Source organism: Battus philenor, unplaced genomic scaffold (genome assembly GCF_028537555.1).
Source record: "Battus philenor isolate CCGP_79_NKW_IND1 unplaced genomic scaffold, ilBatPhil1.0.hap1 SCAF_23, whole genome shotgun sequence".
In the NCBI taxonomy this organism is placed as follows: Eukaryota; Metazoa; Arthropoda; class Insecta; order Lepidoptera; family Papilionidae; genus Battus; species Battus philenor.
The window spans coordinates 11,181,422-11,314,052 of NW_027181686.1; the positions used below are offsets into that span (position 1 = coordinate 11,181,422).

Genomic DNA, 132,631 nt, shown 5'->3' on the forward strand with positions numbered 1-132,631 from the left:
AATCTTTGCTGTGGACTCCATCATTGTAAGTGATGACCTTAACAAGATCATTTGTCCTTGTGGACGAGAATTGAATCATCAGATCATTCACGGTGATGTAAGGGAAGTGTGTTTTACAACATCATCACCTAGGTCCAGATAGTGCGTACACTTATGAAACATTCACCTTAATGTGTACTGCTGTAGAAAACAATGGAAACAAGATCTACTGTAAATAGTTTTCTACCCTCAGGTTTATTGTCCCCATTGGTAAAACCTGATGGTATAATTAATAAATTAGGAATAGGGTAGATATTGTGATGTCTTTCACGACGTCCCACTCTTCGCCTGTCCGTGTTACGTTCCGTGTTACGTGGTCTTCCTACTGCTACTTCAAATTTCTAATGCATTTAGCCGTCTTTTTTACTTTCATTCCTCTAATGAACGGATCTCAGGATATGGCAGAATTGAAGTCTCCAACTCTTAATCTTACACGCATCTGAAACCTGGACAATTCACACGACAGACCGAAGAGAGATTTACGCATTTACAATGTGGTGCTGGCTAGGCATTCCGAGGACTGCCAAGAGAACCATCAAATCTGTTCTCTATCAAAACCCTATAAAGACCAGCCTCTCCGCCATCTGCTGCAAGCAGGTTCTTAACTACCGTTGCCACATAGCTCAGAGGCAACCAGAGTCTAGATAAGCTGGTTGTCGTAGAAAAGGTAGAGAGAAAGAGACCAAAAGGGTGATCATCAACTCTATGGCAGGTCTCTGGTGGTGACGGCTGGTAGTGACGAGATTGCTCAGAAAGGAAGGTCAAATAAAACTAAGAAGGCAACTTTTCAAATCCTCGGTCAAGGCTTTCCACGAAGAGTGTGACCTTCAGCAATGAATATCAAGTATTAGCCAATGTTACAGTACAGAGGCATTATCAAAAACCCTAATCATCCACGAGGCTCAGGGGATAAAGAGCGAAGTGATCATCGTTGTCCGTTGAACTACAGACACCTTCAGGCTGTATAACAGTGTCCATCATGATTTGGTAGCAATGACGTCACACGTCGTGCGTGTATTCGGACAAGACTCAAGATGCGATCGTAAGGTTGTGCACATTGCACAGTTGTAGCTCAACCTGAGGATGGCAATGTGGAGTAGGGATGAGGAAGCGGTCGCACGAAACGTAATTTTAAAAACTGGACTTTTTTAGACGTCGTTGAAATAAATTAAGTGACTTAGTAAATATTAAAATTGAAAAGATAAGAATTTTTTTTTCAGAAATATCAAATGTAATTGTAAAAACAAAGGCACGGATGTTAATGTCTGCTGATTATAAATACTAATAATTATAAATAGATATATATAACTTATTGAATAATTGGTACACAGTTTATATATGAACATAAAAAATGTGCAAACAATGCAAAAAATAGCTGCTTCGTTTACTAATTATTTAATCACATCCTCGATACAAAAGTACAAAATTAGAACATGTACAATAGAATAGTTTAGAACAGATAATATTATATCTAAATTAATATGTACACGCAATATTGCGTGTGTTATATGGAGGATATAAACCTCTTAAAGGGCATTAACACAAGGATATATGCTATGGAAATAATATATTTTTTTGGTAATGATGCTTTATCATTATATATATATATGAGACCTAAGTGAACTCTAAAAAGAAAACACGGTTTAGCGAATATCTTGTTTATATGCCTGAGAAAGGAAATCAATATACAAAATTAGATATTATAAAGTATTGCAAAATTTAAATTGCATATTAAAATTAAATTGACAGAAATGGTTTATTATTCAATAATTTAAATGACAAGAATCCTTGGCAGTTATGTCGCCTGATTATTTTAATTTCATTTAGGCTATATCTGATAAAGTGTATATGTATACATCTGTATTGTTAAACTTTTTTAAAACATGTGTTGTTATGGAGCTTCTTTCTGTTTCTTCTCCTAAACCTGTTAAAAAGAGTAGAGTTAAAAATGAAATAGATTCAAAAATAAATAGAAAATAAATTCACAATTAAGTATAATTGTGTTAAAAGGTCTAATGTTTTAATAAATGAATTTTATCTTAGTTTTATTTTACAAAAAAATATATGATGTATTTTCTTCTTCTCAGCCGATAGACGCTCATTGTTTGTTGAATTTCTTATTGCATAATAAATCTCTGCACTAGGTAGTTTATTTTTTAAATACACAGTTGCCAACAAATGCGTTACTAAATTTATGGAGCCTAGAGAAAGATATAATAAACTTGTCTCTATTTATATCCGATATTATAGAATGGTTCCTCTAAAGTGGCAACGGGACACGACGTGCAACAGATGTTGGTTGGTGACGACGATAGCTGCTGAGGCCGATAGATTCTCGAGTGGCGATTTCGAGCCAGTTCAGGCCACGGGAAGTCGCTTGATGCAGCTCATAACCGGTCGTCATTGCCGGTCAGCAATCTTTGGAGGATAGGAGCGGGGGCGGCTCTAGCTCGTGTAGCACCCATGCAATGAAACCCTGGCGCCTCCTAGACCTGACCGCCCCCACCCCCCGCGGCTGTAACTATTAACAATGCCATCGTAACAAGAAAGTTTTTTTCATATTCCAACAAGCTATTCTATAAGTAGGTATAGCTTACAGTAACTAATATCATACTGGCCACTTCTAAAATTTAAATACGTGAAATAAGGTTTATTTCGAGTTGAAACAAAATGTTCGAAAAAGAAGCCGCCCATAGGGCGCTCGAGTTTTATAACTGCCTCCACTGTGCTGGCTGGCCGCTTCATATCATTGTTCTACCATGATGATCCAAGACGATGCTCTTAGCTGTCTCAGGGAGCACGGCGGCGTCCGTGTGCATTACACACCCTGCACTATAGGTTAAACCGCCCCTGGGCTTACGTAATGATGATAATCAATTATTTTCATATATATAAAAAATTAAACTCTCGCAATTGTAAAACTATAGTTAGGTAATATAATTAAAAATTTTGTGTAAACATGAGGAACGAATCTAATGCTGTGAAACCATAAATCGTGATACGGCATCCACAGAGAATTCGTGTACATTAATGCAGTTCAAGGCGCAATGAAAGGAAGCCAACAGCATCGATACATAGCGAAACAATGTCGCAATTACACGATGAACGGCAAATAACTTAGTTATTTAATGATTTTAGATACGATATCTGTTTTCTTTACTTATTCGTTTATTTAGGTAACATTTTCTTTTACTTGGTTACTGAGGTAAATTTCGAGAAAGTTCTTTATTTTTCAGATGACCGACCTGTAGCGATAAACTTGTACATCGACTTTTGAAAAGAGACAATCGGCTAATTTCGTTTATTATTTAAATCGTTACATAGATAGTGAGGGATAGAGTTAATGCTCTACGAAGCTGAAATTAGCCGATTAGACCATGCCCTCCCATAACAGGGATTGAACGAGAGAAAAAAAAATCCTAATGGAGGCCTACGTCTTGCAGTAGGTGTCTATCAGCTGATATGATGATAAACCAACTAAACATTTTCCTAAACATAGTCGTATAAATCACTATGTGGATTATACACCTTTTCAACTTCCGCATGGTATATTTATAGGTTCTATATATTATTTTTCTTTATTTAAACTTCATATCTGCTGCTAAACATGCGTGTGTTATATAAAATAAACATGTTTACCTAATTTAAAATTGTTATATTTCATATTACTGCGTTTATTTGTCAAAGTAATGTCACACAAAATTTACGTTAGATTTTAGTGAAATTTATAAATTTATTTTTATGTACATCTTATATCCATAACTTTGTCACTTTATTATAACAATGCAGATAATTAATGTTAGTTTAAATTTACTATATCATGGCTTAAGTGAAGGATTTTTTTAGAAGTATCGACTGTCGATGACTTAAAACTGTACAGCGTTTCGCACACTGCCACTACAGCAGCATCTAACAGCTGTCAGATACTGAGACTGACATATATATAGGACAGAACTGGAAACAGGGCAGCAAGTTACTGACAGGTGATGTAACAAGTTATGTACGTAACAATAGCCATCGGATGAGATGGTAGCGAAGTGATACTCTAGATTAATGTTCTCCAATACCCACGCCCCATAGGAGGACAATTTTGTTTATTAAATGGGGCAGTTAGAAAATGAACTCGACACCAGTTCAACCCTTACGCTTCGAGTCATTTAAATGCAATGCCAAATGTCAGTGCTAAAATTATCGGAATCAATAACAAAATATAAAAATTTAAGGAAATAAAAATAGTCGATTGGAAATGTAATTAAATAAAATTTCAAGAAATGTGGCGAAGGATGGGAGGCGATGCGTGAATGTAATATAAATGAACGTTGTGAGAATGATAGAAAAGATGAAGGATGAAAGTTTGTTAAAAAAATCATTGTAAAATATATCCCTGTCCAAAAAACAATATAAGACAACGTGTATCTAAAATGATCCCTGGTAACTGGATGCATTTTTAAAAATATATCTGTTAACAACCATGTAATAAATTTATGAATTGTATTTAACCAAAAACTTATTTTGAGTGATAAAGAATTTCAGGAATGAATCACATTACTTCTGTAATAAGATTATTATATAAATGATCACCAAAAAATCACTCCGTGTTTGCTGTGGGCGACATCCAGACGTAGTGATCAGAGTACGTAACCCATCTAGCTTTAAGTTGATACCATCATATGAAAGTTCATTCTGTATCCAATTCCTATTGAATTAGAATCTTCTAGCATAATATATAATGTGTATAAATAAATGAATATGTTATCTGTCTATCATCAAAATGTTTTTTTTGTAATTACTTTATTCTATTTTAATTTAAAAAAAGTTACACTGAAACACTCGAATCCATTCAAAAATGGAAATCGAATTCCATTTTTAATTTCATATTATAGATCACAAAGGGGTTTTCTCTTAAAAAATAAAAGAAAAATTTGTCACACTCAAGCGTCATTCGAGTGTCTTTTCATTTTATTTTCATTATCAGGATGTGTGCCGAAATTTAATTTGTGAATCTGTACGAACCAAGAAGCATTTAAATATGAATACATTGTTGAGCGGTGTGTAACAATCGGATCATATTTTTCTTAAATTAAACCTTTATTAAACGAATTCGTTCAACAAAGTAGTAGGGCTACCATAAAGGTACATGAAATTTGTGGATTATTTTTTAAATTAACATCTTCTACGCATTATCCTCGGCAATTGATTTGGCACTTCCGAAATTTATCCTCGATAAATACATTGGGCTTAAACTTGTCTATATACCAACCATGCTATCCCACTAAGAAAACGCGCTACAAAACCAGACGACGAATCCAGACCTAAGTTAATTTTCTACCCCCATTTGGCAAATCAAATGCCAGGTACAATCCCTAATTTTCGTCGTCAAAAATTAAATAAATCATTTATAGCATAAGATATACGTAAGTAAAATAAAATTCCACAGACAATTTTATATCTGCCACCGGAGAAATTTACAATCTATATATATATATAACTATAAGCATATTATTGAAAAAATATTTTATTCTACTCAAGAATACTATACTAATGTTATTGTGGGGAATAAAATATAGTTGATGCTCACTCAGGAAGCTAATTATTGTCGTGGACTCATTGTAAAACTATTTCTGCAACTGTTGAGTTTCTCGCCGGCTCTTAGCAGTACAACCTTCCGAACCGGTGGTATCTTTCTGTACGGACAACAATGCCGACATTTTATGTTGATTGACGAATCGGAAGTGCTTGTCTATTGCCTATTCGAATAAAGAATATATCTATTTTGAATATTATATAGATACGTTTTGAAACACGACAAATAGCCATGTATTTTAATTATTATAAATTAAGTCTCTTTTACGGGCATACGTTATAAGGAGATTATTTAATTTTTTCAAACAGATTGAAAGTTTTTGAACAAATCTTCACAATTGTCCATTTTATCATAAGGTAAGAAATATTATCCCTGCGCTCTTTCATTTTCGTATTACTAGTAAACAAATTTAAATATAATTATGGTAGTTGTTATTTGCATCGTTTCACAAACGTAGAATCAATTTCGCATATTCTTTTTTAAGTTTTATTTTGTTGGGAAATTAGAAAATGTTGCGAAATGACTAAAAAGTGATTTTTAGAAATATTATAAACTGGAATCTCTAGAAAAAACATGTGTTGTGATGTTAGAAAAGTTGACTGATAAAAAGTAAAATATCGGAAAATGTAGAGTGACCATTAAAACATATTTCTCAGATATGATCTAAATTTGAAATTGGAACGATATGTATGAAACCTAAACTAAACTTCCTTAACTTTCTTCAGCTTAATGTTACATGCTACCGTTTGGCAATATTTGCACCGGTTATTGAAAATATAAAGCCTGTCTTAGATAAATGTACATCTGGAATTGGCTAATTTATACTCGATTTTTTTAAAAAGCGAGACAAGTGACAATAAAATGTTTTGTCTCTATCACAGAAAACTTTTCTTTTCTAATATGTTTAACGAAATACACTGTTTAGAAAATCTGTAAGCGAAAAGGTATTTTTGCACCTCTTTCTAATCAACCTGTATAACATGACGACTCTATATTTACTTTGTTACTTTTTTCTATTTGAATATGACGGCCAAATACTTCTAGTAGGATAAAATCTACAGGTAAATAGTAAACAATAATATATTTAAATATGCAGTAACACGAACTTTGGAAACTGTTTTAGTATATTATCATTACATTTTTTATTATTAATTAAATCAAAAAGACAGTAAAATATATGATGATATACATGGAAGCAGTGGTGGATCAGCTGAATAGAACTGAGACTTATATAATTCACATCTTATGCTTTAATTATAGGATTGCGACTGCTTACAAACGAGTTTTCAGATGATGGGCAACAGCTTCCTCTGAGTGCTATAATACCATATTACGATCGCTAACCCGCCTACCAAGCGTGGCGATTATGGTTTATCCCCCCCTAGATATCTATGGGGGAGGTCTATGCCTTCAGTGGGCGTCTATCGGCTGAAAAGAGATATATTCTTGTGCCCATCGCAAGTGCAAGGTACGGTTTTCTAGTGGCGACCACGGTGAAATTGGTAGGTTCAAGACAAAGTTGACTTACAACATAGTTAAGTCGAGAGAAGTCTAAAATAGGGTCAACGAAGGACCTTTCATTGTAGCGACATTTGGGAGAAGCCTGGGCCTTGAAATGAACATCTATCGGTTGGCATAATGATGATATGTTAGACCATGGTTGCACAGACTTATTAAGACTAGGGGCCATTCGGGCAAATCATGAACTGATGGCGGCCGGCCGCCAGAAGTATAGGTAATTAATTTTTTTGGTTTTATTCTGGAATAGAATTCAATATCTTTCGAATGTACGAGAGTCTTATTTTTGCAGTCGGCAGGCCACCAGTATTCGACCGTTAGACGGTGTGCATTAATTATATATATATATATATATATATATATAAAAGGTTGTCAAATATCTCCCTTCCGCCTTTTTGTCTTTTGAATTTCGCGGCTATGTACAAAGCGCTGCAGAGCTCGTATCTGGCAATACTATACATAATTTGAAAGGTCTTGACATAACCTACAAAACGACGCTATGCATGATTAGTTTGGATATTGCGTTCAACAGTTATAGACGTGTAAACATGGAGTTCACTAACGCCACAATTCGCGCTATTTTAAAGTTTTCCTTCGTTAAAGGCAAATCCGCTAGAGAAACGTTCCGTGAGATTAATGGTGTTTTGGGGGATGGTACTCTATCACTTCGAACCGCGGAGGAATGGTTTCGACGATTCAGAGCCGGCGAAAACGACACCATGGATAAGCCAGCCGGCGGAAGACCTGTGACGATAAATACCGATCAAATCATGGACTACATCGAGTTAGACCGGCATGTGGCATCTCGTGACATCGCCCAGGAGATGGGAGTTAGTCACCAAACCATTTTAAACCATCTGCAGAAGGCTGGATACAAAAAAAGCTTGATGTTTGGGTGCCGCATGATTTGACGCAAAAAAACCTTCTGGACCGAATCAACGCCTGCGATATGCTGCTGAAACGGAACGAACTCGACCCATTCTTGAAGCGGATGGTGACTGGCGACGAAAAATGGATCACATACGACAATATCAAGCGAAAACAGTGGCCAAGCCGGGATCGACGGCCAGGAAGGTTTTGCTGTGTGTTTTGCTGTGTGACCGCTTGAAGCAGGCGATCGACCAGAAGCGTCCAGAATTGGCCAACAGAAAGGGTGTAGTGTTCCACCAGGACAACGCCAGACCACACACTTCGTTGATGACTCGTCAGAAGCTACGGGAGCTCGGATGGGAGGTTTTATCACATCCACCATATAGCCCGGACATAGCGCCAAGTGATTACCACCTGTTCCTGTCCATGGCGAACGCCCTTGGTGGTGTAAAGTTGAACTCAAAAGAGGTTTGTGAAAAGTGGCTGTCCGAGTTCTTCGCAAATAAGGAGGGGGGCTTCTACGAGGGAGGTATTATGAAGTTGCCGTCTAGATGGAAACAGATTATCGAACAAAACGGCGCATATTTGAACTAAATCCGATCACTGTAACACTTTTTATAAAGCATTGAATAAAGAGCAAAAAAGCGGAAGGGAGATATTTGACAACCTGTTATATATAATGTAATCTCACAGTCTTTATGTCTCTGGGAATTTCACACAGGACATATACTTACAACAATATAGTAATAAATAACAAATTAGATAATTGTTAATAAAACCAACCAATACTCATGTGATAGCTATGTAAACATAGGACTATCCGAGTTTCGAAAAACGTTTGGTATCCGTAGTCACAGCCTTACAGAATAGATCGCGAATCGTACTCCCACAACGACTTCGCGTCCGCGGAATGCCTGTCGCTGGCATGGGCGCGCTCCGTCCAGTCCATTTGTGTATAATAATGTGCGAAACAATTTTTTAATAAATAATTCTGTGAAAGTGTTTATTAACTGTGAAACTACAAATATCTGTAAGTATTAAAAAAAATTCATAACAGGATTTTTTTTATTAAAAATACAGTTAATTTAAATATTGTAGCGTTTATTGTGTTACTCTGTAGGAATTTTTCACACGAAACTTTTCCAATGATGATGTTTTAAGTCAAGCTAAAATTAATTCATATGTACGGAGTAATATTATTTTAATTGTTATTTTAATCATGAAACACATCTCTTTTAATTTAACAATACTTTTGTCCAGGAATAACAAGCATTTTATTATTCCGGGATTATATTTAAATAATTAACCATTAGTAGCCTGATTTACGAAAGTGATTTTTTTATTAATATTACTGTATTTGCTTGAGGGTCTAGATGAAGGGAAAAATAGTTTTTTTTATTTCGGTGAAAAGAATATTATATAACAGTAAAATATATACAGCCAACCTATTAAAAAACTAATAGTAATGCGAACATTCGGTTTAAAAGATTGGTATCAAAATTGAAACTCTGGGTTGTTAAGGGTTAACAGTGTTGAAACTCTTCCTTTTAAAATTAGTTAAAAAAGGTAGAAGTGACCTGTCATTACTAATAGGATGTTATTCATAGTCAATTTAACAGTAAGATGTCCACCGGTGGACATAGACCTCCAATGTATATTTCCAGTAATTCCAAAACCGCTTACGCGCCAAAAGTAATATCAATGACAACATTTTTGGTTAATCATTTTTGTGTAAATTTTTATAATCAATATCATGATTTTAATCGTAAACGCCCACAGCTGGACATAGCCCTGCCCTGATTATTTCCAATAATGTTGGTGTTAACTTACATCCGGCATCCTCCGATGATTTTGATAAATTCGTATGTCCATCTTGAAGGAAGACGTTGTAAGCAGCGCTTGCCCATCTGTGGTCTTCACGACCTTTACAGGGCCAGTGGCCATCAGTTGTTTTATATACCCTGCTCATTGCCTGCTCATTCACAAATTCTTTATTCCATCACATATTCGAATCCCGAGCATAGCTGGCTTATAGCTTCATGGGTGCCATGGCATGTTACGCGACTGTGAACATTCCAATGAGCATCAGACGTCTGTGAAAGTTTTGTAGCACAAAATCTGTCGTTAAGATGCCTTGAATCGCTGTCAGCATTTAGGAAAATGGTAAAAGAGCACTTCCTTGGCCTCTAAAATAGGTTATTGAGTAGCATCTATTATTCATTCTTATTGGTATAGTACCTTTTCCACCTATATATATATATGTATTATATATAAGTATTTTTGTATGTATGCGTGTATGTATAGTAATGTATGTATTTGTGTGTATGTTTATGTGAATATATGTATGTATATATTTAGGTAGGTGTATAGTAATGTAAATATTTGTATGTATGTACACCCTAAACTGCTATCTCCTTCATGTCTCTCATCTCCATCCAAAGGTTGTCTGGTAGAGATGGCCACGAGCGATAAGACCGCCTCTAGTACTTTATACTTTCTTTTTTTTCTCTATTTATTGTCTGTAATATACAAAAAAGTGTAAATAAATAAATAAATCTAGCATAGATCCTCGCTTACTTATGCTACCTAGAGATATCATGTATTACTCCAGTCATTTCAATAGTTTCGGCTCTCTCAAGCCGTAACACAATACCGCTTATCTACTTCTGTTTGGAGTACTAATGTACAAACAAACTATCAAAGTTTTTGATAAAAAAATTCAGGCAATAATTTTTAAATGGCAACATTGTAGATTATGTATTATACGCAGATATATATATATACATATATATATATATATATATTTATATATATGTTATATATACACACACACGTGTATAGAGATATTATAATATTGAAATATCCTTCTAAATACATGTATGAAAATGTGTGTATAGTAATGTACGTATTTGTATGTGTATACACCCTAACCTGCCCTCTCTTTCATGGCTCTCATCTCCATTCAAAGGTTGTCTGGTGGAAATCGCCTCGCATGATAAAACCGCCTCTTGTACCTCTAAACATTTTTTCTTTTTTTAGTTATTATCTATGTACAATAAAGTGTAAATTAAAAAAAATAAAACAGTGTTCACAAAAACATTACCAATTTGCACAGTATAAATATCAAAATTAAAAACAAATTTATCAAAAACAAATCTAGCGTCAAAACATACGCATTTACAATAAGATCAAAGATAGAAATGTTCTGTTGCTAGATTTAAAAAAATTGTCAAAGAACTTTGTCCGCTTAGTGTCACTACATTTTAAACAACTTCACATATATTTAATTTTTAACACATATATGTCGTTTTATATGTTATAATAAGTATATGAGTTAACTTTATTTCGCCTTTATTCTCATTTCTATGATATTTATCAATCTAACTGTTATTAGACTTGACGTGAAGAAATATAATCTATAGTGTGTCGAACAAAGAATTGTTGAATTTGGAACTGGTACCTATTTTTTTCTAAACTTTTAGGGCACTTTTACGAAAAACTTTGAATGAATATTTTAAAATACAAAATGAAGTCGATATTATTTCATGTATAGGTTCCTAATGAAAACGGTTCCGTCCCATATTGTATGCTAGAAATTATTAAGTGAAATGAATAGCGTTATTACAAAATCTTTCACTTAAATACATTTTATCTTGCCATTGTTTATTATCGTTTAACTCATTCTCATGGCTTTAATAAACATTGCATAATATAGTTTAATTTATAACAGGTTGAGAAACACTGATTAATAAACAAAGTGGAAAAATTTACCTATTGCGTGTAGTTTTACCGAATAGTTTTACTAGTAGTGGGAATTCATTTCTCAATAAACTTACTAGTAAAACCAAACTAATTAATTGCAGATTATGTAATGTTATTGATATGAACGCCTTTATAGTTTTAAGGCAAGAAAAAGTAAGCTTTATTTTTAACTTGAAATATTTTTTTTCATTTTTTTGTTACTAGTTGCACCCGTGATTTCGTCCGCGTGGAATTTGACAAAAGATCGTTTATTTCTAAAATAAAAGTAGCCTATGTTACTCCTTATTACATCAGCTATCTGCGAATATAAGTCCTGTCAAAATCGGTCCAGCCATTTCAGAGATTAGCCGGAACAAACTGACAGAAAGACAAAATTTTTTAAAATGTGTTTTTGATATATTTACCGTGTATATATTCATAGGCATGTAATAAAAAGCTATTATTTTAATATTACAAACAGATACTAAAATTTTATTTATTTGTATAGATGTATACATTTTATTAAAAACGAGATCTTTATTATTACAGATTGAAATAATGCGATCTCTGTTAAGACTAGTACAAAAATTTAAAAAAGTTATTTTTTAATATTCTGAATTTATCGTCGTCCCCATCAAATCTTTGAAACCATGTGATAAATATATTTTTTTATATTTACTAAACTCATATCTTTATCTTCGTGTATTTAGGGAGAGATTCTATTAAAATATATATGTTGGAAGTAGAAATATTTTAATAAAGTGAAGATTTGTTAATAAAGTTATCATTGGCATATTTAGATCGGGCAGCAATCGTTCGAAATGTGTGCTTGCTTCATAAATAATACATAAACATTAAAATTATTGAAGCATTAGCCTGAACGTAATTTATATGTTCATTGATGTAACATAAATACAGGGTGGAACATTAGTTGAGCGAATTTTACAAGACCACGGAGTTAAGATAAGAAAATTATACTTATGTATACAGATAATATAGTAAACACGTGGCATTTTTTTATATAACACCACTGAAATGTGTGCTGCCATCTAAACGTACGCACTTGTCGATTCTAAAACGTAAATTCGTTTAAACTTATTGGGAGACAAGATCGCCTTTGTGCTGGGCAACCATTCTCGTTTAATTGTCAAACAATAAATCAATAAGTTCTGGACGAAAACGGAGTCGTTAATAACTATTGACCGTATAACACTGTATATCATGCGCCATCTTGTAGAAATTAGTTAAAAATATAAGATTCTGCTATTACGGCTTCAAAATAAGGCAGATGGGGAGAGAACGTCAACTCCAAACAAAAAAATAAAAAATACATTAGGATTTATTTAAGTCGTGTTGCGTCTTCACAATTAAAATTTAACTCTGAGCTTATCCATCCTTTACATTGTATTTTCTGTTAGAGGTCTAAAATAGGTGAATGAATAATAATTCTATAATAAATACGAATTCATTCAATTTGAATAAAAACAATAAACGTTTTATAATACTTTGCGCAAATTTAGGTTAACCCGCTCTTTTTACAGAAATATATTTTTTTCTTGTAATTCTTCCCCCACTACTTCTCTTATTACTAGGAATTTATGTAGGCTTCTTAAACAAGCCATGATCAAGATTATACTATCCCTATTTTTCTTCCACAAGTTTCACATTGTTATGACGGTAAGGACAAAACCTGTTAAATAAAATATTACATGTTATAATGTTATATAGGGTGATTGATTACAGGTTTAAGGCTTTAAAAGGGTACTAGTCCACTATAAAGGTTTTACACCCATTTCATCACCAGAGTCTGTAGATATAGATATTAAATGATTATTAATTTTTAATAATCGAATATTTGAAACGGTTTTTTATAATATTTTAATTACTTTCAAGCTTTTAATAACCAACAGCCTGTACATTAAATAAGAGTTATAACAATTAATAGGTTTTTATAATCTATGTGTATTTAAAAATCAAATGTCGAAATTCAATATACACAGATAATTCCTGTTTTAAACAGGTTCAAAACATTTACATACAAGCGAGTTCAACATTTAAATGCTTGTTATATGTTTGGTCGCATTTTTAGTTATTGATATTGGTCGAGAATGCTTAAAAACGCTGTCTGTTACCGGAGAAGAAAAAAACGAAAGATTTTCTTTATTTTCAGCACGTTTTCCGCTTCGATTAGCCTAACCTAAAAAAAATCTTTTATGACATCACTTATTCAATGAAATTACTTTCGATTTATTTTGTAACCTTAAAATTTTTGTTTTTTTTTTTTATACACATAAAAAAATATATGATGATTGATTATAATTGTAAAATCTTTACAGCGGTGAATGTTTAGTGTTTTTCCAGCAGGTAGCTCTAAAATTTTTACTCCTATTTCCAATCTTCCTGTATAAAATGATCACTCTGAAATATGCCAATAGCTTCTGATAGTACAGTCTGTAGAAACAGAGAGTATACTAAATATTAAAATTAACTATACTATAGCTAATTTTAATATTTAGTGATCCGAATTATGATAACACTTTTTCTATGATATTATTACATTATTTATTATTTCTGAAAAGATTTGTTTCTTTGATAGAGTGTGGTTGTGATAGTTTTAGACCATAGAAGCCTGCAAGGTATAGGCCTTCCCGTAAGATACTTATGGAAAAATATACCATAATCGCCACGCTTGGCACGCGAGTTGGTGATCGCAGTGTGATATTATGGTACGCAGAGGACATTGTAGATGTAGTAATTCTTCATAATTAGTGCAAAAATTGTAAATTTTATAAAATTGTATTCCGGGAATCGAACCCAAGAATTACATTCGCAAATCTCAGTACTCTACCACTGGACTAACCATTACTCAAGATGACATACGGATTAACACACATATTTCGTTTGTTTTTTCCACTGCTTTATATTATAAGTGTATAAGCGCGCACGCACACGCTCGCACACGCACACACACACGCACACGCACGCGCACGCACGCGCATACATATATAATAAAAAATATATGAACATATAAATGGAGGAGGCTTTTATTACCATTTATACCATACATATATTTATTACCATTTATTACCATACCATATATTATATATATATATATATATATATATATATATATATATATATATATATATGTGTGTCCTAAGGCTGAATGATGTCAACAAACTTTAAGTATAATAAAATAATACTCGCGTATAAACTTGCCTGTATTCGAAGACTATTGTCAATTTTAAATAACAAACGCGTATATTCCGTTAAAACATAAATAATACAAATACATGTATATAAATATAGCAGTCAATAGTGAAGATGGCTAGGAACTGGTTAAACGGGTTCCGCGCGACTAGGCCTCCGGTGTTGAACGATGTCAACGTACCCCGAGCCGTTAGGGACGCGACTCGTCTTGTTGATGGCACCGCAACTCGTTATACATAACTCAGAACGAGACCTCAATCTGCAGACCTTCATTTATAGGAGGGGAAAATTTCCAAGCTGATAGAAGGGGATAGAGGACGCAAACATTAATAAGCTGTTAAAAGAAGAGAAAAGACGCCAGATCTTCCTAGATTATTGTAAATAGGTAGACTCTGTGTTTGGCACTAATCGGTGTAACATAACTCCTGAAGATACCCCGTGGAGGGGTTAAACACGTGTTGAGTAATTTGGTGGTGGCGGTTGTGTGATTCGCATTGTTTGCCGCATACGCATTTATCAGCGGGCTGGCGGGCGGTGCATTTCATTGCACGACTACCACTGCATGTGCGGAAGTGGCTAAATATTGGTCCTTTTTTTACTTAGGATGGACTTCCGCGAGGTAACGTAAATAGGTCTATTAGTAACATAATAAAGAGCAACAAATCCTCGTAGTGCTACACTAGTAAAAGAAACTAATTATGAGATAATGCGATGAACAATTTAATAAAGTAAAAGAAAAGTGTCAATAAAAAATTGGAATATATAAAGGTTTAATAATTAAAAGTAAATAAATAAACACAAAACGAAAATAATAATGTAAGTGCAGTAGTATAGAGATGAACATGTAAGAAAGGAAAATTAAAGTAGTTAGACGTGTAAAAGATATCGTGAACGATAAAAGATGCGGACGAAATTAAAATAGGCTATGAAAAATTTATTGAAAATGTTGTCCCTGAAACCTGAAACAGCGGTTGTACGAAAGGTCTCCAATAACGGGAGATTTAAATAATAAAAAAAACTTGTACATTTCATGTTCAAATATGACGGAAGTTTAAAAGTATTTCTTTCAAATATAAGCTATATTTCGTATAATTTTCTACTTCTTTCATTTTGTCTTTGATATATGTTATTGATATGAGATGTAATAGACTAGCAGTGAAGGATTAGGACTTTCGCACGCATGCAGCGAATTCGATTTCCGAGACACAATCTTAAATTATTCACACTGTGCATTAATTATATATTTCCTCTGCGTACTACTATACACCGTACTACTATATACCTCACATTGCGTCGTGGTTACGTTCCAAAAAAACACGACGCAAATTGAAACGCCGCAAAGTGAATTAAGATTTTTTTATAGCAAACCATGTAAAGATCGAAGATAGATTCCAGGGTCACGAAAATACTACTTTTTAAAAAGAAAATTAAACAAAGTAAACATTTAAAAAACAAAAATAATATAACTCTGCCAATAAATAAATTGGAATAATATTTACCCTTTTTTGTAACCAGAAACAACACTTATAAATTTATATAAAGCACAACACACTACGTAATTGAAACTGAAACCTAAAATTAGCAAAACAAAGTGAAAATAAAACTGTATTAAAATTGAGTTTATTTTTAGTTAGAAAGGAAATCCCCGAATTTTGATGGCATGGCGCAATAAGAAACAAAAGTGCTGCCATCTTTTAGAAAAAAAATTAAAGACGCGAACCCAAACCAATGCAACTTCTAAATCTAACGACGTTCAGTGAAAATTAGTACTAATTAAGCAGCGACGCAACTTCGAAAAAAACGCAAAACGAAACGACGCCAAGCGTGGCGATTATGGTTTATCGCCCCATAGATATCTTTGGGGAGATCTATACCTTGCAGAAGGCTTCTATCGGCTGAGAAACATGTTCTTGTGCACATCGCACGTGCAACCTATGGTTCTCTCTTCAACATAGGGTCGAAAGAATTCATTGAATGTGGGCAGCAAAGGATCGGTTATTTTTGGCAATATTTGATGAATCCTATGCCTTAAAGTTAATGTCTATCAGCTGGCATGATGATGATATGTTGAAATGAAGCCCACGGACCACCGAGTACAGTATTGGCTAGGTGTGGAGGAGGCCTATATCCAGGCCGCTTCCAACAGTTAATGAAACCTGTAATGTGTTTTTACGCGTACAAACCGGAATTTTACTTACACTTTCGTAACAAACCGACCACAAATTTATACCGGTGAATAGACCATGTTAACTGTTTTAACTTGTCTCTTTCAATAAACCTATTGTTTGTTATATTTATGCGATTTAAAATAACAGCTTGTACCGTCTTTAGACTGGTCTACCAGCAATACAGTCAGATTTTCGTGGTGTTAGACCTTGGCTGCTAGCCGGAAATAATCTCAGATCCTCGCTTTTATAGAGCAGTAATTTAATGGAATCAAGCGTTATTTTGCGGAAGTCCATCCCAAGTAAGAAAAGGACCAATATTTAGCCACTTCCGCACATTCAGTGGTAGTCGTGCAACAAAGTGCACCGCCCGCCAGCCTGCTAATAAATGCGCATGCGGTAAACAATGCGAATTACACAACTGCCACCGTTAAATCACTCAACACGTGTTTCACCCCTCCACGAGGCATCTTCAGGAGTTATGTTACACCGATTTGTGCCAACTAGGGACTCTGTGTTTGGCGGAAGTGGCTAAATATTGGTCCTTTTCTTATTTATAGAGCAGATAATGAAGGATGTACTGTCCAGAGACTGTAGCAAGAGTATTCCTGGCGGAACTATAGTGCCGGCCTCTGCCGAATCATCAGGCGCTGCTGGTAAAGTGCACGCATGCACCTGTTCTGTACGATTCAAAGTCTGTGGATGACGCGAATATCATCATGCAAGGCTTCCATGGTCTGATTACAGCTTAGTAGAGTTTTCTTTATTCGATAGTGATATTTTATTTACTTGGTTTAATAATGGATAGCCAAGTAAAAAGGTCGCCTGTTCGAAGTGTGCTTTGAAATTGAGTTCCTCATCCAGGACACACCCAGATAGCAAGTCTGAGTCATCCGCAATACTGAATTGTCCATGAATTTCGAACCTATCGTTTCTCTAGTTCTGCCGACACTATAGAACATACGAGAATAATAAACGCCTTGAAAATTTCTATAGCAATTCCTCCTCATCATTATTTACGCATAATAAAATAGACAGGAATAGAAATGGTTTACTAATATTTATTCTTCAATTAATAAACGATTCATTTAATATTTAGTAACGGGTGCTGTTAACCTATACGAAATTAGAGGGCGTAGGTGAGCTACCATCCGTGCATATATTACATGATTACGTCGCTGATGGCGTTTGAATTCAAATCGGCGTTCGATTTTAATTTCGAATGCACAAGAATGATTCGAGTAAAAAATGTATTATGTTCGTAATGGCCAGTAATGTTCTTACGTGAACGCTTCATACCTTTTTTAAGGGTAGGGAGGTTGTATAACCTATCTGTATTTAAATACTGTTGTATGAATTGGCTATATAGCTATTGTGGCTTCTATAGCTCCGTCGGACTCGGTTGTCAAGGTTTTTATTTTAAAAATTCTCTTTCCGCTATCTTGTTTTCGGGACAGTGGCATACACTCTCCTACTTTCACCTTTCCTCTCTCATTCTTTACAATTTCTCCCTTTATTCTCTCTTTCATCCTACATATTTTCTGTCATTCAGCATTCACCGGCATTACATTTACGCATCGCCTCCCATCCCTCGCTACACTTCCCGTTGCACGGTGTTTGTTATAGCCAGTTGAAAAGTTGCGAAGTCGTCTGTAAAGAAGAGTTGAAACAAGACAGTCCTCTCTGCTCGAAGCGTGCCATCGATTAGGGCCCGCAGGTTATAAGTTGTGCAATATGTAGATACAGTACCCGGCGATAAATATCGCACATCGACCTTTGGAATGAGACAATCGGCTTTGTACGACAGAGATAACGCTCTACAAATTTCGACTTCGTAGAACATTATCTCTATTCCACACTACCTATGTGACGTTTAGTATTTCGTGCGACAGAGATAACGCTCTTTGGAGCCGAAATTAGCCGATTGTCTCTTTCCAAAGGTCGGTGTACAATATTTATCGCCGGGTACTATAACTTGTAATGTGGTTACAACACTTGCAACTTTGATGAACATAAATCTGCCATATAAAACGGAGATCAAAAGATTTTTAGAGATGGACTCAATATTGAATGCTAAAAGTATTTTCAGAATGACATTAAACTATAATTGAATAACGTTCGTTATCCTTGACGCCAAATTTCATATCATTTATTACGACTTACTCCTTATTTAACACTATCAATGAATAATATTTTTAGTATAATATAAATTAAACGCCGGTAGAGGCGGCATGGGTAGACCCCTCACTAGCTGGACCGACGACATAGCCAAGGTCGTAGATATTGGTTGTGGTCATTGTGACCATCTTTGGGAAAGGCTCTCCCTTGTAGTGGGCGTCTAAAAAGAAGGTAACATAAAAATCAATGCATGGCAAGTTTTAATGAACAATTCTCCAGAACATTCCATCTCAGCACAATAACTCTTTTCAGATTTCCATTTAATTCTAGAAAGTTTACAGTTACCGTTCCAAGCGAATTATTAAATTTGTTTATATTATGATTATATAAAACAATTTTCAACATTCACAAACAGATTTTGTAGAAATTGCCAGGTCCTTGTTTGCAAGGATCAACTTAAAAACTATTATAAAAATATGGCACTAGATAAAATAATAAAATAAATTATAACAAAGTATTATTTAAATATTGATAACAATTTTGAAAGCCATTCATAAATACTGATATAAATTTATAAGCTTGTTCGCTCAATGATTGGTCGACAGATAGTTGCAACTCATTATTCACAGATAATTAAAATTTTTCATCTAAATTCATCTAATTATAGAACACTAAATACATATGTAGAAATCGCAAGCATGTGCATTTTACAAATACTAATACTGGATGCACCAACTGCCATGTGAAGTCAAAGCTAAAATCACCACTCATGACTTCTATCGACCAAATATTTATGCTTTTAACTCTATTCACAATAATTCCATCTACGATCGTACTAGCCTTTATAAATACTGCCGTCAAAACATTTAGTTCTAGACTTTTATCGATTAATCACTAAACTTTCCTGCAAGATGAACAATTTTATGACATTTCTTGCCTAAGTCTTGTTTAACTTCTATAAAATAATTTATAGGAAACTAAAGTAACAAATCTTTTTCGTGAATGCAAACGCGTGAAGCCATATTTAATATTCGCAATATAATTTATCACAGCCTATAACTTCTAATTCACAATTTTCTACAGCCTAAATAATACTAAAATACTACAATATTCAGTTATAATGTTTGGTCATTTATCAGGTATATGAGATAAACAGAAGAAATAAATATATGTTTCAAACAGATAAAAAATAACTCCAAGCGCGGGAAAAATCAATGTCAAATTAAAAAAAATATATAGCAATATTACTCTTAAAATTGCTTGCAGTGTTTACAGCTATAGGGACAATAAAAATTGCCTAAAAATTATCTAATGAAATGTGAGAATCTACATTACATATCTTTATATATCATCAACAAATAAATTTAATTTTTCCTCGCCATTTTTATAATGGAAAATATATATAAGCGTCAATATTATCACAAATAAGAATTTATATTTATGTATATAAATATTTAACAGTTAGTATTGCTAGTTCTCTTTTTTTTAAAAAAAGAAGATTTAAAATAACATTTTGGACAGATAAAAAATAACTAGGAGCGAGCGAAAGTTCTTAATGTCAAACTCTTAAACAAATCCGTTGAAGTCAATAAATAAATTTCAACATGTTTGATAAATATTAATTCAGATTTCTTATTTTCTCTCCAATTTTTGATTGTGGAAAATATATAATTTGGTCATTATGATTACAAATAAATTTTTTAATTGTATATGAAATTATAAAATTAAATTTTTCTTTGGTAGTCTATGAACATATTAAGACTACAATTCTAAAATGCTCATATATTCCTTTTACATATATTAATAATAAGCATTGCTTTAGTTGTCCTTTTTTATATAGCCATAAGAATTCTTAATAGATTATAGATATATATAATAACCTAAAATTTAAACAAATTATACAAATAGGAATAAATCTGTATGTTTATAGTTTACGAAATGTTCTGATCTGATGTGTCATTTATAAACACAGCCTACACTTAAATTATAATAAATATTTATTATCTGTGTTACATCAAAATAAATTGTCACAGATCATGAACACCATCTTTGAAAATTCAATTCCACAAATTTGTGCATATTAATACATTGCTCCCTTAACTGTATGCTTTAATAAATCAAATCAATTTTCTTTTTAACACCTCACTGTCATAATTTCAATCTAAATAAAAAAACTCCTCTATAGATAAATTAACAATATAATGTGAGGTAGTTATGTTTTTTTTATATATTTATTGAATTATCTGAATTCATTACATTTAAAATGGTGTTTTATAGTATTTTATGCATGCTCATATAGTTATGTCAACATAAAAGTAAATCAATTACAATTATGAATATGATGTACAGTAATAAGTCCTAACACCCTTTAATCCACTTCCTGTATGTGAGATCCATAAGAAGTGAAACACCATTATCAATGGGATGCACTATAAATGGTATTGAAGCTAAACCAACACCCACTGTCATTAAATTCCTCAATGTAACTGGAATCCTCTTGTAATTCTTCTGGAAGTAGTTTTGACTATATTTACATATTCTGAAATATATAAATGTATAGTGGCAACATTAGAAAAAAATTACACAAATATTTTATTAGCGTTATTATTTGATTTTTAGCTATCCCTATATTATTTCAAAAAGTTTCTTAAAGATACAGGTAATTGATAAGACATAACAGCCTTAAAAATCCAAAAATTAATGTTTTCAGAAATAATAAATAATGTTATTATATAATATATCAAGAAATGTTTTGCACTAATATATGTTAAAATACTTATTTTTTACTTTGTCCTTGCTGACTTTGTACTATCAGAAGTCATGTTGCATTTCATTATATGAAATAAATTAATGTAACCTGAACCAAAACTATTTGCTAACAAAACAACAGTTTTCACACCTATTACCATTTACTTTAATTACTTTGAAACTCAATGGTTTAAAAATATCAGTCAGACTACAGTAGGCCAATGAAATTTTAATGTATTTACTTCATGGCCATCATTGAAGCTAGGTTTTATAACGATCCTATCTTTAATTTTATCTCCTTGTAACAAATAGCTACTATGCTAGTTATCTGAATTAATGTTTACATAAAAAATAATTTCATATCAATGCAATCACATACCTGTTAACTGTAAATCCAGGTATAACAACAGACGCTAATGTTTGCCAGATAAGAGCATCACCAGTTTCTACCAGCACTTTTTTAGGCCTTCCATCTTTCTGAATTTGAAACATTAAATTATATACACACAAGATACACATAAATATACAGATAAATATGTTACATTTATGACAATGATAGGAAATGGTATACCTTGTACATTTTCCAACTTTTGTCTGCAGTGTCTGCGAGTACATATGCTGTGGCAAGTGCATAGCTTGCTTGGACTACTCTTCCTGGTACCAGTGGCCTAAAGGACTCTCCAACTTCATTTGCATAGCCTGCAAATCAACATGGATCTCTTCAGCGATAATTACATAACAAGAGATGAACAGTAAGTTATGTACATTTTCCATTAACTAGCTTTAAAATAAAATTGTAAAAGTCTGATATTTTTGGATTTTATATTGTTTAATTATTTTTAAGATTGTTTACAACAAAAACATCATGTTTAAACCTTTTTTATTACAAGTTTTGTGCAGTACGGCCACTTTACACTTTTCACACTAATTAACAGCCTCCTGTTGTTTTAGGATATAAACAAATCCAGTTACTGACAAAGAGAAATATTTCAAAAAAACCTTATTGTAACAAATATCAATCAGTATTTATTACTAAATATAATAAACACATATAGGTTATGGTGATAGTGACCAGCAAAAATTGAGCTTATGTACATAAGCTTGTGATACAAATGGATCAAGTAAACCTTTTATATTAATTTTAAAGAAATCTTACCCATATAACGAACCCATGTATCCCGATACAAATCGACTTCACAATTAGGCATTATTAACAAATAAAAATTTCTCGCGAACCTCCACACAACCGTAGGTAAAGCAGAATGATAACGTATTGTTAGCTAGTTAATACCTTAAATAATACATTTTAATTATACCACAACCATATGAAGCAGCAAGTTAGATAACTAATATGTTGACAAGGTTAAATTCATCAAGATATATTTGTAAAGAAACTTACTTATATAGGACAAAACAGAAAATAAATAAATAAGTTACTATTTCATACTTTTCCAACGTGCGATTTATTAGTTAAATGAAATTTTTGAACATTTTTTAAATTTTGTTTCCATAATCGGCTGACATATTGACATTTGACTAATGACAACTACGCAGTGTTATCAACTAAAAAATCTGTCTTATTACCAATTATGATAGAGAAACCTTAAATGCTTAATATTTAAAAAAATATTGTTATTATACATGGCATTAGAAAAAAATATAATAATAAATAATGTATATTATCAAATTGGTACTAGTCGATGGATATAAAAAAATAAGTACACTTATCAAAAATGTACTAAATAGGTAGATATTTTTAACATATTGTATAAAGTCAAATCAGCTGTTCATTCAACCTTCACATCAGAAGTGTCTGACAAACTGAACTGTAGTGACGTGAGTGAAGGGCTATTCTATTATTGTTATTATTAATCAGATCGAACATTATTTATTAAAATATCTTCTAGTGCGTATTAAAACAAGTGATTAAATCATTATAGTTTGTGAAAGTGTTAAAACAGGCTCTGCAAGGGTTAGACGTCTCCTCTTATCATTACTATCCGCAATTCATTAAAAAATTAGCACACATAATAATCTCTCTTGTCATTACATATAATTAAACAAATCACCTGTTGACTATCGGTAAGTATGGTTTTTATAAATAAGAGATATTAGTTTGTTTATTTGTTAAAAAAATACATAAAAAAACATTTCAAGGAAAGTATCTTCCTTTTACGTTGTACGCGTTATTATATGAATTTAAAACAATTTATAAGACTACTAATATATAGGCGTGTGTTATGTGAAGTCGTAATTTGGAACATCATAGCTCCAGATTCATTATTACATCCAAATATCGATAATTAATTTAAAATAAAATATTTTTAATTAATACTTTAGACGAATCATTACATAATAATCCTATAAATATAATTGCGTCAATAAGTTATCTCTAAGAAACAACGAACTCTTAGATCCTCATTTCGTCGCACGTCATAAGTGTCCATTGATCACAACGACCATAGTTGGTGGATCCTGAATCAGTATAAACTATTCCTATCTATAAATATCGGCAAGCTTTTTTATCGTGAGCCAACTGCGTTTTATTTGCGGACAGTGTTTGACCAATATATATTTTAAAAATAATTAAATTTTACAATAGAATTCTTTGAAAATAATTAGGTTAATTTCCATAAAATATATCACGTCTCCCATATAGTTAAACAATTTTTTTTCTTTTTCAATTAGTTTATTTTTTTTTATGTAATGGACGAACAGTTCTTTATTTGAAATGTACTGTCAAACAAGTAATGTACATATTTGTTTAAATTATTCGCATTAAACGTTTGAACTGGCGGTTGACGCATCGGGGATTTTTGCTCTATCACGTTTGTGCTTGCGAAAAACTTGATGTTTTAGATTTAAAAGCTAATTAATACTGATTTCCTTCTTTTTTTTGTCTTACTTAAGAAACTATACACAAATTCTCGATTCTTTGGTGGAAAGAAAGTGGGATTATGTGGGATTACCACCAGTTAAAAATACTTTCTAACAGCCAGATTCAGATCCTCGGAATGCCTTTATATTCCTCGATGTCTATACACATCACGGAGTGTGAATGGACTTCCTCCGGTGCCCTTCCATGGATATCTTGAGTCCCTTATGAAACATTAATTTTACTCGGCTATAGGTCAAAAAGAATAACCCGAGACTAAAGATTTGATGACTGTCGCTGTGTCTTCGAGTAAGATCAGCTTCTGATATTCTGTTAGGCGTTCTTCTTTTTGCCTATATCGCTTTGATAGAAGAATACCAGTATCTCATGATCTTCTCTTTGATAGTCCAGCCGCTACTGATTATGCATTTGCATTTGATGTGTTTGAAGTTGTGCTGCTAGCCGATTTAGGCTTTTTGCAGCTTTATCGAAATTGACTCCATGGAAACAGGTGGTCCGCGGACAAAAAAATTTACACTGGGCTATCGTATCCAAGTTACATCGAAAACACACGCACGAAGGCGGACTATACACGTGTAGGTGTATAGTGTAGTGAATAAAGTGTAGAGTAAGTTATGAGAAGCAAGGATTACTTGACGATCGAGAACATCACGGGTATCTCTTGACCGCCCTCACTTGAACGCGGGTTAGGCGGGCGCGAGCATCGTGTCTGATGGGGCTCGAGGTGAGGCGAATGTCCTGACGTCGGTACGAGGAACGGAATTTAAATTCCGATTCAAGGGCGGTAAGAAGGGTCAAATGCTTCGCGATGCAGAGAAAGCGCTCCGAAGAACCGGAGGCTTTGCAGAGTTTCGATACAAGTATACAGACCTCATCGGGGTCTATATTGGAGTACTATGTGAGAGCTTACTGATCCTGGGAGAGAGATCTTGCCTGATTTTTACCACCAGAACCCTTAGTTCCACCAAGCTGAGTTTTGTGCAAGAGTGTGTTATAAAACCTAGCACCGCACAATTAGCTACTTCGGGGTGGTGAACATTTGTGTTTCTTCAGTCTGAATACATAAGAGTCATGGTGAAATTTAAAGGTAACGAGTCTTATACATTAATTCATCAAGACAGCCATTTCCTTTTCCCGCTCTGATGATATATACGATATCTATGATAAATTTTTATTTACTCTTCGTATTTAGCGAACAAAAGGGATATAATAATCCCTCCTACAAGTAATTTACTTCCGTAGAAACACGTGTTATAATTATTTTGGTATAAAACGCTAATATAACTCCGTATGAAGCTGCATGTACAAGTGTTTCATGTCTAACTTGTTTAAAGGGTGTTTTAATAAAATATATACGCGATGAAGTACACGAAGGTTATAAACTGTACAAGTTACAATAAATGTAATAGTAAAGAAATTTAAAGTGAAAAATTCCCGCGTTATAAGGGGGGAAACGCGTTATATACAATTAGCTTGTCGCTGATCGCGTAAAACCAACACACTGTAATACTAATAATGTCTTAAGTAGGATGTAACATATATAGCAGCTAATGAGAAAAAAAGTGTAAAGAAATAAAACAATAACTATGTAAACGGGTAAATAGTAAAATAATCAAATTATATAATAGAATATAAGATAAAGTAAAATAATGTGATAAACAGAACCTATGATATTTAGAAACTAGGCGAATAAAGTGAGGCGATGAATGAACGGTATGAATGCAAGTAGAAAAAGATAGATCATGTGAAGAATGACTGAAGAGTATAGAAATAAAAAAGAAAAGAAAGTGAAAAAATTATTTTAAAAAAACGACCCTGTCACATAAATAAGGTAGGGGAACAAGAGGCCCCAATAGTAAGAACCATAAAAAATAGTAATGTTAGGTACAATAAAAAAATTTTTTTTGTTACAATATTTATGACAAGACTATGTTTAATGATATATAAGTATATTTGTAAACGAGAAATAATTTGTAATTAAAATTATAATCTTACTCGAAACCTGTACAAAATTATCCACCTGTATATTAGTGCAAGGCTTATTTACACCATATAGTGTGCAAATATTATCATGTCCCACTTTAAAGAGCGCCATGTTTGCGGAGTACCATCTTTTGTTCATATAACTCGGGCAAACACCTTATAATATTCATAACGTACCATCAAATGAACGCCTTGGTCGCTTCGTTTATTTAAAAAAAAAACGTTACCGGACATTTTATTTTTATTCTGTAATTGTGAACAATGATCGATACATGAATCAACTTTATTTATTATGTATCTTGTATGAAACACTATTTCGTATGAATAAAAGCGGCGGCCATTTTGTTAAATTTGTACAAGCATTTTACGTCTTAAAAACTTATTGGTATTCTATTTTTAAATTCTAGAATTGCAAAGTCACGTCAACACGTTTATATACGTTTGACGTTTTTTTAAAATTTTGATTACTGTTCTAAAACTTATTATTAACTTTTAGTAAATATCTGGAAACAAAGACAAGAATAAAAACTCTTAATTTAAAAATGGAAAGATGTTTACACGCTTCGACAACACGTAAAGGCGAATCAACGTTTGAGTTGATACAAAATATGCTTACATCAATTTTAACTTATTATTTATTGTTTTAAATGTTGAAATAACGAAAACGACGTCTGCATGCGTTTAAAAAAATACTTCAGCAAAAAATTTAATAACGAAAGGCGTGCTATATTAAAAATTAATATTTGACCGCCTTTACTTGAAACACATGAATATAACCTATAAACGCAGATGTGAGTTTTATATACGTAAACTACAGAGTATACAGGATGATTGATTATAGCTTTAAAATCCTGAATTTTTAGCTCATTTGTTACAATTAATGTATGGTATTCCCTGAACGAAAAACTATGGTTTCTTAAATAATTCTTTAAATAATGTTATAATAAATTAGTCAAAATATTTTTAAAAATTTGAATAACTACACATATCCCTGCAGTACACTGTCAAAAGACATTGGCCTGTCGCATTCAAATACATAAAAAAATTAAAACATTTTGATGACAAATCCGATTTGCATTCACCACTTTAAACCTTATAACTATAACTAATCATACTGTATATAAGCGATAAACACAGATGGATAATACGTAAACTGCATAGTATATAAAAACATCTAAAATTCGCTCCGAAAAAAAGACACTGTTTTCTTGTTGCTTTAAATATTCAAGTATTATTTAATAATTCAATAACTATGAATCTTTTTTGATGAACTTATGAACTAAGAAACTTAAGTAACTTAAAAAATTATACGAAATTATTTAAAGGCTTCACAGTAAATTTTATGACGGAGATAAAAATCGCAGAAAGTAGCTGGATGCGATCAGCGCAGCACCAGGTCATTTGTGTAATACAGCTGCACCTTTGGGATGACTTGGCTAATTACCAGCTCGAAGTGATACCAAGTTAGTTTCTGAGCCTTGAAAACCGCCGGCGAGTTGTGAGGCTGTCAATTTTCTACAGGATTCATTTTGGGAAATGTTCTGCGGACATTCCTGACTTTCTCCCACCATCCCCATTTCTAGGATGAGCAGGTCGACCAACTACCACCATGGTGGAGTTCCCTTGAAGGCGTACCATGTGTTTTTAATATGGTCCCTGTTTTTGAAGGCCCCTCATTCACTATGTGGGACATGACTTTCCAACATTTAACATATTTTACATTCCTTTTCATACTTCACATTATCTCTTATTCCTTCATTTTATGCTTCACCTGATCTGTCATTTTTTCCTTGCATCGTCTTCCTTCCCTTATCTACATTACTAGATCATTGTCTAACCTAATTATTTTCAAATAGACAGACTTCTTTATGTACTACCGATTGACTTTTATTTATTTATCTTCTTTGTTTACATTTTTTTATTTTCCTATCCTTATATAATTTTATTTCTTGACTTATGTTGTCTTGGCCAAGCGTTTATATTCCTTTCTGACCCGCACAGCCTGGGTTTGGAACAATCTGCCGGCTTCCTTATATCCTGAGAAATGTAACCCGGGTCTCTTCTGAGTCAGAGTGAACAGGTACTTAATGAGTCTGCGTACTTTATCTACCAACATCGTCGCTTACGAATAGGCGAGTTGGTCGTCAAAGTCGAACTGGTAACCGATAAAAAAAATCCTAGCACGGGCGCCAGGGGCGTCGTAGCACTCCCTGAGACGGGAAAGTTAATAGTTATAGCCACATGGGGGGGGGGGGTTTAGAAAGCGCCAGGGTTTCATTGCACACGGGCCCTACACGAGCTAGAGTCGCCCCTGCCTAGAAGATATAGCTGTCAATTTATCCAATGTTTTCTGCAAGTTCAGTGACACTATTGTAACGCGTGTGTACATGTCCGCTTCTGTTTTGCTATCATCGATATGATTCTAATTATAGATTACATTTAATAGTAATTAAATTAATATCTGTAATTAAAAGTTCGTTGACCTCTCTATAGTTTATCGAACTGATAATGTTAACCAAATTAACAGTTCTAAAAAATATTAATTGAAGTTATGTACATTTTTAATTATATGCAATTGAAATTAATAAATTCTGGGATTCATCCTAGGGCCTGTAAACCTTGAGGTAATAACAACACGAAGTCCGAAATAGAAGTGTTTAGAAGCAATTATATTTCTCTGCGGCGCAACGAAAAGGGGAATTCCCTCTTTTCGATGCGCCACTGACAATAACGTAATGTAGCACCTAAGATGTAAGATAATTTAAATTTTATATTATTGATATCAATAAATATTGTTAGGTTATAAATAATAAATTTGAATTTAAATTATAAACGAAATGGCATTTTATTTTAAGGTTTTGTTTTTTTTTGATAACGTTTTTACACTTCTCTAAAGGCTTCTACACCAGTGAATATATACCTGTCTTCCGAATACTGTGTAGAGAATGCTTGTCTACCACATAATTACGAAATAAATAATTCGAAAGCATGAGATGAGATTGCTCGGGGATTCCCCGGGATTAGTGTAAAGAAGTCTAGACTACGCGCCTTCAGCTATCTTACCTCAAACTCGAAATTGTTATAAATGCCAACCGTCCAACACTATTACAATAAAATAGCAAATAAAGCAATATAAATATGAAATGTATGTAGAATAAAATGTAGAACTGAGAAATGAGGTGAGGAGTGAATGATATCGAATGAAAGAGAAAGATAGAAGAAATATGAAAAGAAAGATAAGGTATGAAAGATTATAAGAATGCAAGAGCAAATAAAAGTCACGTGAGAAAATTATTAAATAAAATAAAACGACCCTGTTCTCAAAGACACGAGATGCCTCTGATAGCGGGGGCCATATAAAAAACGATCCAACACCAAACAAATAGGAACAAATTGTGATAGATTAGGAAACGTGTGATATAGTGTTAAGAAAATAAAAATTAAGAAGTAAATAAACACAATTTTAAATGTGTAAATTCTATAATGAAACAAAAGAAATAAAAATGAAACAAACAAAATGCACTACCTGTAGTTATTCGTTGTGAGAATGCGACTATTTATTCTCTGTTGATGTCGTTGCTGTGATCCCGGGACTTTGCAGTGTCATCAGAGCCGAGTTCACGGAGCGGAAGGGTCCGTGAACTTAAAAACTAAAAGCTGATAATGCGCGTACTAGTTGCATGAAGTTGTTCGCACGTAGCAAGACGCTCTACACGTGTAGAACTGTGTTGTTTGTGTTGATATTGTGTGCATGAGGCTTGGGACGGCAACGTGGACCATAGGCGTGCAAAGGAGGGATCCGGATCCAACAACAGTCGACCGCGCTGTTTGCGGTAAGGAAGCGGGCGTCGCTCAAGAGAAGGCGACGTAAGTAAAGCGAGGTATGAAAGGAACACAAAGAATTAAATTGAATGCAAAGAATGACATGAAGGAAGAACTATTATCCCTGTTTATTCAGGATATGAGGAGTACGAGAGGCCACGAAAAGCGAGGACCATTTAAAAAAAAAAGGTTTAAAGCTAGATGTCCTTAACAAAAAAAAAAACTAAAGTGTGACTTGAATGCATTTGCGATGTAAAATAGAGATGCCATATACAGTATGTTTAACAATTCGCTTCTCTAATAATTGTTAAATATCTTTACCGCAACTGTACCTAACTTTATGCTTATGTCTTGCTATTGTACACTAACTACCGTGTCTTAATAACAGTGTACCGTAATAATACGGTGTAGCCTTGTAAAGAACAATGCAAAGCGTGTGAAATTCGAATCTATTCATAAATCATTACTCAATGGAAAAATTACCTTTTATAATCATTGGTCTAATTTATTGGAACTATTAATGTACCTAAAGGCTATATAGGCTTCCAACCAGCTGTTTTGAAAGCAGTAGTGGAGGCCTATGTCCAGCTGTGGACGTCGTTTGGCTGAAATTATGAAAAGCAATTTACAATAAACAAGTAAAGTATCAAAATGAAAAGTACAGACGATATAGAAATAGTTGAGACACTAAATATATCACTTCTTTTACTACCTTTAAAATAAATTCAGTGAAATGAGTTAAAATTTCCTTATAAAACTCGATAATGGCTTGACCGATTTCAAGGTATGTCTTGTGCAAAACTCTAATGTAAAGAAAATATACAAACATTTCTAGTAATACAGTTTTTTTTTGTAATATAAGGATCGATGTTCCACAGACATTAGCGTCCGTGCCTTTGTTTAACATTTACTTTTAAAATTTCCTTCTATTTTGTATGTTACAGTGTTAGTATAAAAACAGTATGTCTCTTAATCTATTTTAACGACGCCCTAAAATATCTATTTTTTATAATTACGTTTCGCGCCCATAATAATGTGAAAACGTATTCTTTATTAAACACACAAAGTAAATTAAAACATCTGTACAATACCCTGCGATAAATATTGCACATCGACATTGCGAAAGAGACAATCGGCTAATTTCGACTTCGTAGAGCAGAGTTCCCCAAACTTTTTTGTATCGTAGACCCCTTGCCATATTGATTTCCTGTAAATTTATCTTTGCTAACTACGAGTACAAAACTAAAATTTAATAAAAATAATGTACTTACCCTTCTCCAGCACTCTCAAACATATAATTTGTGTGATATACTATCTGTTTATATTTTTTAAAATATTTTCTTAGCACTTTCCTTTTCAAGATTCAGGAAACGAATAAACTTATTTGTCCCACATTCGTATTTATAGAGTGACGAATTTAACAAGTCATTGCAAGTTAGCGAAGCTCTGGGACTGCGACTCTCAGGGTTTTACAAGTTCACAATGTATTGCGACCACAAAGTGAATACGAACATCCTACAACTTACACAATTTTATTAACATGTGTAATAAATTTTTTACTTCATAGGTACTTTTATAAATAATGTAAATGTTCTGATATTATAAGATAGTATGATGTAAGTAAATAGGTACTATCAGTGTGTGTCTTGAAATCCACTATCGAGGACCCCCATTTTCTTTTCATGGACCCCCAAATTTTTTTTCGCTGACGTAGACCCCTTGCGGGTTGTCATACACCCCCAGGGGTCGATATAGACCACTTTAGGAATCTCTGTTCTAGATATCAGTATGTTCTCTGAGGACTGTTTGCCCAACAGTAAAATTTCTGAGTACGGCTAATTTTTTTTGTAGCTCCTTAAATAACGCCAGAAATTAAGTCAATGAAATTTTTATTACCGTATATTAACCTATTACGTGATAAAGTTAAACAGGATCGAAAATTCTTTCGTCAAAAGTTCATCGACCTATGTAGACGAAACTAATTACACTATTTTATAGCCGAAACACAATTAGCTAGCTTTAGTACACCGTTAAGCGTTGACGTAGGCGCATTAGTGGCCGCGTAAAATCAATGCGGGGATAGGTCGCTGGAACAAACATTACTTGCTAAGGACAACATACATACTGGCGACGTAATGTAATAGATATATTTTTTTAATTAACTTTTCATTTTTATTTCTTAAATGGTAAATAAGGTATTATTGTTCATGATCCTCTGTTCTGAGGTACATACAGATCAAGCGATTTTAAAATGTATTTTTAAGGCGATTCGATATAATATAGCCTAATTTATTTCAGGCACATCTGACCCGCACTCGGAGAGTTCGGACAGATATATCCACAGGCAGTCGACAGTTTAAACCTTTTTTTTTATCACAGCACTTACACTAAGTAAGTCTCCTCATATATGTACAATAGAACTGCATGGCAGCAGCTTGAATCAAGTGTCTTCCGACTACCTTAATTCTTAATAGCCTGATTTACGAAAGTGATTTTTTTTAATATTACTGTGTTTGCTTGAGGGTCTAGATGAAGAGAAAAATAGATTTTTTTTTTAATTTCGTTGTAAAGAATATTATACAACAGTTAAATACGTACAGCCAACCTATAAAAAAAACTAATAGTAATGTGAACATCCGGTTAAAAGATTGGTATCAAAATTGAAACTCTAGGCTATTAAGGGTTAACTTAGTTTGTTTCCTTTGTCAGTAGATGTCCTTGGCTGCGCTTAACAAACCGTGGTCTCTTTTTCATAGAACTCTACGCTATGACCTCCCTACTTACACTTCAACTTGTGAATCTACTAAGTTGGCACTCTAAGAACCTCCTCTGTCGTAGTATCTCTGTTCCTCACTACCTATGTGTACCTATTTAGTATTTCGTGCGACAGAGATAACGCTATGGAGTACCTAGTTGTCAAACATTTCACATATAATCATTCTGTGTGTACGTCATTTCGGAATAATAATAATTTTCTTATCGAAATAAATATATAGTGAAGAAGTAAATCATGTGATATTTTACTACTGACGACTGTATGACGTCCAGACAGCCTATCTTTTAAATCTTATTACATACACAACAACTTTAATCTATTTATCATCTGTTATCTATACAAATAAATAAAATTGAAGGTACTTAGGCTACTTTTATTTTAGGAAAATAACCAGAAAACCAGCTAAATAAACTAATTATTTTTTTTTGTTTAATTTCACGCGGACAGAGTCGCGGGAACGGCTAGTTGAAAATAAATAACTTATAGATTAAAAGCTGTCTTACGTCTACTTTGCTTAGCTGGTACTCTCTTTGGAGGATATGATTTAATTAGGATCATTTTTGGTAATTTTTAACATGCCAAAAAAACCTGTAAGTCATATTGTTTGAATATATCCAATTTTTAATGAATGCTCCGTTAACTCTTTTTACAGGTGGAATTTCTTTAAATCCCTTCTTAGCTGATCGCTCCTCAGTAAAAGGAATATTGCTACTAAATTTCAACTGTCTAAGCCTTATAATATCAGAGATATTGTGATGAGTCAGTACACTTGTGAAAACTCTTAAGTATACATTGATTAGTTTGATTCAGTTCCCGGCATTTGATATGTCACGTCGTATATATAAATCATCTATATAAATAGAGTATTATATTTACAAATAAAAATTTAAAAAAAATGGTGTGCCAAATCAGACGCCGGACATTATAGTAATTTCAGCTCCTATACGCCCTTTACAAAGCTATTACCCATCATCTGAAAACTTGTTTATGAGCAGTGCCAAACGCATATAATTAATACACAAACTGTGATTTATATGATTACATCCTGAGAACCGAACTCGCGCCCTACGATCGCAAGTCTCCTTCATCGCCTTCATCGCTGGGTTTCTAGTGTCCAAAATTACATTTACATTTTCTATCATCGATTTTGTTCATTTACACCTTGGATGCACAGACCGCGGCCCGCCGGTCGAATACTGGTGGCCCGCCGACAGCAAAAATAATGCTCTCGTACATTCGAAAAATATTGAATTCTACTCCAGAATAAACCAAACAAATTTAATTACCTATACTTCTGGCAGCCGGCCCGCCATTAGTTCATAATTTGCCCGAGTGGCCCCGAGTCTTAATAAGTCTGTGCAACCATGATTTACACTGTACATATAAGACTATACTTCTCGTTATGTCAATGTTTGAAAAATCGGACGCAATTTGGCGCAATCAGGTGGTGAATAAGTAAAAACAAGTTTTGATCGCATTTACGAAAAGGGGAATCCCTACACACGTCGCCTTAGAGAGCGGTCATTGGCCTATATCCTTTCAGTGTACAGTCAGTGGTGTACCAAGAACTTTTGCCGCCCGGGGCGATCTCCAGTTTGCCGCCCCTTCTATTATAAGTCAATCAAATAGTGGTTTTTTATAAATTAATACACATAAATAAATTATTAAGTTATTTAATCAATATTAATTAATACACAGAGTAAATTTTTTTAGACATATGTGTATGCACTCGTAAACATATTTATAATATCTACTCTTCTTTCTAGCTTTCATACTAGAAAAATCGTGTATAATGAATGCTCTCAAAATTAAAATTATTTGTAATTTCTTGTTCTATTGGCAATATTGTAAGAGTTTTTGGTCTTAATTGACTCATTGTAGAACGAAGATAATTTTTTATCAACTTCAATTTTGAGAAGCTTCTTTCGCAACTACCGACACTGATTGAAATTGTTAAAAAAATTCTTAACAAAATTACAATGTTGGGAACAGAATTTTAATTTATCATTCAAGAAAGAAAATAAATATGAAATGAATATGTTGCTTTTTACAACTATAAGTAAATTAAAAAAATGCCGCCCCAAGGTAAGTGCCGCCCGGTGCGGACCGCACCCACCGCCCCCCCCAGGTACGCCACTGTGTACAGTTATTTTAAAAATTTCCACTATTACTTACATATCTGTTGGATTCAGGACTACATATGTATTTCAATTTCAGTTCTGCCACTGAAGAGATTTAAAAACAATGAAAAAGTGAATTATTCTATTCAAGAATACTATACAGATGTTAATGCGTGGAATTAAATGTTGATGCTCAATCAGGAAGCTAATTATTGTCACGCATCTATAAAATTATATTTGTTAAGAGCAACTGTTGAGTTTCTCGCCGGTTTTTCTCAGCAGAACTGCCTTTCGAGCCGGTGGTAGCTTGCTTTAGGGACAACAATGCCAACAATTTATGTTGATAGACGATTCAAAAGTACCTGTAATAACCTATTCGAATAAAGAATATTTTGATTTTGAAAAAAAAATCAAATAGGTCAGGAAATAGCTTTAAAGCACCTATTGCTAATTACTCTGTTTAAAATGATCACTCTGAAATTTGTTACATTAATTAATTCTATTAGAATCCGACAGGCAGACAACATCTGACAGAACAAATTCTTCATGTAGTTATCCGAATTTTCAAAACGCTTTTTTTATAGAGTTGTAATTGAATAGGCGTTTGTCTTCCATCTCACCTGATGGAAAGTGTAGCTAGCAGTGGATGTCATACAGCTGAGAAAGAGATAGGACATTTTTTGGTCAAAACTTCTAAGTGTATGTACACGGATGCGGAAGAAATAGAGTTCGTGGTCAACAATTTAGTGCTCCATCCATACATTTTATTCTAAGAATTCTTACGTCATTTATTATGGAGTGATATGGCGGTGGCAGTTGTGTGATTCGCATTGTTTGCCGCATACGCATTTATCAGCGGGCTGGCGGGCGGTGCACTTTGTTGCACGACTACCACTGCATGTGCGGAAGTGCCTAAATATTGATCCTTTTCTTACTTAGGATGGACTTCCGCAAGGTAACGCCTAATATTTGTTAACATATTGCTACCGATACAACTGTACCGCGCCTTAGGTACACGCATGAGGGAGTATCGCTTTATTACATCAGTCCGCCGTCAACGCTCCTTTTCCTCGGCCCGTCTCGCTGTTATATCTTAGCATAGTTATTTATTTAGCTTGTATAGCTATATCACTTTTATTCGCAGAGTGTAATATTTTGTTTTATATATCCCGACTTGCAGTCCCATAGGCTTCTATTTGTTTCGATCTGTACCTGTCTCGAGCGAAGAGTGTCCACAATGGCCCTGTAAACCTTAAGTCATCAGATCATCACCTGCAGGGTCTGCCAATTTTATTACGTTGTCTTTCGGTTTACCTCTAATATGTGACCGGCCTATGTCTATAATATATATAATATCACACCAGTGAAGATAGTCACGATGACTTGGCTGTTGTCGGTCCAACTTTTGGACAGATAGCACGTGTAGATTAAATATTAAATACATAAGGAAATAAACACATTTGAATTTATCGTAAATCGCCAAACAAAAGTAATATTTCAAGTGCGTTCAACTTTATAGAAAATGTAACAAAAAATATATGTATGCAATTCCATCTCGCAAAGCATTCACTGTTTCTTGGTCCGACATTGAAACGAAATGACCATGACTGCTAACCGCTCGGCAAATAGTTACGTATTGACAGCCGATGTGATGCGACGCGCGCGAATTTGTTTTTTTTTTTTTGTTAAAGACGTTTACGTTCAGAAACCATTGCCACATATCGATTTTTTTTAAAGTACGTGCTAATTTAAAGTAGTTCGAAAAGTTTTTGATGGTAAATATCATATTTTAATATTAAAATTGTATGAATGTGAAATAACTAATTATTAATTTGTGGAATTTTTTTATGTGGACTTTTGTTATTCAAGTTTTGTTAGCTTAGTGCATTACATTTTCATTGTTATAAATAATTTAATAATGTCATATATATTTATTTTAGAAAAAAAAACATTATCAAGAACATTCAACGGAATATGAAACTAAACTTTTGTCTATTAAAATGACATTCTGTCTTTGCGTTTCAATTTATAGTAACAAGTGATAAAAAGCAATAGAACAAAAAATAGAAGAGGTATTAGTGGGAATTATATCGTGTCCGGTGGCAGAATTCGGATTTCAAATTTAAATTAAAAATGCTTTCAATGCGATCGTACATAAACACATCCGCATGAATACCAAAGCTAGTGCAGCTTCTCCACTGCTCGCATGTCCAAAGTTTACGAAAAAATTTAAATTTGAAATTCGAATTCTGCCACCGTCCTAATGCGGTCTTAATTCTAAAAGAACTTAAATTATTTAATGATTTTAATACATTTTTATATCTCATATGTAAAGTAAAATAAGAAATCTTATCTTTACTCTTGAAATGGATTACGCAATAAAGATATAAGTTTTGTGCCGCGATAATGAAAAAACTTCTGGTACATGTATTAAGGAATATGTTTTGGTATTAAGATATATATTTTATTTATGATTCATTGTTATCTTTATTTTTTTCTTTTAAATTTTACTTTATTTAGACAAATGAACAATGTTATATAAACAGAAAATTTATAAAAACATCTCACGTACTGTATTCGAAAGTAAACTGTGTGATTGTCATTAGACTTTTTCACTTATATCCGTAACAGATTAAATATTCAACAAGTATAAAACAGATTTTTAGTTAGTTACCTATATTTATTTATAATTTGTTTAATGTTGCATTTTAGTATTAGAAATCGACTTTCAGCAGTTGTAGCCCAGGGGTAGAGTACTGGGAATTGCGATCGTAGGTCAAGATTCGATTCCTTGAATACAGTCTTATGTAATTCACACTTTGAGCATTTATTATGTAAGATTGTTACTGTTCACAAATAAGTGTCCAAAGAATGTCCAGTACCACACAGCCATCGCCAATTCACCTGCCAAGCGTGGCGATTGTGGTATATCCCCGCAATGCTTTCCAATATATCCCTACTTTCCTTAACTTTATGGTTGCCCCCTCAACCCTTACTTTTGCGTGTTTAATTTCTTAGCAGATCTGTATTCGGCTAAAAAATATTCTTCTAAAATTTTAAGGCCTTATGGTTTCAGAGATATCGTGATGAGTTAGTAGATAAGAGAGTCATATACAGGATGTTTGGTTATAAGTAAGAAGCTTTGAAGAATATGTATGTTATGGCTCTATACCATGGATGCACAGACCGCGGCCCGCCGGTCGAATACTGGTGGCCCGCCAACAGCAAAAATAATACTCTCGCACATTCGAAAAATATTGAATTCTATTCAGAATAAGGCCAAAAAAATTTAATTACCTATACTTCTGGCGGCGAGCCCGCCATCAGTTCATGATTTGCCCGAGTGGCCCCTAGTCTTAATAAGTCTGTGCAACCATGCTCTATACCAAAATCAACGGTTTCAGAAGTAATTAACAACATAATACCTAATAAGTGTTTTTAAAATTCGAATTATTACAAATTAAAATTATTTATTGTTTACTCCCTGTTTCTACAGATTATATACAGTCAGAAATTAGTCTGTCGAATTTCAATAGAAAATTTATGGTAATTGGATATATGAATAAAATTTTAAAGGTTTTTGCCGTCAAACAAGCTACACATACATCTATTTAAAACTACTACACCTATATCCAATTTGTACAGTCAAAGCTTTTTATTCGCGGGGTACATGCTTCATTAAATTGCCGCGAAAACAGAAACTGCGAATACGGAATGCTAATTTATATGGGATAATAGAAGATACGTAAGAAAAAGACCAATATTTAGCCACTTCCGCACATGCAGTAGTAGTCGTGCAACAAAGTGCAGCCGCCCGCCAGCCCGCTGATAAATGCGTATGCGGCAAACAATACGAATCACACAACTGCCACCGCCAAATCACTCAACACGTGTTTCACCCCTCCACGGGGCATCTTCAGGAGTTTTGTTACACCGATTAGTGCCAAAAACAGAGTTGTCGGCTAAATATTGGTCCTTTTCTTACTTAGGATGGACTTCCGCAAGGTAACGCCTGATTCCATTAAATAGAAGATGCGACCTAGCTGACGTTTTTAAAGAAACGAATATATAAAAAAATCTATATAAAACGAATATATAAAAATATCTACGTTTTTGAACATTTTGATTAATGAATTATCTTAGGGTATAAATAATGATGTGAATAATTTTGTAATTTTGTCTTGCTTGGCAGTTTTTAAAAGCTTCAATTCAGACTGACACGCAGCATTAGCAATTTGCCTCTAGAAAATAAGGCTTCATTTGATATACAGATCAATGTTCATAAAGAAATCGAAAAGCACATTTACCATTAAACCTTGACTAAGATTAAATGTCACGTTTCCAGTGCTCGTTGAAGCCTCTTCTTCAATAGGCTGTGAATTTAACTTTTCAAGTCGGTTTCAGATAGATCTTTAATTGCAATTCAAGCAATCCTGAATGTAACTTGATTCTATCAGAACCCATCTCGTCTTATTCCAAAGTTTGAACTTGCATAGATTCTTCATTTTCCGCGGAGCAGGGCATATGTTTTTTCAGTATGACTTCTGATATGTGTGGCTTTAGTTCTATCAATGATTTACGGGGTTTACGATGCATTGGACTGTGTAAAATTTCTTCAGAAATCAGGATTAGATTTCTTATTATCTATATGAAGGCATTTACTAATGTCCTTTATATAGGGTTGGATACCTATTGAAATATTTTTATTATTATGTATATATTTTTTATACGGATGACCGGAAAGTAATGTCGGTTTCTTAAGTTAAATTCACACGACTACAATTTTAACAAGTTTTTATTTCTAATCAACAATATATTCACCTTCGTTATCAACGTTTTGCGATCTAGTATACAAAATCAATGCTGGAGAGGTAACAAATCAATCGGTTTTTCTATTAAATATGTCGACAGAAACGACATTACTTTCGGGTTCAACTAATAGGTCTGCGAATAAAGAAATTTTTAGTCGTGAATATAGGAATTGGGAGGCATTTTTTTTAATCCGCTGTGAAAACGCTAATGAAGGAAGAGTGAATAAGTTTTTACTGTATATAAATTTAAAAAAAGGCTTTAATTTGCTACTTATGCGACAGTCAGTGGTAATGAAAACTCATTTTGCTATTTACATTAATAAATCATAATAACGGAACATGTATAAAGTTATCTGGCGCTGATCAACAGCTGCGTAATAAATGACATTGATTGTATTGTTTTGTTATGATGCAACATTACAATCTTTTAACGGGATTGTCATGTTTAATAACAGGTCAATATCATATGATAAACAGCAATAGTTTAATTTAATTTATAATTTTTTATTGTACATGCTAGGATACATTTAAATAGTTTCATAATAATAAACAAAAGATTATAATGTGCGGTCTTATCACTAGAGCTAATCGCTTGCAGACAACCACAGTATAGAAAAGGTAGAATTATAAATAATAGGTAGTTCACATCTACAAAACATACATGCATATTTATATGTCATATATAGTTATAATAAATAAGGTAGAATACATATTATAAATATAATTCATAAGTAAATACTTCGAACTGTTTTGGATCGAACTTGCCTTATAAAGAATAAAGAAACATAGGAAGAAAAACAGATGAATTAAGATATATATAATAGGTGTAGTAAATAGTTTTTAACAATTTTCTTAAAAGTAGGTAGTGAGTTAGCATGTTTTATATAAAGCGGTAAATCATTCCCCGAACAGCCTGTGTGATAAGGGACTTGGCCATAAACAATTCAGATCATTACAGATCTCAAAGACCTGTCATGTGTATCATGAATAAATTGAAACCTTGATTTGAGAGATAAGAGGGAGTGAGCGGAAAAGAATTCAAACGTTTAGTCGGTATGGAATCTAAAATATTAATTTTAAACTTAGAAATTGTATTAAATTTAACAACAAACTTTGAAAGGGCGTAAGATAAAATATCTTTATTCAAGTAGGCATTAAGTTTAAGGTGATTATTCCAACATGTTGTAAGTTACCACCGGAACGCTGATCTGTTGAAAGGAACCAATCAGAAACTCGAACTTTTTTCATGTGCACATTAATATTAGTCATGTAAATAAGTCAACAAACCAGGTTTCACACATTTCGATCATAAAATATATGTACTCCTAGACACTATAATAAGATTTGTTTAATAATATACTTTTAATTTTTTATTTATAGCTACGAATCGGAAAGTCATAGATATCTTAGACAATTATTAGACATTAAGAGTATATTTTTATTTTTAATGTTTGTCGCTATTTTTCTTATAATATTTTTGATTATATTTCATACAAATAAAAGGTAAAAATATTTTTGATAATCATTATGTTCTCAACAGCTACTCTGTTGGGAACATAAGTATTATGTTTAATATTATATTATTATGAGAACTAAATGCCAATAGAGGGCGCTGTTCGCCTAGTCCAAATTTATGTCTGCACCTCTAAATTTTTAGACAATGTCATCGGCATATATTTCGCCATAAGGTTTTGTATAAATAAGTTCATAAAATTAAATATTATACAATACGTTAGATTGTATACCAGAGGTGGCCAAGGCATCCATGTTTTACATCAGTGTTTCCCAACTTGGGACCCACACCCCACAGGAGGGCAATTCAAACATGGACTGGCCACGAGATTAACCCCTTAGCTTTAACAAAAAAAAACATTGGGTTACCTAGGAGGGCAAAGGAATTTTAATGTACAAAAAAGGTTGGATGAAAAACAGTACAATAGTTCGAGCCATAAAGAAAAAAATTGTTATTTTAAACACTCGTAATTAAGTGCGCATTAAAAAGGTATATAAAACGTATTCAAATACAGAATTTATACTGACAACACATAAATAAATCTGCAAAATATATTATTTTAATATTAAAATAAATATTTTTTTCTTGGTAATTCTATGGAATCTAGTGTATAATTGTTGACATCAGTAAACAATGATTATTTCAGATTAATTAAATCGGATATTTTTTTAATTATAATAGGACAAAAATAAAAATGAACTCTGTTACATTTATCGACAGCCACAGATATTTCAATGAGCCTCATGTTGGCTACCCCTGTTATATACAATAAAAATGTCAGTCCTTTTTGTCTGTTTCGTCGCTAATTTTTTAAAACCAAAGTGAGTCTAGAAAAATTAATTTATAACTAGATCCGGTACGACAAACAGATAAATCGGCCTTAGAGATACCAGTTTTGTGATATCTCTAAACCGTATTTTCCTCAAAGCATTCTTGATGCATTTTGCTCACGAGGAAAAAAGGGAAATTATTCATAAACACAACTATACAGTTTTATGAGTCACAGCATTTTTAAGATGACAAAACTATCGTACTAAAGTAGTAGGTTTTACGTATATAAAATTCTACATATTAAAATGTTAAAAAATAAAGATGATATATAGTTTTGAGAAATTATATATGTATATATATAAATATATTTATATATATGATATTTTATATTATGACCATGCAAGATCTGTCTTGTTCATTTATATACGAGTACACATGAGCCTATAATTGCTACTAATAAACTTATATCGACGTCATGCCTCCACTATGTAGGGTGACTATGATTTTTGTTTTCGCGGACATTCTGGTTTATAAAGTTCAAATTTCTTATATGATATTTCAGATTGTGTAGTTACATAATTGCGGCGTTTTACAGGACAGTACGATTTTGAAATGAATTTTAAAAAAGTTTATTCAACGAACACTATCAAAAAATCCTAATTATATGTAAATTATTGAATAATAATAAATTTTATTACTGAATAGCTCTAGTAGACCAAGTTTTTGTAGGCTTTCCTGGGATGAAGGCGTGTCTGGAACCCAGGTAGCCAAGTAAACATTTTAAGAATGTACTATTGAGGAGTTCGTTATGAATCTAGGTTCTTCCCGGTTGGCTTTTCTGACCTATTTCTCGTGGCGTGCTCAAATTAACACTGAAAATGATTCAAGTGTGAAATAATGTGAATAAATATGTTTTGATGTGATAGTAGAAAAATGTTATTACATATATGGGCAAAAATAATAAGAGGTTATACTTTTCTTTATTATTTATTTATTTCATTTCTATGGTTAACCTAATCACAAAGGCATCATTTACTTTAACCATCTGGGCAGTGTAGAAATAAATTCATGGATATAGGTGAAATAAGTAAAATAATATTAATTTTTTAGTGGAATTATTGCTAGTCTTAAAATGGAGGTTATATACACCGAAGTAAAAATTAAAACAACCTTGGCCTGTTAAACCGCCGTAAACATAAGATAGCTGTTATTTGTCAATGTCTGAAGCTATATCGAAAATGAAATTCCGTGTTGTTTTAATTACATGGATTATTCGTATACCCGCGGCTTTTCGAAAGGTTCAGTTATGACATGTTTTTAAGCATTTTATACGAGATGATTTGTAATAGGTGTAATAGTGTTTAAGATGTGAATGTATAGCACATATGTTGTCAATTAATGTAAGATACACAATATCAATGGTTTCAGAAATAATAACTATAATAAAAATCATTTTCGAAATTTAAACTAAGAGATTATTTATTGTTTACTATCCGTGTACTACAAGAATTATTGATCAATAGGGTTTCAATAGAAAAAATAACTTAATTTCATTTAATATACTTTATTGTACATGTTAGGTTACATTTAAAGTTTCACATAAATATACAAAAAAGTACAATGGGCGGTCTTATCACACAAGACAATCTCTTACAGACTACCATATATACTATGGTTGTATGTGTGGCAACTACGGTATATCCCCCCATAAAAATAAGCATCATAGGCTGAAACTATGACAGCGATAATCTATCCAAAATATCCAACCGTTTCAAAAATAATAAAAGTAATGACGACATAGAAAAGCGTTTTCAAAACTCAAAAAGTTATCACTAAATATTAATATTATTTATTGTTTACTATTTATCCCTGCAGGCTGTACTGTCAGAAGATATTGGACTGTCGAATTTCAAAAGAAAAAATAAATTAATGTAACATATTTCAGAGTGATCACTTTATACGGAGTGATTGTAAATATGTGTAAAAGCCATTAAGATTTTTGCTGATAAATGTGCTTTACATTCCCCTTTTTTACACCTATAACCAAAAACCTGTTTACCGCACATATTTTCAAGATTAATATTCTGCCGAGTAAACTATAATAGTCTTTGTTGTTTAGACTCTCATAAAGCAGATTTAATATTGTACCAGTCAACCTTAAGACAGACAATTAATAAATATACTAATTACTGCATTATCCATGTTAAGGTTGTCATTGTATTTTTATTTTATGTCCCATAATCCACGCGCAATTTATGGTCACACTACATTTTTCCTTGTGCTAGAAAGTGCGTTGTACTGATAAGAAGGACAAGTTTTGTTCACTCGAGATAAGTTTTATCTTGCCGCAATCTCATGGTTACCACGTGTTTCGCTATTGAACAGAGAATGATCAGATATATATTGAAATCATTTTCGATTGTTTTGGTCGTCAATAACTTAACATTTATATAACAACTTCAAACGTAAACAGTTGTAAATAAAATCGACATATTTAATTTTTATTTTCTGGTAAAGTGTATACGTATAAATCTGTGTTAAACTTTATTGAAATATGTGTTGTTTTTTCCTGCTTTTTTTCTCATATATAACACCTTGCGAAACAGAGTCAAAAATAAAATAGATTAAAATATATATATATATATATATATATATATATATATATATATATGTGTGTGTATGATTACAATACACTCAAACCTATTTGGTCTATTAAGTCTAATTGGCGAAGATATCAATAAAAATATTAGACTGATTTGTTATTTAGTTTTTTACATTTTTGGTATATATATATTCCATCACATTACATATATCATTAGTCAGTTTGATGTTTTTAATTAATATTGTATTATATTTATAATATCTATTATACCTTATTATATATATATATATATATGTGTGTGTGTGTGTGTGTGTGTATGTGTGTGTGTATTTATGTATATATGCTTAATTTTCATACATCCACAAAAACACCACATTTTAATTTCAAGTTTAAATTAGACTATAGGTAACGTAATAACTAACCCTATGCAATATTGAAAGGACTTTAGCAGTGATATGACTTTGGTTACAAGTGAAGTGAAGTGTTTAAGATGACGAACGAAGCTAAGGAGTGGGAGAAGGAGAAATTGAATCCCAATGGATGGTGAGTAACAATTGTTATACAATATTGTACAAATAGGCAACCTTTTAAAGACCATGAATAAGTAAGATCAGAGTTTCCCAAACTTTTTTGTGTCGTAGACCCCTTGCTATATTTCTCCGTATTGGGTAGACCCCCTACTTACCTGATATTGATTTCCTGTGAATTTTTAACTGTAGTGAAGTTTAGTGTTAAAAGCTTAAAGTAAAAACACATGTTAATTTATACATTTATTAATTAAATTGAAATTAAAACTACTCAAAATAAAATTTTGTATCTGTTATGTAAAATATACGTAACATTAAATAAACATAAAATAAACTATAAATAAAATAACATAAGCAATAAGTCAATATTTTTAGTGAGAAGGATGAACCTGATGCTTTAATAATAAATTATCAACATTTGGCGTCAAATTTGTAAGGGTTAATCTTAAATCTCCTCGGCTAATGATGTCCAGTCTGTGGACCCCCATTTTCATTTCATGGACCTCCAAATTTTTTTTGCTGTAGACCCCTTGCAGGTTGTCATGGACCCCTAGGGGTCGATATAGACCACTTTGGGAATCACTGAGTTAGATGCAAGATGCTTCCAAATGGCGCTATTTGAAATCTATAGAAAGTCTAATGTATAAGTAACTATTTTTTTGGGCAACTATATACGGTATTACAATTTACTCGCTATGTAATGTCTCTAAATGACAAGATAACTGACTTATTAAAAGTAGATTAACACATTCCATGTCTTGTGGGGCGTACACGACCCTCGCTGCATTTTCCGTTCAAGCCATTTGCGGCTCTCATTGAAACACAAAGGATTCTTAAAAATTAATTGTGGGGAGAAATATAACATAACTTTTTCGCGCTTGTTATAGCTTTGCAGTATTTAAAAAGTGTAAAGCGTATGTCTTCATTTCAAAAGTTTCAAAAATTGCCGTGGCACGGAACGTATTAAACCAAAACGCAAAACATCACACGTGACCCGTGGGTCGCTTGCGGCCCTATTATCATGTTTATACGGCCCGCTACGCATTACGAAAAGTGAATTACATTTTATCTACTTTCTCTCGTCAATATATTGTCATAAAATTAATAATAATAAATTGGTAGTACATACTAAACCGAAACAATTAGTTTGTATTTCAAAAATGTCAGCGTGATTTTTTTGTGTTGAATTAATTTAAGAAAACTTTATTTTATTAAATTATAATGTTTAATATGTATATAGTTTTACATGTTATTAATAAGTGTTAGTTTATGTGCGGTTCGCCAAAGATATAATAATTTAAATTGGAATCTTAATAAAAAAGGTTGAGGACCACTGCTTTAAAGTTGAGAAATAAGAGGTGTATAAAAAAACCCGGCTCTTTATTGTGGGCTGTTTTTAGTTCAGTACATGTTTGGAACCCTAGTAGCATGAAGTTGATACATGCTGTTATATGAAAGTTCAATCTGATATTAGTTTCAATCAAATTCTTCTTAAAATCTAAATAAGATTAATAAATGATAAAGTTGCTTACATCTTTGGAGAACTTGGAACTGACTATGCCTGCTGATTCTATTATGTTTATGGAGAAATCTTTTACTTTAGTCGCTGTCAGGATATGGAATGAGCTACCAGAACCAATTAATTGCGCTAAATCGCTGTTATATTTTTAAAAGATGTTAAAAGAGCACTTCCTTGGCTTCTAAATTAGGGTTTTGTGTAGCATTTGTTATTTATTCATATAAGTCTGTCTGTACATGTATGTGTGAATAGTGATGTATGTATTTATATGTATGTACACCCTAAATTGTTCTTTCCTTCATGTATTTTATCTCCATCTAAAGGTTGTCTGGTAGAGATCGCCTCGAGCGATAAGATCGCCTCTTGTACCTCTGTATAAATTATTTTTTTAGTCATTATCTATGGTGTACAATAATGTGTAAAGAAATAAAATATGAATTTTAATAAATATAATTATTCTATGAATGACGTATTAGGCTATATATGACATCATGACTCAATAAAAAATTGCAGTATAAGATGTTCTAATAATAGATATCGATTTTCTGTATATTTTTAATCTAACCTTTTTGACTGCTTCGTCACTAAAACCGCGACGCAGCGCTTTTGCGCTGTCAGTTTCAATGTGTATTGCTCTGTGAGAGTGGACGTAATCTCTTGTTGTTTATGTTGTAAAAAAGTAATATTTATTGTTTCTTTATAATATGAAAAGAATGATTAATACTGATTGATATTTATCTAAATAAAACTTTCATTTGACAACATCAAGTGCGAAATATGTCCCGCAGTTTTCATGTTATTGCAATAATTGCTTTGCAGGCAAACAGTTAAAATGCTATTCTTAGACGGATGACTTTTGTGGACTAATTAATATTGAGCAGATTAATGAGCGATAGCCATTCAATTGACGATTGACTTGTATTTGTAGGTCGCGAGTTCCGTTCCATAGATACAATCTTATATAATTCACATTTTGTGCATGATATTAATAGGATTGCTAATACTCACAAACAAATTTCCAGATGATGATCAGTACCATCCTCTCCATAATACCACAATGCGCCTGTCAAGCATGGCGATTATGGTATATCGCCTTATATATCTTTGAGAGAGGCAAATACCTTGCAGTAATCATCTATAAACGCTGAAAAGACGCTGACAAATTGATATTGACATCATTTCAAAGTAAAACTCATTAAAAAGACAAAGTGATTGGAAATAATTATTTTACAGTTAAACAGATTGTTGACGCAAAATGGTCACAAGTCAATTATGCATCAAGGTTTTAGACGGCACTACGGCGCCATCTAGCGTTTCATCTTTGAACTACTATAACAAAATTTGTGGGAGTTTCTTGTTAATGTCGTTTAACAATATTGCTGATAGATGGCGCTAAATATAATGAAATTAAAACTTAGTTTTTGAATCAAGTTTCATGAAAACAATTTGTCTGTAGAACGGAAGTAATATATACCCATGACCATACAAAGCTTTTTGTGCGGAGGAGAATAATTACATATATCTAGCTTCTCTACTCCTCACACTTCGTTATACTTACTGCGATCGCATCTAAATCGATCAATATGTAAAATGAAATACAAATAAATAATTTCGTTATTGTTCCGATGTCCGAAAATTTTATAATTTTTCTGTGACTTCTACAATCGGTACGTGAATAAGTACAATAACGGTGATCGTTACGTTTTCTTAGACCTCCTCCTACTTGTCATCTCTTGTTACACTAGGATTTCCCTCCCTCCCCTTTCAGAACGGAGGCATTTTATATACGGCCTCAAATGGAAACTTCTTTCGCACTAGCCATATTCTTCAGACATTTTTCTTGTTCCATGGTTTGACTGAGTAGTACTTTCGCTTATTTTTAAATTTCGAAAAATAGCTTGTTCGGTTGTCAATTGATTTGTCAGCCTCAATAGACAAAAACACTTTTAACACAACACAGTACTTGAACTCTGTGAGCTAGTTGCAAAAGGTTTTAGCCGCCAAAGCCTGTATAAAGCGATCACTCTTAAAACTCTGCGGCAGACCAATAAGTTCTGACAGTGCATTCTGCAGCGAGAGATAGTACATAATAATTAATTTTAACATGTAACAATATGAATTTTGAAAACGCTTTTCCTTATTATATTATCGTTACGTTATTTTTTTTCCGAAACCAATCGTTTTTAATAGGGTGTATTGTACATTAATTGACAGCAAATACCCAATCATCCTGTGCTTGTTATCTTCATAATTAACTGCATTTTTATAAGAAAAAAAAAATAGATATTAGTCGCTATTAAGTTTCGAGGTTAGTTGGATGGTGAACTTTTAATTGACGCGTAGTGTGCCGTATCGAATCCATCACATGACTGCTATACACATTGTATCGATAAGAATCCAGGGGGGCTCAATCCTTAATAAAAGTGGCCCGTAACAATATAACGTGTATTTTTTTTGGAGTAGATAAACTTAGGAATAAAGGGAGGTTTTCTATTTGTATTGAAATACAGGGCTGTGTGAAGTATACAGTATGAGTGTTCCATACGGAACGCTTTTGCAGAATGAGTAATAATACAATGAAGGTTCTACACAGTCGTATAGTTGTACGTGACATCGCCGATAAGCCTTAAGAAAACAGACTACGTTGATTTGGACACGTAAGGTGACATCCAGAGTAAGTAGGCAACGTGGCATCCAATCTCAACATACCAGGTTCCAGACCCAGAGGGCGACCGAAAACTAGATGGATGTGGTAAAAAAAGACATGCAGTTCTGCAATGTTTCCAAAAATGAAACGTCGGATAAAGGGAAGTGGAAGCGGAAAACGAAGAAGGTAGACCCCACCATCAAAAAGGAATTATAAATGTCAAGAAGAGAGAGAGGTATTCTCCACGGTATAGCGGATGGATTATATTCATGTTGCAATTTAGAAGCTTCTAGAAGTCCGTCATCTGTAAACGTGACATATTCTATTATTTTTATATATTCTCTTGAAGGGTGGCGTCTGTCAAGACTCGTGGGTTAGTAATAGGGTGATGAAATATGGAAGTTCAGGTGATGCAGCTACAATTTTTTTTATTAAATTCATATAATTAATATTATAATCTACATTCGATAGACATTAACGTTTGTGCCTTTGTTTTTATATTTACGTTCAATATTTCCGAAAAAAAAAAAAATTGTGCTCACGTTTTGGCATGTTAGTATTTACTGAGTCTCTTAATATATTTTAACAATGCTCTGTCAATGTTCAGTTTTTAAAATTACGTTTCGTGCGACCACTTTATCAACTCTACTTCATATTGCCATCCTCAGGTTGTACGCCAGTATTCTGGTAATTAAATCCATTATGCCATCTTCACTTGAAGACTAACAACCCGCTTTAGAAATCAACCTGTTTGGTTTTGAGAATTTACGTATAAGACTATACAAAAAAACATCATTAACTAACATGGTTTTATAATACCAAAGCAGAAGACGTTTTCCAATGTCAATCAAACATTTTTAAAAATAGAGAAATCTATTATAATCATTATACATATAAATTACGTAAATTAAGTCATTGAAATCATCTGTTACTTTTAAACAAACAAACATAATAATGTTTGTTTGTTTAAAAGTAACAGAGATTTAATAAAATTTTCTATTTACATACAATAAAATTTTCTATTTAAAGTTTAGTATTCGGAAATCATTTGTCAATAGTGCTGCCATCTATGTTTCAGATATGGAACTTTAAGTGGTTTGACATAAGCAATCTAATGAGTGACATCTGTGTATTTAATTTGGATTGATTTGATAACTACCATTGTTATAAATTCAAATATTTAATCTACGTTTGAAATTGTTTACATGAATAAATTCTGTTTGTGTTTATTGCACCATTATATATTATCTTTCTCGACAGACATTGTCTGTCCCATTATCTATATATTAACATTCTTTATGATATTGTTTATTTTCTGCACATCGATAAAATAAATTCAGAGTGTTGACTTTATTTTTTTTTGTTAATTGAATATAAAAAAAAATTTGCCAGCCACCAATTTAAAAAAAAAGTAGAGATTGATTTCATAAATTCTATTTGAATTTATTGCGTCATTATAAATTATCTGTCTCAACAGACATTGTCTGTCCCTTTCCAATAGATAAAATGAATTAATGTGACATATATTTATATTCTTTATATTGTTGTTTATTCCCTTTACATCGATAATATTAATTCAGAGTAATAACTTTATTTATTATCTGTAAATTTAATAAATTGTTTTTGTGCTAGCTATCCAGTTTAAAAAATATAATTTGTATTTGGATTTAGAACTCTTGAATCTTTGAAAGTAATATTAGAAATTCAACTCAAGGAAGACCTGGAAGGTCACTCAGAGAACAATGTAGACGGCTATGCTTGGAGATTCACACAAGAACCAAGGTCACAGACCCGGCATGAGTATGCACCCCAGTAGGTTAACTGACAATATAGTTAAGTCCTGGATCTGGGAAGCACAGGATCGGTCATCGTGAGGATCTTTTGGGAAGCACTATGCCTTGCAGTGGGCATCAAAGAAGATACATAATGCCTAAATTACATAAAAAAATTCCTTAACACACAGCGAACACAACTGCAATGAATAAATCAGATTATTTTATTGGTTACTAGCTGATCCCGCAAACGTTGTTTTGCAAAAAAAAATAAAGTTTTTAATTAACAAATGTAAGATAAGGGTTGATCGTAGAGGGGTGAAAATTTAGGTTTGTATGTATTTTTGTATGCTGTATCATAATAAAATAAAAACCAAAAAAATTGTCTAAAAAATTAAAAATAAAATTTAGGGGTGGACCACCCTTATCACTTAGGGGTATGGTAAATAGATAGTAGCCGATTCTCAGACATACTGAAAACGCATGTAAAATTTGGTAAAAATCGGTCAAGCCGTTTCGGAGGAGTTCAAGTTCGAACACCGTGAACGAGAATTTTATATATTAGAAGATATATTAGATATATATTATATGGATGTTGAACTAGTTTGTAAGAGATACTCGCTTACGTATATTCAATATGACTAATACACGACGATTTGAAGGCGACATATTCTGCTACTGCATATTATTGGAATCTCCATATTGTTATTTAAAACTTGTAAAAGTCTAGATGTGCAATCAACCGTAAAATAAATAAAACCTAACCGTGACAGTTTTCTATTATAACTGCAATACTAACAGAGAGCTATTGAGACATTTTGATAATTTTTGTATTTATTTTTATACAAATTTACCAATAGTTAAGCGCCCATGCGCGACAGTTTGTGTTATCGGCTGCGTTGAGGTTTGACAGGCGATAGTTCCGAACTAAACTCACTTTTAACTGCCCGCGTGCTACCGTTACATTTTCCCGCGTTTTCTGTATATTATGTGACAGTTTTTTTTTTTTTAATTAAAACACCACATAGGCATAGGCGGTTGGGTAACTGTTGCTATATTTTTTTTTATTATTATTTTTAAATTGTGTTCTATTCTCAATTTATATTTTTAAAAAACAAATACGTAATATTTATTTCGTCTAAATAAAATATGGTTCTGTTTTTAAGATCAATAAATTGATAAATTATTCAATTCGAAATATAGGTTCTGGAAATAAATGTATTTGAATTTTGATGTAATAATATATGTATAATTTCGGAAAAATGTCTGTAAATTAAAAAACATAATAGGTCATTGTTTCTAATAAATTATCCAGACAATTTGAAACTTAATAAAATTCAGTGATAAATCTTAGCAAATAACATTACGCGTTTTTATAATAACTTTTTAATTTTGTTTATATGGTTCAAAAAACAAACCATCACCATTCTAGTGACAGTCTTAACCGATTTATCGTAACCGCGTCGTTGTTATTGCATTCGTGTGTAATAAATCAATTGTTCGTGATTAAATGGTCCAATTTCTTGCGACTTCAATACAGTGTTATAGAAATGGTTGTGTAAGTTGATAACGTGGTAAGAGTGACCATGCGTATGAGGAAGACTTTCCTGTTCTTCGACGACGACTTCAGAGATGAGGAAAACGAACCATTGCTGAGAGATCGTGGTGATACAGATGATGAGTGGCAAGTATTTTAGTCCATGTTGCGGTTAAGCCTTCACCTGTATTGTCTTTACAGTAAAGTTAAAATTTGTTACATTCATGTATATAGCATGTAGCATAGACACACTTCAAAAACCGCCAAGATAATCGATCTTGCGCTCCCTGCATTCGGCCCATTCCCAGACTTTGAAAAAAAAATGAATGTTAAATAAATACGTTTGAATTTAAGATAAGTTACCTAACAAAAAATATATTTTAAATGCGTCATTAATAAGATAGGTTACAAAAAACATATAAACGCAATTTCATCTCGATATGAATTCACAGCATGCAGTTTCGTTATCGATGCTGTGTTTACTGGCTTGTTGTCGCCACTTGAATACCTTTAGGCCTCGATTGCTAACCTGTCATTTTAAACGAGCTCCGTCGGTATTCTTGGTTCTTCTGCGGATTTCTTCACTTCAGCTTCGATCTCGCAGCAAACTTCGAGTATAACCATCTCCAAAGCTCTCTGGGTGACCATGTGTCTTCTTATAAGGTCCGAAGTTTTAACTATACTGCTATCTAAATAGTATTTGCAGTTACGACGGCTCCGTGGGCTCTGGTTCGTAGGGTGCGGAAGGCTTCTTCTTCACGGCTACTTTTTATAGTGGTGCAATAGCGAGGCTGTCGTGTTTCCTGATCGATGCAGTCGAGAAGCGGTCGCTAACTGTGTGACTTGACCCACAATTCTATCGCCATGTAAACCCCACATTGTCGTACTTCTGTCGGAATTCTCGGTTCTTCACTCATGCGCCACCATTCCTCCGTTCACACCCTGTCATAATGCAGTATAGCGTTTGCATCGCTACTATAGCGCTTTACAAATGTGACCATGTAAATTCACGGAACCTTTCCATGTACTCAGATAAAGATATAAAATTCCGCAGGACTAACAGCACTTCAGAAACGATAGAAAATGCGATTAATACGCGTTAAGATGGCATCGCTACAAAATGTCGCCAGAGGCGAGGGGCCTGAATATTTATGAAGGTAGAAAAGCTCCATCAGGAGCCACAGCTCGGGCTGCTACGTTTCACTTTGTTACATGATTAGAATTGATTTAACGGTGGCAGATGTGTAATTCGCATTGCTATACATTTAACTAAAAAGAATTTCATGTTTAAAATTTATTGGAATCAGGCGTCACCTTGCGGAAGTCCATCCTAAGAAAGAAAAGGCCAATATTTAGCCACTTCCAAACAATGACAAAAAAGACTCTGTGTTTGGCACTAATCGGTGTAACATAACTCCAGAAGATGCCCCGTGGAGGGGTGAAACACGTGTTGAGTGATTTGGCGGTGGCGGTTGTATGATTTGCATTGCTTGTCGCATGTGCATTTATCAACGAGCTGGCGGGCGGTGCACTTTGTTGCACGACTACCACTACATGTGCAGAAGTGGCTAAATATTAGTCCTTTTCTTACTTAGAATGGACTTCCACAAAATAACGCCTGAGTCCATTAAATGATTAGAAAGTTTAATCTCATTTTGGTTAGTGTTATTCTGCCGTAACTAATACCATACTGTAAGATATATATAAATCTTTCTTGTTACGACGGCAAAGTTAATAGTTATAGCCGCGTTAAACTCGTGTGATATATACTATCGAATTGCCCCCTTTAAGAATCAAGTTGCCCCATGTGGGGCGTGGGCTCTAAGTTGGGAAACGCAGGATTACATCCCTTTGCACTCGTCCAATTCAAACTCGGTAAAACTGTTAAAGTGAACGATCAAGGAAGTACAAATAGAATCCACTATCCAACGTTACAACGCTTGTAAAAATAATATTGAATTCTGTAAATATATTTTTCCTTATCAATATTAAACTGCGGTTAACCAACCGGTTGGTAAACAAACAACTTTCAACCTGATAATGAAATCAAACGACCATTGATCCCACTATAGAATATATATGTCTATTTGAAAGCGCGAAGAAACAAAATATCTTCCTAACCATCATCGACGTTTCAGCCTATACATACTATTCATATACTCTGTGTTTGGCACTAATCGGTGTAACATAACTCCTGAAGATGCCCCGTGGAGGGGTGAAACACGTGTTGAGTGATTTAACGGTGGCAGTTGTGTAATTTGCATTGTTTGCCGCATTGGTTTTTGAATAGAGCCACACCGTACATATTCTTCAAAGTTTTTACTATTTTAACCAAACATCCTGTGTATGACTCTCTTATGTACTAACACATGGCGTTATCTCTGAAACCATAAGGTCTAGGGTCTTGAAATTTGATAAGAGTATTTTTAGCCGAGTATCGATCTGCTAAGAAATTAAACACGCAAGAGAAGGGTTGAGGGGGCAATCGTAAAGTCAGAGAAAGGAGGGATAACTTAAAAGGTATCTACGCGGGGATATATCATAATCGCCATACTTAGCAGGCAGGTTGACGGTATTATGGTATGCAGAAATCTTGTTTGTGGGCAGTGGAAATCCTATATAATTCATTCACAAGATGTGAATTATATAAGAATTTATTATGGGAATAGAAGTCACGACCTATCGCAATTCTCAGTGCTCTACCACTGAACTATCACTGCTCAATATTCCATCATCATTTCAGTCTACATCATGGATGCACAGACCGCGGCCTGCCGGTCGAATACTGGTGGCCCGCCGGCAGCAAAAATAATACTGTCGTACATTCGAAAAATATTGAATTCTATTCCAGAATAAAACCAAAAAAATTTAACTACCTATACTTCCGGCGGCCGGCCCGCCATCAGTTCATGATTTTCCCGAGTGGCTTCTAGTCTTCATAAGTCTGTGCAACCATGGTCTACATCGTTCTCTGGATATATCCCGTAGATTTATAATAACACCGTTTAGAAATAGCCCGTTTTTAGATGTCTTCCGAAGGTGGACGTTCTGCTCTCCGCTTCCCAGTTGTGATCTTCACTCCAGAACCACAAAACCTCCGTGACCATCTGTTCTGCGAGCTATGCTACCTGAACTAGCTAATCAGCTGGGCTATGCTATTATGGCTTACGATGGACTAATAACAAATTAAACCTTAGAAATGACCGATGTACATAGTAAAGTCAATAAATGAATATTTTATCTTCGATACAAAACACTTGCATATAAATACTGTCACGTCAAACCGTAGATAAAGGACCCTGCCGAGGTCACGCCTCTCTAGGACGGACACAGACCTCTGGATTGACCTTTTGCATTCCGTAACTGGACAACGATCGCCTTCGTTATTTCACCCCAAAGACGCTAACTACAAACCTTAGTCTTCCCCCGTAGATATCTATGGGGTGAGCTAGATAGCGACGTAAGGTCACCTAAAACCTTGATGTGTATTTGTCTTGTGATTGTTTTGTGTCAACAATATAATAATAATATCAATTCAGCGTCGCCGTTTCAGTTCATAGACACCCACTGCAAGGTATAGGCTTCCCCCAAAGATATCTATGGGGGAGGCCTATACCTTGTTTATGTATTATACCATGACCGCCACACTAGGCAGGCGTAGTGTGGTATTATGAAACGCAGAGGACGCCACTGACCATCCTCTGGATACTTGTTAATTAGCAATGGCAGTCAGATATATTTAATGCACAAAATGTAATTTATATAAGATTGTATCCTGGGAATATAAATACATATATATATATATATATATATATATATATATATATATATCCCGCAGACATTAGAGTCCTTGCCTTTGTTTGTTACAAACAGATATAACATTTCCGTTATGTTTTTTATTAATTGATACAGTGTAACTGCCACAGTGTTTATTTGTATAAGTACTAAGCTACTCTCTCTATAATTATTTAGTATTGATTTTACATTGTATCTATTTAACAACGACACAGATGTACATATTATAGTTATAATATAATCTATTTTGGTTATCATAAATAAACACGCACTCTACAGGGAACTACGCATTAGTTTCATTAAAATTTTGTTCATTAGTTTACACGTAATGAGCGAACAAACAGACAAATATTGAAATTAATTTTAACGACCATTTGACTTGTTAACTACGTATATTTATTATATACAATAGCGGCCATCTTTTCGTTTCTTACTGATCAATTTAAATGAATAAATAAATCTAATTTATCTAAAGTTCATAAGAAAAATTGAATTTTCTTGTCTTCTTATTCTTTTGAATGTCGTCGTCCGCTGCAAAGCCGTCTCTCCCAAAGAACTCCACGATGACCGGTCTTACTGCCCACATTTAGCGAATTCCCGTGACTTTAAGTATGCTGTTTGTCCAGCTAGTGGGGGTGTTTACCCACGCCGCTTCTACCGGTTCGTAAACATCACTCGAGAATCTTTCCTACCGTTCACTGCCATTTCAGACGAGAGATTCTTCGAGCTACGTCGGTGATATTGGTTCTTCTTCGATTCTCCTCATTTCTGGTTCGATATTAAAACTCCGAACATTGCCCATTGCTCTCTGGGTGACTTTAAGCCTTCCTTTGAAGCCAGGTAAGTAACCTGGTCTCAGATCTATACGTCATGTTTCTTTTTTGCCTCCCTCTCTCCCCTATCACATTTACGGATCAGGACATCACAATCTAATTTATAATATATAACATTCTTAATTAAAATATTTATTTACTTTCACAATGAAACAAGTTTCGTATATTTAAATAAGTTTCTGTTTTGTTTATTTCATTATACTATATTTATCTCAGTGTCATACCTAACTATTGCGAATCGAGACTCATTTTGTTAAGTTTGTCACACGCTATGTTATGCCATCTGTGTGAGTATTGCGGCGATGTTTATTGCTTCGGCTACTGTGGTAGTATGGTTCAAACATCATCAACTTTTGCGATGATCAAAAGTATTACTAAATTTTCACAGTCTTACCTGGCTATGTATCTGAAAAACTCAAAATTATTACTGTGTTCGCCTAGTATTGTTCACATAGTACTAGTATAGTATAACAATGCTGGTTTTTCAGTAAGAGATACAGTGGAGCAGTATTAACAATATTAATAAATAATAATATTATATTCGTCATAGTCGTTTTAACTCGTGAGCGCTTCATACAAGTCGTAGGCCACCACAAAGGTAATTACGTATATACCGTCATATGTACCGTCTCTTTCCAAAAGTCGATGTGCAATATTTATCGCCGGGTTGTAATGGGTGTGTCAATGATAAGAATAAATAAGAGAATCATGATTTAATTCAAAAGTTTATTATTCAATTAATAAATAATTATACCTTCTGCTGCAGGATTCCATCAAGACCTAGTCAGCAGTTCAATGTGGTGCGACGTGTGTACCAGCAGGACGTGTTGAACAAGGATGCTGATTACCATGTACCGGAAAAACCATGTAAGTTTATCTTAAATTTCAATTAAAAAAGTAAGCATTTGACTAGGGTAGGAAGCGAAAGTCTGAGGGTGTACCTTATATAGATACCACATGTGTGATGATCACACAGTGCAGATAGTGACCATCAAGAGGGAAAAACAGAAGAAGAGAAGAACAGAAGTACGGTATCTTAACTTCAGAAAGATTTCTCTCCAAATCCAAAACAAAATTGTCTGTTAGTTATTAACTATCGTTTATTGTAATTTTATTTGGTCTTTTCTGTACTTTTAAAATAAGTCTTGAAATCGATGAAATTAAAAAAAATATTACGTAATTGTTGGCAGTTGTTTCTTTTTGATTCGTTTCTTTTTTATCATCATGATCATCACGATGACCGATCTTGCGGTGCCTGCATAGATTTTCCGCAACTTGACTATGTCATTAGCAAACCTACTGGGGCACCTATACACGCCTATTCTAATGGTCGCCGGTTGCAGCGATGTCTCCCTCCCACTGCCACTTCCAAGGAGAAATTCTTCGAGCTACTTCGGACACTTCTCCTCATTCCTGATTTGATCTCGCAACGAAGTTCCTTGCATAGTCCTCTCCACTACTCTCTGTGTGACGAGTCTTTTTATAAGGCACATCGTAAGCGACCACTTCTCGGTTCCGAAAGTCATCATTTACAACTCCCACTGGTCAAATTGACAGAAGAAAACTGTAATAAAAGAGATTGTGAAGAGTGAATGGAGAAAGTGAAATAAAAGTATGAAATGAAAAGAAATATATTTACCCGAGTTGTAATGTACCCTGCCTGTACCGTTTGGTTGCGGAAACCAGCCCCCTGGGACATGAGAAGACAAGACAACGTCTTTGGCTTACACATGGCAAAGTGCAACAAGAGGTCCCCAGAAAGGGGGAGTCATGAAAGAATAAAAAAAACACATACACACAAAGACTCGTCTTCAGGCATTGCGGTATCTTAATAATTAATTTCGATAATCTATTTTTAATTTTGGACAATTTTAGTGAGCTATCGGTGCAAGAAGGTGCTAAAGAGTTGCGGTTTCGGTGACTGCTTGCTGAACTCTGTTCCGGTGGCGCGATGGCTGCCGCGGTACAGTCCCCGGCGCGATCTCGTGGGAGACATGGTAGCGGGCGCTACCACAGCTGTCATGCACATACCACAAGGTTCGTCAGACATACTGAATTTTACTGCTATTTTAATATGTAGTAATCCGAATTCGGAAAACAATTATTAGATAGTGTGATAACATATAAATTATTTCTATCTTTAATACTTATAACCAATTACCCTGTATATAAGAGACTTTCTCCTGTGTACTAACTCATCACGATATCTCTGGAATCGTAAAACATAGTCTCAAATTTGATAGGAAAATTTTTTTAACCGAGTATAGATCACCTAGAAAATTATACCGCAAGGTTGACAAGGGTCCAGGGCCCGTAACGGGATCGGCAGAGGACAGATCCCGTTCGGAGACGACGTCGTCAGCCATACCATAAACGGGGCCTTCGGCGACTCAGAGGCGGACGATGGTTCGACGTCTCGGTCTCGAACCATCGTGATAGCACCACGAGGGTTTCGGGGGTAGCGTATACACGCATACCCCGGGACGGGCTATCGAAAAAATAGCGCAGAGGGCGACCACCGGGGGGGGGGGGGTTAGTGGGTAGGAATCCCACATACCCCTGTCCTCCCCTCAGAGACATCTTAAACACCGGAAAATTTTTTCCCACCGAAACCAAAAAAAAAGAGTCCAGGGCCCGTTGCAAAGCATTTGTCTCCCCCTAAGATATCTATGGGGGATATAAAGTAATCGCCACGCTTGGCAGGCCGGTTGGCGATTGAAGTGTGATGCTATTGTGGTAAATTGTCTGTAAGCAGTGGTAATGATTTATAATTAATGCACAAAGTTTTAATTTATAATTTATATATGAATATCCCGGGAATTGAACCCGCGATCTACGATCTCAAGTCTCAGTTCTCTACCACTGGGCTACCACACTACTATCACCAATTATATATTTAATGGAATCAGGCGTTACCTTACGGAAGTCTATCCTAAGTAAGAAAGGGACCAATATTTAGCCACTTCCGCACATGCAGTGGTAGTCGTGCAACAAAGTGCACCGCCCGCCAGCCTGCCGATAAATGCGTATGCGGCTACTACACAACTATTGCGAACTACACAACTGCCACCGCCAAATCACTCAACACGTGTTTCACCCCTCCACAGGTCATCTTCAGGAGTTATGTTACACCGATTAGTGCAAAACGCAGAGTGTGACTCTAAATCTAAATATTGGTCCTTTTCTTACTCACCAATTGAATGTATATATTGCATTTTACTGTCATAAGTTGAGTAAAATAATCAGTATATCCCAGGTAATTGGGAAGTTGAAGTGGCAGGCCAAGTCCCAAGGATCGCTAAGACTTTAAGGTTCTGACGCCCGCCCAGTAAGTGGTCAGACAACTTTATTAAGATCGTCGGAATACGCTGAAAAGCAAAGATAAAAGATTTCATCATGAACAGTCCTCGCTACTTACCGCAGGCACGGTACAGCGGTTACGGTAGCACTATGAGACTTATATAAATAGATTACGTAAAATGAACATTTGAACAAATATCTTCAATAAAAAATAATGTGAGATTTATCGAGCATATGTTTTTCAGGTATGGCGTACGCGCTCTTAGCGGAGGTGCCGCCTATAGTGGGTCTATACATGGCCTTCTTCCCTGTTCTGGTGTATGTAATCTTCGGAACTTCTCCGCATGTGTCCATGGGTACCTTTGCGGTAGCGTGCTTAATGGCTGGAAAGGTAAATATATTTACATAACGTGATCATTTGTGAACGTTTAAGACACTAGTTGTATGCTACATTTGATCAGTTATATTTTAAAACTACTAAAACTCTGTCCAGCCGTGGACTTATTAGGGATCAAGTTATGATAACCTTTGTATGATAGGAGACTAATGCCAGAAGAACTAAATTTCATTTCGCGTCATTTATTCTTCTTTTTCAACTGATAGACGCCCACTGGGCGCCAGAGGACGCCCACAAGGCATGGGAACCTCAAAGATGTTTCCAATTACCGTCACTGCCTGCGTCTAGTGACTTCCTGCAAACTTAAATATTTCGTCGGTCCACTTAGTAGGGTGTCTGACCTCGCCACGTATTCCGACTCGTGGTCGCCATTGCCAATTCAGAAGAGCAGTTCTTTGAGATACGTCGGTAATCTTGATCCTTATGCGGACCTCCTCATTTTTGAATTCTTTCTATGAATCTACTAGGATCAAAACGCGTTCATTAGAGTAATAATTACCACGGATAATAACCTTTGAACATTCTTAATACAATAGCACGATTTAACTTTTACTTATATGATACATATGTATATATGTACATTTATTTTATTATTACATACATTAGCCCGTGATGGTATAGCAGTTAGCATTGACCTTGCAGTCCATAGGTACCCACTACAAAGTATAGGTCTTCCTCAAGGATATCTATGGGGGGATATACCATAATCGCCACGATAGGCAGATGGTTTGGCGATCGCAGTACAGTATTGTGGTATGCAGAGATCGCTGTCAATCCTCCGGAAACTTCTGAGCTATGGCAATCATATATAAATAATGCACAAAGTATGAATTATTTAACATTGTTTTCTGGGAATCGAATCTGCGACCTAAAATCGCAAGTCTCTGTTCTCTTGTTATTATAATTATTATTTTCTCTATTGAGTATATATTGATCGTACATATAAAAGAATGGTGTGTTAATTGTTGAAATATTTGAATTTATTTAATAAAATAGTTTTAGATGGTATATTATTTTTTCCAGGTGGTCACACAGTATTCGGCGCATCCTGAGTACGCGAATCTAGTCAATTCAACGAACATAACAGGTAAGTATTTAAGTTTAATACAGGATGATAATATTGCAATACTTTTTTATAAACGCATTGAAACGTGACGGCTTGTTGTGACTAGTAATTATTGGGGTGTAATATGCAGAATGCGCTGGATCTTTGATCCCTGTTTAGTAATGTTTTTGTTTTGTCATTGTTTGACTATAAATCATTAAATGTTATTAGTGAGATAGTTTTAAGGTAATAATTGTAATTAATTTTATATTTCTAAACTTCTAAGTTTGTATTTTCTTACCTTGCCTTTTATTACTGTTTATATCCAATAAAGTAAATAAATAGATATACAACATTGGTATTTCTGTGTTTTGGTGCGTAAATAAATAATATTCATGAGTTTTTAATAAGAGTACATACAATTGTATATCTAAATGCAAGCAATACAGAAAAATGTATTTTATTTTTCTATAAAAAAATTATGAAATGGGTTATGGCGTTACCAAGGAAAATATCAATAATAATATACATATATGTATATATGAAATATAGTTGCGATCAACGTAAATGCTTTTTAAATCTGGATTCCAAATTCAAATTTGTAATATCTTTATTCAAGTACGCATGCACTTGTGAATATTCAATTATTTTTACACGAGTAATAAGCTAATATCGTCGAATACTGATCTGCTGAGAAGAGCTATTAAAACCTAGTTTAAAAGGCTTTACTTACAACTATAGGTTTCTTTTACAGACACTGTAATAGCGGCACCGCAGTACACTCCACTTCAAGTGCTGAGCATCGTCTGTCTGTCAGTGGGATTTTTTCAGGTATGTTGTTATATGACAGGTTCGAATACGCTAACATTGTGGGTCAACGGAGGCAGAAATATATTGTCCACGGAGTTCAAGTTGCTAAGAACGGTTAATTGTTTTTGTATTTGAAGTTATACAGACTACACTTCGAGTCAACTTGCCTGCTATGCATGGCGATAATGGTATATCCCTCCATAGACATCTCTGGGATGGACTATTCCTATAAGCTGAAATGATGACAAAGAAAACTGCTAAAATCAATTGCTTCCCTATATATATAATTTAACTTAGATCTACGAGAGTTCCAAACGCATCCTGATTTAAAAAGTCACCATAACAAAGTAAGACGGGATTTTTTGTTGATGAATTTATTACCACTTTAAATTATTTTGAATCATGCTATTAATAAAATAAGTCTATTATCCTTTACAAGTATTATTGTTGATTGTAAGTATATTCTAATTATTGTATCGATGGTCTTTTTAATTGATCGTGGTGATCTGGCCTAGGTGGGGGCGTAAAAAAGAAGGAGGATACTATTGGTAGTTCAAGTTTAATAAATAAAATAAATAATGATTGTAATAACTTAAACAGATCATAATGTGGATGCTTCGATTGGGCGCTGTGTCGACGCTCTTGTCGGAACCCCTGGTGTCCGGCTTCACCACGGCCGCCTCCTTCCAGGTGCTGGCTTCGCAGCTGAAGGATCTCTTTGGTGTCAAGATACGAAAAATTGGATCGGATTATAAAGTCGTTTTGGTAAGCTAAGAGTATATCATTAAAAACATCTATCACTAAACAAGATTCAAATGTCTGAAATTTCGCATTAAAACTTTTCGATTTGAACATAAGATTTTATTATCGAATTTTTATTAGAGTTTTATTTTATCTGTTACAGATAAAACAAAAAAAAAATGCTTTAAAAGCAATAGTCTATGGTATTTATCATCCGAATTGATATGATAATAAACCGATTCTAAGATAAACTAGCTAAACCTGCGACTTTGTCCGCGTGATATTTACCAAAAAAAATATTTCAATTATTATACTTCTATTACATAGTTAATTCTTATTACATCAGTTACCTGCCAATATAAGTTCCGTCAAAATCGGTCCAGCCATTTCAAAGATTAGTCGGAACAGACAGAAGTACAAAAAATTTTGAAATTGTTATTTTGGTTTAAGTACCATATACATATTCATATGCTGTATTACAAACATCGCTATAATAAAAACAGTTAATAATATTAATATTACAAACACACACACCAACTTTGTTTATTTTTACGACACAAATTTTGGAATACGAATTTGAATTTAAAAATGGAATTAGTAAAAAAATGAACACAAAACCCAATTCGGAAAAGTTTTTGTTGAAGATAAACCTCTGTTCTGTTTATTCGCAGACAGTGATAGAAGTAATAAAGAACATGCCGTATCTGAACTGGGCTGCACTGATAATATCTTTCATCACCTGCTTGGTGATAGCTGTGAACAACGAAGTACTTAAGGTAAGTACCTAACAAAATGGATGGAGGTGGTGAACTTTTACAAGTACTGTTTGATTGTTAGGATTTAGATCTTCAGAGGGTTGAGCTGGTATAAGGATGAGAATACCTAGTTTGGACCCCTTGACAGTATGATCAATCTATGCGTGCGAAAGAGATGAACATATGGCGTGGGAATGTGAGAAAAACCGTGCAAGGACCGACATAAGGCGGGGGGAGGAAAAATTGGAATTCCTTCGGGAACTCCAGTTGGTGCCTTGAAGTTTATTTGGAATTTAGTTTTTTACTTATTTAGTTATTAAACACTAGTCTACAATTGAAATTAAAGTATGTGTGTGCGTGCGTGCGTGTGTGCGCGTGTGCTTGTGTGTGTGTGTGTATGTGTGTCTTAAAATTTCACATTTATTTACACTGAATTTATACTGTACATACTACATACACTAATTTAATTTAACTAACCCTTTTCTTTCTTCACTGTCACACTATGATACACTGGAAACATTACTTCGCAAAAGCTGTACCTTCTCCCCTCCCCCCTTAAAAATGGTGGGTATAAGTTGTATTTAAATACATGCGAAAGTATAAAAAATAACATAAATATCTAAAATAAATAACGAATCATTTTTTTATACTTTAGATGTCCAAGGATTTCGTAGTTCTTAAACCCTTGATCATAAAGCTTCTATCGGTCTTCCTTCCCCCTCTGTCACCCCTTATTCAGTAAGCGACTTACTCTGCTTGATTTTTGCATGACGTTGATTTATAGTACAACCAGTATAACTTATTATATCTTATCATGTAGCCGATGAAAAATATATGCAGCTAGCGCCATCTAGTACAGAACAGAATAACTTCATATATGTTTTGTTGACATTCCTTGTTATAATCTGTTAAAATTTACAGCCGTGGGTGAGCAAACGCAGCCGGGTGCCCGTACCTATAGAGCTGCTGGCAATCGTGATCGGCACCCTCGTATCCAGGTTCGGCAGCCTGAAGGAGAGCTTCGGCATTGCTCTGGTCGGAAACATACCTACAGGGTGCGTTTATAAATACAACTTAATTATTTGACAATTAATAACTACAAATAATCTTTCAAAATATACAGAGTGATTGGTTTTAGATATAAATGATTTAAAGAGGTGGTTGTCTCTCATATTGAGGGCCTTAGTACCTAGTGCTATATATATACCTAGCTCTATGGGGCGTCCGCCGAAGCGATCTTAAAGGCCGTGTTCTGCGCCGAGGTTTCGTTGGAGGCCTTCTAGCAACCTTCAAAGAGGTTTTATGCTCTGCTCCCTGCCGCCTTTAACTCATGGATTCTACAAATGCCATTTGGGCAACGAGTGTCGGCCAAATATATGGGGTGTAATAAATACCCCCTTTTTCAGTAAAAAAAACTTTGAAGCTTTTACACTACTTCACTATCAGCCTGTATAAGACAGTTCCTCCTGTATACTGACTTATCATGATTCGACTAACTTACACTTTTGTTTAGTATTTATTGATTATTTATTTATTTAAAAAAATCTTTTGGAATAAGACAGAAAAATAGCTTCTGGCAGTATAAAAGACTTTAGGGGCAGATGAAATTAAATAAATCCTTTTTCACTATTATTATTTCGTTATTTATTATTTCTGAAACAATTTATAGCTTTTACACATATAAGCGATCACCATGTATATGTTATTTTCCGTGACCAGGTTACCAGTCCCGGAGGTGCCGCCGGTGGAGCTGTTTCCTTCGATAGCCCTGGATGCCTTCACCATCACAATGGTCACCTACACCATATCCATGTCCATGGCTTTGATATTTGCTACCAAGGAGAAGTATGAGATTGACGCCAACCAGGAACTGCTCGCCCTGGTGATTATACATTTTTTATATTTTCATTTAGGCACGCCCTTTCTAACACAGCCCAGTGAATTGGCCAGTGGAAGGAGTAGTTGGCAGGTCAGATAGTGCGGCACAGGCCAGTGGAGCCTTAAGGTTCTAGCGTGAAGACCAACCAACAAGCGCAGCATAAGCTGTACGCCTACAAGGTAGACTGATGATCTTGCGAATGTCCTCGGAAGCCGCTGAATGCAAGCCGTTTCAAACTGCTTCTAATTGATGATGTTCCGTAGAACATAATACACATTTACATAGGCTTTATATTGGTATTTTTATTGGTATTTTTTACACTTTTGGCTGACATGAATAAGTAAATTAAAGATTAAAAAAGATATTAATAACTCTGAATTGTTCCAACTATTTTAAGATAGGATTAATTGACGGCCAAAAAAATTGTGTGTAGTGAGAATAGAATTCTTACTTCGTCGCTTACTCCACGATTTCTGGAACATTCTATTCAAGAACATTTTCTTTCTTTTTTTTTAAGAACTTTATAAGAAAAGACTTCGTTAAAACAGGGTCGTTTTTTTGGTCATCAAGTGTACGCATTGTATATATTGATCTGGACTTGTACTACATCATTTAATAGCAACTAGTGAAAGTCAACTTTAAATTGTTTTTTTATTGTACAGGGTGCCAGTAATGTATTTGGATCTTTCTTCTGCTGCGCTCCAATCTGTGCTAGTCTTTCGCGGTCTTACATACAATATCAGGTACGATTCAATACTTATTATACAGGATGATCGGTTACAGATATATTAGTTTTAAAAGAGTGAATATAAACTTTTCAATATATAAAACTTAAAAAAATATATATTTTTTGTCTGTCAGTTTCCTAGCCCGCTACTTTATTCGGCGCTGAGTGTACATGAGTAAAGTAAGGTTTTTGATCACCAGGCGGGTAGCAAAACAGGTCTCACGACGGTGGTAAGCGCGATGCTAATCCTGTGCGTGCTGCTGTGGATCGGGCCGTTCTTTGAGCAGCTGCCCCGCTGCGTGCTGGCCTCCATCATCGTCGTCTCCCTCAAGGGCATGTTCATGCAGGTCAAGGAGTTGCGCAAGTCAGTGAAATCGAGTATTTAATTTTTTTGGATTTTCAATAATATCTTTTATATTTTTATAAGTAGTTTTATCAGTAGATAAAAGCACATATGTATATATATATATATATATATATATATATATATATATATATATATATATATATATATGTGTGTGTGTGTGTGGGTGTGTGTGTATGTGTCAGTTAATTAACACCGTCATCTTTATTCAATGGCTCTTTGACTATTAGCGCCATCTATTAGTGAAATCCGAAGTAAAAAGTTTCCCACATATATATATATATTTATTTGTTTTGGTATTAATAGAAAAAATATGTTTTATTGTCTTTATTTATAGTTTATTATTTATGAGAGCCATTTTCGTTTGTTTTTATTGTAATATAATTATTTGATTTATAAACATCAAGTTGATATTACGGATTTAGTTTCTGAGATCCATAAATTATTTCTTGACTCCTTGTCCCATATCATTCGGCTCTTGCAGACGAAAGTCTACATATAATGTATGTTACCATTGACCACCCACAGTACAGAAACGCTGAGGTTTCTGGCCTCATTGGCAAGCTGACCGTTCCTCAACAAGCCCTGGGGAGGGGTATGTTCGAGACTCCTCTAAGATATCGAAGGAATGGGAAGATATTCAGACGAAAGTAACCGAAGGTAACCCCCACTGGGTTACCTGGTTAGCAAGCCTATGACCTTATAAGGTCAACAGACGACTGAATGGAAGCACTTTCTGCCGGTCCTAAGGGAAATCTAGCTTATATCAAGTAGTGGACGTCAACCACTGAAATAATGATGATAATATATATTATTGGTTCAACAGATTCTGGAAGCTGAGTAATCTAGACGCCATCGTGTGGCTGGTAACCTTCCTGACGACTATGCTGATCAACATTGATATTGGGTAAGTGTATGTCTGAAATGGCAGTCGGCGAGGAACATCGCTCGTGCATGCATTAGAGCTGAAGGTTCGAGTGGCGATCACGAGACGGTATACCTCTAGTATGACCATCCACTAGGTGGACTGAAGAAATAGTCAAGATCTTAGGAAGTTTCTGGCAAGTCATGTGGTTAGTGCCAGACGGGTCATTATATGAAATACCTATTCATATGTTATCTCACTCTACAGACGTTGTCTGTATTAGCTATGAGTAATAGAGTTATTGATGCTCACCCAGGAAGCTAATTATTGTCAAGTACTCTTTATAATAACACAAGTTTCTAGGTGATGGGCAGCAGCGTCCTCTGCGTACCATAATACCACACAGTGATCGCCAACCCGCCTGTGAAACGTGGCGATTATGGTATATACCTCATAGATATGTTTTAGAGTGGATATCAATGGTCTGAAACTACGACTCTGTATAAAACTATATTTTTAAAACAGTTTATGTTGAGTTTCCCAGCAGAACTGCCTTCCAAGCTGGTATCTTCCTGCAAGGATAACAATGCCGACATTATATGTTGATAAAAAAATATTTTGGTTACGATATTTGATTTCAAACCTTAACAAATTAAAGAAAAGTTATTTCAAAAATGTGCCTTGTAATTCTTTTTGCTAAACAACGTTATAAGTTTTATTTTCTGGTGTATTAATAAATATATATATATATATATTTATGTGTATCCGCGTGTGCGTGTGCGTGGGTATGTGCGTGCGTGTGTGCGTGTGTATTGATAGTCGAAATAAATAATTGGTCTTGTGAAGAACTTTGGTTTACGCCTAACCTAACCTTTGAGATGTATTTATCTAAATTGTAAAAGCACTGGAAAATGTTTTTTTTTCTAACAAAATCTTCTTTTTTTAGAAGTAATTAGAAAACATAAGAAAGATGAATGTAATTGGTATAGGTTGTTTTTAATTTATGGCTTCACCAAAGAAATTAGGAATTGTTTCGAATAAATATGTTTAAAAATTTGACGAAAATTTTATTGCAAAACCCAAGAAAGTTTTATCAAACCGGTTATTTTCTATATCTTCGCTAAGAGACTGTTTTCACTTATACAAAACAAAATTTTTTCCATATAGCTAATGGCTGCTGTCAAAACCATAAAAGTTTTATTAGAATGTATTAAAAAAATATCGTGTATCATGTAGCATTACAATAAAGCTTTAATCACATTATTACTTAAATCTTATAGTTAAATAAATAGATCATTTATTTTAGTAAGCAATCATAGTTTATAACTTAATATATTTTAATTAAAAAAAATTAAGTAATAACTTTAAAATTCGTTGTACTTTTTTTTTACTTACTGAAATCCGCTGTCATTTTTTATTTATTTTAATTATAATGCATCAAGCCATGTTTATCAGGGCTGTTACTTGAAAATGATTCAGTTAAATAATATCAAATAATATACTTTGCTTCTCAAAGACACTAATATTCAATATTAAAGCTTTGACAGCTTTAATATTGAATATTAGACTAATATGAATATGAGACTCTGTGTTGGCACTAATCGGTGTAACATAACTCCTGACAATGCCCCGTGGAGGAGTGATTTGGCGGTGGCAGTTGTGTAATTCGAATTGTTTGCCGCATGCGCATTTATCAGCGGGCTGACGGGCGGTGCACTTTGTTGCACGACTACCACTGCATGTGCGGAAGTGGCTAAATATTGGTCCTTTTCTTACTTAAGACAACTTTGACATTGAAAATATAAAATTACAGATTGGCAGCCGGTCTTTTGGCCAGCGTGGCGACACTGTTCTGTCGTTCTCAAAAGCCATACACCTGCCTGCTGGGCCGTGTGCTTAACACTGACCTGTACTTGGACACCAAGAGATACAAGGCCGTAAGTATGAAGTGATACGTAGATTTGAAAGTACACGGTATAGTCCAGCGGTTTGACAAGTTGAAGGCAGATCACATAACGTAAATGACCGCTGTGGTCTTTGTAGAGACCATGGACTGGCAAGCCCAGCTTAGGTCGTCCACATGTGAACACGTCCACATATTGTAAATCTATAGTGGAGGTTTTTATCAATGGACGTCATACGGCTGAAATTATAATGAAGTATAACTATATTATCTGTGAATCTAGAACTCATTTGTCTGTAAAAACCTATAAACCTTTACACCGATTTCCGAACCCCTGTATAATGTTATGTGTTACATAAATTTTTTTCTATTGAAAAGCGACTAGTCTATTATTTCTGGAAACGTAAATTCTGAAGAGAAAGTAAACAATAATTCATTTTAAGTTTTTACACTTCTATTTAAACACGTTACTAAATAACAGTAAGTTTCGAATCTGCTTTAAGTTTGCTGACGCTAGTTCCGATTAAATTTATTTCAAAGTAAGGCACTTTGGACGGGAAAAGAATAATTAACGAAGTCTCATTATCGAGAATAAGACCTCTCGTCCACGGCGAGCTTTTCGTAGCGATGTTAAAGCTATGCAATCGCTAGTGTGCCGTCACCTACATAGCAACGATTCAGTCATCATGTAAACGCGATACCTATTCAACGCTGCGCAAAAATATTTGCGATTGCGACTGTTGCAAGATGGAATCTTTTAAAACAACATTATAAGTAACGTTGTCTTTGGTGCTGCTTTTGAGTAAGCAGCCAAATGCATCCATTTAATAATGAGAGTTTGCTCGGTAGATATCATGTAAAAAGGTATAAAATATTAAAAACCTTACATTGCTGTTAGGTTCTCCACTCACGCGCCAACCTCCATCCGTTCTCTCCCCATGGCGAAGCAGTAGCACGTTGGCATCGCTACAGTAGCACGCTTTCATCGCTACCGTAGCGCGCTTTCATCGTCACCAAAACTCGCTTTCGTCGCTACCGTAGCGCGCTTTCATCGCTACAGTAGCGCTCTTTCATTGCTACCGTAGCACTCTTTCATTGCTACCGTAGCGCGCTTTGATCGTCACCAAAACTCGCTTTCATCGCTACCGTAGCGCACTTTCATCGCTACCGTAGCGCGCTTTCATCGTCACCAAAACTCGCTTTCATCGCTACCGTAGCGCGCTTTCATCGCTACAGTAGCGCTCTTTCATTGCTACCGTAGCGCGCTTTCATCGCTACAGTAGCGCTCTTTCATTGCTACCGTAGCGCGCTTTCATCGCCACCGAAGCGCATTTTCATCGCTGTCGTAGCGCTCTTTTGTCGCTACCGTAGCGCGCTTTCATCGCTACTATAGCGCGTTGAAAATTACTATTAAAACTCTTTAAATAAATCTAAAAATAAAATCTACCTAATTTAACTTATCATTAAAAATTTTAATGATGATTATCAAAATAAAAATCAAGTATTAAAAGTATGTATTTATTCGTTCGTATAAGTTGATAATAGCATGCCTTGACTCAGCACATCCATTTCTCTGTCCTGTTCTATTGATATTATAAAATAGTTTATTAAAAACATAAGTAATATGTTAAAAAGAATGAATGTCAACCATTTTGTCACGTCTAAAATTCCCGCTTCATAGTTCAGATGATATGGTATTCTTTTATTGCCGGTCAATCTCATGTTGTTTTTTTTTACAATTTCTTTTTATTATTATTACATTTGTAAATATAATCTATTGTTTACACATTTTGATTTCTCATGTTTAGTGCGTCATATTTATAAATTGTTGTTTCGTCAAATCTGTCAAACTTGACACAGATAAAACATTGACATTATTTAGTTGTCATAATGACAATAAGTTCCTTATGTTTCGGTGCGTTCAGTTTAACACTTAAATAAAAATAAATAATTCATACAGTAGTAGAGTGAGTTTTGAAATATGAATTACATAAGTAGATATTCAGTCTTTTTTTCCAATTTTTTATGGTTCGTTTTCTTGTGTCAATCATCACTTTAGAGCGGTCGGAATTGACCTTCTGTTGATCTCGTGGGCAAACGTTGTCTGTGTATCTTGTAATAAGTGACAATAGTAACTTTAATTTTAGTACAAAGTCTGCAGAGACAGATAGCAATATACAAAAACATATGCAATGATTTTTAAAAATGTTTTTCTTTCTCTCTCTCTTTCATATAATAAATAGAGATAGAGAGGCAAATGAGCTATAAATTCACCCCTCAAAAACTGTTTTACTTTTCACAAATCACCCTTGTATATACAGAAGTGAATAAAGAGGCTATTTCTATATATACTTACTTAGAGTAAGTGGTTAAAGTTCTTAAAGTTATAAGTAACGTATAAAGCTGTGTTTACACATTTTATTCCCAGGCTGAAGAGATCCCCGGTATAAAGATATTCCACTACTGTGGCGGATTGAACTTCGCTAGCAAGAACCTGTTCCGTTCTACGCTCTTCCGCAAGATCGGCTATCTCAAGCCCACAGAGTCCGCACACGAAGACGAAAATCTTACCAAGAGCGAGTCTTTTGAGTGGGATCCTACCATTGGACACAGGGTAAATATATCTTTATGTAATGTTGATTGTAGTCAGTTTATTTAATGACCCCAGCGGTAGACAACTGAGACACGGCCGTAGATCGCAAGTTCAATTCCCAAGATACAATGTTAAATAATTCACACTTTGTTTTATATATGGTTGCCATTGATCACCAACTAGTTTCAAAAGGACGGGCAGCAGCATCTTTCGTCTGCCAAACGTGACAATTATGATATATCTCCCCAAAGATATACATACATGTCTCCTAAAATATTTATGTATTTTAAATACATACCAATACCTCACTTTGCGTCGTGGTTACGTTCCAAAAAAACACGACGCAAATTGAAACGCCGCAAAGTGAATTAAGATTTTCTATAGCAAACCATGTTAAGATCGAAGATAGGTTCAAGGGTTACGAAAATACAACTTATTAAAAAGAAAATTGAACAAAGTGAACATTTAAAAAACAAAAGTAATATAACTCTGCCAATAAATAAATTGGAATAATATTTATTTTTTTTGTAATTAGAAACAACATGTAAAAATTTATATAAATTTATTATTTTCTTTTAAAAAAAGCACAACACACTACGTAATTGAAACTGAACTCTAAAATTAGCAAAACAAAGTGAAAATAAAACATTAGTATTCAAATTGCGTTGATTATTAGTTAAAAAGGGAATTCCCGAGTTTTGATGGCATGGCGCAATTAGAAACAAGTGTTGTCAAAAAAAGAAAATTTAAAAAAAAGTAAAGACTCGAACCCGAAACAACGCAATCTCGAAAATCTCACGACGCGCAGTGAACATTAGTACTAATTAAGCAGCGAAGCAACTTCGAAGACGCAAAGCGAGGTATTGGTGTATATATATTTCTTTTGAAAACGACGACATCGACGGCTTGGTGTATTAAAATTTAAAAGATGTGGGGTTTTATTATTCAAAGGAGATATGTGAGTGTCGCTGGGGGCGAAGGGAAAGTGGCCCTGTACTTAGCTGGCTTGGCATTCGAAGGCTCACAAAATATATCTGCATCACAGTTATATATATATTGAAGTTGATACCTTTGTCCACGCAGGTACAATGTGTGATAATCGACGCGACGGCTCTATCGTACGTGGACGCTCCAGGCATCCGAAGCCTGGTGGCAGCTCAGCGTGAGCTAACTGCCAGCCACATTACTGTTCTTCTAGCTGGCGCCAATGGTGAGTATAATATTTTTATACATTTTTAATTCGAAGAGTAAACCTTACACTCACTTACTGAATGTCAAAATGGCAGTTTTATAATTAAAATTTGATGCCAATTAGAGCAGCTGGTGATGATATCTAAAATTCCAGGTCCAGTGTTAGAGATGATAGAGCGTTACAATTCGCTGGAGAACGAACGATTGCAGCTGGATACGTTCCCGACGGTGCACGACGCCGTCGTTTACTACAAGATCCTCACGGCGCGCAAGGAGGAACCTCCGCTTACGATCGTGTCCTCATAGCGCGATATGATGACAGCTATATATCATCATCACCAGCCTTCCAAAGATCGCCGCCTACCTATCTAGTGGGAGGTCTATCTACGCCTATCTAGGCACGTGATCGCCACATTGAAAGCAGAGTATTCAAATAATTACTAACACTTCTTACATTATTACATTTGTGATTTTCGCCCTTTTTAGATACTATATCAAGAAGTTTTATAAAAACAGAAATAGTTATGAAAAAAAAAATATTCAAATGAACTTGACTTAGGAAACTGGACCAAATATGACTTAACTGGTATGATATATGATAATACCGTTTAATAATATATTTGACAATAAGTTTAATAACTTTAGTGACAGAGAACCTAACTAAAGTCTAACTTAAAAGAATCGTGTAAAAATGTATGTTAAAAGATGTTTTAAATACCAGACGAGACTTTTATCTAAAATCATAATTATTAGGCTGTGATATCTATTCAGGTATTCCAATATAAACTTATACTGGGTTATCACGAGATGTTTAAGCTGGTGTGTTGCCATCAATAAAAATTACCATTTAAATTGGGTAATAATACTTTTAATTTTAGAAATATTAATTATGATTTTTTATTGTAAATAACATTGTTAGTTATTAGCGCAAATTTAGCATTATTATGGTGCTTAGTTGAAATATTATTTGTAACAATAAATATTTTAGTTAACTATGTGTATGTCTCGATATTGCTGGTTTATAGAAAACTGTACAAAATTCGGTATGATACTTAAAATGAAGCTTAGACCTAACTTAGATCTACGAATCATGTGATATTTTTTTAACTTACCGTGTAACAGTTGTACTTAGTTTTAATAAAAATGTCTGTTATATTTCGAATATATGTTTTATTTTAGAATTTACCTTTAAAAATTTTTCGTCAATGAAGTCACTTGTGTATGATTTTTTTTTTCTTTTCACTCCCTACTATTTACCATTTATTCACTACCATTTCACCCAAGGTAATGCTGAGATATATACACAGATATGTAAAGGATTTAGAGAAACTTTTCTATATAATATATATACAAAATTAATAACTATGAAAACATATTTAGGACGACGTAATATATATTTTATGCATATACTACGCAATTTGGGGAAATTTACGATTCTTCTGGCAATAAATCTCCAATCTTCTTTATTAAACGTAACAGTTTGCAAACTCTAATTACAAGGAGAAATGTATTCTAAAGCAGAACGTTTTAGACAGCAAAAAAAGAATGAAAGAAGTCAGATTTATGAGGAGGACGAGGCGTTATTTGATGATTGTAGATTTTTTTCATGGTTCAAGTAAAAAAATTGTAAGTATGGAGTTAAGCAAAAAGGGGAGATACTAAACAGGTAACGAATTTTCAAAGGTAAATAGAAATCTAATGCAGTTATTGAAAATAGGGTTGTTTGTTGAAAACCTCTGCATTTAATTCGAAATAACACAGATCAGTACAATAGAGAGTAAGGAACAGCACAAGATTCGTTTTGATCTTGATTGAAAGGAAATTCTGAAACTATGTATAAGAGTCCTGTTAAAATCCACTTAATTTAACCCTTAGTAGCCTGATTTACGAAAGTGATTTTATTATTACTGTGTTTGCTTGGGGGTCTAGATGAAGGAAAAAATAGATTTTTTTTTAATTTCGTTGAAAAGAATATTATACAACAGTAAAATACGTACAGCCAACCTATAAAAAAAAACTAATAGTAATGTGAACATTCGGTTTAAAAGATTGGTATCAAAATTAAAACTCTAGGCTATTAAGGGTTAAATAGAGCTGGAGATGACTTTGTAGAGGCAAGATTATGCTATCGTCAGCGGCGCATCGAAAAAGGGAATTCCACAGAAATATAATTAATTATATACATCGGTATTTTGATAACGTTACTTCATCATCAGCGGCGTATCGAAAAAGGGAATTCCACTGCAATTTTTTTTTATTTAAATCGATATTAATACAGGCGAAACTCAAATAAATAGATGCACTTCTTCTTCCACTTCATACTTTATGTTGTTATTACCTCAACATCTACGAACCTAGGAATAGTTCCACAATTTAATAATAACTTGTTACTTCTAAATTAAAACGCATGTCCAAACAAAGTCCTTCAGGCCAAAATGCCTGAATAATTTACTGCTCCTGCTTACTGTTCAAAAGTCATACTCCACCTTTATTCTCCTACTAATATACTAATCCTCTATTAAATGTACGATGGAGAAGGAATTGAAGACATAATATTAATATTCGAGAAAGTTCCGGACGTAGAAAGCTGCAAAGATGTAGTTGATCGATGGTTTGATAGAATAGATACAGTGATATAACTATTAAAGATTCTTTTGGATATTGCTTTGCCAAAAGCTGTAGATTGAACTAACAGAGGACTAGTTTAAACTTTTGATACATATCGTTAAAAGCTTCTTATTACATTAGTGAAAGTCAGACAGAATCAAATTAGTTTATTTTCCTCCTTTGTACAGGATATGTATGATATATATTTTGAAGTTAATCTAATCTAACATAGATAAATGATTATAAGACGTTAATAAAACATGTATGTAATAAATTGGTAACATTTTATTTAATGAATATTTAACATTTATAGGTCGAATTCACTGAACTCTACCTCATCCGTGTAGTCTCCAGAGGACTCCGGGAATCCGTCAATCTCCTCAAAATCAATGAAGGTCACCTGCCGGAACCATTCGTGGTAGTAACCGGGGCGCACAAAACCTGTTGGCGGAATATTATTTTTATCCATTATAACCAGCTCCTCATTCATAAGACTTATTTAATATCCTTAAGGAATATAATTGTAGCATAATGGATTTTATCCCAATTTGTAAGAAAATACTAATAAATAGATAAAATGCCTAAATAGGCAGCAACTTCCCGTAACTTTGATGGCCATCGTTCCACCTATAGTGGAACCTCTACCAGCTCCTGGTCTGTCAAGAAGAGTTGCAGAAGCGACGTGCCCTGGCCAATTTCACTTCGAGCTACATCAGTAACCTAGATTCTTCTTTATTATTTTCACTTCTGATTTGATCTCAGTTATATAAATATATGTGTAAATAAATATCAGTGTACATTACCAAGTAAACCCACTTTAGGGGAATATGGCAAATTCTACTATAAAGGAACGAAATAACGATACGGTAAGCTATAGTAGGACAGCACTTTGTGATCTTGTATTGCGTGTCTAAAGGTTTAGTCACAATTTATTTTTGCCTCGGTGTTTGGCACTAGTCGGTGTAACATAACTCCTGAGGATGCCCCGTGGAGAGGTGAAACACGTGTTGAGTGATTTGACGATGGCAGTTGTGTAATTCGCATTGTTTGCCGCATACGCATTTATCAGCGGGCTGGCGGGCGGTGCACTTTGTTGCACGACTACCACTGCATGTGCGGAAGTGGCTAAATATTGGTGCTTTTCTTACTAAGGATGGACTTCCGCAAGGTAACGCCTGATTCCAATAAAAAAAGGTCTAATCACAATTTCTTTTATTTGTCTCAGGATCCCATCAGAGTACAAATAGCAACACAATTCTGTCTTCTATTCTAAAAGTCGGTGTCTTATTGTCCACTGTTTTAAAATAAACCATAACAATTGAGTATATTCCATGTCTGTTTCCATCTATCGGTCACTACACCTAGTATTTTAGTAGTAGTAGTAGTAGCCTAGTACTGGATATCCTGAAGAACGAATTAAAAGCCTTAGTTGTGGAGTTGTAGCTAACGCGTCGAACGTATGGCAGAGGTCTAAAAATAGTCAAGACGGTTACCTGAGGGGGAGGGACTGTTGCACAATGAGGCACCAAAGCTCACCACGCCTATCAATGTAGGTTTCCCATCAGTGTCCTGTATAACCAGAGGACCACCGCTGTCACCCTGGAACGAAATATAAATAGCACTTGAGTATCCACTAGAGTTAATAGGTTTGGAAAGAACTAGGTTGCTTCATCATGTAAGGCTAAACTCAGAGACTTCCAGTTGAACTAGTTGGAAACGACCTGCAACCACCGTCTTCTGAGGAAGGTGGAACGAAAAGGTGGAAGTATCACGATATCCTTGTCAATCTGATATATGCTCCTTATGTTGATAATATCATAAGAGAATTACTAAATAACTATCGATGGTATGCGATTGACACTCAGGTCGACATTGATTTGAAGTTTTTGGCACAATTGTTACAATATGTTTAGAATATTTTTACAATAATGAAGATTGCAAATGTTGCGCGTGAGGTTGCAAATGAGGCTCTATCTTACAAAAAGTCTTTGCCACTTACGTGATCCTGCAAAGTATATTACTTTGTTGAAAATAAATATGGAGGTGACTTTAAGAATGTTTTAATCTATAAATACATCCATCTTTAAAAGTGAACAAGATCCAGACTTAAACGGTATACTTCACTAATGTGAAGTTAAACAATAAGTTATTTCTTATAGATTCAGGCGTTACTTTGCTTATTGTCCATGAATTACAAATGTTCCTTCATCAGAATAACAATTGAACAAGATTAAATAATATTTTTTAATTCAATTCAACTAAGTGACAATCATTTTTGATTGCAGGTGCTGAAACCAATAAAAAAATTAGTGCTATGAATTTCTATTCATACAGACTCATGATCCGCCAAGGTGAAGTAAACCATATTATAATGTATGTGTGAAGACTTTTTCATCAGTTTGCAGTTGACATGTATGTCAAAATTGAGACTGAACGATTGTCATACATCCGTTTGAACCAACGACAGCTACGATCAGGAATAGATTCATCTCCGCGATGCTATAGATGCGGATGGCAATGTGAACAATGTGGAAAGAATGACTTGCCAGCCACTTATATAAGAAGCCCACGCCATATGCATGAATATGCTCAGGATGCTATGTCACGTTTTAGGCATTATGGCCGCCCAGACTTATTTCTTACATTCACATGTAACCCAAAATAGTCCGAAATCAAGAGGGAATTGCTACTTACCCAAACACCAATTGATAGACATGACATAACTGCCAGAATTTTTAAACAAAAATTGAAATCTCTCTTGAATTTCTTAATTAAGCATTGTGTGTATGGCCGAGTCCGTTGTTAGATGTAAATGTGTAGATTAGTCTGGTTAGTGGACGAAATAAAGCCAGATAGGATTGATTCCATAATTTCAGCTGAAATTCCAGACGAAATAGTTGACCCAAAATTGCATGCAGTAGTTACCAAACATATGATACATGAACCTTGAGGACTTTTCAACTACAATTCACCTTGTATGGTTGACGGCAAGTGTTCCAAGCGATACCCAAGAGACCTGCTCGCTGAAACTATAACGGGAAATGATGAATACCCATTGTATCGTCGGCGATCAGTTGCGGATAATGGGCGATCGGTAGTTGTGAAGGTAGGAGGACAAAATGTTGATTTAGACAATCGTTGGATTGTGCCATACTCGCCAATATTGTCCAAAGCTTTTGAGACTCACATCAATGTAGAATATTGTAACTCTGTAAAGTCGATAAAGTACATATGTAAATATGTTATGTTAACAAAGGTAGCGATATGGCTGTCTTCGCTGTAACCAATGTAAATGGTGAAATATCACAGTACCAGATGGGTCGCTATGTAAGTGCCAAGGAAGCAATTTGGCGTATCTTTTCGTTTCCGATCCATGAATAACACCCTACAGTAGTCCATTTGGCAGTCCATTTAGAAAATTGTCAATGAGCTTATTTTAACGAATCAAACGCGGCAGAAAGAGCGGCATGTCAACAACTAGTTGCGTTTTTTGGGGTATGGTCTTTGAACATGATAACGACCACACATGTTTGACCACTCTACAAAAGCTTAAGAGAGTTTGACTGGTAGATATTGTTGTAAGAGAGATTCATACAGACATGATTTTGCACCTTCATGTCGGTTTTTTCAAAATTCTTTAGTCATTCTCGAGTTAACGTCAAGGGAAATCCGACAAAACTAATTAATGTGTTTTTATATCCAAAAAAATCTGCAGCAACGACACCATATCTTTACCACGGATCGCAAAATGTCATCTGTATATCTCTCGATTTTTTTTGCCTCTCGAATTTTTTCCACAAATTATTACTTTTAATATGTTTTTTTATCATTAATATTATTTAACATGAGTAGGAATAATTTAGAAAAAAAAAACATTTTAAATATGACATAGCTACATACAAGGGAATACCTATTTGGAAAAAGAAGTTTTGGAAAATTTGGTACCAAACAGCTAACCCGAGTACGTCGTACCAGAAACAGGTTAATAAAACTTAAGAACATTTTAAATACCAAAACAGGTGTTTAATCTAAAGTAGTTAATCTTTAGGCTGTGATATCTTATTAGACGCGTGAATTAATAGAATACAATCTAATACTGGATTATCGCAGGTTCATATCATCATAAGTGTTGCCATAAATAAAACATACCATTTCCAATTGGGTAATTACAAATTCAATATATTTTTTTTTCGTTTCGGATTTCAATTATAATTAAGGTAATGATTTTTTATTGTAAATAACAATATTAACAATAAATAGCGTACATCTTGCAGTTTCTTTGTGCAAAGTTTAAATATAATTTCTAACAATTAAAACGTATGACTTAGTTTGCAATGTATTTTAATAAACGCTTCCCTGTTGTACTCCCTGTCGTTCAAAATAGGTACACGATCCCGGCATATTTTATTTCCGTGTATTCGACAACGATAAAATGCCAGTGACTCCTCCAGCACTCCGTGCCCTACGAACGTAAGTTCAAACCGGCACGGCTTTCTTACCTTCTCACTAAATAGATAACATGTACATCTAGACACCTTTAAATTATCTAATGGATTCAGGCGTTACTTTGTGGAAGTCTATTCTAAGTAAGAAAAGGACTATTACATAGCTACTTCCGCTATGTAGCAGTAGCCGTGTAATAAAGTGCACCGCCCTCCAGCCCGATCTCATTTTTTGGTACTCTTTTAATTTTATGATTTGCTATGCAATCCAAATTGCATTTGCAGGTTTCACGAGTCCCAGGGACAAGGCGCTTAGCCTAACACCTTTTTGAAGGTAGAAAATATCGAAGGCTTCCTGGGAAGCCTCTGCTCTACTCGCTACATACTACATTTTCACTGAATTGGGAGGCCATAGAGGTCTTAGTTTGTTTGTGTACCTCGACGTAGGCAGTTTGAAATTAACAAACCGAAGTATAAATTGAAATTTAAATTTGTATAAAAAGTCTGAATAGTGTTTATTTCAAAGGCGTCTTAAACTTTAATGCAGTTAATTTGTCAGTTAGTGAAGGCTATAGTTTTAGAAAGCTCGTAATAGTAGATTAAACAAAATTTTCGCGAGCAGGTTCGGTGCGCCCCGGCTCCTACCACTCCTGGATCCAGCAGGTGACTCTCATCGACTTCGACTGGGGCAACGATGACTTTGAGTCCTCTGGAAACCGAGTTACACAGAATTCAGTGAACTCTGCATGTAAAAGTGCGTTTTACATAATAAAATAGCTTCCTAGTGTAGTAAATTTATTTTTTTCTGCAATTGCAAATTATATTACTTAACTTTGGATACTACTTGTGCTGTGACGCCATAAGCAATACGGGTTTCGTAAGAAATCTTTGTATAATATTGAATAAAAAAATGTACATGTTTTTAAATACTGTAAAAATGCGTATTGTAAAAAATAATTACTTCGCATCTCATATGTGAGAAGTGTCCCAAAATAAGACAACTGCGTATGGTCGCCTTACTTTAATATACATGTTAAAAGGATATATGATGCAAAAAAAGTTTAGGCGAATAAATTCAAAATACTACGGTGGTAACACCATACAGGGCTAACCACCTCGAAACACAGATGCCTCCTAAGATATCCGGCGACATCAAGAATCTGATAGGATTTTCCAAAAAGTTGACTCGAGTAAGGTTTAACCAAAAAACCAGGTTGCAAAGGCACGATAAGGACGAATTTAGGGTAACCAAAAATTTTCAAAACACGTGTTTTAACTTTGGTGGGAGGATTTTTTATTTTTAACGAATGAATATATTTTTATTGATCTAACAATGATACCATGAAGAACATGTTGAATTTACCCGGAAGTAAAGTTTATTCTAAATTTAAACACAGACATCGACTACAGATCTAAGCGACAGGTTGAACTTTAAAGTTTAACGTTCTATTTTATTTGTTTATTTATTTACTCTGTAGTCCATTAATAGGATATAAAAATAAATGGAAGAGAAATAAATATCATCAAGTGATTGAAAGGGTTTGAAATGTTTTGTCACTCAACTAATTTTTTAAGTCCCTGGGTCTTTTTTATACGATTTTGAAATAAAGCCGATAAAAATAAATATGTACAATATTTACACCATTTTGTTCTAAAACAAATTCTTAATTTTATTAATTATAATATTAACAGTGCTTGCAGAACCTTCTTTTATATCTATATAGCAACAAAATACAAACATAGGAATGCCATAATCTATTTTAATCCAACCCGTAAAAATGGACCTGTATTTGTTTTTTATAATTAGTACTCGCAGATTTAATTTCACTGTACAATCATTATATTTTATTTTTGGTATTAAAAATTGATTGTTTTCGTATATTAAATATTTATGTAATATAGATTTCATTAACATAGCTTTTGTTTGGTTTTTTGGGTAAATATTTAGTTTTCTTAAGTTATGGAATATCTTTAAATTTTGTCATATGTTATATGTATTTTTACACGATTTTCTTTTGTTTTGCACGCTAAGTACAGTTGTGCAACCACTATAGATATATTCCTATTAACATACAAGTTATTCATAAAGTAAATAAAATTTAACAATCGGTAGTTCGGCTGACACAATAAAATATGATACTTAGTCCAAGTTAACACGTTCACTGCGGCTTGAGGTCGATTCAGCCTCATGGTAAACTTTGCACTGGTGCGGCGCGTAAAACTCGTGTTTTCTCTCTAGTGCGGCGGCTGTTTACGCTCAACCGTATGAGGTATGACAAAGACAAATATAGCTTTCTTTATGTCTGCGAAGCATTGACTCAATATTGTAAAAAAATATTGATGAACATGAGGCAGAAAAGGTCTCAACCACACTACTAGGAAGTTCAGCTTGAGGTTGATTCGACCTCAGCCGCACCAGCTGAAAGTTCTTCAAAATTGGGCCCGCAGTGAACGTGTTAAGCATTCGCATTTTCTCTGTAGATGTTGTTGCTGTTAGCCATAAGGCTTTTACAACTTCATCTGAACTGAGTTCATGGAACAGAAGGGTCTGTGAACTTAAAACAAGTTAAGCGAAATTATAGTAAAGTAAGAGACTTTTTTATCTTTTTTTATCTGTTTATTGTCTCACTACAGAGGGTTGTGACACTTTTTGAAAAGTTTAAATTGTTCTAGAACTACGAAAGAATAAAAAATAATCGATTTGTGGAAATATAAATTAAATTTCGGCTACACCTTTATCAATATCTCGGAAAGATTTAAGAAATAATCATCGATCATTTATTATCGTCATTAGTCGTTTTATCATTAGATTTATGTTAATTCACAGATTATGTACTTCAAAAATTAGATGTTGACTCTTTAATTAGATAATTGGTGGGCGAGATGGCGGTGCACTTTTTGGTATTGCTCTGCATTTTCGGTATTGCTCAGGTATATCATTATTTTTATTCATTTATAACAATATTTAATATTATAGAACTTTATCTGTGTTAATGCTTGTTGGGTAATACGATTGGTAGTGTTGTTTGAACCACTCCGAAACTAATATCATATAATATTTTTTACATAAGATACATAGTGACATGTGATTAATAAAATTTTGTTTCTTTTTGCTTCATACTTGTTTCAATGTCTCAATCAAAAATCTTCATACATAAATCCGTTTCCAAAATCGAAGACCATTTGTCCAAATTAATAACTTTACAAAGTGTATATATGTCTAGACTCGACGATCGTCTTTAATAAAGGTCTTGCGCTATTTTCTGCGACAAATAAGTCCTCGGTCCATCTTCTAAGGCTCCTTCTCCTGCCACGTCTACAGGCTTGTGGTCGCTACTCAAGTACCTTCCAACCCCGACGCAGTGGCGTACCTAGGGGGGGGGGGGGCGGTGGGTGCGGTACGCACCGGGCGGCACTTACCTTGGGGCGGCATTTTTTATATTTACTTATAGTTATAAAAAGCAACTTTTTCATTTCATATTTATTTTCTTTCTTCAATAATAAATTATTATTATAAGTTTAATATTTGATTTATATAAATTATGATTTCGAATATTATTCCTCGGTGTATATAAATGTATTTTAGTGTAAATTTTGGATTCTAATTCAAGAACAAGATAATATTTTTATTTTATTGTATTCATAAAATTCGTTGAATTCGTAAAAGGATCTTTACGACTTTGTTCGGCAATTTTTCCTAACTAAAATTTTTTGATGTCAGTTTATAAATGTCATTTCTTTTGAAAAGTTTATATGATTACTTTGAAGTGATACATCAATATTTTTTTAAATCAAAAACCACTATTTGATTGACATATAATAGAAAGGGCGGCAAACTGGAGATCGCCCCGGGCGGCAAAAGATCTAGGTACGCCACTGCCCCGACGGCTTTCAGTTACACGAACGATGAGAATCACCCACTGCCACTTTAAACGAGCAACTCTTCGAGCTACATCAGAGACCTTATTTTCTTGCGGATCTCCTCATTTTTGATTCGAGCATAGTATACCATTGCTCTCTAAGTAAGCGACCACGTTCTAAGTGAAGAGTCTGCTTTGAGCCAACTGTAAGCGAGCACGTTTCGATAAGTCAACACACACCGGTCAAAGACATCCATCTTCAGGCATTACGGTATTTATATGTGATAGTTTATATATTGCTACCGAAACCGCTATACCGCGCCTTAGTAATACCCGCGGTGAGGCGAAGGAGGATCGTTCCTTCAGTCCACTGTCTAAACTCGCGATAGTTGCGTTCATACTTTTCCTTTCTTTAAGTTAAGTTTCATCTTGTATTTCATGTATTACTTATTGGATGGACTCGATAAATAAATAAACATACTTTTTTGTCTACGGTTGTGAATTGCTCAGGAAGCCTCGTCTCTTGGCTGAATAAATCACCCGAGTAAAGGCATGCTAATAACCATTTATCATCATTTAATGTAAAAGTGTTGTGTAATATTGCAAGATATTGCTCTACAAAAGAAAACTAATGTATGAAATTATATTAATAATTTTCTTTCGAAATAGTAAACGTCTCCATCTTTCTCAAGTCTTCACCAGTTAATCATGCATCCGCTTTTAATGGTCATGTTAAACTTATTTATTGCATGGTCAACTTGGTCAATTTTTCACAGCTCTTTTAATATGATAATTAAAAAAAATATACATCACCTTAGGCTTTCAGATATCTGCTTGCAAAAAAGTTTTAACTCATTGTATGTTTTATTTCAATAAATTAGAAACTAAATATTTTTATTAATTGAGATTTACATCCTAAAAAATGATGCCTAAAATATTATTTACGTATAAAATATATAACTGTTAAAATCATACAATAAGTTGTGTATATTTATAAAATTGTTGTTTATTATATGTACAGATTATGAATAAACATATATCGGTACCTCGTTTCGATGTTGTCTTAGAGTGTACAAGAGACTTACAATAATAAGTGATCTAAGTGTAATTAATAATTAATTTGTACTTGACAAATAATTGACATTATTTAACAGAATGAAGCGGCACCGCATCCGGCTGAGCCTGCCTTCATCGAAGATTTACGTGGAGGTGATTAATATTATCAGTTTTAATTCTAGATATACAATCATTAACATATATATGATATAAACGAGCAAGATAATTATATGTATTAAAAGTATTAAGATTGTGATATTGATAAAACGGATAATGTTACATACATACATGCATATTAATTTTGGCTCTGTTGTTGGAGTTTCGCGTTTAAACCCTACATGATATTTTTTGTTTTTATTCCATTATCATCTTTCGTCCTCCTCAATGTCTTTCTTTCTCTCCTCAAATTTCCTTTACAATATCTGTCATTCCTTTCCATATTTTCCTTCCATAAATCGCTTCGTTACGTAATATCTTTTTAGAGAGAGTATTGAAAGATGTACGTGCACTGTGCGACAGCTTATTTTATTATTATTATATTTGAAAAGAAGGCAACAAGCTTCTTCTATTGACTAATTTGCTTCCTTGTCACCATGTAGCAAAACCACAATATTTTTCATATAATTATATATATATATATATATATACAGCGTCACCAGACTGTGTATATAGTTTAGTCTTGAGAGGGAGATATCTCTGTCTCTTCTTTTAAAGAGTCTCTACTTGGAGAAAACGAAATCTCGGAAGCTAAAATTTTAAATTCAAAAACTCTTAATTCAACTCACGATGTATTGCATGTCTTTTTAACTTTCAATTGAGTCCAACGCGACCATTTTTTTTTAATTATGCAAAGAAAAATATTAAATAAATAATGAAGTGTTCTAGACCATTTTAGCACGCCTATTTATTTTTTGACATTCTTTTGTAACAGTAAGTTTCTATTGTGTTGGATTCTACTGAAAAAGAGTATACACTGTCCATAGATAGAAATGCTTTAAGTCGAATCATAGGTACACAAAATTTATTACTACACACTATTAATATGCACATTTTAATACCGACACTCCTTACTCTCTGCGATCTCCTGACCTCAAATCAATGACAATATTGGAGACATTGTCACATCTGTGAACATCTGTGCCAAAGTAGTCGGACTCATGGAGTCCATTCGGGTGAACTTGGACTGACCTTTCGACCTGGCCGGCTCTTTGCTTCACAATAATTTAACATGTCATAATGAACTACCTTTTGAACTCACTCTCCTCTCATTTTCTTTTTTATTTTCGATAGAGAAATTCTCCAGTTATTCTCAAAGTGCACTACGTAAAAGGAGGGGGTGGCAAGATTTTTGTGATGATGTCTTTAATAGTTATCTTCAGGACTTAAAACCTATTACTGTAATGTACCTAAATAAACATTAAACACAAAGTAAGAAAAGGACCAATATTTAGCCACTTCCGCACATGCAGTGGTAGTCGTGCAACAAAGTGCACCGCCCGCCAGCCCGCTGATAAATGCATATGCGGCAAACAATGCGAATCACACAACCGCTACCGCCAAATCACTCAACACGTGTTTCACCCCTCCACGGGGCATCTTCTGGAGTTATGTTACACCGATTAGTGCCAAACACAGAGTCTTTTTTGTCGTTGTTTGGAAGTGGCTAAATATTGGTTCTTTTCTTTCTTAGGATGGACTTCCGCAAGGTAACGCCTGATTCCATTAAATATTAAACACAAAATTCTTTTTAATTAGATATCGGTAGAATGTACAGTTATATGTATTTAATTTTGTATATCCAACGTAATCCAGGAGCATCACGGATCGTGGGCGGTTGGGAAGCGGAACCTGGTCAGATACCGTTTCAAGTGAGCCTGCGCATGGTCAACGCAGTGGGCCAGGTGTCCTCGTGCGGAGGCTCCATCATCCACAGCGAATGGGTGATCACCGCCGCGCATTGTGTTGCCAAGTGAGATTTATTTATTTTTATACAGATGTACAGGAAACAAACTTTTACATAATATATACCTATAATTATAACTTATTACTTAAGATCCACATAAAATAATCATGAGGTAGAGATATGTAATTAGATATATGAAATAGGAAATTTATAAAGAAAAAAATTATAAATGAAGGTAGTATAAGATATATACCTAATTCTTTTTTCAGGGCTTTTACATAATTTTGTAAATTGTGTCGATTCATATTAGAATACACATTTTAAGTTTTTCTCTAACACGTTCCATACTTTTCTTTTTAAATTCTCATTTTGACAGTGCTACTTATCTATACAGAAACAAAATATTAGAGTGATCGGAAAGTAATGTCGCTTTCTTAAATTAAATTCACACGGCTATTTTTAACAAGTTTTTATTTGTAATCTACAATATATTCACCTTCGTTAACAACAACCTTGTTCCATCTAGTATACAAAATCAATGCCGGAACGGTAAAAATCAATCGGTTTTTCAACTTTGCTAAAGATGATCACATGATCATCTTTAGCAAAGTTGAAAAGTCAGATATATATATATATATATATATATATATATATATATATATATATATATATATATATAAAGATTTCAATTTGTATTTTTATAGGCTTTGTACATATGTTATTGATTTTGACTGCAATTTTTTTTAATAAAAATATATTATATTTAAAATTTTTAAAAATATCTATTACTATGTACTTATTTAATATGAATTTCATTACTTTTTCATTTATACCGTTTTGGTGTAAATATTTAGTTATTTTAATCTTACACGAATTATATATGGAACAATTAGTCTGATTTAACCATATGTCGAATGTATTTTTACACGATTTTTGCAAGCTTTTCTAAAGAACATATCTATAGCGTTAAAAAAGAGTTGGGTGTACACATATTTTACAAACATAATACCAAAACAATTTCCAACCTCTGGTCATAAATAATCAAATATTTTGTCGTCAGAACAGTTATATAGTTTACCTGGACTTAAAATAAATAATATTTTTTAACTCTTGCAGTCGATCTCTATGCTGTTTCGAAATAAATTTTATATCTATACTCATTTTACTTCTTTACCACGATCTCTGTACATACATTTGTACGTACGTTGCAATGCAGTTGTGTAGAGTATTTATTTAAAACAATTCAAAGTGGCTTTTCACTCAAATATTTAATTTAATTGCATGCATATAGTTTCTAGAATTTTTTCCGTCACTTCCTCGCTAACGGTTGCTAAATCGAATGTTAGCCAATTAATAGCAAAGGAGTCGTACGATTCTTTCCCATGATTGAGAATATTTTTACACCTATTTCCTATCATCCTGTATAAAACAAAGCATTTTCGTATAGCCAAATACTTTATTTATATTTTAAGCACTTAAGATCTCTTTTTGTTCTATAAGCTACACTGTAATAGACATGAATTAAATGTTTCCTATTATATTTTAACATACATATATATGATAAACAGACAGAAGCTTAGAGAGCTAAACCTAACCATAAGTATTATATAAAAAAAAACAAATCCCAAAGGACTGTTTCTTCTAAAATAATGTGTGGAATTTTTAAATATAGATTTACATATATCTCGCCTACGGTTATTGAGTATTAATTATATTAATATAATACAATAATGGTATCCTAGAGGTAGGGGACGTAAAATTACGATCGTAGATTGCAGGTTGGATTCCCGGGAAATAGTCGTGTTTAATTCACAATTTATGTTAATTATATATGATTGACACACAAACAAGATTCCTCTGTGTAACATAATACCAAAATGCAATCTTAAACCCGTCAGCCAAACGCAGCGATTATGGTTCATCCCCCACTAGATTTTTGAAGGAAGTCTATGTCTTACAGGAAGCGTCTAGTGCAGTGATGCCCAAAGTGGTCTATATCGACCCCTAGGAGTCTATGACAACCTGCAAGGGGTCTACGTCAGCGAAAAAAAATTTGGGGGTCCATGAAATGAAAATGGGGTCCACGACAGTGGATCTCAACACATACACTGATAGTACCTATTTACTTACATCATATTTATTATAATATCAAAACATTTACATTATTTATAAAAGTACCTAAGAAGTAAAAAATTTATTATACATATATGTTTATAAAATTGTGTAAGTTGTAGGATATTGGTATTCGTTTTGTGCTCGCAATACATTTTCATAACATAACATGTGTTTTTACTTTAAGTTTTTAACACTAAACTTCACTACAGTTAGAAATTTACAGGAAATCAATATCAGGTAAGTAGGGGGTCTTCCCAACACGGAAAAACATGGCAAGGGGTCTACGACACAAAAAAGTTTGGAGAACTCTGGTCTAGTGGCTAAAACGATGAAAACGACAAGACAATGTTTTAGGAAACTTAAAAAACAAGAAATTAAATTGGAAAATCATTTTCAAATTATTGCATGACAAGAGAAAAGGGATTTTTTTACTTATATAGTAATAATACAGTTATTTATATAGAATAACTTACAATTAATTATAAATTATATGATATAAGCTTGGGATATATAAATGAGATTGCAAGTATAAAGTACGAATTGCCTAGTGCCTTGTGAAACGGACTAATTTTGAAAATATATGCCCACAGCCGCAACATGTTCGTGGTCCGTTTGGGTGTGACAAATATCACACGACCGGAAATGATCTTGGAGACCACGTCAAAGTTCATTCATCCCGGCTACGACGAGATCCGCGCTGGAGTCCAGACCGATGACATCGCCTTACTGGGTCTCGACAGACCCGTGCCTTTCGGAAGTAAGTCCAGACCAGTGATTTAACCTAACATTTAAAGATTCATTCATTCGAGAATATTTGTTATGAATATTGTTATGCAAAAAGCTTTAAATATTTTACACTTATTTTCAATCACCTTATATAAAATTATCATCTCTGTAGCCGGTAGACGCCGCATGTCTACCCATTTCTTTTGGACCTGCGACATAGTTTAAGTCACGAGAAATCGATAAATGCAGGTAGGAAAAAAGCCGGTCATTGTAACGATATTTGGTGAAGGATCTGACTTACAGAGGATGTCTATAAGCTGACATAATAATGTTGAATTTATTTTTTCTGTAAGTACGCGATAGGCCAATAACTTCTGTAGTTTCGGTAGTTTCTGTAAAAAGTCTGTAGGGATAAATGAAAAATTTAATATGCACTAAAATCAGTTTTGAAAATGATGTTATTTTTGAAATTAGTTTAGGCCTCTATAAAGCTTTTACATCTATATCTAATCACTGTATAATAGAAAGGTAAAAACAATTATGAATTCAGATATTGAAACATTGTATATTCTCTGCCTTCACAATTCAGCAATCTCGCTATCTTACTAAACACAATAGATTGCTGCTTTTTAAAAAATAGCCCCTCCGCACCCTTGTTTGTTAAGAAACATAACATAAATATATTTAAACCACAGAATAACGCACTCGGTAGTTTGTTTATTCTAGTATTAATTGCATGTCGGTTTCTAAGGGAGAAATTTCTTCAATATATTGTAGGTTACATTTTTTTTTAAATATAATAAATAGAAAAAGATAACTTAACAGGTCCCTCATGGACAATCTCTTTCTTCCTCCGACATTTCGTCAGGAGTTTTTTAAGTTACGTGAAGTAAAAAGAACCCTTTGTTAGAAGTCTTGACTTGAACTACGTGGACTTGGAAGTAATCAAAAATAGCTTGCATATAACCGCTTAAAACCTCAAGTACTTTCAGGAATGTTAAAGTGGAAATTCTTTCGCAGAGTACATCCAGCCCTGTCGGCTGCAGAACAGCGAGCAAAAGAACATCGACTACTCCGGCGTGCGGTTCACCGCCAGTGGCTTCGGTAGGACTGACGACCCGTGGAACGGTAAGACCATATTCTCCTACGTTATGTGTACATCTAAAATGAAGCAAGAAACAAATAAGAAGGATGTAATTTGCTCTGAAGTTGTTCACCATGACAAAAACACTACCAGATTTTTATTTGATGTCATGGAGAAACAAAACTAGCCATCATCTTGAAAGTAATAATATTATACGGACGAGAGACTCTTCACATATACTCCTGTAATATTTCATATTTTAGCATTCCTTACTAAACACTATTTACATACATAAAAATTAAATTAAGTTGGATAAGATAACCAAAAAGTTTTTATATCATTTACGTTAAGTACTTTTATAACCTAAAAATAATAATATGAATGTGTGATACATAAAACGGTAACATGTCTGGCCACTCGTTATTTTGTATAGAAAAATATTTCTAAAAAAATCACTAACACAGAACAAAGAATAGCAACAGTCGTTGGCTTCAGAACCGTATGAAGTAAACGAAGCAACAATAATTAACTGCTGCAAATCGACTCGTGTCGGTGTTCAGAGCGCACTTGAAATTTGACGCGAGCTTCAGTTATCAACATGAAATATAGTTCTATATATGTTGTATTCTAAGTTTTAAAATGATTTCGTTTCGTTTATTACAGTCATCATCATTATCGTTTTAAAAATGTCTACTGCTGGGAACAGACGACCCTGATGGATTTCCAATAAGATTAATTGTAAGTGGCCTAGCATCCAGTGGCTTCCAACGACCTTTAAAAGGTCATCTGTCCGCCTTATTTTTGGACGTATTTCAATGCGTTTTTGGTCTGTGACCTCGACTTCAGAACCTTAATGTCCCAGTGGTTATCTGTTCTGCAAGTGAAGTGTACTGTCCACTACTACTTCAAATTTCCAATCCGCTGAGCTAAGTGAGTTACAGTATGATATATGTTGTATTGGAAATTTCCTAAAACTATCCGAATCCAGGAGGTGCAGCATCGGAGGTACTGTTGTGGGTGCACCTGCGAGGCATCAGCAACTCTGCGTGCAAAAGCTGGTACCCTACCAGCACCGTGATCAAGGAGCAGACCATCTGTGCCGCGTACTACAACAACACCATGCAGGCTACTTGCCAGGTGATATCCCAATTTTTTTTGGTTTTAACCCATGATTGTATATACCAACATAGCCTATTGTTTCCATAACTCTGATTCAAGTTAATCATCATCATAATCATTTTAGCTACAGGACGCCGAATGCTGAACATGAGCTTTCCCTCTAGATTTCCAAAGTTACATAGCTATTCATACACCTAGGTGAATATCATGATGAATGCGTGTAAGTTATAACTTGTTTCACTTTAGATATTACCCGAAGTCCTTCGGTTTTAAAATGAGGAGACGACGTCAAGGTTGAACAGCAACAATTTGTACTTTAACTTCTATATACTTTCAGGGTGACAGCGGCGGTCCCTTAACCATAGTGGATACTGATGGAAGGCCCACAATGGTGGGCGTGGTGAGCTTCGGCTCCGCAGCTGGGTGCAACAGTCCGTTCCCCTCAGGTAACTCAGCCCTTTTTGGATCTCGTATCTTCGTTTCATCCCATAGACGTCCACAGAAAAACTTAGGTCTCCCCCAAAGATTTAAGATACATCATAATCGCCATGCTTGGAGGGTTGGTTGGCGATCGCAGATATACCACAAGCAGATATACCATAATACCACAGTATTATGGTACCTAGAGGGCGATGCTGCCTATCTTCTGAAAACATATTTCTGCAGCAGTGGTAATCCCGTATAATTAATGCATAAAGTGTGAATTATACATGAGATCATATTCAGAGAATCGACCTCGCGACCTATGATCGCATGTCTCAATCCCCTACCACTTTGCTTCCTAGAACTTAGTAACTCCATAGAGTGTCCACCGAAAATATATATATACATATATATATATATATACACATATATATATATATACATATATATATATATACATATATATATCGGATAACAGCCCGAGCCAACTTCCCCGGAAAACCTCTGCCAAATATGACTTTAAAGACTAAAGACGAGCAAAAAAATATAATTAGCAAGTACATAATATATTACATGATGCACTTGATCACTTTAAAAGCATTTCTTACACAGGTCTAGTGCGGCCAGGCCACTACCACGACTGGTTCACGGAGGTGACCAAGATCGATTTCGACTGGAGCAGCGATGACCTGGAGTCATCCGGGGACTACTCAGACGAGATCGAGTTCAGCGAACTCGACCTTTAAATGTCAATTGTACTTTGCAATAAATTAAACTTCAGCAGGTGTTATATGATCGTTTTATTGTTTTTGTTATAAACCAACTCTAGCAGGTAATTAGTGGAGCAAAAGTAATGTCATAACGTTTACCTTAATTTATACATTTAGTTATATGTATAAATAATAAAAAATATACCAGACTTTTTCAGTACACTTATATTCCATTAAGGCCGAATAAGATGGCTTCCATGTGACAAAAAAAAAATCAAAAAGGAAATGTAACAAAATACCACAGAGAAAAAAAGAACAATTTATATATAGGCGCACAAGAGACCTAATCACTCGACGTGATCTCTACCAGACAACCTTTGAATGAAAATGAGAGATATGAAGGAGAGGGCAGTTTAGGGTGTACACAAAAAATACAAATACTATAATTAAGATATATTATAATGGGGAACATAATAAAACATTAAAAATTTAAAATGTTTTATTGACATTAACATAATAAAAATGCCCATAGCGAGGTGACTTATAATTTATTGCGTTCCCAAATTAATCCAGTTTGCTGATAATCATTTAATTAATTAGCTGGACCTCCACTGGCTCACTCCAGAGCATATAACTTCTCAACATCCATCAGAATCTTTAAAAACTTCATCACAGTAAATCTTTCACAAACCTAACGATCAACTCCATCCTCGTTGCCGCTGTCCACATCTGGAACCTTCTCGAATATTAACATGATGTTCCTCAAAAGCTCCCTTTCGTCATCATACTCTGATTCTTTCAAGTTCGGCAGGTTCCAAAGTTTCTCCAGCACCTTCTTCAGCTGTATCGATGAGCTCTTAATCTGTTGCAGCGCAGCAGGGTCCTGGTCCTCAATCATCGCCAGTAGTGCAGCGAGGAGGCAGGAGGTGCTAATGTTGAGACCTTTATCCAACTCCTCGGCCAATATTTTAATTGTTTCATTCTCCAAAAACTTTTCTGGTAACGAAAAATATTCGAATCAATTTTTTTTACATTATCATCATGGTTTCAGCCGGAACACATCCACAGCTGGGCATAGGCCTCCCATATGACATTACTTACGCATTAAATAAAAAAAAACATGTAGACACTTATATACAAATTACTTAAAGATTTAGGCATGTGATAATTTATAAAAAAAAATATTAAAATAGACCTGTTATGCGTCAAATATGAGTCCTAAAGGGATTCAAAATATTCCTGAAAGACTTACTTAATTAACTTAAGCTTGCTTATCAACTTAAGACATTTTAAAGTACAACTACTAAAACAGTCTTTATAACACAACTAATAGTGTGTAGAAAAATAATAGAAATTGAACTTGTGTTATTTAGGGGACAAGTATTTAGATTTCAGTTGACCTACAAAATCAGTTTTCTTACGAGTAACCTATTTCGACTCCAAGAGGTCATATTTTATCTTAAATTATTCCTGACCCAGGCTCTCGAAAGATTTTAGTATATGTATCACTCGAAATTCAAATACCTTTAAGGTCAGTTAGCTTAAGACTTCAAGGTGTGGCAGGACATAAGGGCTACCAGGACTAACATTAAACATACCACATCGGGTCAAATAACACATTTTGAGCTTTTGCATTGATAATGCACAAATCATCTTATTGCTTTTGCGAATGACTTCATGTTTTTTTTTTCTAATTTATCTACAATTATTTTATTAATTTTCCATTCTATTTATAATGAAATTTAATTTTAATTCCTTCCTAACAACTATATTTTTGATGTGTTTAAGGAGAAAACAAAGTTGGACCATTTGACATGCTATGGTAAAAATAAATACTAGTAAGTGTTGGTATAATTAGTGCCAGTTTAGTATTCAGAGTTGAGGGTGCTAAACCACAACTCGATTAGTACGTATAAATGTATTGTTGTTATTTGTTTAAAAAGTATTTTTTCTTTACAGATATCTAGTAATTATTACTCCTAAGATAGTGTATGTATTTTATAATATATGACCCTGACACCGCTGTACCATTTAAAGAAGCGAGGTGAGGTGGGGGGCTGAGAAAAAGAGTAGGGGAACCGCAACGACCGTTTTGGTGGAAGGGAGCAGCCAGTACTCCCCTCCGTCTTGTTACGCGTAAGGACTGGTACAGCATCATTCATCTAATTAAATATCGTAACTAACCTCTAGTTTCAGGATGATGGCGTGCAAGATAGGAGATCAGGAAAGCTGTCTTTGCCCGCACACGTATGTCTTCGCTGCCCAGCAACTGTGTGAGAACCGCACAGCCGCCCAGCGACGTGAACATCTGGCCGGCGGGCTCATAGTTACGCGTTAGACCTGCCAAGTTAACATATTACAGAATATCAATCTACAGAAACATACATATATACATATATATATACATATATATATACATATACATATATATATATATGTATGTATGTATATATATATACTTGTATTAAAATATATACATAGTTTCTTAATAGTAGTGAAACAAGAACAAGGGGTGGTCGCATCACACGAGGCAATTTCTTACAGACGACCATAGTATGGAAACAGTAGAAGAGTAAAAACAATCACGTATAGAAACACATAAATGTACATATGTATATAGCATATATACTTATACTAAATATGGTATAACACATATTACAGTATGATACAATAATAAATAACAACATCAAACTGACTCAGATCACCCTTGCCACATAAGGAATAATGAAACAGATAAAGAAACAGAAATGAATTAAAGGATTAAGGATCATCGCTCTAATAAATATATTTTCACTATTTTCTATAAAAATATAGTGAGATAGCACTTTTTATATTCAACGGTAAATCATTTCACAATTGAATGGCCTGTGTGGTAAAAGATTTGGCTATTTATAATATCAGATTCTCTGATGACCTCAGAGACCTCTCATGTGTATCAAGTAAAATTGAAATGCTAGCGCAATTAATAACTAATCAAACGTTACCAAATAATATTAAGTTAACAGTTTTGGAGGAAAACTTTGAAAAAAAAAATTATACTTATGAATAATTTTGTATAAATTTTTTAGAAGTGTATATGTAAAGTGTATGTGTAAATAAATACATTTAAAAAACTTATAAGTTAAACAGTTTTTTGATACCCATATTATCGTGGTTGTGGAAAAATATGTACCTAGTCCGCCATATTGGAACGGCGTCCATCTTGAATTTTAAATATTGACATAATCATCGTGTTTTACTAGTGTAGCTCTTTCATTTGATACCCATATTGAGGGGGTTAAGGAAAAATATGTAATCCGCCATTTTGTATAGTCATCTAAATTAAATGTCTGTACCAAATTTTAGATCAATCTGACAACGGGAAGGTGCTTAAATTTCAATTTGTGATTTTGACCCAAATAAATAAATTCCGTACGGGTCGAACTAAATAAAACCGTTTAAAAATACAGGATGATTGGTTAGTCAATTTTAGTTTTCTTCATATCACTTATCAGGTAATGCTGTTATCAATACAATTTTTGTGCCACAGATGACAATTGTTTACATGGTTTGATACAGAAAATCTTAATTCACTATGCGTTGTTCCAATTTGCTTAGTTTTTTTTTTCATATAACCGCGACGCAAAATGTACTAATGATGCTATCTGTTATTCTAAAGACAATCAAATAAATCCATCAACTTCAGCATTCAGCTATCAAATTTAAATAAACTCACATGAAACAGCGTATAGACACTTGGCAAGTGCAACGCCTTCTTCAATCTGCAGCAGCGTGAGGAGTCTCCTCAGCAAGCCGCTGTCCAGAGCGTTGGATTGGCAGAACGGGTTGTTCTGACACACCTCTGCCAGGATCGCGTACGCTTCGGCACGCACTTGTGCGTTCTCGCTGTCAAAGCACACGGGAAAGATAGTGTAGCCGCCCAGCTTGCAGAAATCTGGAAACAACAATTTATTTTTTATTTAACTAAAATACTTGACAAAGTCTTCTTATCAAATACTAATTTTTTACAGGTTAAAAGTTTGATTAAATGATCCTTATCTTTTTGTTTTCTTTAATCACCAACTTCATGATCCATTAGGCTAGACTGACATATCTTGGAACCCAGTTATAAATATATATATATATATATATATATATATATATATATATATATATAACAATATTACATATGCGAATGTGAACCAACTGACATTATTCATGAACATTGTGTCTTAATTATGAATAATCAACTTAAACCTTCATAAATAAACTTAATTTGTTTGAGAACATATAGTATATTGTATTGTTTAGTAGCTAGTTTAATTTTCTGTAAAAATATATAAGGTTGAAGATTTCCAAACACACAAACAGATGACATACTACTGGCCATACTAACAACATGGATTTTCAATACTCAATGACATTGCAAAAGCAAGCCCCATACCAAGTATTATAAGCAGTGACTGCCTAGCGTTGGAGATGGCGGGTTCGATTCCAGGATACAGTCTTACATAATTCACACTTAGTGCATTAATTAAGATTGCCATTGCTAACAAACAAGTTTCCAGAGGATGAGCAGCAGCATTTTCTGCATACCATGATACCACACTGCGATTGTCAACCCATCTCCCAAGTGTCGAGATTATAGTGTATCCCCCATTGATATCTTTATGGTATGTCTATTATTTGCAGTAGATGTACCAAGTATTAGGAAACTCAAGATCAAAGAAATTGGTAAAATCTTTTTCAAATAATGTTAATTTGAAGATGAAGATCAGTAAACAGTACTTACCATTAGCAACATCCATTTCCGCAGCATATGATGTAATATTGCTGCAGGCAGAGACCACATCATCAGGTAACTCCTGTCCCTTTTTAATGCTATTTATCTTCTGTGGATCATTTAGAACATTTATAGCTTTCAGCAGGATCTGAGCAACGTCCACTGTCAGACTTCTGAAGGCTTCCTCCAAAAACTTTTTTCTCTGAAAATAATATTACACATGTTAAATTCACTTGGAAAATAATGTTATTTTCAATTAAACAGCGGAACACAACTTTTGAGCACCCTTACCAATAACACCCAGACCTCAGAGTCTCATCTTAAAAGCTGTAGAAGCTTATTCATATGATAATACGCATGAGGTAGTGTTAGTGCTAATTAAGCAGCTAGTAGTAGTGCTAATTAAGCAGCGACGCAACTTCGAAAAAAACGCGAAACGAAACGACGCAAAGCAAGGTATTGGTGTATATCTAATTTTAATAAAATAATCCTTATATGTGAGTTTTCTGTAGTCCCATAGACTGTCACTCACAAAAGGTTTACTAATTTTTTAAAGCCTACAGAAGAGTATCACAATGTTACCCTTTAAGCCATCAATTAATTTAGAACAACATGTACTTGAGGGATCTTAAATCTCTAGAGACTTCCAATGAAGTGAAATAAATAACAACAGGTTCCCAAGGAAGCCCTTGCACTCATTTACAATAAAATAGTTTTCTGAACACATTTAGAGCTCTGCCATTCTATACCTTTTTGAAACTGTTATTCTAATGGACAATTCTAGATGAATTCTTAACAGATATGGCTAAGATAATATGTACCTCTTCATCCATGGGTTCAAACACAGAGCTGCCTGGGGCATCTTCCGCTTTAGTTCCCTCCATTATAAAGCGGAGCAGACCCTGTAATTATAATAAAGTTTCCTTAATTGCAAATATGAAAATACAGTTAATAAAGTCATTCTACCAGAAGTGTTACATACAATAAATTGAGAGTATCCATTTTTTTTTTGGAACAAGATAATTAACATACAAATAGGATTTCTGATTAAAGAAATTTATTTTTCATAAGAATTACATTATTGATGAATGTTGTCTTATTAATGACTACATCTTTTATACTAAGTCGCAGCAGCAGACAAAACAAAATAAAAAGTTGGATAATCGTAAATTATTTCAATCACACAAGCTGTTCATGCGCTGCCTTATCCATTGAGTTAGACTTACTATTTAAAGTATCTAAACCAGTACACACCCCTATGTAACACATAATTTTTATATTAAAGCAAAAGGGTTAAACTCATGTCAAATCCACTTTTGAATTGTCCCCCTTAACAATCAAATTGTCACCTTGTGGGGCGTGAGCTCCTGTTGGGAAACACTGGCCTAAATGATCATTCATTACATTAACATGTAAAAATGTTGGTGATGATGAAATGTGGGTAAAAGGTTGCTTGGGGAGTAGTAGATTCAGAGTCATTACCTAGATCAATATAAATCATGTATATACTTTAATTTATGTATGTTATGAATTATACATTTTTCTTATTTAGATAATAATTTTAAATGTTAATTTTAAGTTTTTGGAATTACTTTTAAGTTTAATATCATTAAGTAACCTTGCTTTATAAAATTAAATAAATCATACCTTTATTCTAATTAATGTAGCCACTACATGTTGTTTTTTCTTAACATTCATTAAATCTTATTCAAGTTTGGCTTTTCCACATTAAGACAATTTTATCTCAAAATTGCCTACTTGTCTGTTTTTTACACCATTTTTACAAATCATAATTTAGAATAATAGGCAGCATTTATGGGTATACCAACAATGTTATTATTAACCCTTAACAGCCGAAAGGCCCCGCTGAGGGGACATAGTACTTATGCCATAGAAAACGAAAGGCCCCGCTACAGGGACATGAAAAGAATTTAGTTTTTATTTCATTTATTTATCATCACTGTATTTTTCTTTAAGAAATCTTGCAATTTAGTACATCCCTGGTTTGTTGATCATGCATTAACAAGAAATATTTACCGTAATATAACATTTTATGTAATTTTATTTCATAATATTGTGCAATTTTCACAACAGATGTGTCGCATTGATATTCAGTGTAGTTTGCGATTTAGAAGCTTACAACGTGTATATATAATATATTGACGTCTTCCAATTTTCGAGTATTTCTATTATAATAAGGTTTAGTTTATTTTTATTTTAAAAATAAATAAACATAATTAAAATTTCAAATAATATATCATGGAAAAAATACATAAAGACGAACATTATGAAAATAACAGCAGTGAAGACGAGTGGATGTTTGATTTAGTAAATATAGATATGAAAAGTGTTCGTGAAGAACTTCCTCAATGTGAATATAACTCCGATGATAATAGCAGTTCTGGTAGTGATGTGGTGCACGCTAAAAGGAAAAAAGTTCGATGCCTTTCAAGTAGCAGTGAAGAAAACAACAATATTTCCAATGAAGATCTCAGTCAGGATGATGACGATTGGGTGGATGTTACAGAAAACGACCCCAACACAACTAAAATACCTTTCACAACATCTCCTAAGATACCAGGCCCCCAAATTCCCCAATCGGTAACAGAACCATTACATTTTTTTCAGTTATTTTTTACCGATGACCTAATAAATAATATAATAAAGGAAACAAATGAGTATGCAAATAATAAAATAAGTGCGAATGTATTATCTAAATATATTGAATTCATATCTAAATAAATCATTTTAATCAGTTTAGTTTTCATCCTTATAAGTGTTTTAGAATTTCACCTAATTTTCCGTCGTGCTATGGGCGAGTATTACAAAAAAAGCTCTCGGCCGTTAAGAGTTAACATTAATAAATAAAAATTTCAGGTAAAACATAACCAGATGATAAACCAGTTCAAGTTTTAAAAACTTTAATCAAATTTTATTATTGACAACTTTTTACATTTTTATTGTATAGTGTGTATTTACGCAACTAACTTGAAAATATTCTTGTTAGCTATTACAATAATTTGTAGAAGAAACACAGTCATCTGTAGATCAGATGTTTGCAGGATGATCACCCACCCAAAGATCACCCCATAAAGAAGAACCAGAGTCTGATGACATTGTATGGGTACCAAGTCAGAAAAAGTCACAACCTCAGTATATTTTTCTGTGTATTTTGTTAAGAAAGGCATCACCGAGTAAACAAAATATAATATCTACAGATGTAGACTACATGTTCTTTTATAATGAATAAAAAAAAATTTTAAGGTGTCATATAAAAGTTTAAATAAAATTACTAATGGGTTTTAAACTAGTATGATCATCTAATATCTTTTAAGATCTGCCACATACAATATAGCTTCAATCCTTAATATAAAATGATGCAATAGTTGGTCAATATGAAGTTGATTAGTTCTGATGCATTATTTTTTCTATTTAGAGAAGTACAAGTAGAATATCTTTATTATTTCCTAAGATGAATTGATGTATTATTATCAACAATATTGTAATCATCAAAATAGTTAATGAAGGTTTTTTTAAACACATAGTATATTGAAAAAAGTAGGTACCAAATTCAATATTTGTCTTGATATTAAATGAATTATTTCCATCTATGTTATAAAAATGAATGAATGTTTAACCTAGTTCGGCAAAACACTAATCAATGTTTAATAATAAAATTTTAGATTAAATATCTCAATGTCTCTTACCTGTAGATTTCTGGGCTGCCGCGGCTGCTCCGGAACTGCAACCACATTGCTTTCACTGCTAGCAGGGTAGGTTATAGCTCCAGCAATTTGGTTTCCAGAATTATTTGGCTCCATAGTGTAGCAGTTAAATAAAATGTGTTTACAGTCGAATATCCAAATAGACTTTTGATAGACACTATTCGATCTATAAATTTAGTTAATCCAACCACACGATATGCTCTACTGGTATATTCTTGAAGCTAGACGTATTAAACTGTTACTCATCATCGAATTTACTTCTGGAAAATTAGCAAGTGAGACTAACACAAAACGTGAAAATGACAAAACTGTGGTGCTGCCACTTAAATTTTAAAAGGTTTCCCAAGCAATATTAATTATCTGAATAATTCTGTAAACCATTCGTGTTGTTAAATTTAGAAAGAAAGACGTACTGAAAATGTTTATTTATAATATACAACCCTTGAAGAACCGCATTTTATTATATAAGAAATGTTTAACGTAATTACTTATAATTCTTTTACATTACATTTATTTTTTAGTATTACGTTTATTTATGTTCTGTGTTATGTTTTTATACATATGAAACCGAGTTTTTAAAGATTTTTTAAATCAAAAAATCTTAATAAAACTGTGTTTTTTGCTAAATGCTTAAGTTTATGACATATCAGTTATCTTCATGAAAAGATATATGCTAATTTAAGATATTACGTTACACATGGTTTAATGCAAAATCATGTTATTACCATACGGTTCACACTCATCACGTGCGTATAACGTATAGCGTAAGAAAAAATAATTCGCAATCTTTTTTTATTATCTTCGTCAGAAAACTATTTTCATAATTAAGAATAATGTACAATTTTTACCTTTTAAGGCAGGAAAAAATTACTCTGGTAACATTAACACTTAACTTCATCTCTCACAATGATTCTATTGATTATAAATTTGAGGATATACTTTTTAGCCATGTATATTTATTATTTTAAGTGTAACTAATTTATTTTTTGTTATTTTTATTACCGATATGAATACTGTAAGGCTGTATATAATACACAGATGTTTCAATCTAATTCCTTTTTGATACCACCACAATCATAGCTATTCTAAAACATAGGGCGAGTAAAGTAGGATGTCGGCTCACTATCTAGTTTTCTTGGAGGTGTACCAAGCATTTCGACTCAATGTTTTTGATCCGTACAGCCCTTGATGTGGAACGATTTGCCACATACCATATTTCCCGAGAATTATAACTCTCGTCTCTTCAAGGTCAGAGAGAATAGATACTGAATTTGCGTGCTTCATTTTCGACCACATTATCTCTCCCACAAAAAATGTTATAGTCAAACTTGCACAAGGAATCGTTAAAAAAAGTATTTAAAATGGAGTATAAGTAAAAACTAAAAGCATCAATAAACACTAAGCGTTATATTAACTGTGTTAAAGTACGAATAAATTAAACAAAGAGAAACAAATTTAATGAAAGTACATGCAACACATTATTTAATTTAACGATATTAAATGTTTTAACTATAAGATCACATTTTGTCTAAAGACTTAAGATTACGTACACGATGTATAATTTTCAATTTTTTAAAGATCAAAATAATTGTATTTAATAAAGCAATGATGGAAAATAAACCTAAATTTAATTATGAATATACGAGTACTAAATATTATACAACAGATGTAAGAATGTATGAAAAATAACAATATAAAATAAAAAAATATATTCTCGTCATAATTAAGCATGTCCATCTTTAAAATATTCCTTTCAATTTTTATTCCGACTTAGTAAGTAGTAGTATTCCGAACTAGTAAGATTACGTTATCAATTTATTTATATATCAATCGTTTAGACGTCATTAAAGGTGTCTTCGATTTAAAAAAGAAAAACAAAGTATTAACACAGTAAATATTGAAAAAATAACAACTCAAGAAGCACTCATCAATAAACCGGTGACAATATTAACAACATAATCTTACTGATAATAACGATATCTTATCAAACGCGATAGACCACATCTTGGAGTAAAAACATATGCTACATTTTCCTTTGCGCTTCAAGTTTTACGTTTACAAACTAACAGTTTTTTATAATAAGTGCACGAAAAAAACAACATACGTAGCAGTGTTTATACGTGAAATTTATTGGCGGTAAGTCTTCTTTACTGAACTCTGTACTCACAATGACACAATTAGAAACGCAAAAGTTGTAATGAGATTTTTTATCACACTGTGTGTAGGATATGTAACATTTTTTATGTTCTATTATTTTGCATTGACATTCCATCTTACTGTTACCGTGCAACGCGAAAAACAGTCTCATGAATATAAATTTGAATATTTATTTTACAGCCAGAACTTAGTTATATGTCAGTAGAGTAAATTGATTTTGTCAAGTGTAGGAGCAACATGGCAACCCTTAACACACTTCTACACCTTGAAGTAACCTATTAAACATGGTGTTTAATAATTAAAAATGTCGAATGTCTAATCGCTTGCATTCTTACATAAAGAAGTTTATCAACATAAGCTTTAGTTTTTATATGTAAATGAATCAAAAAATCAATGTGATAGAGATTTTAATCATTATTATTAGAAAGATTGAAGTTTGACATATACATTTATTTTGAATTAGACACTACATACAGATAACGAAACCATTTTTTTTTTAAATTCAAATTGTCAAACAATTTATGTCAAAATGGTGTTATTAAATTAAGTTATTTCGTACACTAGAAATACCATGAATAACCAACAATAAATCTTATATGCATTTTTTTCAATTTTTTTCTGTCTAACTTCTTCGAGTCGTTAAATCGAATATTTATGAAGTAATTTTTGTATTAATGGTATCATTTATAAGTAATTTTAGAATGTTAGGACCGCAAGGCTCTCGTGTGGCGACAACGAGCCGGTAGATGCGGTGTGGGTGGGCCCCCCACAAACTGGGACAACGAAATTGAGTGCAGGCAGCGTAAACCTTTCAATGGGAGTCTGTCAGCTAGGACTAATGATGAAGATGATCAACAGTAGATGGTTTAAACTGAAATTTAGCTATTGGAGTAATAGAGTAACTGTTTTGAATTCCGCAGCGATGCCCCCTCGCGAGGACATAGTGGTGCAAGCGCCACGTATCCCGATAGATCCAGAGCGACCTCCGCGGCCACCACCACCTGCCCCAGGACGCTTACAACGCCCTCCTCACGACCACCCAGCCGTTTACATCCACACGCCGCAGAACACGAGGCTTAACAACAACAACACTGTCAGGCGTTAGATTAACAAATATACAGGGTGAATGATTATAGGTGTATAAGCTTTAAAAGGTTATATATATCTCATCATCATGTCAGCTGATACACGTTTACTGCAAAGCGTAGACCTCTCACAAAGATTGACACAATGACCTGTCCTGCGCTCCCTGCATCTTGACTTATTTGTCATAAATAGCTCATTCCCTCATCCCTTAATGTATAGTACTGCATATAAAAATTTATTATTTTTTACTATCTATACCTGGAGACTTCTTGCTGTCAGAATTTATTGGCAACATGCCCAGCATTCCAATAAAAACAAGAAATTAATGTAACATATTGCAGATTGATCACTATATACAAGATGATTGGAAATAGGTATAATGCAAGTTTATATCTGACAAATTCCATAAATTCACCCCTTTAAGACTTTTACACTTATAACCTATCATTCTGTTTAACATAGCAGTATGTAATATTTTGTATAAGATAAAACTTGCCAATGTATATAGGAAAGATGTCTTAGATAATTGTTTACATATAAATATTTCAGTATTAATATTTTAAAATACTTTATACATAAATTGATATCAATAAATAATTTCATTTGACACTTTCCACTTTTATTGAATTAATTTTATTGAAAAAATATTCAATATTGCAGATATTATTTTATCTGTGACTCGCCATGTTACATCAAAAAATGAATTGTTTATTTGAAAATATCTAGATTGTTAAGTGATTATTTAAGTTGTATTATTGAGTAGTAATAAATTGTTAATATTTATTATTAATGGACTTTTTTAGAAAGCGTAAAATATATGTAATCATATAATAAAATGTATAGATTAAAAATATTAAGATGTAATAACATAATATTAATAAAATTGTGAAATGCCACTAAAAATTGATCTCTTCTATTTTAAATTTTATAAAATACACCATCTGATTATACTACAGAACTTCCACTGCTAGATAAAGGTCTCAAAGCTTTATTTACTGAAGTTAAACTGGATTAATCTCACCCTGAGAAAGTTTAAGCTGCAAATGTCGTAAGTACCAACGTCCAACTTCAATGATGTAAAACTAGATTTATTTTAAGTATTTTCGTCTTTTATTTTAGATTTTGATTCAATACTTAATATGTTTTAATACATAAAATGAAATATGAGCAAGAATAAATATTGAATATATTCGAAGTTTAAAGCCCAATTTCATTTTTATAAAACAGTGGTACACATATAATAAAATATCGTAAGTTTTTGTCACCGTACTGATATTGAGAGTTTTCACGGATTGAAGATATTATTTTTCTGTACGTTTTTAGTTACAAAAGGCTGAGTCAGGAGAATTTAAAGGAGTGGTGGGGTAAGAGAGTTTAATTTAAATTTTGACTTTGACTTGTGAATAATTTATATATATGTATAAGCAATATCTCGCATCACTAAGCTTTGAATGAAATAACTTGCAAAGTACGCAGGTATACCGGATGTGTTCTATTGTATGAAGAATAAATTCTTTGGGCGGATAACAAAAAAAGATTTCGTCCATTGTTATCGTATTGAACGTAGCCCCCGGGACGCGGAACGATGGACTATCTCCTATGATTTTCTTTACATGTGATATATTAAAATTACATATTTGCTCTGGCATGATAAACAGTTTTAAGGAAGAGAAGCTGCTATGTAGGATAAAACTCGTCGCTGTTGACAATACAAGTGACACCTACATAAAAAAAGCACTCGTGTCGTTAAGAATTTTGAAAAATGTTCACAAACCATGATCAGAAAAAACTATCAGATTTCAGCCTCGTTAAAAATACAGGTAAGAATCTCAAAATTTTCTCAGTATCTCAACTGCGATCATAATGTCGCGAAGTATTTTGTATTTCAAAACCTTGGACAGCATCATATTGGAACTGATTTTCTAAACGTCAGATAAACGTTAAACTCGTTACTTGGACTATAAAAAAGTTAAATACAGCGTTGCCATAACATTAAAACTATTTTAAACTGTAAACCAGAACTTGAAAGAACTTAGAGAACATAAAAGGGCTGAAATAAGTTTTACGGCACCCGACAGAAGCCGCTAGAAAGTTTCATTTGGCTTCCTCAAAACTTTTAAAAGTTCCGACGTTTATTTAAAGCTCCCGCAAGGTTGATTTCAGATTTATGTAACAGTAAAGTTATTTATAAAAGTCTCTGCAACGCAAAACTGTTGCCTTTACTCATTGATGTTTATAAAATATTTTTTTAAATGTCATTGTGTTTTTCCTTTAATAAATCATGGAATTTCATAATGAATTTAGTTTTGTCAATCTTCACAAGATGGCGCTGCACGTTGTCGAATTAATTATCACATTTTTATAAAAACTACTATTAGTATTTTTTTTATTATTGAATGTAAATAGAAATTACAGACTTTTTTTATTATGTACATTACTTTATTATAACATTGCGGGCATTTTTTTTATAAAAATCATTTCAATTGAATATATTTTCTACTATAATTAATTTAACAATCACCAATAAAATGTTATATGTCTGCATCATTGTCTTATAATGTATCAATAGTAACAATACAGCGTTTTATATATAATTAAAATATTAATAATGGTGTTGGAATCATCTTCTGTTTTCCGTAAACAGACCGCCCGTGTTTTTAAATTCCGTTGACGTTCTTTTCTGGCGGCACCGGTTCCCGCCATTTGATATACACGTCGTTAATGCTAATTGTTTTATAAACAACCCGTATACGGCTTTAAAAGTTGTTTGCGGTCGCTTTTGACGTTTTTGCAAACATTTATGTAATTTTTTTACCAAATTATAGATTGAAATGGATTACGCTGGTAATTTTACTAAAGTATATTTACTATAGTTACGAATGACGTAATATAGCAAAAATGATTGGCATTGTTGTTCAATTTTGATAAATGAATACTAGAGACATCATCATCATCATGTAAGCTGATAGAAGCCCACCGCAAGGCAAAGACCGCCACGATAAGGGGTCCAGCGACTTCCGAAGACCTTGTCTACGCGATCTCGGAGTGAAATTCAAAGCCATCTCCATTTCTCTCTGTAGGACTTTGAGCCTTTTATTAGGCTCGTCACTAATGACTACGTCTCAGATCCATAAATCATCACCGCAGACACTACTAATCGAAGATCTTCGTTTTTACACTTTGCGGTATTTCGGCGCTTCATGAACGTTACCTATATAAATAGGACTCGGCGAGTGATCTAGTGCTTTTTAATACTAGAGTAGTGCAAAACTGTCAACGAGACAAACCTTTTAAATTGTCTTACTAAGACGCCTAGACACCATGTCGAAATTAGTTGTGAAATGTTGGATAAGTAAGTACTTTCACGTTTTATGGTTAAGTCGGTGTACCCCTGTGTAAGTCGAGCAGCGTCGAGGAGAATGAAGCGATAATGTCGTCCGCAGGTGTCATTATTGCCTTCGGTAATTGATTGGCAACAAAAGGTAAAAATAAACATGGCGGTGGGGCCGGCCGCGCGGAGCGGCAACGTCGCGCTATCGATCCGAGCTCGCCGTCACGCGGCCGCAACACGCACTCCGCCGCCCGGCACCACCTGCCCGTACACGCATTTATTTCGCGATTCATGTTAATATTGAATGTTAATGCTTCTCACAATCTATAAATAGAAGAAACGGCAGCTTAGTAACAGAACACAAACGTCGGAAGTTCGATTTCTTGCAAACGACTAGTGACATACAGGTTCATGGGTTACAGATGTAAAAACTTTAAAAGGGTGGATGTATAAGTCGTTTTCTGCCTGCCATTATTTCATGATGGGTGACAATTATTGCATTGTAAAGCGTTTTCAAAATTCGAATCACCACATATTAAAATTAATATTTGTTTACTATCTGTCCATGCAGATTTTGTAAAGACAGAATTTATTGGCAGTCGCATTCCAGTGGAATAAATAAATTAATGTAACATATTTCAAAGTAATCACTTTATATACGGTAATAGTAAATACGCTTATCTTTACAGCATTTAGTTAACAAATAAGCTATTCACCACTTTAAAGCACACACATCCATAACTCATCACCCTGTTTTACATTATTACTGCTGGTAGATAGTGAAGGATAAACATTCTAAGAAAACTGGCATTTATAGGCCAATAGTTCGGAAGATATGTGACATCCACCAATCCCAAAGGGTGGCAAAAAGTGCTCCAAGAAAAGCCTTTTCTTAACACAGGAAACAAAAATATTAACAACCGTTGTAAATAAAGAATTGCTGTAGACTACGCAAAATTCTTTGAATTTACAATAACGTATTGTTTACAATACGAAAATCAGACAAAAACAATAACTATAATTAGATAAATTCATATTCTGATTACACCTCTTTTAACATAAGAAAGTGACGATTGACATTCACCGTATAATATATATATATGAGGTGGACGCGGTCTTGGTCCAGCTCTTCGGGGCACGGACGATTTTCCGAGTACTTTCACCATTTTAAATTTTGGGAGAATTCCTCATGTTTCTGTGACCGGGCCTGGACCAGACCGTGGTCCACCGGGTGCCGGCCGTGCCGTGACTCCGAATGCCTGCTAGGCATAAAGATTGGTGAAGAATCAATGGCCTCGCTAACCAGCGACGAAGGAACGAGACATTCCTCAAATTATGTAGAGAAATTGCAACAAAAACTATAGAACGAAATAAAAACTAACAATGTAAGGAAAATGTAAATAATATACATGTAAACAATAAAATAAGTACAAAAAACAAATTGTAAAAATAAAATAAAAACCTAAAATTTTAAATACTGAGGAACGAGGTGATGAAGTGAATAAAAGGGAAAATTCATATGAAAATAGAAGAAACGTAGAAAGAAAGGAAAATAATGTATATGTATAACTTGCCTCGGTAATCACAGTACTGTGTTTAACGGATTATTACACAATATAGAATATTGCGTAACATCACAGAGAAACGAGATGTCTGTAGTCCTAAAACCACAAAAATAAGGGGCAATGTGTGCGACGCGGTTACATCTATATATATGTCCTTAAAAAAAAAAAAAAAACGTAAAACATGCTGCCACAGATTAGTTCCATTTTTCTTAATTTTGATGCTACTTTCACCAATTGAACAAACGTGAGATTTGTAATGTAAAAAATTTGTTAAATACTATATAAAATTTATTTGTATGTCAAAAATCAAATCTAAGTAATACATTTTTATGTTTCACTGAACTAGAGTGTTCTGCGTAATCTACAAATGCCACATAGGTAGCAGTGAAATATGTTTAAATGTTCATCATACAAAATTATTTTTATATACACATTAAAATTTCACACAGAGAAAATAAATAGAAAGGAATGTCCCTTAGTTTAGTGCAGAGTTATTTTAAAAAGTTTACTTTACGGGTTATTATTATAGTGTAACGCAGGGAACGCGTCTGAGTAAATAACTTTAAAAAAAACAACATAGTGCAGGGACGTCGACGCGCCCTAGTTACGTGAGTGTGTGTGCGTCAAGGTTAAACCGGGCCGGCGGCGGTGTGTGCGTGCACTCACACAGCGGCGCGGGGGCGCGTGGACGAACGACGCGGCAGTCCGTTGGTCGCCGGGACACGCGACGCACGCTCTTTACTTCATGAAGTCACACAACTTTACGAATATTTTTAGCGGTTATAGCGCTTAGCGAGAAATTTATGGATAAAAATGAGAAAAATATATTTTTCTGCGACATTATAAACCAATATCTGATATGTGCAAAAATTATAACTTTTTAACATTTTTCTGGCAAACACAACGTGTTTTCAGAGACTACATTTAACCTTACATGGCTTAGTCATCCCAGCCCCTCTAACATTTAGTTAGTGTAACACAAGTTGATTGATTATATGTGTAAAACCTTTAAAAGGAGAATGTATAACTCAAATATTAAGAAAAAGCCTAAACTTATTTCTAATCCCTCTGTATAAGGTGATAATTGAAATATGTTGCATCAATTTATTTATTTTTAAATGCGACAGGCCAGTAATATCTGGCCGTACAAAATACAGTTATGTTATTTCTAAATTCATTAACTTTTGGATAGGTGTACCAAACATTACAATACCTGGCGATAAATATTACACATCGACCTTTGGAAAGAGACAATGGGCTAATTTCGGCTTGTAGAGCGTTATCTCTGTCGCAGTTCTGTCAAAACGTCACATAGGTAGTGTAGGACAGAGATAGTGCTCTACGAAGCCGAAATAAGCCGATTGTCTCTTTCCAAAGGTCGATGAGCAATATTTATTGCCGGGTACTGTAATTTACAGCAAATGAGCTATACTCTAATCCTTTTAAAGTTTTTAAAGTTTTTACCTTGAATGTCAAAATGAAGAAAGTAAAAAAATAAAATTACAAATATAGTTTTTACTATTGCGTTATAATTTATTAGTTAAAACACTTTTTAATTATTAATTATTAGAATCACATTCGTTTATTCAAAGACTTGTATGAGAGATGCAAACTTTTGAATAATATATGATTTATATAAACTGAGATAAATCTTTAAAACCTTTCCAATAAATGAACTGACTTAAAGGTGTGCCGTTTTCTTTTCTAAAGAAGTAACACTGATCCCCAGTGACTTTGCGAACTGCAAAAATGGCGGCGTTCGCTACCTGTTCGTAACAAAGTGAAATTAATGTTCGTATAACATTTTTATAGGCAAAATATTGTACCGCGGAGAACAGATTTTTTAGATTGGGAAGGTTTCATTTGTTATGTCTATACAATAACGATAATTATTTTTTTCAGAACCTTGTAACGATTTAACTTACTATTTAATCATTATGTTGTTTATTATTTCTTAAACCATTGATTTTTATACATGGTGTACAATGCCTTCATTCGCAGTAAATAACTTATATATTCACCCTTTTAAAGCTAACCTGTATTTCAGTTTGTTAGTTGTGACTTTTAGAAATTGAAATAGTATAGCATTATTTGACATTTTATGTTTTGCCTCTATGAATTTTTATATGTGAGATATAATATCTTAAATCTTTATAAATTATAAAATGGACATAAATATTATTATTAATATTCAATTTTGTTTTAATAGTATAAACTATAATAATAACTACATTATACTTTAATATTATTTTAATGCCAATTTAAAAATGAAGTCAATATTTAAAGCCATCTACAGGATGATAGATGTTATAAGTGTAAAAGATAGAATAATACATTTAAGTCTATCAAAGAATTTGGCATTTACACATAAATTCATTTGTTGATAATTAAAACTATATATTTTTTAATTTTATATATATCTATAGTATAAGTTTGTAAATATACAAAAGTATGAATGTATAAAAATATAGACAAAAATGGAAATGAGGACAGACCGGCCGTTTATATTTGTAATTAAGAATAGATGACCTTAAAGGTACGTCACAAAGGTAAACTGCGGTTGTTCATTTATTATCTGTGGTAAAAATAAAATGTTTAGTTTTAAATTTGGTTAGTACTGTCAGAAGTTATTGATCACATTATACATGGTGATTGTAAATATGTGCAAAAGATTAATACATTTTTTTGATAAATGAACGTTATGTTCATACTTTTAAAGTTATTAAACATATATAATTAACCATGTATTTTCTAATCACGATATTTCTGGAACCATAAGGGTAATATTTATCATATTTGAAATTTTGGTAGTAATATTCCAAAGATCAATGAATTATTTAGTTATTATCATAATCGAGCATCTGGAATATGAAGCATAAGATTACACAAGACGGTAAAATAATTGTCACAGTGCGGGAGGATTAAATCGTGCCTACGTGTGACGGCATTGTTCCCTCCGTCGCCCTCTCTCTGCGAGGGAGGGGTCGTATTCTGTTGCGAAACGACACGAATGAGTACGAAGCGGTTTTTATGCAATATACCGCCTCATGCCCTGACATGATATCGATAGACATTTGGTCGTCATGTCACAGAAGTTTCATTTTACGAAGCAGTCGCTTAGAAATTTAAACCTATATATTTCTATAAATAGGTCATATATTTTTTATATTATAGTTAACATACTAGTAATTTGAAATTAGATCACTATAGTTTTAAAATAAAACTAATCGAGATCAAAGCGAACGAAATAAAATATAGAATAAGGAATCATAATGTCTGCGTCTGTCTCTTTTATATTTGACGTCATTCTAAATTGAAATATTTGTTTGGACAATTTCTTTCTAATTGTATTAATGTGACACCTTACCGAAGACCTTATTGAAGGAAATCTAATGTATAAAATTCTCGTGTCACGGTGTGCGTGAATGAATGAATGATTGAATTCGTCCGAAACGGCCCGACCGATTTTCGTGAATCTTAGCGCGCATATCGGCCAGGGTGGAGAATAGGACATCTATTTTTCATCCCCCCCAATTGTTAAGGGTGGTCCACCCCTATTTTTTATTGTTTAGACAATTTTTTTTGTTTTTTTTTTTATACAGCATACAAAAATACATACAACCCTAAATTTTCACCCCTCTACGATCAACTCTTATTTTATATTTATTAATTTTTTTTTGCAAAACAACGTTTGCGTGATCAGCTAGTATAATCTATATATCTTTCAATGAGGTCATCATCGTCATCATGTGGCACACTGCAAGACAAAGGCCTCATCGGTCACCGGTCTACCTAGTGGGTGCCCTACCCAGGCCGCGACTAGAGGCTGGTTGCCACTCGAGAACAGTGGGTGGCCTTGGTTCTTCTGCGGATTTCTCGCTGCCAAGATCCGAGGATCGCCATCTCCATTGCTCTTTGCCTTTGAATAAGAATATAGATATGCTATAATAAACATTTTTTTGTAAAATATCAATATATAATATTTTAATCGCAATGGCTCTAAACGCAGGTTTGACAAATAGACAGATCAGATAGCTAGTGCAGTCCCCAAATTATTTTTATCATTGACAGTATCGGAAGTTGTAAGGAGAAACCCAGTTTCTTCATTAATTTTTTTAATTAAGTCAAATGGCAGAAATCTTTAATATGAGGCAAATAATTTATAATTTAGCTTTTATTTTACAGTTTATGTTCGTATTTACAACATATTTATCTGTTCAATCGACCAACACGAGCTTGTACATATATTCCTGCTTTTTATCAATTATTATTTATACATTACTAATTATCTACTCTTACACATTTTTCCGTTATTAATTAAATTTATTAGATATTACGTAAATGTCAGGCAAGAAACATAATACCGTATGAACGTTTATAAAAGCATTTTGCATAAACAACCCGTTCTTTTTAACAAAAACAACTAGACAGAAAGAACAATAATGGAGAAATGATTATAGAATGAATATATGTAAATAAATGAAAGCATTAACATTTATTAGCAATATATTAAAGAAGTTTTTGTCTAATTATTAGGCGATTTTAATATAAATTTTTTCTGTGTTTTTGGAAACATACATTTTTTGTAATAGCAACATTGTTTTTAATGTGTCAATGTGAACTGTCAAACCATCACTGTTCCGTAATATACTTGGATCAAGATGGCGGCTTTTTATTCAACTTCACCAATTCGAAAGGAAATATCACTTCGTTTTTGTTCATAGTTCATCGAGCCGGATTAATTAGCGGGATATAAATTAAAATTTCTATTTCCGTTGGTCACGCCATAACTCGGGAACGAAATTCATTCATATTTCAAGTATTCCGATAATTTGTTGAAAGTTCTTCCATAGAAAAAATAAATTATAAAATGTGCAGAGTCTAAAAATTTCAGAAAGTGTTTGTACACGTTTGAAACATTCCACATTTTAATTTTAGTTCAATCAGGTAACATCTAGATCTTGTTTTAACTCACTTCAGTTGGGGCACCACCTTATGCTCCTCTTTTGTAAATAAAATCGAACTATGAACAACTATATATTTTTTTATTAATTTAAATGCATTATTATCTAGTTCTTATTATTTTTAGCCGAAAAACGCCCACAGCAAGGCACAGACCGTCCCGCGACCATAACTATGTCATCGTCTACCAGTTGATGGTCACAAATCGAGAACCTTTTGGCCCCAACGGCTATCGGATGCATGATCGATGTGCGCATTGCTACTTTATACTTATTATCATGAGAACAACGATAGAAGAGTATAATGCCATAGGAACTAAAATTAAATTGAATTTCAATATAATGACACCAAACGCACATCTACATGAGAACAGTTCACTATAAATTGAAACAGATTTTTTTTCCGTAATTCTATTCATTTTTAACAAAAATATACATCCTTGGACATCTCTTGTAAAAAACGCAATCTAAATCTCGTAATTAAACTTTTTTGTTATATTTATAATTATTATTCCACTTTAGACATGAATAATATACATATCAATTAGTAATTTAAACTCTAGTTAATAAGGATATACAACAATAGTTAATTTAAATGTATGTATATTCTCATTATATAATATGTCTACTGCCGGACATAGCTCCCTCCCTTAGATAGAACCGGTTAGAACATACCATCCAGCAACTTCCAATGACCTTGACATCTATTCATACTGTTGGTCGTTGGATGTCATACCCTCCGCTTGCCAGTCTATGGTCTCTTCTCTTAAAACTTAAAGCCCCAGCGAACATGAGCTTCGCGCTATCTGGTTTGCACACTGCCACAATTTGCCTATTCGCTGGACTATGTCATTTACATGCTTAAATTATTGAAATGCCTTTTAAATAAACTACATAGAAATATACAGCCTGTAAAAGAACAAGATAGTTTTTACGTAACAAAATTTCAATAAACAAATACTTACATTTAACTCCTTTGTTATCTTTACGCGTGATGAATGAAATAACATATAATGCCGACGGTCAGAACAAAACTATAACGAAATCAATTTATTGTAATGCGTTTCATATTTACACATTTATTTATAAATAAACACTAACAAAATGAAGGACATGTATTTTTAATTTATATTTTTTATCTGTACACTTCCAATATGAAAGGTGTAAATTTTGACATTACAGTTTTAAAAAAAACCTTCAGGTTTGATCGGATACTAAGTCGCTAAGTCATTATTAAATAATTTGACCTTTTAATATAAATTGGTTAATTTAAATCACAATATAAGTAGAAACTAATATATTTTTTATTATATGATATAATGACACAAATATTACTATAATAATCTGTAAACAATATATACCAAAACAAAATGGCCGATCGTGTCAATGGAAAAATAATTTTAGTACAAGCAAAACACTATTGCCGTGTTTTTTTTTTTTTTTTTGGCTAGTTATTTTTAAAATCAGACAGTTTTGTGTTCTTCGGCTTGTAATTTTAAGTTTTATTAACTAGAACTTTTCCGTTTTGAAACCAAATTTGTCGGTGAGTTTGCATAGATGGCTTTAATAGGGTCATAATGGATGTACACCGAAAGATTTTATAATTTGCTACAATATTCGATTTTACAAAAAATATACGGTTACACAATTTTACAAATTCAGGTCAGGAAATTTTATCTCCTTTCTATAGTTAAGAACTAAAATATTGGCTTGACTTCAGCTATCAATGTAGATATAATATTTTAAGAAGTTTAAAATGTTACTTGTAAAAACTAACTTATTCCATATTCAATACATGACGAGACTTGCTATATAGAAATATAGTATATAGCTTGCTATATATATATATATAGATGTCGAAGGTGTTATACCGCGCCTTTCTCCAACCCACTTAGCATGACCTTGGCGACGGAGTCGGGGTGATCCTCCTCAAGTAAGGAGTTGAGGCACTAGACTACCGCCGTTGAAACTGCGGTAGTATGCGGAAGCGTTCCCGTAGTTTTAACAAAAGGAGTTCAAGAAGTCTGATTTTAGCCGGTAGGAGACCGGCATAAACATTTTACCCCTGCAGCGGAAAGGAATCCCATTTCCCCACGTCATCAGGATTTTCCCACGAGTAAAAAAAGTCCGGGAACCACTGACACACATGATAAAATTTCTACATAAATCCCCAAGTTTTTTTTTAGACAATTAATAAGAACAGAAATAAATCAATATCTATTTGTAACTAAACAAACGAATATAACCTACAGCGCTAGATTTACGCTTCTGACCTTGAGTTTTCAATGTCTCGGCGAGACCGGCTGAAGTAGTCGTTTGATTGCGACGGCTCAGCCGCTCGAAACGCGATTATGTTATTTCTCGGAGAAATAACAAATCGTGCTCCAGGTGCACCAACCGTTGTATAGACGCGCCCGGGGTAAGCGGGACGCAGTCGCTATACGCATACCTAGTAACACATCAACGCACCAATAGGGTAACATATTTATCAGTCGATTTACCGGACACTATTTATTTTGTTAACATTATTATTTAAAATCTCATTTGACCTCATCTTATTCTTAACTAGTCAAGTTGAATGTTTTACTTGAAGTCAAAAGTGTTCGCAATTGTGATATTATTTTATTTACTTTTAACATTAAAAATGACTAAACGAGTAGAGCTGTAAATTTGTGTTCATATACATGACCTATTTATGGTTTAAAATTACACTGATAGTTATATTTCGTTACAAGAACTTCTGCGCAATATACACACGCTAATATTATTTTAAAATTTAAATATCAGTTCATCTAGTAGTCACACTAAACAACACAAAAACTAAAATACAGTCTCTACACTGTTTTCAGTGGCAGACATAACAACCATGGTGTTAAATACCTAAACTGTATCTCTACGATGACGTCTTCAATGTTTTAAAACCTTGATGTAATTTTTATTACTTTTTCAGTTAATCTGTTGTAGTTTTTTTTTTGCAACATACAGAATGTTGTATGAAATCTTTAAATGTTTAAATTTTAGGGCAGAAATCTCGTTCCTTTTAAAAGAAACAGTTACCACAATATCCTTAAAATTGTTTTCTGGACTGCGCCGGCTACATATATGTTATCTAGTTCACGGACCCTTTCGCTCCGTGAACTCAGTACCGATGAAGCTGTAAAAGCCTTAGGGCTAATAGCATTAACATCTTCAGAAACAATTTATGCATATATGTTTGTTTTCATAATTTCTACTCAACGGTTGTAAGTCAATCCTTGATAATTTATAATTTTAGTTATTGCAAATATAGTACAGAAAAAAATGTGATTAACTTTTTTAATACGTGCGTTGATAAAAGATTAATGTTTAGTAATGCTAATGTCAAGTCATACAATCATTTTTATGTTACATGAAAGTTAAGATTGTTTAGTGAGTAAATAAAATTTAAAGCCTTATTATATAACGAATCATTCAAATTATCGTTATTTAAGTAGGCAATTATTCACACTATTGAATCGTAAATTATTTTAAGATTATAAGTAGTAAGTTACAACCGGGTCGAAATATTAATCCGCTGAGAAAATCCGGCCAGAATTGTTTTTTTAACTTAACAGTGTTTGATGTAATAAATAAAAAAAAGTTTGTAAATGAATAAATAAAGTATCTTGTTCTTGTTATAATTAAATTAACATTTAATTGAAATTCTTTGCAGTTATATAACAATAACATTACCTGTTTCTGAATTTGATTACCAAGTATCATTTCATTGAAGGTATACGAAGCAATGATGCATTGTTACCCGACATGGGCGGTGCGACGTTGCCGCTCCGTGCGCGATCGGATCGCGGTAGAGCGCGGCCATCGCGGCATTCACTGCGCAGAGTCGCAGCGGCGTGCTAGCTTTGCGCATAGTGCGACTTGCGTAGCGCACTGCGAGCACGGCATGTGGGTGGTTTTTGCCTACGCTAGTTGAATGAGGAATGTCGAGTCCGCTTAAACACAGGTGCTGCGACCATCGGTTCGTACACAAACGAATTAGTTTTATAACAACCAGTGGTTATTTTCTAAAGCTTAGAGGAATAACCTCAATATCTTATCAAACTGTGTTAAACTTTTCTAGATATTAAATGTAAATAAACGTACATACAGCTAATATGTTTGCCATTAGATATAAAAGCGAACCAGAATAATGAATTCAGCTAATAACTATCTAAACATATTGCTAGGTGATATACCTAGCAATATGTTTAGATAGTTATTATATGCTATGTATATGCTTATTAAATAAAAAAAATCAATTCTTGTTGAATATACACCGTTGAATAGGCACTTTACGGGCAATATGTCATTTTACACTTGTAGAATAAAGAGTGGTCGCGGAATACGTGTTTTCAAAACCATTATTAGCTTAAAGCTAACATGACCAAATACTATTTTGTTTTTAGTTAAAAATTGTGTATATATATTTATTTATCATAATGTTAACACACGTCTATAAAAGGAGATTATCTTTATAAATAATTTTATGTGGTTTCGCGGTGGCCAAATTGTATTAAATTAAAAAAAAAACTTATAAGTTTGATTGAAAATATTGTTGTTTATATATAATCCCAACAATAAAATATATTATTGTATTAAAGATTATTTGACATAAATATGTCTGGGATTAGTATCATACAAATTTTCACGAGAGATATGGAAAAAAAATTGGCTTTATATATAACTGTCAAGTTTCTTGCCAGTTTTATTATCGATTGTATCAACTTTTTGAACTGGTAGTAGTTTATGTATAAATACATATTTAAATGTATTATGACATTGTTTTGACATTTCTATAATAAATTAACCTTCCTATACCCGCGCGGTCTGAGAGACCGACAGAATGATTTTTTGATTTTAAATAAAGAACGAATAATGCTAGTTTAATGAGCTTTCTAGTACTTGCCTAATTTGATACGATCTTGAAATTGACGCGACGTGTGACCTTGAGTGGGGGTCACATTTGGGTGAACTGAGCATCATTCTGTGCCACAGACCGGCGCGGGTACACGTGTTATTATTTTTGGTGAGTAAAATTTTTTATTTTTCATGATTTTCGTAGATTTATTTTATAGTTTGCATATTTTTTGTAAAGAAGTTTACTCGTATACATTTTTACCATAGTTTTATCTTAATTTTATTATAATATTTCAGAGTATTTAAGCTATATACGAAAAAAAAAAAATATTTTTGTTTTAGAGCTTTGTTGATGGGCGTGATAATGAATGAGGAGCAGATAAGACTAATGTTGGATGAAGCTGGACAGGATACAGATTACGAGGATGAAAATGACAGCGAGGTGGAAGATCACATTGAAGTAAGAGAAGAAAATACGGATACCGAACAAGAAGGTGACTCCGAGAGTGAGTTAGAGGATGAACGAGGTACCTACCTTGGGAAAGATTTACAAACAAAGTGGTATAAAACTGCTCCGTCGGTGAAGGGCAGAAGACGTGTACGGAATATAGTGACTGAACAACCAGGCGTAAAAGGTGAAGCTAAATTCTTGAAAGAAGCAGGTGATATTTGGAAATTGTTTTTCAGTTCTACTGTAATACATCAAATTGTTCAATATACCAATGATCAGTTGCTATTGTTACGCCCTAAGTATACGAGAGAAATAGACTGTACTCCTACTGATGATATTGAAATTCAGGCCTTTCTAGGTCTTTTACTTTTTGCTGGAGTCAAAAGGAATGAAAGACTGAATGCCAAAGATTTTTTCAAGACTGATGGATCTCCACCGGAAATATTCCGTTTAGTTATGAGTAAGAATCGGTTTTATTTACTGATGCGCGCTCTTAGATTCGACGATAAGAGAACCCGACCAGAAAGAGCTGCTATTGATAAACTAGCTCCCATTAGAAATATTTTTGACAAAATAGTTTCTTCTTTCAAAAAATACTTTAGTGCTTCTCAGTATGTCACTATCGATGAGAAGTTAGAGGCGTTCAGAGGTCGTTGTGGCTTTCGTCAGTACATTCCATCAAAACCCAATAGATATGGGATAAAAATATATGACCTGTCTGATGCTGAAGTGTTTTATACTCTAAACTTAGAAGTCTATGTAGGTAAGCAGTTCGAGGGTCCTCATTTCGTCGACAATTCTTCTAAGGCTTTAGTTTTACGTCTCTGTGAGGTAATTCGTAACACAGGTCGTAATGTTACCTGTAATAATTTTTTTACTAGCCTGCCTTTACTGGACACTTTAAAAAAAGATTATAATTTGAGTGTGCTGGGAACAATTCGAAAAAATAAAAGAGAATTGCCAAAAGAATTCACCGACGTAAGAGGTCGACAAGAAGGTTCCAGCTTATTTGGTCATAGAGGCAACTGTACATTGGTTTCGTACGTCCCAAAAAAGAATAAAAACGTTTTACTATTGTCCAGTATGCATGATGATGAAAAAATCAACGAAGTGACTGGTAAGCCTGAAATTATCATGGATTATAACAAAACAAAGGGAGGCGTTGATACCGTTGACAAAATGTGTGAAACCTATAATGTCGCTAGAGGTACTAATAGGTGGCCTATGGTAGTTTTTTATAGCTTGATGAATGTTACAGGAATTAATACATATATTATATTTTCACAAAATAATCCTAACAAAAAAATTGTAAGAAGAATTTTTCTGGAAAAGCTGTCGTATGAACTCATTGACGCGCAGTTGAGGAGACGGGCGGGAACTACTTCTTTACCGAGAATGATAAGACAAAGGTGTGCTGAAATCTGCAAACTAGACGGTCCAGAATCATCAGGTACCGCTAACAACTTAGGCCAAGGTCGTTGTAGCTTTTGTAGTTCGAAAAAAAACCGTAAAACGCGTTACAACTGCCTTACTTGCAAAAAATATTTTTGTTTGGAACACGCGGTTATGGTTTGCTCTTATTGCTATAGTAATGAATCTCAAGAGGATTAGATTTTATTTTATTATTCCGTTCTGTTATCTAGAAGATTTACGAAGATCTCTATGTTATGTTGAAGATGAATTTTAATTTTGGTTCATTTTATCCTAGTTTGTAAGAATAACTAATGTTTTTCAATGGCTGTTTCTGAAGACTGTGCAACAATAATAAATGCAAATAATTGTAAAAAAATGGTTTAATTTATTAAACATATCCCTAACTTTAAATACAATAGTAGTTTCCAATAGGTTAAGGTTTCCATAAGGTTTCGGTCTGTTACACCGTGCGCGGTTACAGGAAGGTTAAATATTTGTTCTATTGTTTATTGTTACATATGGTAGGTAAGTTCTGCGTCATAGAGAAACGTAACATATAATGCTGAAAATAAAAAAGAAGAAACCGAAAAGGACTAATCGTGGATATTTTTTACTGTTTAGCGCTATATATATATATATATATATATATATATATATATATATATATATATATATATATATATATATAATATGTATGCTGTATAGACGCTATAAGGACGTATGTACTGGCTAGTACAAAAGGCACTTGCTATCAACTTATAACGATAATCACTACAATTGTAAGTTGGTAAAGTAGGGAGTCTTTCCAAAATGTTCCGTATGGAATGGTAAATATTGTTATTAGAAATTCTGAAGCACTCTCTAGATGTATAGCATTGATTGCATTACACTTGACTACAGTAACAGCAGACCGGTTTATGTAAGGTTCTATTTCGCTTTTAAATAATATTGATTTAATAATACGGTACACCGGTAACCTGGTGCGGTAAGTAATCAGTAATTTGCGGATAAATAAAACAACTTTTATGCGAGGTAAATTTATTTACAATATCTGACGATAATTCCGAGTATCTTGTCAGCCATGTATATTAAATTACAGGTTATATATAAGTTTTTGCTTCACATGTTTATAACCAAAATAAATATTGTGTTACAAGCTGTTAAGACTTTAATCTTTCAAAAGTTACTGGTACAGTCTGATAGAAAAAATATTTATTTACAAAAAGGTTTTAAATAGTAGGTTTTAATAGGTAAGGTTAACTCGGACATTGTATGAATCTAGTAATAATGTGATTATGGTTTAATTGTATCGGTTTATGGAATAAAATATTTCTTTTTTAATTGAAACACACCTTTTTTATCTGTTTGTATTTTAATGGATGACAAATGGTTGACAGTTACAGACAATAGAGATCATCATACTCTGTAGTTTTTATATGATTGGATACCTGGTTTAATTGTGTTCACTAGCAATGTTCGATGAATTTGTTCCTTTGAAGGTATGAAAATAAATAACCAAGTTGTTTGAGCCGTTCTCGAGTGTGAAGCTTAGCCTAATTGGACGATAAACACCCGCCGCATAATCGACACTATGATCGGTGTTATATATATATATATATATATATATATATATATATATATATATATATATATATATATATATATATATATATATGCGTGAGTGTGTGTGTGTGTATGTATGATATAGTAAAATCATTGCTGAAGACATTATAAGTTATCTGGCCAGTTATATAATATATATATGTTTTTAAAGCAACGGTTAAGTTTATTATTTATTATATGCTAAAGGAAAAAACATAATTTATTAAAATTTTATATTTCGTTTCTTTTTTTATTTTATATAATTTTCATTGTACACAGGCACAATCTTTAAATTAATAACGACTAGTTTCACTATTACTCCATTACTTACTGAACTAGGAACGTATCGTCATTTTATGTTGAGTAACAAAAATGAACGTACACTTTGTTGTGTATGTCCGTCTTATCACTTCAAAGGATTCCTTTGATTCCATATTCAATATCCAAAACTCCACCCATTAAACTTTACTTTCAAAGATGAGTCCGATTCTCCAAAGTCAAGCAGTATTGAGTTCAGGAACATATGATGTCTCCTCCATCTTCGACCACATCGGGTACAGCTGTCTGAGGCAGGACCTGTATCTTACCTTCGATCGAGGACTCTTCACTTTCATCACACAAAACCAAAAAATTACACTATTCATTAGGGCTAGTATTATTTTATGTTTCGTGGACCATTCAGTTCAGTTGAAACTGCAAAATGCTCCGGGTCGGCAGCACTGACATCAATAGACACAATTTATGATGAACGTAACATATCAACCTTCTACGTGTTGTCCGGCGAAAAGTTGCCAGTTTATGTTTTGTATAAACTGCATTTTGGAGAGTGTTCATCGATATTATACCAGATAATTCTTTCCATCTCCTTTCTTTCATTGTACAACTAGACTCGGATTCACAACATCCGTACACGGTTGAAATTCCTACTACCCGCAGTAAGCGTTTTGCTAATACTTTTATAGTGCGAACAGATAAATAGTGGAACAATCTAGTGGCGTCTTTGTTTCCAACTATAACTTAGGAGTCTTCAAGACAAGAGTGAATAGGTTTCTTCCATGTAGCATTGTAGACCTCGTCATATCTTAACATCAGGCAAGACAGACGTCAAATGCTCGAACTGTAAAGGAAAAACAAATCTTCGTCATTAATTAGTAATAAGTTATAACAGTGAGATACTTTGAGCGCCACTGGTCAAGGGTTTTTTTTTAATAATTTGGGGGTAGGATTATTAAAATGGGGAAAATCCTCATGGACACCTGAGAATGTTGCCCAAGTAGTGTCGGACTCTAACCGTCTAAAAACCCCATTTGCCACTTTGCCCTATTTTCCATGTTGATCTATAAACATGGAGGATGCCTTTTGTTCAGTTCCCTCTTTTTTTTTCTAGGCCCAGGTGTTTCCTCGTTTTTTTACATATTACACTATGTTTTACTGTACTATTTATTTAGCGTGCTGACCTTTTGTTTTTTTTTTAAGGTCATATATATAGTTTAAGTATCATAACTATGTTCACCATAATAGTTTCACTTTTTTTTCTGACCTCTGGTATTTTTTCTTGTCTTATAATGTTATGTTTACATGTTTAGTTATATTATTATGTGTTACCTGTATGTACGTCAATATATACATTTTACTGATCAAGTCATAGTAGTCATCTTTTTTAACAATAAGAAAGGATTTTATTTACTTTGGGAAATAAAGCAAGCTAGGAAAAACATGGTATAAATAAATAAAACATTTAACGAAGAAATCCGAAGCCGCACGACGCTCCGAGGAAACTTTGTTGGAAAGGAAACTAACATAAGCTTCCAAGAAGAAATTTTATCGCAACTCTCAAATGAACGCCGCCGCCCCCCCCCCCCCCCTCCGGAACTACATTTGTACTTGGCAGGGGCCGGGGGGAGGCGCCTTTATTTCATAAATTCGAAATTTTTTTTTTATGCACTGGCAACTTGTCAACGTATGGCTACGCAAGCTTTACGTCAGGGGAATCAGAAAAAAAGTGATTTAATTCATTCCGGAAGACAGGATTTACATTTTTATTTCTCCTATCTAAGGTAAGAATTCATTTGGTTTATACAGAATATCAGCCGATGTAGTTCCATTGCAAGGTATAGGCTACCTCCAAAGATCATCATGATGGTCGGTCTAGCGCTGCCAGAATCCAGAGATTTCCTGCGATCATAATTATGTTGACGGTCTACCTAGCGGGGGGGTCTTCGCAGGCCGCGTCTACCAACTCGTGGTCATCACTGTACTGGTGTAAGATATTTAAACTAAACATTCATTCTAATAATAATAATTAAATAAAGTTTTTTTATGTATTGAACCTAAAGATGAAACGAGCCAACACGATAAAAACCTACAAAAAGTTATTTCAATTTTATCATTTTATTTGACGCGTTGACCCCTTCAGCTGAGGAATACGTCATTCTATGCCCTGTTTCCATTGTTAAAGATCCTTGAGTAAATAAATTAATTAATTACTCCTAAAATGGTATACAGACAGAATTATGTACAAAAAATTAACATGGTAAATATAATATATATGGTTTGAAGTTATTCACATACGTATAAAGATATATAAAATAGCGTACAATACAAAAGATACACAAGTGTGTGTATTTATACTTAGCTATATGATATACGATTATTGGGGGACCGGAAAGTAAAGCCGCTTCTGTCGACATATGCAGAAAAACAGATTGATTTCTCCCGCTCCGGCATTGATTTTGTATAGTATATGGCAAAAGGTTATTGATAAACTAAATGTATTGTTGATTAGAAATAAAAAATTGTTAAAAATTTTGTGTGAATTTAACTAAAGAAAGCGACATTATTTTCTAGGCCCCCTAATAAAATTCTTTCTTGGAAATTGGTAACACGAGAAGCGTGGATATGTTACACATTTGACATGTTATTCCGTAAATCGCCCCACTTATTTACAACATTTATTTTAACTGTCATTCGAATAGAATAATAATTCATAATTTTGAATTTGGAATAAAGATATTATTACTTTTTTGTCAAATTATTCCAGCCAATTGGATGATAATGGCGAATGAAAAGAGATAATCTAATGTACATCATCATTAGTTAAAGTATCATTAGGTTTCCAGAGTAATTAAGATAGCTTAAATGGGTGATTACTCTGTAGATAAAGTAATATCAGAATTGGAAGATTGCCGACAACTTTAGTAAGTTGAAACAAAAAATATTTAAAAAGTAAAAATTACGTCAGGCAAAAGAATATTTTGAAAGTAACCACAAGGGAGATGGATTTCACCGCATGGCCTCCAGTATATTGTACGGAATACTTTAACTAAAATACGGAGGGAATGTACTCGTATCGTTGCCAACTGCGCGATAAAACGAAATACGCGAATTGGGGCTGGCGTTATAGGGAATGTTGTGTGAGGGAAGGGAGGCGACCTTGGCAGCCCCTCTCGCTCGGAGTCATCCTTGCATGAGGAATAGTTAAATAAAATGTACACAAGTTTGAACACTTGCAATAATATTTTTTGTGATCACTACATTCTTGTGCCATTTAGTGAAATCTCCTGAAATCTCAACTTCATATGTCCGTCGATATGCGTTTAGGATTCCAATTCAAAGAGCACCTTCTCCGACACCCGAGAAGGTCGAACCAACGCCTATTGATACATCAATAGAGATACATTGTTATAATGCACCTGGCAAAAATTTTGTACTTCATCCTGTGTTCACATTTACTTGACAAAGGTCAGAATTGTCAAAGTACATACTACTGTCAGAAGTGTAATTCATTCCTGAGGTCTATTATCACTCAAAAGACCTTTCACACTATAATAGAATTTTTTTTAATAATTTTTTCTTAAATTTATTAAAATAAAATTTATATATATCGAAATATATAATGATATCGTACACAGTTGCTCATAAAGCCAGTGTCGCTTATATAGATATTTGCCAAGTTTTAGGAAAAAAATATTATTCAAAAAAATAAAATTAAAAAGATAAGAATCCTTGGCAGTGATGTCGCTTGATTATTTTGATTTCATTTAGGCTATATCTGATAAAGTGTATATGTAAAAATATGTGTTGTTTTGGAGTTTCGTCCTTTTTCTTCTCCACAACTATAACACTGCGAAGCAGAATTGATTCAAAAATAAAATAAAATACACATATATATGTATATATATACACACACACACACACACATATATATATATATATATATATATATATATATATATATATATATATATATATATATATATATATATATATATTAAGCTGACAATCAATAAGAGAATGATGAAAAGTTCCAATATTGAAAAAACGAATTTTATCTTTCTTTTTATCTTAAACAATTATGTAAATGTACACACCTGTTTGTGAATCAGAGTAAATAAGGGTTGATTTAAAATATATTAAACACAAAAAAATTACAAAAATATAAAAGAAACTTTTTTTCTTACGAGATGTTACCGATCTCCTAAGTGTTAGAAACTGAATGAACTATTTTAGAGATACTATTCCCCACTAAGATAATGATGTAAATGAATAAAAACTTTTTTAATAATTTCATGTTAGTGTAATACATACATGTTTATTCGTTCTATTTTCACCAATCTACTTGTGCAATTTAACGATTTTGTATGTACTTGTTTTGAGAGATAAATATGTAAAAAATACATAAAAAGGAGACAAATGTATTATGCAAATATATTAAATGATTAACACATAATTTTTAACACTAATATTATGAATGTTTCTACACATGTAACCGCATCATAAAAACAACACCGTAAATCATTTACATCTTTATTTGATCAACACAATAGTTATGGGTTTTATAACAATGATACATGTAATACAGTAATAAATTAAAACAGTATATATCGGACTTTTACAGTTGGCAACACTATGTCGACCCAAAAAGGCGCTGACTCATGCTGCCGTCAAACAAAACACTGCGACAGCGCTCTTCTTCCGTCAGGATCATTTTGATGAGCGTCCGATCCTATGACAGTATATCCAATTTGAAATATTACATTTTTTGACCTTTTTGTTGCGTGATGTACGTAATATAAAATATATAGCGTGCTGCATATATATACATGTAGTGATATTATTAAAAATTATTCTGTTTATTATAATTTTTATCAAATAATAATTTTAAAATTTATTTATTTAGTTTTATTTTATGAATATTAATTATATATTTAATATTTTTAATTTAAGTAATTTAAATAGCTTATATAAAAGAGCATAATATTGAAGATATTAAGTAGATTGTTAAATCTTTAAATATTTATATTTATAAAAAAAAATATATTTTTACAATGAAAATGTAATGTTTTGATAATAAACTATATAAATGTTACATAAATGTCTATTTATGGATAATATTGATAATGCGTTGACAATTGCTGTTAGCGTGCTTAATTGAAATAAATAAATAAATCACCATCATTTTTGGACAATATTCTTCCTTATAGATTTCCAATAGGACCGTTTGCATCCAGTTTCTTCTGAAGAGTGAATTCCTATTTCTATGTGGTCTTCGTTGTAAAATCTAAAGGCCCCAGTGACCGTCAGCTCTGCATAGATCTGACCAATCCGCTGGTCAACGTTTTCCTCACCATGGCTTGTCTAACGTCTTTGACCGTGCAGGAGACGTTTCAGTCCTGTAACCGTACCTTTTTAATAACAAAATAACCTAAAAATTTACATTGGCAATTTTGACACTAATCGGTGTAACATAACTCCTGAAGATGCCCCGTGGAGGGGTGAAACACGTGTTGAGTGATTTAACGGTGGCAGTTGTGTGATTCGCATTGTTTGCCGCATACGCATTTATCAGCAGGCTGGCGGGCGGTGCACTTTGTTGCACGACTACCACTGCACGTGCGGAAGTTGCTAAATATTGGTCTTTTTCTTACTTAGGATCGACTTCCGCAAGGTAACGCCTGATTCCATTAAATATTTAACAATATGTATAGTTAAACATTAATAAATGATATATATCCGTATAGAACAGATAGCCGCTAGGGTGGTAAAGTTCAAGAGTGGTGGTCATAAAGCGCAGCTTGAACGTTCACCCATAAGGAAGATAAACAACCTTCTTATTATCCCTTAAAAACCTATGTCAAAAATTATGATTTTACGTAATACGTATTAAACAATTTAAACTATCAAGTTAAACTATACCAGTTTACATAACCTCCTAAAGGCTTTTGAAAAATACGTTTTCTTATTCGTTCTCCCGTAGGATTCGAGCATAAATCTAGAGCTGCTCGTAAATCGTTGCGGGAGCTGCGAGCGAGGCGGTCGTAACCCTAGGCACTGATATTAACGACTTTCCTAAAAATGAATTTTAAAACATCTAGGACTGTGAGTGGATCGAAACGGTAAATTGGTATTTCTTACCTACTTATTTTTTAAATGAGACCTCCGCTATTGGGACCTCTCCTTCCACCCCTATTTTGTTGGGAACAGGGTTTTTTATTTCTTAACAATTTTTTCACATGAATTTTTCACAATATTTTTTTCTTCCTTCTATCATTCCATAATTCCATCTTCCTTTCTCAATCATTCCATTCCTTTCATCCATCCTCAAACACTTCAGTTGTATTTTCTATTGTAGTTTATTTATAATCTATTTAGTTTATTTTTCTCATGTACATCAATTTTACATTTTTTATTTTAATTTCAATAAATCTATCTTAATAAGATTAAATATAAAATAAGACTTACAGTATTTTATGTTTAACTATGTTTTATTCCTATTAATAACATATTGTGCAACTTTCCTGAAGAATTTGTGGACGGACTCTCTTGCATCCTTTTCCATTATAATGGAGGCGAGTGTGGCCTCCTCAATCTTCTTACCTACTACTACTACTACTGTCAATAAGTAATATGAAATTGTCATTTAAAACTCCTGGCCATTAGGTAAGTAATTTTTGCTAGGTTGGTAGGACTGTCTAGAACATTTGCCAAGCGTCTATTACTCAATAGTTGGAAAATCATTTGGCACAGCCCAACGCATTTTGAAGGATATTTTGTGTTCCAAACGCATCAAGTTTCGATTGTTCGATGTCATACTGCATTTGTTCTTCGCTACTTTGCCAAAAAGTCGACTCATTTCATTCTGGAACCACCGTATTCTTCTATACATTTAGCAAATTGAAAGGGTTAATGCAGGGACGCTGTTTTGACACGATTGAGAAGATGAAAATCGAATCGAAAGTTTTGAAGATTATATCGGAAAAAGACTTTTCCGTCTGTTTCGATGATTAGAAAAAGCGTCGATAAAATTGCGTCTTATCGAACGGTGATTAAATTGATTCGGAAGAATAAATAAAGGATTTACATTTTATAAACAAATTGTTCTTACTTTTTTAGGAAGGTTTTATACAGGCTGTTTTCAACTAGTTCTATTGAAAATCTATGGGAGAGGTATATTTCTAGCAGTGAACATCTACTTTTTAAATGTAAATAATGTATTTTTTATTTGTCAAAACTTAATCCATTTACGATAGTATCATTTGTCGCCCATTATACAATCAAACAGAAATATGCTTTGTTTTAGTGTTGGCACTGTTATTAGTGAAATTACTAAAGGGCTTACCGTTACACTACATAAACATACACACACACACAGTTAGACACAAACACACATGCATAGACCACGGGCTGAGGTGTACTGCTACGTGGCGCGTCCCCAAGGTTGCGGATAGGGGAAAGCCCGAGAGTCGCAATTTGCGAAACAGGGTAGGGGTGAAATAAAATAGCCCTCGCGGACAAAACACAACCCGATGTCAGTGGTCTAGCGTGCCCAGGACTGGAAGGCGACAGGGAATGGTCGTCGCAAGCGCTCCCCTGAGGGTACCAGGTCCCACCTCAGGCGTACTTAAGTGGCCTTACTTCGGTAACCGGGGCTCTGCCGAAGCGGACTGTATATTTCCCTAGGTTCTCGTGGGAACAGCATGGATAAATTAATAAAAAAAACAAACGAAAATGAAAGTAATATGGAGCTGAAGAAGGCATTACAGCTCCACGAAAATACAATCACTGCCCTGGCGGAGTACATAAAGGGCAAATTAAACGTTCATGGAGAGATCCGCAAACATGTGGCCGCGCTAGGTACATCGTTTGCAAAGATCACCAGGGAAATTGGAAGC

At 33.6% G+C, this 132,631-nt stretch overlaps 4 protein-coding genes across 5 annotated transcripts; 2 read left to right on the forward strand and 2 right to left on the reverse strand.

The window, feature by feature from the left end:
• Nucleotides 1-21,555: 21,555 nt before the first annotated feature.
• On the reverse strand, nucleotides 21,556-23,278 carry LOC137924304 (mitochondrial fission process protein 1). The gene is made up of 4 exons (XM_068767694.1): nucleotides 23,150-23,278; nucleotides 22,565-22,692; nucleotides 22,373-22,470; nucleotides 21,556-21,784 (listed from the first exon to the last, which is right to left on the reverse strand). The coding sequence occupies exons 1-4, from the start codon at nucleotides 23,199-23,201 to the stop codon at nucleotides 21,604-21,606; spliced, it is 459 nt and encodes a 152-aa protein (XP_068623795.1). The 5' UTR covers nucleotides 23,202-23,278; the 3' UTR covers nucleotides 21,556-21,603.
• Nucleotides 23,279-45,681: 22,403 nt separating this feature from the next.
• On the forward strand, nucleotides 45,682-75,649 carry Prestin (prestin). 2 transcript variants are annotated; one of them, XM_068767493.1, is made up of 17 exons: nucleotides 45,682-45,830; nucleotides 58,684-58,784; nucleotides 59,793-59,954; nucleotides 61,463-61,608; nucleotides 62,638-62,701; nucleotides 63,414-63,490; nucleotides 64,070-64,234; nucleotides 64,882-64,986; nucleotides 65,887-66,020; nucleotides 66,685-66,847; nucleotides 67,507-67,587; nucleotides 67,772-67,935; nucleotides 68,762-68,842; nucleotides 70,614-70,737; nucleotides 73,132-73,317; nucleotides 74,380-74,506; nucleotides 74,642-75,649. In XM_068767493.1, the coding sequence occupies exons 1-17, from the start codon at nucleotides 45,778-45,780 to the stop codon at nucleotides 74,791-74,793; spliced, it is 2,085 nt and encodes a 694-aa protein (XP_068623594.1). In that variant the 5' UTR covers nucleotides 45,682-45,777; the 3' UTR covers nucleotides 74,794-75,649. The 2 variants fall into 2 exon arrangements, with proteins under 2 accessions (XP_068623594.1, XP_068623593.1); XM_068767492.1 differs by lacking the exon at nucleotides 45,682-45,830 and adding an exon at nucleotides 53,115-53,436.
• Nucleotides 75,650-86,553: 10,904 nt separating this feature from the next.
• Nucleotides 86,554-94,599, forward strand: LOC137924182 (chymotrypsin BI-like). The gene is made up of 7 exons (XM_068767544.1): nucleotides 86,554-86,605; nucleotides 88,265-88,421; nucleotides 91,061-91,227; nucleotides 92,217-92,324; nucleotides 93,269-93,417; nucleotides 93,737-93,845; nucleotides 94,435-94,599. The coding sequence occupies exons 2-7, from the start codon at nucleotides 88,333-88,335 to the stop codon at nucleotides 94,566-94,568; spliced, it is 756 nt and encodes a 251-aa protein (XP_068623645.1). The 5' UTR covers nucleotides 86,554-86,605; nucleotides 88,265-88,332; the 3' UTR covers nucleotides 94,569-94,599.
• A 414-nt stretch (nucleotides 94,600-95,013) lies between these two features.
• On the reverse strand, nucleotides 95,014-103,309 carry LOC137924181 (hsp70-binding protein 1). Its single transcript, XM_068767543.1, has 6 exons — nucleotides 103,002-103,309; nucleotides 100,116-100,196; nucleotides 99,304-99,496; nucleotides 98,248-98,466; nucleotides 96,717-96,872; nucleotides 95,014-95,528 (listed from the first exon to the last, which is right to left on the reverse strand). Exons 1-6 carry the CDS (start codon nucleotides 103,113-103,115, stop codon nucleotides 95,224-95,226), a joined length of 1,068 nt encoding a protein of 355 aa, XP_068623644.1. The 5' UTR covers nucleotides 103,116-103,309; the 3' UTR covers nucleotides 95,014-95,223.
• Nucleotides 103,310-132,631: the final 29,322 nt, after the last annotated feature.

Coding starts and splice junctions, on each gene's coding strand:
- LOC137924304 (XM_068767694.1), bottom strand. CDS start 23,201: ATGCCTAATTGTGAAGTCGATTTGTATCGGGATACATGGGTTCGTTAT. Junction 22,471..22,564: donor AAAGTTGGAAAATGTACAAG/GTATACCATTTC, acceptor TTTCAAATTCAG/AAAGATGGAAGGCCTAAAAA. Junction 21,785..22,372: donor CCTGGATTTACAGTTAACAG/GTATGTGATTGC, acceptor TATATATTTCAG/AATATGTAAATATAGTCAAA.
- Prestin (XM_068767492.1), top strand. CDS start 53,339: ATGCGTATGAGGAAGACTTTCCTGTTCTTCGACGACGACTTCAGAGAT. Junction 67,936..68,761: donor CAGGTCAAGGAGTTGCGCAA/GTCAGTGAAATC, acceptor TTGGTTCAACAG/ATTCTGGAAGCTGAGTAATC. Junction 70,738..73,131: donor ACACCAAGAGATACAAGGCC/GTAAGTATGAAG, acceptor TTTTATTCCCAG/GCTGAAGAGATCCCCGGTAT.
- LOC137924182 (XM_068767544.1), top strand. CDS start 88,333: ATGGTCAACGCAGTGGGCCAGGTGTCCTCGTGCGGAGGCTCCATCATC. Junction 88,422..91,060: donor GCCGCGCATTGTGTTGCCAA/GTGAGATTTATT, acceptor ATATGCCCACAG/CCGCAACATGTTCGTGGTCC. Junction 92,325..93,268: donor GACTGACGACCCGTGGAACG/GTAAGACCATAT, acceptor ATCCGAATCCAG/GAGGTGCAGCATCGGAGGTA.
- LOC137924181 (XM_068767543.1), bottom strand. CDS start 103,115: ATGGAGCCAAATAATTCTGGAAACCAAATTGCTGGAGCTATAACCTAC. Junction 99,497..100,115: donor TTGAACCCATGGATGAAGAG/GTACATATTATC, acceptor TATTATTTTCAG/AGAAAAAAGTTTTTGGAGGA. Junction 98,467..99,303: donor GGAAATGGATGTTGCTAATG/GTAAGTACTGTT, acceptor TGTTGTTTCCAG/ATTTCTGCAAGCTGGGCGGC.